Below are 144,179 nucleotides of genomic sequence, written 5' to 3' on the forward strand. Positions count from 1 at the left end.
AAGAATTACTCACACCAGGCAGCGCTGGCGTATGGGAAAATGGGGGTTGTGCATCAAAAAATGGTGCAAGTCAGGTCTGAGGCAAAAATCAGGCCTCACACCGGACTTGCGCCATTTTGTTTGACGCCCAACCTCCATTGACATTACTCCTGTCATAGCAAAGACAGGAGTCATGCCCCCTTGCCCAATGGCCATGCCCAGGGGACTTATGTCCCCTGGGCATGGTCATTGGGCATAGTGGCATGTAGGGGGGCCCAAATCAGGCCCCCCTATGCCACTTAAATTTTTTTAAAAAATACTTACCAGAACTTACCTTTCCTTCAATGGGATGGGTCCCTCCATCCTTGGGTGTCCTCCTGGGGTGGCCAAGGGTGGCAGGGGGTGTTCCTGAGGGCAGGGGAGGGCACCTCTGGGCTCTTTCCGAGCCCACAGGTCCCTTAACGCCTGCCCTGACCCAGGCATTAAAAATCGGCGCCCATCAGGCTGGGCGCCGTTTTTTACGGCCCACCCCCTCCTGTGCGTCAAAACGACACCAGAGTATAAATAAGGCGCACAGGCCTTAAAGTCATTTTTTGGAAGGGAACGCCTACCTTGCATATAATTAACGCAAGGCAGGTTCCCCCTTCCAAAAAATGACGCACATGGTGGGATTTTGACGTCCGAGGGGTCGGGCGTCAAAGTATAAATACGGGGCAGGGTTTGTGCTGAATGTGCGTCAAAAATGTTTACGCACATTCGGCGCAAGCAGAGTATAAATATGCCCCTTAGTCTATTAGTTAAGCTCTGTAACCAAGAATCTATACAGTTTTTTATCATAATGTCATGGGTACTAGTTCTGTTTTTTTACTTGTTTTATAAGTTTTTGTTAGTAGCTGTTTAAAAAAATATTGGATTGGTCAGAAGATAACAATGGTCTGTTACAGCCTGGAGATCGGGATGCGTAGTACTCTAAAAGAGCCATTAAGAAAGCCTGGGACTCAAGTCGGGTTGATGGTAACACCCCCCAAATTGCCGAGACTTGTAAATGTGCCCATTAAAAGGAACGGTAGGTCGAGATAATAGTCATACACAATGTAATGTCCTTGTCGATGGGATTAGTCATGGCATTGGAGGTCGAGGCTTATACATGTTCTTTTTCAAACCTTCTAGTACATTTTTGCTATCTGCCAAGCAAACAGTGTACACTTGTATTTTTTTTCTTTTTTGTTCATGGAGTTCGGTATTAGCTGATTTACTGAGAAGTGGATGACTTATCCCGCCCATAAAATCCACTGTTGAGTTACGGAATTGAAATTCACAGAGTTGAAAAACTACTGCTGATGTGTTTGTTCAAATCCACTGTGCATCCCAAATTTCCCCTAAATATCCACCATTTTAAAGATTCTTAGTGGCACAACACAACGTGATGGGATCCCCCTGCACAGCATGCAAAAAGGCCCCTGGGTCTGCTATAGCTTACAGATATTAATAGACTGGGACTGAGTGCGCCCCTACTTTCCCATGCAGAGGGTCCCCTCACCTCGCCACAGGGGCCGCAGGGGCCTATGTTATGGAAGCCCTTGGTCATGCATTTCCTGACTAGCCTCATCTCCTCAGTAATTTCTCTCGTCATTTCATCTTTGTGAGCCCAGAGAAGGACTGCTGAGTTAGAAAGGGGCCGGTTCCAGGTTTAATCACACTCTGACGGGTTTTAACACGCGCCGTGTGCTGTATAACTCCCCAGAGTTTCTTGTTTGCCAAAGAAAAGTCAAGGAGTGCCCCGTAGGTGACATCATTCCATATGGAGCGGACCCCTCCCCTGTACCGGACCTACGACAATCGCTGAGTTACCCCAGCTGCTTGGAATAGTTTCCTGTACCCTGGTGAGTTGTACTTTTGCAAAAAAGGAAAGAAAACAGAAAAAGAATAAAACTACATACTGGGGCCATCTGTTCACCATCTTGATGGAAGAGAAGCGCTCTGCTTCTGGGACACGGATCGGTGATTAGAATAATCTCTGTATGGAACATTGCCTGTCGATTCCTGTTGCATTAAAACCTTGAGAATGAGGGAGGTGCACCGCATAACATTTATGGTACGCTTCTATAGAGGTAGAGCACTGGTTACAAACTGGTCAGATCATTTTGTGCCTGAGACCTCCCTAATAGTGCCACTTCCCAATCCTCAGGCTGGAAAATTGGTTTACTTCTGGATTTGGTGGCCTAGTGTCTGGATCCACTTGGAGGTGATTCGTTTTTTACTCGTGTTCTGTGCTCATTCATCCAACATAAAAAACACAAAGCTCTAGATAAGTGATGTCCAAGCCAAGTGCTCGGGATATCCACATTACATTAATTTGCACACAAACTACTTGTACTCATAATATGGGCTGAGGGCCACAAATGACCTATGAGGCTTTTTCTTATGGCCAACTTATGCCTCCCTTGTAAACACTGGGGGCCCGATTTAGATTTTGGCGGACGGGTTACTCCGTCACCATGGTGACAGATATCCCATACACCGAACTATAGACTCCATAGGAAATAAAGGGATTTATATTTTGGCAGACGGAATATCCATCATCGTTGTGACAGAGTAACCCGTCCGCCAAAATCTAAATCAGACCCAAAGTCTTGGCTCATCAGGACCCCTTGTGCTGTTCTTGACCTTGTCGACTGACAGCAGCTGCCCAGCTCTCAGCAAAGGTGCACAGTAAACAACTGCGGCTAGTGTTAAAGATTTATGTGCATTTATTTTTTGTGCATGATGAACAATGTGCAGAATGTAGCTTTATGCTAATTTTAAATGCATACCCTGATATAATACTAATGCTTTTTTAAACAAATTTCACTATGACATATAGAGGTGTGTTTTCCTAACTCATGGTAACTAAGCCTCAAGTAGACCCAGCTGTCATCTATGTTAAAATGGATGACCCCCGCCCACCTGCACATTTCACTGTTAGCTATTTCTGCAGCACACAATCAAGCAGTCTTGATTGTTTATTTCCATTGATGTTGTTCTTGTTGTTCTCAATACAATCCTACAGCATGGTCCTCATACTGTATCTTTCTTCAAGGCCTTCTGCTAGCTCACTGTGCTCTAGTCATTCATAATAGTTTCCTGTTGTTCATGTAACTGGTTTGTACTAGCATCTCCGGATGACATTCGCATAGAGTGGGCACAACTAACATTCATTTAGTGGGACAGTGCTTTTAGGCAATATTTGATTAAATACAACTGTGTTCTGATTGCTGAAAGATTATACATTTGCTCACACCAAGATGAATCTGCATTTTCTATTCTGTTCTATGAGAAGATTTCCTATAAAAACTCCTGATTCTGGGGGTGAGCTAGAAGTCTTTCTGTTTCTACTAGGTGCGCTTTCCATTTCTCAATTGATTTTGTTACATATTTTGTATGCCCAATTTGTCCAGAGCCTTCATGGTATTGACTTTATGCTGTCTCTGCATAGCAATCCTTTTGAATTTTTGTAATAAAACTCTTGAGTCTCTGATTCCTCAACTCATGGGTGTTCTGTTGAGGTAAAGCTTTGGGGTAAAAAGGTTTGGGGCTCCCCGTACCCACACTAGTGAAGCATCACTAGGTATGGTTAGAGATTGGTCTCAGCCAACACAACAAAATTAGTTAGATATATCAATGAGATTCAAGCGCACATATCAGCATATGCAAATTTAATGGCGTTCTCTATGTCACGTGATACGACAAAAGGGTAATTTATTTAGACAATCTGTTTTTTCAATACTAATACTAAAACATTTTCAATACTAAATAAAAAATGATAGTGAGGTTTCAGAAAAATAGTGTCAAGACATTAACACACACTAATGCAGGCCACATAATTGTAGTCCACCATAGCTTAGGGGTATTTGTATATCATCCACCCCCTCAAAAATTGCAAAAGATTCCTATATGAAAAGTGAAGTGTTCTGATCTTTAGGCTGATGTGAACATTTTTGATGTTTCATTCTCTTGTGTCATCAGTCTGTGAGACCATCCTCAGGACTCAGTGTCCAGATATAACATTGGCTGACCCTTTGAATCAAGTCCATTAAATCAATACGATAATGCTGCAAGAACCCTACTCCAGAGATCAATATCCAATACTGCCCGCCTAAGATTATTCTCATAGTGGCTAAATATTTGGGTGATTGCCCTCTGTACTACTGACTTTTGGTTTCATTTGTCTCTATTGGCCATTGATCTCTGGAGGACTAGTGATGCAGGATCCAACAGATGACTGCACCGCTTGACATCTAGAATGTAACGTCTGTGGCAAATGAAGAGGGAGATGGATTTAAGAAAAATGTCTGTCTGAAGTGTGAGGTTTACTCCCAAAAGGGATGGAATAATAATTTCAAAACGATTAAAGTAATTCTGACATTGGTGCTGATTACAAGTTTGGCGGTCTGACTGCAAGACCATCGCAGTGGTAGCCGTCAAAAGACCGCCATGTTGGCAGTCATACAGACTGCTGTATTACGAGTTACCCAGCCAAGCCTGCAAAAAGAGAGCCGAAATCTCAGCTCCGCCAGGACCCTAGAGGGTGTGAAAGATGCTGTCCAATCACTGGGACCACCAGCCCACCAACCAACCACCGAACCTAGTACAACTCAAAAATCACCATGGCAGTCTTGCCATGGTGGTCTTCCAATGACGGTAAGAACCGCTGCAGTCATTTGGATACATTTGAAAACAACACAGCTGACACACTTACACACATTCAACACACCCATCAGCACAATATAAAACACACCTCTTCACACACCACAATCCTTTGCCTCCACAATGCATAACACCAACAGTAGTGCAAACAATAGGATAGGCACCACTCCACCTCACATAAGCCACACATCCCACATCTGCAATTCATCCCCATCACATATTTGCACACTATCACACACTTCACTGCATGCCACCCACTCATCACGGGGCACCTATTATTTTTTTTCCCATTCCTTCACTTTTTTTACACCAATAAAAATAGGTCCAGTGGAAACATGGTCTCTGTCGGCCTGTTTGTTGCTCCAGAAGACCGCAGCGGTCTGTGCTGCCTGGCGGTGGCTGTGGACCACTGGCAGTCTCCTATTGCCTATGCCACCAATCTCATAATATGGCAGTCCAGTCCGTCAGACTGTTGGCGGTCGGACCAACAACATGGCGGTCACAGAACCACCAAACTCGTAATCAGCCCCAATAAGTCTCACACTTGCGATAAGAACATTTAAGAAGAAAGTATCATAATTGCAGGGGCTTCAAATAAAAGTAGTTTTATTGTGAGCTATTCATTCTTATCACATGGGTCTGACAAATTAGAGAGCAGTAATGTTGAACATGTTTCTTCCCAACAAAGAAAACAGCTGTAGTCTTCGGTACTAGTACTTTCAAATGCAAACTCTTGACAAATAACCAGACCTTTCTGAGTACAGGTATAATTTCACCAGTGTCAAATGGGTAGCAGAAATGACATTAGCAAGTTAAACATGTATACAACCTATAACAAAGTCTTCTTTATTTCTCATGAAAGCACATTTTGAACATATTCTAGTATAAGTAAATATATTTAGAATATATCTGACCTTGATGACATTGTCATATCTACTTTGGCACGCTGAAGCACATGTTGTGTGATTGTAATTCTATTATGGCTCTTTTGGCCAAAGCCTGGAGAACCATGATCATAAGATTCTGTGTTCAATTTGTGACTTCCATGGTATGCATTCTATATATTATTGTTAATTGTTTTTATATAATACAGTGCTTTGGTGAGCTAGGGTGAGGCAGTGAAGGGTGGGTTGCTGGTTAGGAAATCACAACTTCCGAGAATTGTTGCTACAAAGGGGGCATTCAACTTTGGGATGATTCAAAAGCCTTGTGGAAAAAGATTATTTCTTTTGGACTTTCTTGAATTTTAAGTCAATTTTAAGATGTACATAAAGAGGGAGCTTTCATCAGTAAGGCACATTGGATGCATAGCATCCTTCCCTTGTGCCTTGTGAATGAAGCGTATAGTTATGAATTTGACCTGTTGTTTGGTCGCAGCCAGTGGACTTACAGTGCAGGTGAGTTCTGATCTCTGTGGTTCAGACAGAGAATAAGCTCAGCAGAACATTGTAATCTTAACGGTTTGACAATTTTTATAGTAGGGGAGTTTCTCCATATCATCTCAATTACAATAGGAGATGATAGAAAACACCCTTGGTAGGGCAAGAGCGATCAGTTAGAGCAATAGTAAATTGTAGTTCAACTCTGGAGTTAGTGAGCAGTGGGACTCCAGGGACACTTGAATAGTTTGATAGAGGGCTGGAGGAAGGCGATGGTTAGAGGTGTATCCAGAAGTCAGTAACTAGATATCAGTCTGAAACGTTCACCCAGACAATTCTGATGCCTCACGTTCATTAAGCTTTAGACATTAGTGAAGGAGTCCTCAACATGGTGATGTACGGCAGATTAGATACTTGTATAAATCTGCAGCTAATGTTAGATGAGGTTGATGTGTAAAAGGCTATTTTATCTGGGTTGCAGTTGACGATTTTGGAGTTTGGTCGCAGGTCCAGTAGAATCAAAGTACGGACATGACCACCATGCAGTGTGTAGAGTAGTTCCACCACCTTCATGATCATCAGAGCCATCTCAGTTCCTAATGAAAGGCAGTATCCAGACTCTATATCTTTGAGGGGGCTGCTGTGTTTAAGAGAAGTGGATCAGGCTTGCAACGGCCATTGGGCTGAAAGGGCTTTAGCCTCCTCACCTGCCCCCACTCCCTCTCATATATCTTAGCTCAGGCTGTGCAGATTCATCTTTAAGGATTAACACATAGTTCTTCACATGCTGTTGGCTCAGCTGGTCATCGGCTGGTGCCTAGTTAACATTGCCAGCACTGTCATAAAAGTAATATTAATAAACTGAAAGACATTTGCAACATACTGAGGTGGAACATTGCTTGTTCTGTCCATAAGTTTTTGCAAGGCTGACATTTTGCAATCAAACATTATAAGATATTGATACCTTTAGTAAGTTACCTAACAGGACACTTTTTATCTGGTGCCTACCTCTGGAAGGCCTTCAGTTGAAACACCTAAACCAAAGGGAATCATGGTTGCTCTCTTTCAGAAGGCACTAACCTTGTACTCTGGACCCACTGACCACACACAATATAATATGCTGGAGAATAGAGGAAATGAGGAAAAATAATTGAATAAGAAAAATGAGATATTGGATATCACCAGCCTGACTTGTCACTCTTCACCGGCCACTGATATTTGCAGGTTAGAAAATGTGTTGAAAGGTAACAAAACATATTTTAGTAATCTGTATTTAGTATTCTGCATCTGACCTATTAGAGTGAAGAGTCAAGTACTTTAGAGATGTCTCTGTGTAACTAACTCTCTATATTCTTAATGAAAAGCTGAGTTCCTAAAACAAAAGCATAACAGAATTTGAGTAACTACCTTTAAGCTCACCAACCGTTTGTAATAACCCAATGTAAGCAAGGAAAAAGAAAGAATTGTAGTCCTGTACATTGTAAAGGACTTTTGAGAATGCAGAGGCAATGAGAGCAATGGCACCTGCAGGCTGTGGAAAACTGAGGCTGAGGCGCAAGGGAAGGGTATTCTGGATTAGGCAAAAAACATGGACCAACCTGCCCTGGAAATGGTGCTTCCAGGGCATCTATGAAGCAGAGGCAGCAGGAACAAGATGTCTCAAAACTGGTTTGGTTGTATCAATTCTACATTATGGCAGTTTGCTCACCCTTTCGAGTCCTGCACCCTTCTTGTATTCTCCCTCTCTGGCTGCAACAACTCCTTTGTCAGCATCACAGCATCTATCCTGTACGTCTGATAGGTATGCTCCAGTTATCAGCTTCTCCTGGTGCTGGTGAGTTCGGGGAAGGTCTCTGAGTCCTTCTTGTACATTACCAGCTTTATCAGTCAGAGACTTGAGTGCCAGGTATGTGTCTGATCATTGGAAGCAGTGACAGGAATCACAATTTGGTATATGCTTCTAAGTAGGTTTGCAGTAACGTTGTGGTAGTTCAGAGGTATAATCTTTGATGGTGTGTTCCCCAGTGATCACTCAGAAGTTTGGGAAAAGCCATATGTTGAAAGTCTTATTAAGAAATGAATACATTATGAATATTCGTGATGCAGAATTCATAAGCCACTAACACTCATGCTGACCACAACTGCATGCACAACAGGTCTTGTGTTCGACTTTATAGGAATCTGGGGCATGCTCATGCAGTCAACAAGCTACTAACACAGGATCTTCTCAACCACCATTCCCCATCAGAGCATGTAACATTTAAAGGAATATATTCCAAGAACAATGAAAAGAAGACCATCAAATGCAAAAACAACAAGGTGATGGATGGAACGGTTGAATTTATCTCAGCCAATGGCAATCTCTTGGGCCGCATCCCAATCTATTGTTTTTGCACACCATGCCACCCCAGTTTGGACCCAGCCATATGCAAATCAATCTTCACCCTGCTTCCCATGGGAACAGTCCATCCAAACTGCCAGGTAAGGCCCTACGTGGACAGGAGACAGACATCCTGGGACCAGTTCTGGGGTATCACCCCTCATCAGCCAAGCTAGCTTGAATCCAGTGACACAGTGAACCCGGGACTCACATCTTAGCTTACCCGGCACACTTAGGGCAGCAGATACAAAAACAAATATGATGATGGATGGAATGCTTTAATTCATCTCAGCCACTGGCAATTTCTCAGGCTGAATCCTAATCCATCATGAGTCCAGTGCTCGCTATGCCATTGGATTAAAGCTGAGCGGAGTCAAATAACTTTATTTTGGATCTTCATTATGGATTTAGACAGGGCACTGGGACCACAGGGCAATGACGCAAACTCTCCCTTTTAATAGGTAAATATGTTTACACGAAAAATACTGCTTTGCACTTGGACTTCATGGACATGTCAAGTGCTTTTGACACTGTAAATCTATCCAAATTATGGAATAGTTTAGAAGGCATGGGGTGGAAAAAACCTCTATCACACTTTTATGCAGACTGAATTGGGATCCCTCAGTAAAGATCCATTATTCACCCACTGGAGACCCTACATCTCCTATAAACTGTCAACAGGGAATCTGTCTAGGCTGTATTTGAGCCAGATTTTTATCTTTAATCTATATAAACCGAGTTGAGGGGCTTTTTCTACAAAAGACGTAAGACACCCCTAGGGTGGGTAATCGGCATATCCCCTCACTCCATATAGCCAGGACAGCAAACGGTGTTCAGCAGTTGTTGGATTACTTTATAGGGTTTATGAATGCTTTGGACCTCAAGGTCAACAAATCTAAGTCTTTCATTTTAATCTGTTGGCCCAAAAGCACAAAAGCACAATATCAAAAAACTATTGTATAGAGGGATTTAAAGGTTGATAGTTTTAATTACTTAGTTACTCCTTTCGACCGGCAATTCAAATAGACACCTATGTTGACACTTTTCAATTTTCAAGAGCTATTGAAGATGATTTTTCATTTTGCTAGTACATTGGGACACAGGCCTGTAAAAGAAATGTTGTTTTGTTCAGATCCAAATGTATTTGAGTGGCCTCCTAAGGGGGTATTGTAACAGTAATACACTTCAGGAATTACAAACTAGCTTTCTGAAAAGATTATTAACGGTCCTTGCATTTACAGCCACTTTTTCTGCCATTCTGAGGTTGGTTTGCCCTGTCATGAAGAACAATTAGAACTCCCCCACTTTTGCATGGGGTAAAAATAATCAAATTAGCTAGGCCTCATGAAAAGTATTATCACTGGTTGCATGGCCCTTGAAAAAGTCACTGACACGCCCTGGTTCTCTTATATCAGGAACACCATTATCAGCCTGGGGCTACTCGAGTCACATAATAATCCTGAGTGGATAGTCCCATTGATGAAAGCTTAGGTAAAGTCCCTTTTTTATGACCATCATCAGAGTTCATGTCAAGCTAACTTCCTTAGGATGGTTTCTATGGACAGGAATTTTGCACAAGACCCTGGCTGTGAGCTGGAGTTTAATTTAACTTTTGTACAGACCTCTCTTTTCAGATTTCTCTTTACCAGATTACATCTGAATACATTAAATTTTTCCTTTGCTTTCCCACACCAAGTTGCGGAGTTTGATAGTCTTCCACTCTGCCCCTGTTATAACTGCTCAGCTCAATTCACTATTCGCCTTATGTTTTTTTAGTTTCTTCCATAAGTTACTTTGCACTCCTTTTCTTGTCCCAATTTTTACATACCCCCAAATTTATGTCATACAAGTCAGGTTTCCAATGCCTCAAACAATTGCACTCGATGTTCCTCATAGATGCTATTACATATTTCCTAGGCATCAAATGTTTTTTGCATTTAGTGATCACTGGAATATGTGCAAAACTTTAATGCATTTGTCATATTTTAAGTGATTTTAAGTTTATATGTTTTTATGATGTGATGAAATTGTTGTTATTATGACCCTCTGGGAAAGTCTAAATAGTGTTCTTTTATAGCATTGTTAAAGTTTATTTTGATTTGACACCTAAAATTAAAGTCTTTGAGTACATCTCATGTTATCAATAACATGAATGCCGGATGTGCTTGTCTCATCACCTAAAAGCAAGCTATAGGAGAGCAAATTACTAGAGCAGGCTCCTTCTATTCAAATGTTAAGGAAGCCAGGACGACAAAAATAACAACATTCCACTTAACAGGCATCCTCTCTCCCCTTTGTTGGAGATCTTAAAAAGCTGATTTGTTGCAGTGAGAAAGAACAGGTCCTACAGACGTTCACAAAAGAAAGCTTCCTCCTATCCCAGGTGTCGCACACTTCTAACAGTTCTTCGGATTGAAAGCTGACCATTAACACTGGCATTGAAATTAAGGACTATCCAACTTTAATATAAAATTGCAAATAGAAGTAATTCTATAACAGCCTCTGTTTCCAGTGCTGTCAGACAGAGACATAGCTTCAGGGCAGTGTTACACTCCCCTAAAAATATGTATTTTAAGGTAAATAGTTGGGTACAGGTGCTTTCAGTCAGATATGGTGAGGTGTCTGTTGGATTTCAGAAGGAATGTTTTTACATACACACAGGCAAAAACGCACACACACTCTTTCCCTCTTTGTCTTCATAAATGTTGGTTATTTTACAAAATATTTTCTCTCACTTAGTACCCCTACCAATTCTCATTCATCTTCCTTCCCACTGACCCTTTAGCCTCTCATGCACCCTGCTTGCCCTATAATGTATTTTAACAAGATGTCCCAGCGTAATTGTTAGAAAATCTGATGCTGACATCCCCTGTCCTACTGGCCAAGCTAGTCCCTGCTGACAGACTGCGAAACCTCAGACCACCCCTTCCAACTTGACACACAACATAAGCCGATGCACTGCAGGTGAGACATTTTAGCCGCCTCTTGTGTGTTTTCCTTTGTCTTTGCTCTAAATGGCAGTTGTGTACTCTGTGAGGAAAACAGGTGACTGCAAATGGCCTCCGCGTACACGGGAACACAGTGCCTATTGAGGCGACAAAGACAACGACAAGGCAGACAAAAGATCACTTCACTGCAAGACCTGCTGCAACACACTAATGGTTACCATGCGTTATCCATCAAGATTTACCTTAAGGACTTTTGACTCCGTAAGTGCTATTGAACAAGAACTATCCCCTGCTCATTTGTGACACTCTTCAGGCTGTCATGCGCGCGTTCTCCACCTGCATTGAACAATGCTGCCTTTGAGTTCGTCTTTTGTTTCCTTCCATTGAGCAGGTGCAATCAACTCCTGTGAAAAGGTGTAGGCAAATGTTACACTTGACCTGCTATTAACTTCTAACGAGCATTGAAAACAGAAAACAAGACAAGTTGGCCTTCTGATGTATTGCCAGAGGCCTGTGCTCGACGAGCATCAATCATTGAAAACAGAGATAAAATAAGATGCTGGATTCTGAATCTGGTTTTCGTCCTTCAACCCCCCTTTGTGTATCTGCCCCTAAAATGCATTAATGGACGCTGCTCTTTCCACAGCTGGCTTAATGAGAGAAAGAGCTGAGCCTCTGCAGGGTCTACCGACAGATTCCTGCCTCCCAGAGATACAGGGGATGAGCGCTGAGCTCATCCTTAGGCAAATGAGACCTTGGGATCGAAGACTGGGAAGTTGTTTGTGCATTGTCAAGTGGCTCATGCGATTCTCACTACTGACCACTATGAAGGGCCTGCAAAGACCTAAAGTTTTTTTTTTTACCCTTCGTAAAATCTTATGGAAAACTTTGCAACTTCGCCAGGTTGTGAACTGCTTTGCTTTATCAAATGAAAATTGACTGTTTGGTGACAATTATTGCCACATATATCCTTTTATAGCATTAACAAAATGGATCTGCATAAGATATGATAGGCAGAAAACTATGTTATTTTCATGGGCACTGCTATGGATCATGGAAAAGCATAGCAAAAGGTAAACTTGTGAATTAAAAGTTTGAATACACTTTTTAGGTTAGCAAGTTTTAATGAAAGCAAAAATTATCTCGTAATTAAACTTTTCTCAGTATGGGAAGAGCACTTTCTCATAGGCAAATGTAATCTTGGAAATGTTGCACCAACTCGAAAGTCTAAGAATTAAGAATTTTGCAAAAGTTTGCAGGATAAACAAGATTCTTTGCACACTCCATGATTAATACATCCAAAAAAAGGAAACAAGCTTGCTTCAGGGGCGTAGCTTAGGCAGTACGATTGGGGGAGGGGGGTGAGCATCAGATTTCCCAACAAATAAAGCTGCCATGTAGGCCATCATTATGAGCCTGGCAGTCGTAAGACTGCCAGGCTCGTGGTGGAGGTCGGACAGCCGCTGTCGTGGCAGTCCGACTGCCACATTATGACCGTGGCGGAGCCGCCATGGTCCGACCGCAGACACCACCAGGTTGCCTCCAGTCGACAGCCAGGTGGTTTTGGCGGTTGGAATACGCCAGGGTGGCGCTGCATGCAGTGCCGCCTTGGGGATTATGACTCCTCAATCCGCCAGCCTTTTCATTGTGGTTGGACTGCCATGGAAAGGCTGGTGGAATGGAGGCGTTGGGGCCTCCCTGGGGGCCCCTGCACTGCCCATGCACTTGGCATGGGTATTGCAGAGGCCCCCATGGACAGCCCCGTCGTGCTTTCCACTGCCCGAATTGACTTTGACGTCATGCTCGTAGTCACATAACATTTTACAACAACATTATATTGTAAACGTTTTAACTGATAGAAACAATGCATTGTGTCGCCTTAAGTATCTGTATGATTAGCTTCGTGTCAGGGGGAAGAAAGTTCCGCAGGGTGCTATTGGGTCATGAGCCCGTGAAGCCATCAAAATATAGCACCAAAGTTACGCACACCGCAAGCACAATTGCTTTTAACAGTAACCACTCTCTCAGCTTGAATTAGAAAGCCATGCATAAGGCTAGCCTTATTTATGCAGTAAGCAACTATTTTGAACCCAGTAAGAGGTAAGCTGCTACCGAAATCATTGTTTTTTTTCAAAATAATGCCAAGGGACTTTCAGGAACTTGTTATAGGGGGGACAAAAGGAAAGAAACATTGGTAACAGCGCTGCCCATGATCACACAGGAGTACGTGGAGAAGAGATATCCACTGTGGAAGCCCTGCACAAGGTAAGGAAGAAAGTCAAAGCTGATAAAGAACACACACTCAAGCAGAAAACCACCATTCAGAATAGCTAAAGATCCATGGCATATAAGGCATACAGTTGATTAACTTCATAGGAGACAGGAAGTGGGAGCACCACACAGTGAGAATGAAGTTCAGTAAGTTCCTTAACCCACATTGTCATTAATGTTTTAGGATGGGTAGGCGACACTGGTGTCTAATCTCTATGTTGAGTTTTGCATTGGCAAAGGAACTCCTTGTTAATACTATATGAGTTAGGTGCAGGAGCTGAGGCATACACATCTCAGGTGTGTCACAAACCAATTCTCTTCAGGAAGGTTTGAGGGAAGGAGCTATTATCGAGAAAAGGGGTTATTGGAGTTTTACCTACAGCAGGAAGCTTTCAAAAAACAATTATGCTTGAAGAATTTGATCTCCCCAACACATGGCGTAGCTACTTCCATCAGTATATTAGATGTGCAGTGTACCGTTGTGCCTAGAACAAGGTACTTTATTTTTAATTTTTAATCAACCACTGTTTGAAGATTGATTGATAGCGAATTATTGTTGGTATGCTGAGTACTGAGGTTCTAAGCTCACAGCCCCGCCCTGCAGAAGCCTTAGATTGCTTTGCTTTGCTACTATGATGACCAAGTGCTACATGGGTGTACATTATGCTCAGTTTTGGGTCCATTAGTAGGTAAGGCACCCAGGAAATCAGACACAAAAGGCCCCAGTTGACACAGTTAGTGCCTGGGTGCACAAAGGACCCCCAAGCAAGTCCTCACAGATGGTAAAGCAGCAAGGTGGGAAATCTGGAAACTTTAAGGTAGCAGGAAAGGCCAGGCAGAGAAAAAGGTAACCACTAAAAGTTGTGGACTCTTAAGAATAAGGCTGCACTTAATGAGTGCTAGTTGTAGGAACAGGGAAACGCTGCTAAACAATGTTAGCTCGAGAAACAAGAATGCACTTCAAGACAATGCTAGTGTAAGAAACAAACATACAGTGAAAAACTGAGCAAGCTCAGGAAAACTAGAAATCGTAATGGCACAAAAATCAGGAAATCTCATGAATCAACAGGACCAATACATAAAAGGCCAAAGCATCATTGTTTCTTCAACCAGGATTTGTAAGATGAAGGTATGTGGATGTAAATTCACTTTTGAAATTCACACAAAGTAAATTTGCAAAGGACAATGTCCTGCCTAATGACATCCCAAACTGATGTAAACTGACGTAATATTTCTTAAATTAAAGTCTTCCTTCATGTGTGGGGATTAGGCATTCCATGGTGGCAATGCCCTGAAAGTTTAGGAACACACACAAACTAAATAAAAAGTAGGACTTCATGAATTTCTTCATGACCTTTGCCCATCCTGGAAATGGATTTTGGGCCTGATTTAGAGTTTGGCGGATGGGATTACTCCATCACAAACATGACGATAATATATAGATAATACATCCCATCCACCATATTATGATTCCAATATATACTTTGGGAATTGTAATATGACAGCTGGGATATCCATCCTGTTTGTGACTGAGTAATCCGTCTGCCAAACTCTAAATCAGGCGAAAATTGGGAAAAAAACAAGAGCACTAGTTCCTCCACCACAGAAAAAAAAGACATCAGACCATCTGCTCTAATGTCCTTAGTCTGCCGGCCCTTACTTTGTCGGCCATTTGGAGTAAGCTTTCCAATGGCAAAGGTTTGGTGGACAGAATACTTTGCCATGTTTGTGATGGGGTACTCTGCCCACCTACTCTACATTGTGAGAAAATTGTTATAAAGACTTCTGTTTACATAATTTGAAAAATGTAATTTCCAGTGTTCTTACAATTTGCACCTCAAATGGGTCATTGTTACGCTTATTGGCTTAGATAGAAATGTTTTGTTTCTGGTTTAGAGTACAACTCGTGGATAGGGAAAACATTAATAACAGAGGGGAGAAAAGAGGAAGATAAACAGAGTGAAGCTCATTGGCACTGACTCTGAGGGAGGACAAGCTGGTGTCAATCGCATTTCCCCAACAGAAACTTCCAGCACTGCAACAGCCAACAATTACTTTCTACTCCATTACCAGTGTAAGCAGTCCTCACACTTGGGACCACAAATAAAGTCCTCAATCCTTCTGCCAAAGCCTGGGAGAGTAAATTAGATGACAGCCAGAAGGCCACCAGGAAGTGCAGGTTGCACAACCTCATAAGCAGCAGTAGGATGATGATCAGAGTGATCTTATATCTCAGCGTGGTCAACTGCTTGATCATTCAGAAACCAGAGTCGTGCCAACAAGGCAGCCAGAGATCACATAAAAGCTAACATCAATCATTCAGCAACAGACCAAGGGCCTGGTGGTCTTGTGCTTGGCTCAACCCCAATATCTGCCTCACCCAACATTTCTTTCAGGGAAATCATTGCAGTGCATCACCAAGACAAACTAAAGCAGCTTTGCCAGGAAGAGAGTAGTTAATAAAGAATTTTGTCTGAGAATGGAGCATAAAAAACATAATGGGATGACGGGGTGTAAGAAACTCTGTTGTTAGTTGACTGGGATATAAGCCCTGGTCAAGCAGCAACCACAACCCTAGTCAAGATGAGGCACAAGTCAACCCTAAATTAGCCTGTGTTCAACCGTCTGGTAGCTTGACACAGAGCAGTCAGGCTTAATTCAGAGGCAATGTGCAAAGTATTTGTGCAATAATTCAAACAGTAACCACAATGGAGCACGGGCTGGCTACAACACCCAGTTGGGCCTGATGAAAAAAGTACATTAATTCCTGGTCTGTGGAGCACTGTAAGGGTTCACGTCAAAGATGCATCATGCAGCTAAAGAGATGCATTGGTTCTGAGATGTGGCAAGGCTGCGATGCAGGAACCCGCTGCACCTTCAAAGATCACATTGACAAGGGCTTGAGATACAAAGTTTGGAAATCGAGAATGTGTCCCACAGTCAAGGTGATGCATCGGTTCTGAGGATCTGCGAGGCTGCGGAGCGGGGTCCAGCATCGTCATCGAGACTGCCACCTCCAAAGAATGCGAGGGCCTCTACCGAAGATGCATTGTGCAATGACAGTTCTGAGTTGCAAGGGTGGGTCTTTGTGATGTGGTCAATCCACGCAACAGCAGTGATGCATCAGTTGTGCTTGAATTGCATCACGTAGCAGAGGAGATGCATCTGTTCCGCTGGGTCCACAGAGGAAAGCACAGCACCTGAAGCCCACTTCCACAGGTCTAGAACTGGTGTGGCACCACTTGACAGGGACTCAGAGATGGCAGAGCTCATGTGATGGGGTAGAAGTTGTTGGAGACTTCTGGCCGTGAAGCTTAAGTCAGAAGGCCAGCCAAATAGCCTTTGGAGTCACAATGGGGGCCTGAGTTCAACAGATGCAGGTGAATCCTTCTAACCCAAGCAATACAGCAGCAGGTAGCAGGTCAGCACAGCAGGATGGCAGTCCAGCAGAGTGGCATTACTTTCAGCACCACAGCAGTCCTTCCTCCTGGCAGAGTATACACAGGTCCAGAGCCCAGACGTATACTGAAGAGTTGGGGTCTGGGGTCCAATATTTATACCTGGTGCCATACTTAGAAGTGAGGGAAGCTTCTTGAGGTCTCCACTCCACTAAGGTGTCAGGCATTCCCTTCCTCCCTGTCTTGGCCGGAGCTAGTCTGGGGTCACTTTAGCGTAGTGATAAGCCCTTTGTGTGAGTGCTCAGCAGGCCTTTATGATGTGGGAGTGTGATATCTGACAACTCCACCCTCTCCTTAAATCAGAGTAATACATCCTGCCAACACCTATATATTCTTTGTCCCACAGCCAGGGAGCAATACCAAAATACCAATTACCAGCTACATTTAGTGACGTGATCCAGGAACAAGCACCAAATGGTTAGGATAAGAAAATGGCAACTTTCTAAAAGTGCCATTTTAGAATAGTGATTAAAAATCTGGCTTTACCATTAACAAGGTCTTTTAATTACAATTCTTTAGACACCAACCTCGGCCCATCTACCTGGTCCCAGTTAAAAGTTACAACATTTTAAATGTAATATGGTAACTAAAATGTTATCCTTTTGGAGAAGTAAGTCTTGTAGTGGGGGAAAATGAGTATAGGAGTTTTTCACTGCCAGGAAAATCTTCAAACTGCATGTTCAACCTTTTAAATGCACTGCACCTTGCACTCTAGGCGGTTCAGATCCTACCCTAGGGAAGACTTCTATGTATTAAAAAGAAAGGTTTGGGTCTGGCGTGAGGTTCATTTTTCCAGGTCGAATTGGCAGTGTAAAACTGCACACACAGAATGCAATGGCAGGCCTGAGACATGTTTAAGGTGCTACTGAAGTGGGTGGCACAATCAGAGCTGCAGGCCGATTAGTAGCAATTAATTTACAGGCTTTGGGTACAGGTAGTGGCACTTTACCATGGACTAACAAGTAAATAAATATGCCAATTGGATAGAAATCAATATTACTATTTTTAAAGGATATAGGCCAATTACTTTACCAGTGGATAGTAGTGGTAAAGTGTGCAGAGTCCTCAAAGCCAATAAAAATGGGTTCAGGAAGAGGGAGGTGAAGGCAAAATATCTGGAGATGACCCTGCTGACAGGGCAAAGTCCAACAGTTGGTGATTGTACATAGACTGTGAATGATCAACAATCTTTGCTGCACATGCATCTGTTCATATATGCTTGTAGCCCTCAGAAAGTTTGTACTATGCAGATTCCACAATTTTGCTAACCTAAATGTGTCTGTATGAACATTAGTGCCATCTATTTTCTTTCATTGCACGCAGCCCCTCCTCTTTCCCACATACACAGCAAAGGTCTGAAACATGAACCAGGAGACTGATTTACATATAAAACAGTGTAGCAATTAAAACTGCTGTACTGTGTTGCTGTAAGGAAAGATAGCATTGCAAGGCCATATTTACTTAATATAGCCTGTTGGTGGTCTGTACGCGGGGCTGGCACTCTTTAAGGTTGCCTAGCAGCATGCACACACCTTGGCATCATAGTACTAAGATGTTTGCATTTTGTGTTGTCTAGCATAGATTCTCTACTGGAAAGATACAATTCCAGTTAAAAATCATATGCCTAGGATGAAAACATTTCTCCAACTTTCTCCCCCCTCAAGAAGGCATTTCTATATGCAAAACCATGGCTGACAATCTTTGTAGATCTGGTGTTGTGTGAAGGATCATGGGTGGTAGAGTTGGAACTCATATGTACCATCTATTGCTTGGCCCCTTGATAGAATGCAGCGCAAAGCAGAGCAAGACAATATTTATGGTCCCAAAAGGACAACATTCCACTGCAAAATAAGTTTAGCACTACTGGGGGTAAATATCATATTAAGACTTTGCACTACTTTGTCTTACTTTGCAAGACACTGTAGAGGTGCAAAGTCTTGAGACATTTGATATATGCAGCGGGAGTTTAATCAGAGGTGGGTTAATTGTGAGCCGAATAGTTGGGTAGGATCTATATCTTTAAAAAAGTAGCCAAACTCCTTCTGTCCTACCAACTAGATGGGATGGCATCTTTATCTACTATTGGCTATGGTTCAACTAGGTTTGTGCCTTGTTCAGGGCTATGGCCAGAACTGCCCTCTGAGCGAACCCTTCACGCTCAAGAGTATAAATGAAACAGTCATTTACTCTTTTTGTGGTGCTGGAGGTGACCCTGCATCTGGCACTAGCTCTGACGTTTGTGTTGTGAAAATATTCTTCCAATTTTGGGCCTGATTTATGAAAAGTTATCGCCGCCTTTACATCATTTTTTTTACGCAAAAGCAGTGCAAGCTTACAAAAAAAAAATATATATATATATGTGTGTGTGTATATATATATATATATATACATACATATATATATATACACATACCTATATATATATATATACATATATATATATATATATAATTGTATTTTGTAAGTTTTGCACCGCTTTTGCATAAAAAAATGATGTAAAGGTGGCGCTTACTTTTCATAAATCAGGCCTTTTGTTTTTCTACACTGTGTATCACACACTTACTCTGTACATAAGCATGTCCACAGGAAAATATTTCATTTAATTCATAATTGCAATTGTTAGTTCTACCTTTACATTAAATGCTCCAAATTAGTGATATATTTTACATTACTGTTATTGGAGCAGAAATCATAGTAGTGAGGTGAACCCACAACTGTACTCTGAATAATCCTGAAGGGCACCAGTGGACACACCAGTAACCTTCAAGCTCTACACAGCTACCACACTGCACGCACACCCACACAAACTAGCACTTTATCTCTAAAAACTGTGATTTCTACAATTATTTAACTGTCCTAACAATATTCTGTCTCCTCAGATCTTTCAATGAGCCTTAAGAGTTATACGACTCCTGCTTTCTAAAATAAAACTTCCAGGTGCTGAGACTGATAGTTTTCCTTTTAGCTACTCTCCATAAATGTGGCAGTCATTACTGAGAAAAGAGTTCAAGCATACTATGAATGAGAATGAGAAGAGGCTATAGCTTCTGAGGAAGTTGGTTGACACAGACAAGGAAGTGTGAGGAAACACTTCCCAATTATAAAAGTGAGCACTGGTACAGGATGCTGCTACCGGAAGTGGAGTAAACGCAGTACTGAATTTATGGAGTACACCGTGAGTATAGTAACATTGTTGCAGTATAGATGTTATTTTTTAAAATACAATATGGATTAAAAAAACAGGAGTCTTTAGAGCGTTTGGTTGTTTTCTGTTGAAATTTAGAGAGACACAATATTGTGTGATGCCCTGTATGAAGGGAAATTCTTGAAGCTCACAAGAAACAATGAAACGTTTGTCTAAATGAAATTGTTAAACATGTGGTCCACAAATTGAGGCAATCAAGCTCAAACAAAAAAAATGGTTGAATATTTTCATATCTTAATGGAATTTCTGTAATCATAACAGGGTTTTTATTCAACTTTTATCATTCGTAACTTGTAGATTACCTGGAATCTCTGACATATTATTGATTTGTATGTGATTTTCACACTTCCAGAAAGTGCAGGAAAGGGGAAGCACAAATATCACTTCCACATCCTGGCCAAGAATTATACACACAGCAAGGGGCTGGCAGGTAAGCTGGGCTGCACTGATAGATCTCTCTTATGTAAGAACCCTATATGTACCCAGTCCATTATATACACACTGATCCTTTGTGACTTAAATGTATTCTGCCTTTGCAAGTTTATGATGCTCAGTAACACAACTTCACACAGGAGCCCACAGGATTCAAATTTGACATCTCCTTGATCTCCCCATCTAATTGTGAATACTGTGAGGAGAAACAATGGGAGTGAACATTTATGGCAAATTCTTAGACTAATGAAGGAGAGCAAGGCAGCCATAGGACAACTATATTGTGCTAGCAAATATCTGCCTTGTCACCTATGAAATTACCTCTTGCTGGTACAAAGGGGTCGTCCATTGCCCTTTGCTGGGGTGACTGTGGTTATGAGCATGTCTGAATTTAGATATTCAAGACAGTTGATATCCTGTCTACAGTTAGGGATTGCAACATTATTTTTCTGTATGCCCTTCTCTGCAATGTTGCTTCTATCCTCAAAAATCTGAGATTTAGTCACCTCTATTGAGGACAAAAAGCAAGGCCTCAGCCCACAAGCAGTTTTCTTCTCATTTTTGGATGACCTGCTTTCTTCTTCGACAAGACATTGATGGTCAGAGAGAGTCTGTGTACACTTCAATGGGATGCTGAATGGTAAATATGTTTTGTAAAAGTAACCTGTTTGTCGATAGGAGCATGGCCTTAAGCAAAAGATATCTAACCAGGGATGGTACTGTGAAGTCCTATATTCTATGGGAACTGTATGAAGTTGAACTGTTAATACTTAGAAACTGGAAGAAGATTTATAATCATGTGTGGATGTGAGGATTCTGCAAGCCATAGACCAGAGGGAATGGAAAAATAGAGCGTATCAGGAGTTTTCTCAAGTAAATTCACATTTCTCTTTTACTTTATGTCTCTGTAACTTTTGAATGTCGGCCAGAAGTCTTGAAGTCATACCGCCTCTGTACATTGTTTGTCAAATACTATTAACCATCAGTGTCTTTTCAATTATCAATTATATTTATTTGTGGGACCTAGTGTTCTTTTATTTAAGAATATATCTACAAATACATTTATGGTTGAGATTTTGCTGTTGGTTTACAGCTACGCATAGGTATTCTCCAAGAAGTGCTTTTTACATCTTATTCTTTCACCTCAATGGAGGGTTTCTTATTAGATTCATATATTTCCAGATAAGAACAAGTAGACAAAAAAGTCCCAATGAGCAGCAACATCAGAAAGAAATTGGGAAGCATCCATACCAGAATAGAAAAGTCTTCTGGCTCACCCTCCAAATCAAGGGGTTCTTATGCACAATTGTTGCATAGAAAATTAACAATAATGCAAACTCATCATGGTGTTGGTGAAATTATAATTTCTTTGGCAAATCAGAACACAAGGATAGTAAACATGATTATTCTAACACATACGCGCCATAAAAATGTGTTTAATTACTTCAACACCCTCTATGCTTATATGATCTGGAAATGTTAAAACAAGTATTAAACATTTAAAAATAAGACTTTCTCTGAATGAATATGACCTGCAAAGGAATGTAAAATAGGGGTCCTTGTTGTAATCCTACATCCAAACCATAGAAAATTCAACATTAACCAGACAACTATTACAGTGAAAATAAACTATAATGATTTCAGCTCAGCTGTGCTTTGCAAAGCGAGTGGGGAGAAAATGTGTTCAGGGGGAAGCATGAATGAATGACAGACATAGCATTAATCTTGTTCAAGACGAACTTTTACATAGAAATGTGGCCTACTTCAAACACAATAATAAACACACTTCCATACATCATCTGAAATGTGTTTCAATTGCAATTATATTAACTCTGTCCACATATGATTAACCATTTGTAAAATTTCATATTAAACATCATTATTTATTGAACTAAACACAAACCTGAAAAATGTTTCCATAAATTCCCCTTTGTTTATTTAATAATCATGAAAACAATGAATACATCTTTTTTAATCAGGAATGTATTAAGTCTGCATCACTTTTTGCTGCTTTCTGGAATTCTCCTACACCATCTTTACTTGATTTTAGACACGATCTTTGATCTCTATCGCATATTCTTCAGTCAGAGACCTCTTTAATGGTCTCTTCTCATTTTTATACTCAGAATTTTTAATCAAACACCCAGAGAATATTAGCAAGAGTAACAAAACAATTGCAGAAATCATTAGAATTATTACAGGAGTTGGTATTACCCAAATTATTGATCCATTCACCAATCTTGCTAAACATCTTCCCTATCTCACTAACCCTGGAACCTATATTTTCCCGTAAGCCATGCTCTTTTAAAGATTGACACTCATGAGAGATATTAGCCATGTTTGTGACATGAGTTAATAATAGGGCTGTTATCAGTAATGAAAGTGCAGCATCTCTTAACTTTTAGTACCTTGCAAATACTGCCTTCCCTCACAAGAAGCATATTGATCTCTAAGCATTTCATCATCTCCATAGCTCTAATTTCAATTAGGTCCTAATTAATTTGAGTTAGTGCTCCAGCTGTGCTGAACGCAAGTCTATCCACAAACATAGATAAACATCTAATTTTCACATCATTCATTGCTACACCTATTGGGGGAATGTTAGACTTTTTCATCCTTGGTGTGGTCTCCCTTAACGTTTTGCCTCTGTTCCCCAGGTTGGTGATGTGTGCTGGACTCTGATTTTGCTTTTTTTGTTACTCTGGGCACTTTACCGCTGCTAACCAGTGCTAATGTGCAAGGGCTCCTTTACAAAATGTGTATGTAATTGGTTTATCCATGATTAGCATATTTTATTTACTAGTAAGTCCCTAGTAAAGTGTACTAGAGGTGCCAGGGCCTGTAAATCAAATGCTACTAGTGGCGCTGCAGCACTGGCTGTGCCACCCACATAAGTAGCTCTGTAGTCATGTCTCAGACCTGCCACTGTAATGTCTGTGTGTGCAGTTCTTAACTGTAAATTCGACTAGGCAAGTGTACCCACTTGCCAGGCCTAAATCATCCGTTTCTTACATGTAAGACACCCCAGCTAGGTAGCCCTAAGGGCAGGGTGCAGTGCAGTGTTAAGGTAGGACATATAGTAATGTGCTTTATATGTCCTGACAGTGAAATATTGCTAAATTCGTTTTTCACTGTTGCAAGGCCTGTTCCTCTCATAGGTTAACATGGGGCTACCTTTAAATCTGATTAAAGTGTAGATTCCCTTTGGGAGCAGATGGACATGTGGAGTTTGGGGTCTCTGAGCTCACAATTTAAAACTACATCTTTTAGTAAAGTTGATTTTAAGATTGTGTGTTTGAAAATGCCACTTTTAGAAAGTGAGCATTTTCTTGCTTATACCATTTCTGTGACTCTGCCTGTTTGTGGATTCCCTGTCAGGGTAATTTTGACAGTTGGGCTGGTTGCACCTCACACTAGACAGTGACACAAAGGGAGCTGGGGTGTAGTCTGCATTTCCTGATGAGCCATCAGTGCTAGGGGGGAGGACTGGTCACTTACACCTGAAAGGGCTGTGCTTGTCCTCACACAATGCAGTCTCCGACCCCCTAGTGAGTGTCTGGGGCCTGGCCTGGGCAAGGCAGGATTTCACATTCAAAAGAGACTTTACTTTGAAGTAGGCCTACTTCAGAGGAGAAATTGGGTATAAGAAGGGCACCCAAAACCACAGACTTTAGAACACTTCTGGAAACAAGAGGAACCTCTACCTGGAGGAGAGCTGAAGAGCCGTGGAAGAAGAGCTTCCCTGCCTGTGACTGTGCTGTGTGGAGCTATCCTGCAGTTGCAAGGGCGGAGACTGGACTTTGTGTGCCTTCCATCTTGTGAAGAAATCTCCAAGGGCTTGATTTAGAGCTTGCCTCCTGTTGTTTGAAGTCTCAGGGACAGCAAAGACTTCTCTCTGCCAGCACCTAGAGTCTCTGGAGAGACTCCTGCTCTGACAAGTGGTGCCCTGTCCAGTCCCTGGGCCCTTGAAAGGAAAGTTGGTGAAAATTTAAGGAAATCGACTTCAGACGACTCTGGGCCGACGCTGCTGCTGAATCCGGTGACGCCGTCTGCACCCGACTCTGTGATCTTCGCTGGAACACGGCGTTCACGACTCCGTGGAAGTCGCCGCACCACGCCGTGACTGACACCACTTCAAGTGCGCAGATTCAATGTTTCACACAGACGCCGTGAACCCCGACTTCGCGCATCGGCTTGTTTCCATTCTTCACCAAGGTACTGTACCTGGGGGTCTACGTGACTTTGGGCTGGTGCCGCTGGTGTTGGATTGTTGGGAACGACTCCGTCACGACGCTGTGTTAACACCGTATCGAAGCATTTTGTGTTTCTAAGCGCTATTTTGGGATTTAATCTTTAAAAATTCATAACTTGACTTGTGTATGTCAGATTTTTGTCATTTTGGTCTTGTTTTGTTTAGACGGATATTTCCTATTATTTTAAACTGGTGTTGTGTCATTTTGTAGTGTTTTCATTAAGCTACTGTGTGTGTTGGTAGAAATACTCTACACCTAGCACTCTGAAGTTAAGCCTACTGCGCTGCCAAGCTACCAAGGGGGTAAGCAAGGGTTAGCTGAGGGTGATTCTCTTTTACCCTGACTAGAGTGAGGGCCCTTGCTTGAACAGGGGGTTCTGTCAACGAAAGACCCCATTTCTAACAGGGAATAATAGCATCTCACATATCTAAAAGTATCTGTACAAATCCTTGTTTCAGTTTCCTTAGCCCAACTGCTTCGTCCATTCCACTCATGTGATAAACTCCAGGAAATACTAAAGCAAAATAACAAGACTTAACCCAATTTTTCAGCAAATTAAAATAAGCAGTTTTAGCACGCACACACATAATAAATGCCTTCATGACTGGCTCACCACCTATCAAATAATCGCCACCGCACATACCTTCTTTCACACTCTCTTCCATCTATTCACCCTTGCCACCTTTAAAAATTCTGTAATGCGCCATACTCATTTATGCTCTCCTATCTTGTTTCTTTCCCAATCTAGGATGTAAACTTGACAATCTAAATTGTTCTTTAATCTGTTCTCTTATTGCTTTCCCTTCACCAACAATCTTCACTCTCCTTTCATTGTATTCTTTAATAAATGCATGCTCCTCTTCACTCAAACCACATACATACCACCATTTAATAGATTTAGTTTCATGCTTAATTTCTGCAGTTATTTTCAGAAATTTGGCATATTTAACTCCACTATCAGACTTCATTCTCCAACATAGGCAGGTTCTCGGGTAACACATTGAAATCTATCAAATACGGAGACAAAGATTCTGCATTATCAAATATACTAACAAGCACTGTACATGAGAGGCCATAAGAGATAGGAAGCTTCATGTATGTGGACTCCCTCACCTGCAGAAGAGGGAATAAAGGTAAGGTAAAACAGTTTTTAACTTTCATTATGTCTGAATATTGTTGTATCATTTTAGAATAAATGTTATCTTGATACACCACCTAACTTTCTCTATGCATCAGTGTGTTATGTTTCACATCATTATGTACTGCAGTTATTTAAAGTCTTGTGGAGATGTATCCCACCACAGATAGTAAGCACAGTAGGCTAACTAAAGTTATTAATATCATTAACAAAACAATTATACTAGTAATTACACACCATTTACTGTGGTAAACAGGTTTCTTCTTTTCTGATTTCTTTCAGAATAATAATCAAAACAAAATTTCAAACATTAATCCTCTTTTTTTCTTTCTCAAGGTTCTTTCAATTCTAGCTCTCTGTTGCGCCGCTGTGCGCGGCACAAGCCGAACATTCGGCTCGGGCCACAGCACACAGTCACAAGACGCGCTGCACCCCTAGGCTGCTCTGCATTCTCCAAGGCCCCAAATTGGGCATGGGGTCTCGTTCTACTTTCACGCATCGCGCTCACAGGCAGGTCAGACCCCCCCACTCACCTTTTCTTTTCTTTTCTGCTTTATCTGGCTATCTGGTTGTGCCTTCCTTTATGTTTTTACTCCCTTCCCATATTACCCTTCTCTTCCCAGCATTCCTTGTTCCCTACTCTCTATGGCTCCTAGTCCATTCTGTTCTATGTGTTTTTTCCCTATCTAAGATGGTGTCCTTGTACTTCTTGTTGGTCGCTTCCTGTTTTTTTTGTATTTAAGGGCTGTGATTCTTTCTGTCCTTGCGCTGCAACACTTTCTGTTTGGATGGTGTCTTTGCTCCTATTTCCTTGCCTTCCTGTGCTGGTTCTTGTCGGTTCCAGTATATTTTCCTGTATTTTGCCTCTGTTGATACCTGTTCTTTTTTGTTCCTGTTTCAGGAACCTATCTTTTTGGAGGTTTTTTTCCCCTTTTCAGGGTTTTTTTCCCTCTGGGGCTACTTCTGAGGGACATGGTCTGCTCTTGCCATTCCCATTGCCTGCAGCCCCGTGGCTACCAGAAAGAGTTGCCCCTACCTGGGCCAAGGCCGAACATTCAAGAACAAGACCCACGCCACTCGTTCTGCGGACTCCAGGTCAAAGCAGCACGTAAGTCGTGACAGATTGCAGCGCCCAATTCTCCCGACGTCGTCTAACACCATGGATGATAGAGTGGTGGCTGCTGCAGATCCTGATCAATCTCTTCTGGCAACTATTCAGCAACAGGCTCAGGAACTGCAACAATTACGCAATGAGAATGCTGCTTTACGACAGGCTTTGGCTTTCCGCAGTGCAGATGTTCCAGCCGTCTCCACCTCTACTCCTTGTTTCTCCGGTGAACCAACTAAACTGCGAGAATTTCTCGATGCATTAACTGTGTATTTCGCCTTCCGACCTACCCAATTCTCCCACGACAAGACAAAGGTGGGATATCTTATCAGTGCGTTATCCAGTCCTGCCTTGGCCTGGGCAACCCCAATGATGTCATCCAATGACCCAGTATTATCGGACTATTCCGCCTTCATGAATCAGTTTAAACATATGTTTAGTCGTCCAGGATTGGAGGCCTCTGCGGAAGAAGCTTTATGTTACATCCAACAAGGCTCACAAGATGTCCTCCAATATATTACTCGCTTTCGACAGCTAGCGGCAGAGACCACCTGGGTGGAACGAACTCTGGTGACCTTATTCCGTAGAGGACTTAAAGAAGAAATTAAAGACGAGTTAGTACACTCCACCCGAGTTGAAGATCTTCGTGGTCTGATGGATCAAGCTCTTTCCATCGAATACCGTCTCCAAGAACGACGTTTGGAGAAGAGAAAGATTAGAGGATCTTCCCAGCCAAGCACTTCACGGGTCTTTATGCATTGTCCCGAGGAACCTCGTCCTCCCGCCAGAGACACAGAAGGTGAACCTATGCAGGTGGATACCACTCGAGGCCCACTCTCCATTAGCGAGCGGGAAGACAGACGTAAGAAACGATTGTGCCTGTATTGTGGTGCTACCGGCCACATGCTTCGTACCTGCCCCGTTCGTCCTCAAAGGCCATCGAGAAACGCCACTTCCCGTCCTCTGTAAGAAGGGAGGGGACGGGATCATCGGCTATACCTTCCATCAGTTCATTCAAGGACCATGCCACGACTTTGTTTATGTTCCCTGTGATGTTACAGTTACCGGACGGCCGTCAAGAAAGAACGATGGCTTTACTTGATTTTGGTGCTAGTGGCATATACATGGATAAGACTTGGGCCACTACTCAACAAATACCAACACGACCCAAAGAAATTACAGAACAAGTGCACACAGTGGATGGGTCCTTAATATCCTCTGGTCCAGTTGATACTACCACCCTGACACTAAGGTTACAATTTGGTAACCACCAAGAACACCTCTCATTTGATCTCATATCATCCCCCAACCATACTATCATTTTAAGAATTCCGTGGTTCATAAGTCATAACCCTTATGTAAATTGGGAAACCTGGACTATTTCCTTGTCCTCACAGTTTTGTCATGAGAACTGCTTTGCTTCAGACACATATTGGTCACCCAAGAGATTGATGCCTACTGAAATTACTACCGGATGTTCCATCAATACAGTCCAAGGAGTCCCTGATCACTATCTAGAATTTCAAGATGTGTTCCAAAAACCATCCAGACCTGTGTTACCCCCACATCGAGATTACGATTGTGCTATTCCCTTGGAACCTGGAACTATTGTTCCCTTTGGGAGGATGTATTCACTCACGGAACCTGAAAGGAAAGTTTTAAATGAGTATCTGGAAGAAAACTTACATAGCGGTCTTATTGTACCATCGTCCTCTCCGGCAGGGGCTCCCCTCTTTTTTTGTACTAAAGAAGACGAAGGATCTTCGTCCCTGCCTGGATTTTCGAGGCCTAAATAAGATAACTATAAAAGACCGTTATCCTTTGCCCCTCATCAAGGATATATTAGAGGCAGTCAGAGGGGCTCAACGATTTACCAAATTGGATCTACGGGGAGCCTACCACCTTTTGCGTATTAAAGAAGGAGACGAGTGGGAGACTGCTTTCAGGACCCCATTTGGTCATTATGATTACTGAGTTATGCCTTTTGGTCTCACTAATGCCCCCTCCATTTTCCAAAGATTTATGGACTCTGTATTCTCTGATCTCTTGAACCATACGGTCCGCATCTACTTAGACGATATCCTTATTTATTCTAGATGTCCTGAACTGCATTCCTTTCACGTGAAACAAGTCCTCCAAAGACTCCGGGAACATCATCTGTCCTGTAAACCAGAAAAGTGTGAGTTTGACAAGAGCGAAGTCAAATATTTGGGATATCACCTTAGTCCCACTGGCATAGCTATGGACCAAGAAAAGGTACAAGCCATCCTAGATTGGCCTTCTCCTTCCTCTATTAAGGAAACGCAATGTTTTCTAGGATTGGCAAATTTTTACCAGCAGTTTATCTTAGACTTTGCAGAACAAACCAGCCACATAACTCAAACATTAAAAAAGGAGAATTAAAAGAAAGGCTTTGTTTGGACTAGGGCGGCTGAAATAGCTTTTCAAGGTCTAAAAAAGGCCTTCACTCAAGCTCCAATATTGAGACACCCAGATACCAACAAACAATTTATTGTTGTTACAGATGCTTCCGAAAGAGCCATAGGAGCTGCCTTACTCCAACAACAAGAAGATGACGGTCTTGAACATCCTGTTTTCTATTTGTCCCATGTACTCTCTGCGTTGGAACAACATTACTCAGTACTAGAAAGGGAGTTATTAGCTATGAAAACAGCCTGCCTAGAGTGGAGACAGTTTCTTATGGGTTCCAAGGAGGCCTTCGAGGTGAGAACAGACCATCGTAATCTACAATGTTTACGTAATTTTTTATGCCAAAACAGTTGTCAGGCTCGTTGGGCCTTTTTCTTCAGTCAGTATGACTTTTATGTCACCTATATTCCTGGATCCTAAAACATTCTGGCTGATGCTCTGTCTCGCCGTTATCCAGATTGTACTCCTATCCCATCACAGTATCTACTTGAGCCTAGTGAAATCATCGGAGTAGCTCAGTCTTTCCTGGATGAGGTACAATTGGAATATTCCAAACTGTCTGATCAAGAATTAAAGAAACTAAACCCCCTTATATGTAAACGGCAAGGGTATTATTATTATCAGAACCTGTTGTTCCTCCCTACTAATGGAGTAAGAGAAAAGGCACTACAAATGTGCCATGATTCGCCGGTTGCTGGTCATAGAGGCATCAAGGCCACACAAGAACTACTCTCGCGATCTTTCTGGTGGCCTACCTGGAAGCCAGATGTCGAAAGATACGTTCAGGCTTGTCCCATATGTGCTCAAGTGAAGATTCCCCGTACCAGACCTGCAGGATTACTACAACCATTACCTGTTCCACCAGCTCCCTGGCACACCATTTCTACTGATTTCATGTGTTCACTCACTCCATCAGCAGGAAACCGGGTTATTATTGTCACCATAGATTCCTTTACTAAGAAGGCTCACTTCACTGCCCTGAAAAAATTACCTACGTCCCAAGAACTAATTCAGATATTTAGCCATCATATTTTCCGTCTCCATGGACTTCCACATAGGATTGTATCTGACAGAGGACCTCAGTACATCTCTCAGTTTTGGAAACATTTTTGTAGGACACTGAATATCAATATAGCACTATCATCGGGTTTCCATCCTCAAACCAATGGACAGACTGAGCGTCTCAACCAAGGATTGGAGCAGTACCTTCGCTGCTTTTGTAATTCTACCCAGAGCAACTGGAACACTTACCTTCCTATCGCTGAATTCTCTTACAATAACACTGTCCATAGTGCCTCCAAGGTCACTCCTTTTTTCTGTTCTTATGGTTATCATCCTACCTCTTTTCCTACTACTCCTCAGTCTACCTCTTCTCTGCCTGCTGTTACTTCCTTTTCCAGACAAATTTTACAGATCCATAGATTGATTCGATCTAACTTGTTGAACTCCAAGAGATACATGAAGAAAATAGCAGACAAGAAACGTAGGGATGCTCCAGAATATCACCTTCATGATAAAGTCTGGCTTTCGTCACAATTTTTGCCTTTACGCCTTTCTCAGAATAAGTTCACACCTCGTTACTACGGTCCTTTCCGTATCCTTCAGCTGCTTAATCCTGTCACTGTCCGTCTTCACTTGCCTCATAACTGGAGGATTCATCCGGTCTTTCATGTTTCCCAGCTCAAACCCTATGTACCTGATCCTTACTCTCGTCAGTTTCCTTGTCCTCATCCTGTGTTAGTGGACGATGTACCTGAATATGAGGTACAAGAGATTTGTGACTCTCGTATCTTTCACAAACGTCTTCAGTATCTGATTCATTGGAAGGGTTATCCTCTCAGTGAATGCTCTTGGGAAAATGCATCTTCTGTTCACGCACCTCTTCTGATTCGCCATTTTCACCGCTTATTTCCACACAAACCCATTACCTTCGGGGGAGGGACCTACTGTTGCGCCGCTGCACGCGGCATGAGCCGAACATTCGGCTCGGGCCGTGGCACGCTGTCACAAGACGCGACGCGCCTCTAGGCTGCTCTGCATTCTCCGAGGCCCCAAATTGGGCACAGGGCCTTGTTCTACTTTCACGCATCGCGCTCACAAGCAGGTCTGACCCCCCCACTCACCTGTTCTTTTCTTTTCTGCTTTTTCTGGCTATCTGGTTGTTTCTTTCTTTTATGTTTTTTCTCCCTTCCCATATTACCCTTCTCTTCCCAGCATTCCTTGTTCCCTACTCTCTATGGCTCCTAGTCCATTCTGTTCTATGTGTTTTTTCCCTGTCTAAGATGGTGTCCTTGTACTTCCTGTTGGTCGCTTCCTGTTGTTTTTGGTACTTAAGGGCTGTGATTCTTTCTCGCCTTGCACTACAACACTTTCTGTTTGGATGGTGTCGTCGCTCCTATTTCCTTGCCTTCCTGTGCTGGTTCTCATCGGTTCCAGTATATTTTCCTGTTTTTTGCCTCTGTTGATACCTGTTCTTTTTTGTTCCTGTTTCAGGAAACTATCTTTTTGGAGGTTTTTTCACTTTTCAGGTTTTTTTTCCCTCTGGCGCTACTTCTGAGGGACACGGTCTACTCTTGGCGTTCCCATTTCCTGCAGCACCGTGGCTACCAGAAAGAGTCGCCCCTACCTGGGCCAAGGCCAAACATTCAAGAACAAGACCCAGCCCACTCGTTCTGCGGACTCCAGGTCAAAGCAGCACGTAAGTCGTGACACTCTCAGAAAATGTTTATTTCCTCATTTGTTCCAATAGAAACTTTCCCTTTACAGTTTTTTAAACTTTTCAAGGTGGTTCTTTTTCTACTTCTGATTCACTTTCAGTTTCACTTTCAAAGTTGTTTTGGTATCGATTTATTGGGATAATCTCTGACTCTGATTCGTCTTCTTCCTCTTACACTGTAGCTAGATATACCTATTCAGGAGATGCATACATTCTATTTGGAGTCCTCTTTCTTGCTGGTCTTTTAGCATCAGGTGATTCTTTTTCACTATTTTCAGAATTTAATTCAATTACTTCTGAATTTTCATTGATTAGTTTTGGTCTCTCCTATTTCACTTAATATCTTTGCTTTGCAGTTTCTTTTCAATGGCTTATTTTCTTCAGTTTTCTCCTTTCCACCCATAGTCACTGATGTTTTTTTTATTTTCAACTTACAAAGAATCTTGAACCTAGATCAAATTAAACTGCACATTTCACTGTGAGCTGTCTTTTTCTTCTAGAGGTTCTTGTGACTAGAAGTCTTTCATTGTTTGGATCAAAGACTACTTCTTTTTGCTGTCCCTCATGCTTTTGAGTCTGAAATTGCAACAGCTCTTCACTATTCTCCCCACTCTGAAACTGGATACCAGCACCACTGGTCGAGGCACTAGGATCTTCACTAGAACTTTTACTTTCATCTGGACTTTTATGACTTCACTTTATTCATCAGTTTAAAAACTGTCAGACCCCTCTGTATCTACACAGTAAACCTGAGGTTGACCTTTAGAATCAGTGGTTGTTTTCTCCACCTCTTCATCTGCCACCTTCACTCTTTTTGCGTGAACAGCTTGGATCCACTGCAGGATCACCACATTTCACCACAGAGTTCGTCATCAACTTCACCTAGTAAGGTCACCAGTAGTGCTGCTCTAAACAATTTTTTCCTGTGTTTTTGGACTACTATCCAGTCATCAGGGTTCAATCCATGACACTGCATTTCTTTACTTGCTTCTGTTGTCAAGTTCACCTGATGTGAGACAGATTTCACCATAACAGCAAAGCCGTTGCAGTAATCTAGCACAATTTCATCAGTTAAGAAAGCAAGCAAACCTGGGGCAGCAAAGGCTAGTCTCTTTGCTCTGCCCATGATCACCTTAATGGACGACGGGACAGTCTTTTTATCTGGGGTACATCTGATGCTCAACAAAATGAGAGGAAGAGCATCTGGCCATCTTAAACCAGTAGTAGTGGCACAGATGTTGGCCAGTTTAATTCATCTTCTCAACCATTCCGGAAGATTGAAGGCGATAACTACAGTGGAACCTCTGATCAATTTGGAAAGCCATGCAAACAATTAGTGGAATTTCATTTTTAAATTGTGACACATGATCTGTCTTAATACAAGTTAGTAAACCAAAATGTGGTAATATCTCCCTCAACAAACGTTTAGCAATTTTAAGGCTGCCTAATCATCAGGTGGCATAGGCTCAACTCATTTACTAAAAAAGCAGACATGGACCAGGATATATTTCAAGCTATTGCAAATTGGCGTCTCCACAAAGTCTGCTTAGAGTATTGTAAATGGGTCTTCTTATTTGCCAATATGGTACATCACAGTCATTGCACTGTTTTCCTGATTATTTCTCTGGCACAGTAAACATCTGGAGCATACACTTTCAGCAATATTTCTAAAATGTGTGTTGCTTAATATTTCCTAAATGCTCTGAGCATGTACCCATGGAATGAGATTGCCCATGAAAGTACCTTGCAATAGGATGTATGATAAATCTGGTAGAATGCCCATGAAAGTACCTTGCAATAGGATGTATGATAAATCTGGTAGAATGCATTTGTTTTCAAAAGCAACCACAAATCCTAATGATTTTTCTTGTAACCTATTGCTGGCCACAAGGGTGGTGGGCATGACTCCTCTGGTATGGATGGTTTTGCGTCAGAAATTGACGCTAGGCTGGTTAGAGTCATGTTTTTTTAACTCTAACCTGCCTAATGTCATTTTTTGGTGCAAAACCCCCTTCTTCCATATCGCCAGCCCCACCTGGCTAACGTCATTTTTTTTAACACTAGCCTACCCTTTCCACCGGCTCGCACCATTCCATAAATATGGTGCCCGGCTGGTGCTCAGAAATGGTGCAAGCCGGTGCTAAACGTTTGGTGCAAAACTGCGTTGGTGCAGTTTTGCCTCAAAAAGTATAAATCAGGGCCTTGATCAGCATACTTATTTCCAAGACTGACCAAATCATTTCCATCCTTATGAGCGCTACACTTAACTACAGTAATTTTGTTTGGCTTCTGTATTGCTTTCAACGGATCAAGTATATAGAAACTTTTCTTTTCAGGAGCTTCAGAGGATGTCACACAGCTTCTCTGTGACCACAGGTGACCAAAATCATGAACCACACCAAAACCATACCAGCTGTCTGTACAAAGTGACACATTCTAATTTTCTGACAGGCAACAAGCTCTTCTCAGTGCATCCAGTTATGTCACTTGTGCTGATGTTACATTCAACAGATATGATGCTTCACAATTTTCAGAAACAGAATATACTGCATAGGCAAGCTTCAATGTTCCATAATAGTCTCTCAAACAAGAACCATCAACAAATAAAGTCAAATCAGACATCAACAGAGAAGGGCCTGGTTTTGGATTAATTCATAATAAATTCAATAACTGCTGTTCAGTCATGTTTGCTTTTGTCATCCTCATTTTAAACAAGGTCTATGTATTCAACACCTTTAGGTGGAATGTGAAACAGCGTTGCTGGATTAAGCTAATTACAGCTCTTAATTGAGATGTTCTCTGCTGTAATCATGGCTTGCTCATATCTGGTCAATTGACAGTCATGTGCTGCACGTATTTATAGAATCGATACTGAGTGTAAGACACATACATTTAAAGTATGGTCCTTGACTATTCCTTCTCTTTGTTCAATAGCAATGCAAAAAGCCGCAACTAATTTCAAACAACCTGGAAAACCTGCAGCTAGTAGATTTAAGACAGGTGAGAGATAGGCTTCTGGTCTCATTGACCCACCATCCTTCTGGGTAAGGATTGATATTGCATACCCAAATCCTTAATGGCAGCGCAAAAACAAAAGCCAAATTATTGTCAGACATTCAAAGGATGGGTGCATTGCTTAAATGTTCTCTACCCAATATTATATAACTGGAATGCCACTGTACACTTCGTCATATGATACCACATCCTTTATGTTATTGTGAGTCAACCTTATTAAAGATTTTGCAATCAATAAACATTTTGCAATCCACCTATGGCAGTAGCGAATTGCCAGGAACATCCGCACCTCCATCTGGCTGGTAGAAGAAATCATTTTTAAAATTGCAAAATCACTTTTTTTTTTAGATTTTCCATGCACCTTTTTAAATGTAAGGAAACCTTGTGACCATTGTCAGCTAATGATTCAGCAAAGCAAGTCCTTTTTTGTCTTTGATACAACCAGTGGGTCATCAGTATATTGCAATAAGACTGAATTAGTGGGCAACTTAAATTTTTCTAGATATTTCTTCAGAAAGCAACTAAAGATTGAAGGGCTTTCCATATACCCTTGTAGAATTTTAAAACAAATGAGAAACTCAAATGCAAATAAAAATTGACTCCCCTCTCGGAAAGGAATGGAGAAGATTAGTTGGCATACCATTTGCCATCTGATGGAATTCGGAACAAACTGCTGGATTCAGAACCAATGGACAACATGGAATGACAATTTTATTAAGTTTTCTTAGGTCCTGCACAATACATTCCCCCCCCAGCCTACTTATTCCTGTCACAGGAGAGTTACAATCATTTCCCTAAAGATTTCCTGCTCAATCATTTTCTCAATAACAGATTTAATTTTTCCTTCAGGCTCTCTTAAAAATGTATACTGTTTAATTCTGGTAAAACCGCATCAGTCTTTACTCGCATCTTAACTGGTTCAGCACGTTTTTATCAGTCCTATCACTTTACGAGAGAAATCCCACAACTCTTCATTGACAAAATGTCTTAAATCCAGGGGTAGGTCATTTTTTGCTATAGCTGGAAAAAAATGAACCCTTATGTCTTGTGATTAGACTTTAAACACTGAACACTCATCTTGTGTTTTGGTTCAAATCACTTTCCAGTGTGCAGTAAATCACACAATTAATTTTGCAAAGCAAGTCTCTGCCCAACAAATTCACAGGATTCAAATCATGCAAAATGAACTGATATTTATTTTTCATGTGTCCTATTTAAACTGAGACATCTGTTGTAATCTGATAAACAATTTGTTAATTACTGATCCTCACAATTTGGACTTCTCTTTCTGAGAGAGGTAGGTTTGGGACTTCCATCAATCAAACTACAGAACAGGTAGCCCCTGTGAAAAGACGCCACTCAAATCTTATTTTCCTTGATTTTATTCCAGTCAAGTAAAGTACTACCAACCCTGGCAGATACCAATGACCTCTGCCAGGGCAACAGCCCCTCAACATTCCCTTCCATCCAATACGTTGCCAAGCAACATTACATCCACAACATTCCAACATAAACCCAACATATCTCCCTCCCAAACTAACAAAAAGTTTCTAGCATGGACATTGCAAAATAACCAACAACAACTTAATAACTTACCTAAATATAAACTACAACATATACATTTACACCATGTAAAGATTAAGATACTATTACACACTATTCAGTAAATACCTAAATCCAGATCACACATTGTCACTTAAATTACATAATCTTTAAGACACTCTGGTCTCTTCACTACTCTTTTTTCTCTTCCCCTCAATTCCACATGGCTCTCTTCCCGACCACCATCCTCTATTTCACTTTTCCACTTCCTCAACTCTAACTCATTGCACTTTACCACACTTTCCACATTCCACCTCCTTCCATCCTCCAGTTCCACACTATATCTCCTCACTTTCACAATACGTTTAGGGATAGACCACTTAGAACCGCCTTTCTTAGTTTTGTCCCACACCTTAGTTCGCACCCAATCACCAACTGCCAACTCTCGCTCCATCACACTTCCCATAGCCTTACCTTCTTACTTTCCCTGCATATCCGTCACACGACCAATTAAGCCTCCCTCATCCACTCTTTTCCTACCTGCCTTGCCCATCCAACCTGGAACTGCTCTGGTACAAGGTTTCCTACCTTTTAACAACATGAAAGGAGTCTCCATCGTAAGGGAATGTGGGGTGGTGCGGTAGCTCCACAACATATCTTTGATCTCCTTTCTCCAATTCAACCCACTTTGCAATGCTAACTGAATATTTTCTCCTAACACTCTGTTAAATCTCTCTACCAATCCATTCTCCCTGGGATGTGCAATAGCCGTCTTAATATGTTTAACCCCACAACACTCTAAATAATTTTCAAACTCGCTAGACGTGAATTGTGGACCATTGTCAGTTACTAAAACCTCAGGATAACCTTCACGCCTCCATATTTCTTCACACAACTCAATGATCACACTTGATCTGACGTCACGGACTAAACTGACCTCAGGCCATTTCGAGTGATAATCCATCATCACAATGGCAAAAGTTTTCCCTTCACCCTCCAAATTAAATGGACCACACACATCCATTCCTACCCTTTCCCATGGTTTATGTGGAAAAGGAATGGGAACTACAGAAGTACTCTTGCCAATATGCGTTTTATCACTGCATGCACAACACAAACAGTTTCTGACAAACTTCTCCACATCCCGATCCATACCCGGCCACCAAAAATCCTCCCTCGCCTTCCTTTTCATACCTGACATACCCCCATGGCCCTCATGCAACATTCCCAAAATATTTTCTCTCAGCTTGTGCGGCACAAGCACTTTGTTGCCCCTTCTTAACACTCCTCCCTGCTCAGATAACTCTGACCACACACATTTAAAATTCGATAACATCTCCACCACATCCTCTCCCAATTCCCCCCAATGTTTATTCAAATTGGTTAATATCGTTTGCATCACTACATCCTCCAACATTTCTGTCTTCCATACCTCCTCCTTTATAGCCTTTGTCTCAATTGCGTGAATATCAGCCACAACCCAATCTCCATCCTCTTCTTATTTTACACCCTCCATTGGTAATCTCGACAAACAATCAGCGTTCACGTTTGCCACACCCGGAACATATTCAACAGCAAAATTATATTCCTGAAGTCTATACAACCATTTTGCTATCCGAGGTGATGCACGGCTTGCTCCCTTGGTTGTAAAGATATCCACCAATGGTTTGTGGTCCGTCCGCAAGTCAAATTTTCTCCCCCATACATAATTCCTGAAATGTTGCACCCCCCCACCAACAAGCAAGAGCTTCTTTCTCAATAGCCGAGTAGGTCATTTCCGCCCCCCTAAGTGTTCTTGAGGCAAAGGCAATTACATTTTCCTTGCCCTTCCTTACTTGTACCAAAACCGCCCCCAAACCGTACATGCTAGCATCAGTATAAATAACGGTATGATCACTTGTCACAAAAGGCTTAAGTTCCACAGCATTTATAATGTTCTTTTTTAGTTCAATAAATGCTTGTTGGCATGCCTCTGACCACTCAAACGCCTGTTTTTTCTTCATTAATGCGCGTAGAGGATGAGCTATGTCCGCAAAATTTCTCACAAATTTCGCATAGTACTCCGCTAAACCCAAGAATGATCTTAGTTGATCCTTATCCCGTGGATTAGGCGCTTTCTCAATCGCTTCCATCAATCCTACCCTGGGTTTTATTCCATTCCCAGACACCGTATGACCCAAATACTCCACACTCTGGCATTCAAATTTGCACTTTTCCATCTCAACACTCAAACCTGCCCTTTCCAAAATCGAACACACCCTATTCAGCACCTTATCATGTTCCACACTATTTTCTGCCCACACCAACACGTCATCCTGGAAACACGTTACATTCTTAACCTTGCCCAACAAGCACTGCATCACTCTTTGGAAAACTGCAGAAGCAGATGCCAGGCCAAATGGCATTCGCACAAATCTATACGCACCCTCAGGCGTGATAAACGAGGTGAAATGTTTAGAGTCCGGGTGTAATAAAATCTGGTGATATGCATTAGACAAATCAAGGGTGGAAAACACCTTCCCCCCATGAATACTGGCCAGCAACTAATTTATATTCGGTATGGGATGTCTGTCTATCCATATATTCTCGTTAAGTCTCTCAAGTCTATGCACATTCTAATTTTACCATTAGACTTCCGAGCCAAGACCACTGGGCTCAACCACTCCGAAGACTCTACTTCTTCTATTACGCCTAATTGCAACAACCTTGCTAATTCCACCTTTAATGCATCCCTTAATGCTAATGGTACTGCCCTCACTTTGTGCACTTTGGGTATCGCACCGTCCCTTAAAATGATCCTATGTTGAAATTTCTTAAGACAACCCAACTTTTCCCCAAACAACAACGGAAACTTGGATCTCCACTTCTCTATCATAGAATCCTCATGTACCACAGTCAGCACCTGTTCCTCTGAATTTGGATTCAACACTATACCTAATGCTCTCTGCTCACTCCAACCCAACAAGCATCTTCCTTTTTCCACAACGTACACACACCCAATAGTCTCTCTCCGTTTGAAAACAATCTTCCCTTGAAAACATCCGACCACAGGTATTTTGGTACCGCCATAACCCACTAGATCAATCTTAGATTTAAATAACTCCAATTTTCCTATCTTGTGCCACGTGTCACTGTCAATAAGTGTATGAGGAGAACACGAATCTGCCCACATATCTATTACCACACCATTCAAGCTCACACTACATTTTGGAGGCTTGTAGCACTCACTCCCTATTTGCATCACCCTGTCCGCAACTGTCGTTTCTTCCGTAAGGGCATCACTTAACATCAATATTTGTATGTGGTCTTCTTCATCATCAGAAGACGTTCTCTCCACCTTTTTACAGTCGCCCTGTAAACAATTCACACTTTTTTTTTTCATTGCTGTTACACCTTTCTTTTGGTTACACACTTTAGCAAAATGACCCATTCTGTTACAATTAAAACATTTAACATTAGTTGCTGGACAATTCCCAGAAAATGCTAGATGTTTCGTACTACCACATCTATAACACTTTTTCTTTTTCTCTTCCAACTTATTATCATTACTGGTGCTTTTAACTCTGTCAACTTCTCGCACAGTCACATTCTCTGCTGTGTTTTTACTCAATTCTTTTATATAACGTGACGTGTCTTCAATACGCCGTGCAATAAGTATTGTTTCATCCAAGGATGGGTCCTTTAAACTCAAAAGTTTTTCCTGGATTTTCAAATTCCTCGTGCGATTAATTAACTGGTCTCTGATTATTTCCTCATGCAGGTCTCTAAATTTGCAGCTACCAGCCAAAGTTCTTAATGCACTTACAAATTGGTCAATCGACTCACCATGCGCTTGTGCCCTGGAAAAAAACTTGTGGCGTTCCACCACGATACTCACTTTCCTGCTAAAATGACCTTCTAACGCTTGAATAGCTCTCACGTATACATCGTCTCCTTCCCCTTCTTCATCGGATCCTTCATCATTCACAACAACAGCATTGTATGGCAAAGTTTTCAATACTTTCATGCCTTCAATACCTAAATTATGTTTCAACAAGGCTAATTTCCTTTTTGCTGTGAAAATAGCTCCTCCTAATGCCTCCAAATATGTTTCAAAGGTTTCCTGCCAATCTTCCCATGGCACAAGGGGGTCACTAGGGAGCGGTAAAAATGCAGGTGGTGGCGCTATGGACTGCATAGTATATGATGTATTTCGCCTTAGATTCTTTTCCTTTCAGCTGACTCACCAAAACACACGTTGTTTTTTTTTTTTTATTAGACTACTGCTCTTCTTCTTCTGTAGTCTGAATGTTCCTTTTCATTTTCAAACCCTTTTTGGTCCAGGCAAAAGTCCTCCTCTTATCGAAGGACTACACGACAGCAACCTGAGCATCGACTTCACCTCCTTGTTATCGAGCGTGGAACGTGTCGCCTAGGAAACGCCAATGGCAACACACACACGCGAAGACACCAGCGCGCAACCTCACCCACCTCGGCTCGCGCTGGCACGAGCGGTAGCAGCCTTTGGAACAAGTCTCTGCGCGCGCTAGCACCGTTGCTGCGCCATCGTTGCTCCTCCGTAAGCGCGAGCAGATTCACTCCGCGCGCACCAGCACCCAACAACGGGCCTCCAAAATAACAAAATCCAGCGTGAGGTGCTCACATAGGTGAGTAACTTCGGCAGATGAATAACGAGCACAGTCTCCGAACAGCGCTCACTTCGATAGGTTGCACAAACACGATGCCAATTAGCCGTACCTCAATTATACGGCAAACCTTGACATCAACGCACACTTCCCCATACCGAATCGCCAACCATCTTCTAAAATCTCTTTAGGTCGAATATCACCTGACGTTATGCAAGTTTCTCACCAGCCACACCTGGATGCTCTGTTCTTCGTGATGTAGGGATATCGCTCCACCAGGGTTGGTCACTCGTGGCATCCCATCCTCGTCGCCACTGAAAAGACGCCACTCAAATCTTCTTTTCCTTGATTTTATTCCAGACAAGTAAAGTACTACCAACCCTGGCAGATACCAACGACCTCTGCCAGGGCAACAGCCCCTCAACATTCCCTTCCATCCCACTACGTTGCCAAGCAACATTACATCCACAACATTCCAACATAAACCCAACACCCTGCATCAATATAAAATGGAACAGGGTGGCCATTGACTTCTTCGTCAATGTATATGCCACTTTGGTCCATCTCAAGGACAGCCCCAATTAAGCAGTCCTCCTCCCCTCTCAGGCACCGTCATTGTGAATTATTCTCTGAGGAAAACAGAGAAGACTCATTACTCCGGATAAATGGATTCTGTTGATACCATCGACTATATGGCATTTTGGTGGTCATTATGACAATGGCGGTGACTGTCAAAGTGGCGGTAACACTGCCAACAGGCTAGCAGTAATTACTGCAAAATTATGACCATGGCGGTGATAACTCCCGCAGACAGCCAATGCACCACACCAACTGCCAGGGTGTTAACACAACTGACCACAGCAGCAGCCATCAACAGCCAGGCGGAAGACAAGGTACCGCCCACCATATTAATACATAGCAAACCGCCACGATTTCTGGGGTGGTACCAACACCATCAAAAGCCTGATGGAAAGAGAACACAGAAGACGAAAGACTCACCATCAGAGACACAGAGAAGATCAACTCTGCCATGGAACCGGAACTTCAAGTCTTCCCGATGCTCCTCTACACCATGCTCCACCTGGAACACCAATGCCGACGAAGACAACGACGGTGAGTACAGCCACCTAGCACACAAGGAAGGGAGGAAGGAAAAGGAGAGTGACACACCCGCACAACACAAACCATCCACACACATACCATACACACAACCAGCTGCAGAGGAAAACCAATCTCACAGAACACACGTCATAATAATGCAACATTTAGAAATAACTGGTAGTGTAATTTGATGCCAAGAGCCACCATATTGCCTATGTGATAAGACAAATTTGGGTAAATGTTCAGAAAGGGCAAATTGCCAGTCCAAAGGATAAAAGGCCCACATGGCCACAGGTCACAGTCCCAGCCCCAACTTGTGCCCTGACAAAATCCGCACTACACTGTGCAGGGGCATCATGTTGGACATGGCCAGGCACCTGAGGGGGAAGGAAGGTTGGGGGCACCTCAGCTGAAGTGGGGAACTTGACCACTGGTTCTGGAAGGGGCTCCATGCCAATTTCCCTTTGCTGGGGAGTACAAGGTCAAAGTCTCTAAGGTGGGAAACATGCCCACTGGTTCTGGAGGGGGCTCCATGCCCATTTCCCTTTGCTGGGGAGTGCACGGTCACAGTCTGAGGTGTGGAACTTGCCCACTGGTTCTGGAGGGGGCTCCATGCCCATTTCCCTTTGCTGGGGAGTGCAAGGTCACAGTCTCTAAGGTGCGGAACTTGCCCACTGGTTCTGGAGGGGGCTCCTTGTACAACAGTCCCTTGAGGGTGGCCTACATGCCCTCTGCTGGAGGTGAGGGTTGCTGTGTCCCAGCTGGAGGTGAGGGTTGCTGCGTCCCAGCTGGAGGTGAGGGCTGCTGTGTCCCAGCTGGAGGTGAGGGCTCCTTGCCCACTGCTGTTGGAGGGGAACCCTGTCAGCCTCTGCTGGAGGTGAGGGTTCCTTGCCCACTGCTGTTGAAGGGGAAACCCTACCAGCCTCTGCTGGAGGTGAGGACTCCTTGCCCACTGCTGTTGGAGGGGGCCTCTTGCCTCTCTTAGTTGGTGGAGTGGGAACCTTCCCTTTCTTGGGTGGTGGATTGGGATCCTTCCCTCTCTTGGGTGGTGGAGTGCGATTCTTCCCTCTCTTGGGTGGTGGAGTGGGATCCTTCTCTCTTTTGGGTGGTGTAGTGGGATCCTTCCCTCTCTTGGGTGGTGGAGTGGGATCCTTCCCTTCCTTGCCTCCACGACTAGGAGGTGCCTCCACTGTTCCTGTGGACTGTTTGGCTGATGTGCTGGGCTGGGTCGTTGTGACCCTGCTCTTACTGGCAGGGTGTGGGGGGGTGGGGGGGTGGAGGGGGTTGGAGGGGGAGGGAAAAGATCAAGTTGGGCAAGGAAAAGCTTTTTAGGGACGGTGGGGTGGGATGAGGGATGGGAGTCGAGTTTGAGGGAGTGGTTGTTGGAGGTGTATGTCTGTTGGACTTGGGTGCAGGTGCATGGGCAGTGTGCTGATGTGAGGTGGATGGTTGTTGGGAGTCTGAGTTCGTGCATTTGTGTCTCTTAGGAGGGTGGCAGACAGGGTGGGAGAGGACACAGGGGACACATGGATGGATGTTGTGAAGGTGTCTGTGCTGCTTGGTGTGGTGATGGTGGTGGTGGCTGTTGACGCAGTGCATGCAGGTGTGAGTTACATACAAGATGTTCCCATTGTCGTCCTGATGAAGACCCCTTTTGGATGCACTACTGACACTTTCCTTGGCAGGCCAAAACTTTGATGGAATCCTTCTGTACACCTGGATCTAAAAGGCATTATTGTGGAACAGCAAATTTTGTGAATGCAGTACACAGTCCCAATTGCATAGTCTTTAATTAACATTGTTCTTAACTATGCTATTTTGCTCAACTGTTGTTTGTGACTTTGTACAAAAATCTTCTATTTATTTATAATATACACCAGTTGGCACATTGCATAAGCACTTTTGCGTTAATCATAGAACAAAAATCACAAGTAAGAATAATACAATAAAACAACAGTGATCAAACCGCCAATTGAGTCCAATATCTACTTTGCATAACCAAACACCTCACAAATATCACAGGAGTTCATCTCCCAAACTCAAGCTTAAACACCCATCATGAACACCTCAAAAACATACACATAACTTTAAGAATCATTTCGCCCTATTTACACCTACTCTCCAAATTGTTCAGGAACAGCACTGCAAGTCAGACCTCTTGGCAAAATCTCGACACCTGGAACTCCACCCGGGAAATCCACTATCTCTCCTGGCTGGTCATAATATAAAAATTAATTATACAGATTAAACGCAATGAAGGCACTCAGATGCAAAGTTATACAGAGTATGTAAATTGGGAAATATTCTAAGTGCCAATGGGCAGCAAAATCATGCAGAAATTGAGCAGCATTCCTAGCAGAATAGGAAAGTCTTTGGCTCACCCCCAAACTCAAGTGGTTGTTATACACAATTCTTACATAGAAAATGAGTAATTCTGCAAACTTATTGTGGTGCAAGAGGAAGGATCAATTCTTTAGCAAATCAGGACACAAAAATAATAAACGTCATTCCCATAATACATAAGCACAATCCTAGTCTTTTGAATAATTATTCAACAGCCTCTATGCTAATGTCATCCAGAGATGTTCGCACAAGACTTTCCCGAAATGAAAAGGACCAGTAAAGGGACAGAAAATATGGATACTTGATGCAATGTTACATCCACCTCATAGAAAATTCAACACTAACTGGACACCTGTTACAGTGGAAATAAACTATAATGTCATCAGCTCGACTTTGCTCTGTGAAGGAAGTGAGTAGAAAACTTGTGCATGCAGAGAAGCAGGAGTTTATGACAGACGTGGCATCCATCTTGTCCAAGATGACGTTTTACAGACATGTGGCCTAATTCAAATCAATTAATAAACACACTTCTATGCATCATAAGAAATTCATTTAAATTGCAATTATGATAATTCAGTCAATGTATGTAAAATGATGTATAATATTTCATAGTAATCATCATTATTTAATGCACAAAACACAAACCCGAAAAACTTTTCCACAAGAGTAGGGCCTGTTTAGAGTGCTCCCAATGCTGTGACCTGCGAAATAATGCCTTCACTGAATAAGGAGACAAACTCTAAAGGGAATTGTTGATGAGTGGCCCATCGCCCCTCTGTAACAATACAATAATTCTCTCTTAGGCAGCAGTTCGCCAAAACTGAAAAATAATTGCTGCTCGCCAACAGAGAAAACATTGAAATGGATTGTTCTGTGCAACCTTTGAAGGGAGATATTAAAAATATTCCTTTAGAGGGATGAAGGACATTTTCCAGTCTGGTACCTATGAAGTTACTCTTTATAAATGCTACTGTGAGCTGTTACACTGTCATAATCAAGAGAGGATTGAAGTACCCAACCATAAGAGACAAAGGAGTCTTTTCAGGGGCAGACTCACAGCAAGTAAGTACTGGAAGTACTAATTTAAGACAGGTCTCTGCCACAGTTTTGAGCTCACGTGTGTCTTAAATAGTCACAAGGTGGAGTAGTTCTATTTTACCACCATAGACAGTGGTAAAATATTGTTTAGCATGGGATCTAAAAAGAGGAACTGCATTTTGTTGGAAATATAGGTGGTCATTACAACCCTGGCGGACGGTGTTAAAGCTGCGGTAATACCGCAAACATGCCGGCGGACAAAAAAATGGAATTACGACCCTGGCGGAAACCGCCAACAAAGACAGCCACTTTAACACATCGCCCGCCAGGGCGGTACAGACAAACAGCGCAGCGGTCACCGCCAACAGACAGGCGGAAAACAGTGTACCGCCCACACTATCACAACACACCAATCCGCCACCTTTTCTGGGGCAGATTCACCGTGGATAAAAACACGGCGGAAACAGCTTTTGCAATGGGAAAACGCTCACCTCAACACATCCCACGAGGAACGAGGACTCCATGGACCCGGAACTACAAATCTTACCTGCCCTTGCATTCCTGCTCATCTACGACCAACAGCGACGTAGGCGCAGAACATACCGGTGAGTACTGCACCTACGACACGGGGGAGGCAAAAGTTACGGGGACACCCACCAAACACCCCCACCCTCGCATATTACAACATACACACCAATGCAGTCACAAAAATCACAGTAACAACCCACAACCCCCCCAGAAGAATGCAATGACAAAGCGAATAGCACCCAAACTTTGTATTTAGCCAATATACAACTCATTAAAAAATATACGGATATATATCACGAAATCTGTCAAAAATAAATATACCAAACAAGAAGTAGTGCAGATATGTACACAACAATGTCCGTGCACCAACAGTCCAAAAATGCATGGGTGACGCCCACAATAGATACCTGACCAAAATCCGAGAGAACACTGCCGGAGCATCAGATAGAAACACTACAGGCACCTCAGGAGGAAGGGAAGGGGGGGCACCTCAGCCACATGAATGCGAAGCCAGATCCACGACGGGGCTCCATGCCCATTGATGTATCCTGGGAGTGCAAAGCCACAGTCTCTCAAGTCTCTACAGTGGGTGGGTTGCCCACTCTGCCATCCTGTGGAGTGCAAAGCCACAGTCTCTCAAGTCTCTACAGTGGGTGGTTTGCCCCCTGTGCTATCCTGGGGAGTGCAAAGCCACAGTCTCTCAAGTCTCTACAGTGGGTGGGTTGCCCACTCTGCCATCCTGGGGAGTGCAAAGCCACAGTCTCTCAAGTCTCTACAGTGGGTGGTTTGCCCCCTGTGCTATCCTGGGGAGTGCAAAGCCACAGTCTCTCAAGTCTCTACAGTGGGTGGGTTGCCCACTGTGCCATCCTGGGGAGTGCAAAGCCACAGTCTCTCAAGTCTCTACAGTGGGTGGATTGCCCACTGCCATATCCTGGGGAGTGCAAAGCCACAGTCTCTCAGGTAGATGCAGGTCTCCACTGGTTCTGGAGGGGGACTGGTGCCCAGACTGGATGAGTCTCCCTGTGAAAGTACCTGTCCTGTCGTTGTCCCAGCTGCACATGGGAGAACAATGCCTGATGTGCCGGACTATTCATACCCACACGGTCTTTGCCCTGTTCAGCGGTCTTCAACATGGCGGTCTTGGCCTTGTTCAGCGGTGCTTTGCCATGGCTGCCTATGGACTGTTCAGCAGTGCTTTGCCATGGCTGCCTATGGACTGTTCAGTGGTGCTTTGCCATGGCGGTCTTTGCCCTGTTCAGCGGTCTTCACCATGGCGGTCTTGGCCTTGTTTAGCAGTGCTTTGCCATGGCTGCCTATGGACTGTTCAGCTGTGCTTTGCCATGGCTACCTATGGACTGTTCAGCTGTGCTTTGTCATGGCGGTCTTTGCCCTGTTCAGCGGTCTTCACCATGGCGGTCTTGGCCTTGTTCAGCGGTGCTTTGCCATGGCTGCCTATGGACTGTTCAGCGGTGCTTTGCCATGGCTGCCTATGGACTGTTCAGCGGTGCTTTGCCATGGCGGTCTTTGCCCTGTTCAGCGGTCTTCACCATGGCGGTCTTGGCCTTGTTCAGCGATGCTTTGCCATGGCTGCCTATGGACTGTTCAGCGGTGCTTTGCCATGGCGGTCTTTGCCCTGTTCAGCGGTCTTCACCATGGCGGTCTTGGCCTTGTTCAGCGGTGCTTTGCCATGGCTGCCTATGGACTGTTCAGCGGTGCTTTGCCATGGCTGCCTATGGACTGTTCAGCAGTGCTTTGCCATGGCGGTCTTTGCCCTGTTCAGCGGTCTTCACCATGGCGGTCTTGGACTGTTCAGCGGTGCTTTGCCATGGCTGCCTATGGACTGTTCAGCGGTGCTTTGCCATGGCAGTCTTTGCCCTGTTCAGCGGTCTTCACCATGGCGGTCTTGGCCTTGTTCAGCGGTGCTTTACCATGGCTGCCTATGGACTGTTCAGCGGTGCTTTGCCATGGCGGTCTTTGCCCTGTTCAGCGGTCTTCACCATGGGGGTCTTGGCCTTGTTCAGCGGTGCTTTGCCATGGCTGCCTATGGAATGTTCAGCGGTAGCCTAAGATGGCGGTTCAGATACTGACATTGGTGTGTGGCATGACGAACTCCACAGTGGACATTGGTGTGTGGAATGACGATCTCCACACTGGACATTGGTGTGTGGCATGATGTTCCATCATTGCCCAGCGGGGCTGTGAGATTCTGGACCCTCCTGGGCTGTGACTCCGGCGGTTGCGGTGGTCTCCTGACCAGTAATGATACTTGAGCCCTCCTGGGCTATGACTCTGGCGGTGGTCTCCTGACCAGTAACGATACTTGAGCCCTCCTGGGCTATGACTCTGGCGGTGGTCTCCTGACCAGTAACGATACTTGAGCCCTCCTGGGCTCTGACTCTGGCAGTGGTCTCCTGACCAGTAATGAGGGTGCTGGCGGTTGTGTCTGGACCGCCGGAAATGATGGCGTACTTCTCCGCTGTGACACTCACAACAGGTTGGGGAGACTTCCTCAGGACCTTCCCCACCTTCTTTTGAGTTACAGATGACTCACCAATCGCCTTGGATCCCATTTCACTGTTTGTACCACCAGGAGTCTAGACACAGTCCCGTCGTCCAATCTCCAATTTCGGAGCCTTCACAGGGGGTGGGCTGACAGTGCCTTGGCTCTGGGTCCTACTGCCTGCCCTGGTGGACGGGGCACTCCAAAAACCTGGAACACGCACCACTGGTACTGGAGGCATTTTGGCTGAGGCGCTAGGACGGGACTGATGAATTGGAGGGGGGGGCAAAAAGGTCAATTTGACATAGGGACAGTTTCTGACGTACACTGGGATGGGTAGTTGGAGGGGCTCTGGGAGTGGAGGAAGAGGAGGTGGTTGTAGGAGGTGTCACTTTAGGTGTTTTGGGTGCAGGTGCAGGTACTGGAGGCTGTCGTGAGGTGGATGGATGTTGGGTGAGTGATTGTCGGCGTTTGTGTACTTTGGGAGGGGGCATCACAGACACACTGGGAGAGGACACAGGGGACGTGTATATGGCAGTGGAGGTGGTGACTGCAGGTGAGCGGCTTGTGGTGCTGGGTGTCCTGGTGCGAGACCTAGTGCCTGTAGATGTGGTGCATGCAGGTGTGTGTGTAGACGAGACTGGGAGGGAGGAGGGAGAAGAGGAGGAGGGGGACACAGTGGAGACAGTGGATGTTGCTGTGTCTGTATGGGTCTGATGCTTGTGTGAGTGCTTGTGGTGAGTGTGGTGCCTATGTTTGCTTGAGATACTTTTGGGTGTTGACTTGTGTGCATGCTGGTCTGTAGGTGTGCTTGGGATGGGCTGGGGTACAGGGGATTGGGTCTGGGTGGAGGAAGTTGGAGGGGGGAGGCTGGACACAGGGACAATGGCTGCCATCAGTGCTGAGGCCAGAGATTGCAGGGTTCGCTGAAGGACAGCCTGACCAGAATGAATGCCTTCCAGGAATGCATTATCGTGTTTCAACTCTCGTTCTACACCCTGGATGGCATTCACAATGGTAGACTGCCCAACAGTGAGTGACCTGAGGAGGTCAATGGCCTCCTCACTAAGGGCAGCAGGGGTGACAGGGGCAGGGCCTGAGGTGCCTGGGGAGAAGGTGATGCCCACCCTCCTGGGTGAGCGGGCACGGGGCGAACGCTGAGGGGCTGCTGGGAGGGCGGTGCTGGTAGGGGAGGTGGCGGCTGTACCTGTAGAAGTGGGGCGCACAGATGGTGCCGCCACCACAGGGGAGCTCCCATCGGGGGACAAGTCCGTATCGCTGTTTGGTGATCCTGTGGCCGACGTGAAGCTCCCCTCGCCCTCCATCCCACTGGTGAAATCAGAGTCTGTGGTGTGGCCCTCCATGGCCATGTGGGATGCAGCTCCCTCGTGCTCCGGTACCACTGGGAGAGCAGAAAAAGGGGTGAGACAGAAGAAAGAGAGTTTTAGTGCATGGCATACCGCTACCGTTGGCGGACAAGACAAACGCAGCAGCCCCCTGCATTACGCCGTGCTCCTGCCCTCTGCACATGCAATTCCTGGGAAATGGCCTACATGGCAATGGTAGACATCTGCCCACATGGATGGCAAAGGGGCAACTATACATCAATTTGCCTTTTTTTTGAGCTGGGGTAGAGTGCCACATGGCCTACATAACGGAGGGGCCTTGCCTACCTAACTCGCCCTGGCCTAGGAACACCCACAGCCCACCACCCCCACCCAGACAGCTCCACAGCACGCAAAGTCAATTGCATGAGGTTGAACTCACCCCCTTGTGTCTGCTGTGATGTCCTTAAGCGCCCATCCAACTCCGGGTAGGCCACCGCCAGGATCCGGTACATCAGGGGGGTCATGGTGCGACGGACACCCCTCGCACGTTGAGAGGCCATCCCCAGCTGAGCCTCCGCCGTCTTCTTGCTGCAGCGGCGAATGTCCTCCCATCTCTTACGGCAGTGGGTGCCCCGTCTCTGGTGGGCCCCCAGGGTCCGGACCTCCTTGGCGATGGCATGCCAAATGTCCCTTCTGGTGGGCGCTGACCTACATGACATGCACAAGGAAAGAGGAACAGTCATTACCTACTGCACCGTCGTTGTAATTGGCCCCCTCCCAACTCTATCCCTGTGGCCCATTCATCCCCATGCATGACTGTTCTATGTACTCTGCCCCCTTCCCTCATCCACCCAGCCCTCTCCACCCAGGCCTAGCCCATACAACGTGCTCCCTGTGTAATAACCTGTTGGTCTGGTGAACCGTAGAGTAGCGTGTACTGGGGGAGGACCCCATCCACAAGTTTCTCCAACTCCTGTGCAGTGAAGGCAGGGGCCCTTTCCCCAGACGCAGCAGCCATCGTCGCTTCCAGACCGAGGTCACAGCAGCACTAGCAGTGTAGGTCCTCTCCTGTCGAAGGTCAGGTATCTAGTGATTGAACAGATAGAAAATGGTGGTGACGTCCGCGGCGGTGCGCATCATCACCGCCAGCGCACCTGTTCATTGGCTCCTGGGACCCATAGGGTCCAATGTTAACCAATGCAGCATTGCGCCGCGCTCTACGACCGCCTACCGCGACGGTGTGCAACGCCAGCGCAGTTACCCCACAATTCCATTGTCCCATTTTAGAGGTCAGGCAGCCGCCATTTCAGGGTCCCACATGGCTTAATTTACTACTGCGTCACACATACCGAGGCCTACACTCAAAACCTTTCCCGGATGGGTTAATTGTCTGGTGTAGTCTTGTGTATGACTGTGGGTACATACCTGGAGGAATGCTGACAGTTTTTTTCGCTGTTGTCCTTCTCAGGCACCGTCAGTTGGGACATATTGGAAGATGGCGGAATCCGCCGGTGTACCGACCGCTGGTGGACCTGTTGACAATGGAAGAGCGACATGTCATCGTGATCTACCGGTTTGACCGTGCCACAATCCGGGAACTATGTACCCAGTTGGAGTCTGACCTGATGTCACCAATCCGCCATCCGACTGGAATACCCCCTGACGTGCAGGTGCTGTCAGTGCTCCATTTCTTAGCAAGTGGGTCTTTTCAGACAACAGTGGCCATGGCATCAGGGATGTCCCAGCCTATGTTTTCCAACGTGTTGTCCAGAGTGTTGGCTGCCCTGCTGAAACACGTAAGGAGATACATCATTTTCCCTGAGGTGGCGGATTTGCCTACAGTGAAAGGTGACTTCTATGCCCTTGGACATATCCCCAACGTCATAGGTGCCATTGATGGGACCCATGTAGCTCTGGTCCCCCCGCAGGAATGAACAGGTGTACAGGAACCGGAAGAGTTATCATTCGATGAATGTCCAGATGGTCTGTTTGGCAGACCAGTACATCTCGCAGGTAAATGCAATGTTCCCTGGCTCAGTGCATGACGCCTACATCCTGCGGAATAGCAGCATCCCTGATATGATGGGTGAACTCCAGAGGCACCGTGTATGGCTATTGGGGGACTCTGGTTACCCCAACCTGTCCTGGCTACTGACCCCAGTGAGGAATCCCAGGACCAGGGCAGAGGAACGCTACAATGAGGCCCATGGGCGGACTAGGAGGGTAATCGAGCGGACCTTCGGCCTCCTGAAGGCCAGGTTCAGGTGCCTCCATATGACAGGTGGCTCCCTATTCTACTCACCGAAGAAGGTGTGCGACATCATCATCGCCTGCTCCATGCTCCATAACTTGGCATTGCGACGCCAGGTGCCTTTTCTGCAGGAGGATGATCCAGATGACGGTGTTGTTGCAGCGGGGTAGCCAGGGGAGCCTGTGGACAGTGATGAGGATGAAGCTGATGAAGATGAAAACGACAACAGGGAGTCAGTCATACAGCAATATTTTCAATGAGACACAGGTGAGTACAATTTCATGTTTCACATTATATTACATCTCACACGTCTACCTCTATCCTGTACCTACATTTCACTCCCTATTTGTTAACTGAGTTGTCCCCTTCCAATTCAGTTTCACTAATGTGTTGACCTACGTGTCAACAGCTTGCACCCTTGAAAGGCTTGTGATGTGTGACATAGGTATGTTGACCTTCCAATGGCTAACCTTTTTTAACACTGTAATTGACAATACAAAGTTCACAATCATTGACTGACTCCAATATTATTGAGGTTTCAAGGGTGTTTATTGAAGTGCATAAAAATGTAGGGGGGTTGTGAAATGGGGAGAGGTCATGGTGGAATAATGTCCATGGCAGAGTCCAGTTTATTAGTCTCACAGGTACATTGCACATCTGGCCATTGGAAGTGGAGCTGGGGCAGTTCCAATCTGGACAGGGTAACAAAGTGGGACAGTGGGGGTACAATCAAGGTAGTCTTATTTCCTGGCGGGGGTCTTGCCATCTTGCTGTGTCCTGTTCCTGGATCTCAGGGCCCGCTTGCCTGGTGGTTGTCCGTCTGCAGGGGGTGGGGTGCTGGTGTGGTGGTCCTGTGGCCGGGCCTCCTGTCCACTAGCGCCGGCGGAGGTGGTGGGCATTTCGTCATCCTGGCTAGTGTCAGGGGCCCCTTGGAGTGCCACGGTGTCCCTCAAAGTCTTTTGAATGTCCGTCAGCACCCCTACGATGGTGCCCAGGGCGGAGCCGATGGTCCTGAGCTCCTCCCTGAACCCCAAATACTGCTCCTCCTGCAGGCGCAGGGTCTCTTGCAACTTGTCCAGGACCGTTGCCATCGTCTCCTGTGAGTGGTGGTATGCTCCCATGATGGAGGATAGGGCCTCGTGGAGAGTGGGTTCCCTTGGCCTGTCCTCCCACTGTCGCACATCAGCCCTCCCAGTTCCCCTGTGTTCCTGTGCCTCCGTCCCCTGGACCGTGTGCCCACTACCACTGCCCCCAGGTCCCTGTTGTTGTTGGGGTGGTGGGTTAGCCTGGGTGCCCTGTAGTGGTGGACACACCGCTGATTGACCTGTCCTGGGTAGGGAGGTATGGGTCTGCTGGGTGGGTGCTGTGCTGGTGTTCCCAGAGGGTGGCAGTTCGGTGTTGGGCTGTGGGTGGGCAAGGGGAACCGACTGTCCTGGGGCCCACGATGGTCCGGGCTGGTCATCAAGATCCAGTAGGGCAGAGCTGCTGTCGTCACTGTGGGCCTCTTCTGGGGGTGGAGTGGTGTTGTCTGGACCCTCTGGTGTGGTGACGGTCCTTCGGGTTCCTGCAGGGGTATGAGAACATGATTATTGCGTGTGTGTGTTTCATGGTGTGCTATGGATGGGTGTGCGTGAACCCCAGTGCAGGCATTCCTGTGTGGGGGCTTGTGTGGTGATAGTTGGGGGGTGTTGTGGGTCTGTGCAGTGGGCATGCTTTAGTGATGGGTGTCCATGCTTAGTTGTGTCATGCAGGTCTTGGGATTGGGATGGGTGGTTGGTGTTATGGGTAGATTAGTGAGGAGTTAGGGTGATAGGGGAGGGTGTGAGGGTTGGGGTGTGTGATAGCATGCAGGTAGGGTGGGGGATATGATAGTGAAGATTAGACTTACCAGTGTCCGTTCCTCCGACGACTCCTCTGAGGCCCTCAGGATGCAAGATGGACAAGACTTGCTCCTCCCATGTTGTTAGTTGTGGGGGAGGAGGTGGGGGTCCGCCGCCAGTCCGCTGTACCGCGATGTGGTGCCTGGATACCGTTGAACGCACCTTCCCCCGTAGGTCGTTCCACCTCTTCCTGATGTCCTCCCTATTTCTTGGGTGCTGTCCCACAGCGTTGACCCTGTCGACTATTCTTTGCCATAGCTCCATCTTCCTGGCTATGGATGTGTACTGTACCTGTGCGCCAAATAGCTGTGGCTCTACCCTGATGATTTCCTCCACCATGACCCTGAGCTCCTCCTCAGAGAAGCGGGGGTGTCTTTGGCGTGATATGGGGTGGTGTGTGTGATGTGTGGGGTGGTGTATGTGTTGATGAGTGTGGTGGGTGTAGTGGTATGTGGTGTTTTGTGCGTGGATGTTGTGTGGGTGATGGTGTAGTGTGCCTCTGTGTGATGGTGTTATCTATTCTGTGCTGTCTCTCTCTGGCCTTCGTCTCTAATTTGTAGTCGTAGGGGTTTGTGGGTGATGTGAGTGTGTGTTTTATATTGTATTGGATGTGTGGGAGTGGTGTTTGTATGTGTATCAGGTGTGTGTATTTTGAATTGTCCTATGTGGCGGTGTTTTGGAGAGGTGTGTGTATTTTGAGCGCGGCGGTGTGTACCGCCAATGGAATACCGCGGTTGAAAGACCGCCGCGTGGATTCATGGGTCGTAATAGCATGGGCGTGTTTCTGTTGGCGTGGAGGTGGAAGATTTGTTTCCGCATATTTATCGCTGACCTTTGGTGTGGCGGACTTGTGTGGGTGTCTGAATTTCGGCGGATTCCGTGATGTGTGTCATAATAGCTGTGGCGGTCTCCCGCCGCCGCCGCGGTGTATTGGCGGTCTTCGGCACAGCGGTAAGCGCCTTTTACCGCCAATGTTGTAAGTGCTTGTTGACCTCTCTAAGGTGCTCAACAGAACAGAACACAATAACATACACAAAGCAGTATAATTACATAATTAAACCAAAATAATGCACTCCACAACATAATAGTCAAAACATGAACGCAACAACTAGCAGCCCGAGTTGAGGGAGGTAAATTGAGAGAATTTCCCAGCTCTTACTGCATGCGTGTAACTTCAATGTTTTCTGCACTACAAAGGTTGTGTGGAGGATTGAATGTCACGAACCCTACACTAAAAAGGTTAATGACAGATAGCACACTACTCTGTTGGAGCCCAGTCCTAGTGATTTAGTCATGCATACGGGTTACCGATTGTCATGTTGTTGTCATGCTGTGGCATACCTAATGCTATATGCATTACATGCATATTTTATTGTGTAATTCCTTCTTATCAATTTAAAGGTGTTGGGTGTTTTGAGTTTCTGATAAGCCTGGCACCAATAGGAACACGAACATTTAATTGTATTGTATTGACATTTATATCGCGCTTTCTACCCTTGATGAGGTGCTGAAGCGCTTTGCACACGGGTAACTCATTACTCAATGGGATCCTTGCATTAGAAACATTTGTCATTAAATTGAGTTCAGTTTGTCATGTTCTATACTACATTGTTGTCTTGTGGTTTGTAAATAGTTTGCCTTACAATTTACCATGCGATCTGTTGTATAAATTTGATATAAAGGTTCTTGCAATCTGTCATTCAATATATTGGGAAGAGATTATGCGACATATCATGAAAGTGGTCATTCAGGGAATTGTTCATGCAATGATCATGCAAGTGTTCATATGTTCAAGTTTATAGTTGTCAACTGGAATTGGTAGTACCAATACAATACATGCTGTCATCCCAGATGCAACATAATCCAAGACTCTGGTGGTAGTAGTAAACCACCAGGAAGTGCAATATAGAGTGAAACCAGGAACAACAGAATCCTAGCCCACGGCAGCACTACTAATTCACAAGTCGATACCATGAGGTTTAGTGGCGTGAGGAAGGGACATAATGGTATGTGACCTCTGGTTTATTATCAGAAGCATTTATTTACTTATTAGGTAGGTACAGTAGTCTGCTAAGGTGATATCTAGCAGTGCCTGTAAGTAAAAATGCAATGAGGGAGTTACAGATGAAAGGGCAATAATTAGGGGAAAGAGCAATTAAGACAAAGATGTAAAGACGATGGATTTTGTTTCGTTCTTGTTGGTGGTGTGACATGCCATTGCATAAGTAGGGGGTCTGTCCAAAGGCCTCTTCAGGCCTTAAGATAGCCAAACTAGGGAGTTGCTTCAGGGCATTGCTCGTTTTTATAGACACCCTTACTCGCTGGACCTCCAGGCGATAGGAAATCCTGGGAAATGTGAAATAAATGGATGCAATATTGCACATGACATTCTGAGATGGATCAGGCTAGCTGACTATTACCCAACTCAGAGCACATTTCAGGAAACTGGAATGCTCAGACAAAAAAACATTTTTTCACAAAGCCATTCTGCTAAAAGCAGAGGTCATGTTTAAAAAAGCAAGTTGAAAACATGCCACATGCAAGGAAATGCTTTTCTGAAACATCAAAATATATTTAAAACAGCAGGTATGACAACATTCACACCCCAAAGACAATTTTCAACTTTACACAACACAATTTGCAATGTAAGTAACAAAAATAAATATATGAGCAGTAGAGCTTTTCTAAACCAAAATCCAACAACAATAGCAGAGATTGGATTAAGCACCTAAAGTAAATGTATGACTGTTTATAGTGAAACCAGCAAAAACATGCTTTTTGCCCAGTCACAAAGAGGTGGCGAGGAAGGTAGGGAGCTGGGAAATCTCAGCAGATATTTCAAAGCAAGTTAACTAGTCCCATCGCGCTAAAACGAGATGGCAAGTGACACAAAAAACTTGTTTTCTTGAAATATGAAAATTAAATCGATTGTGCTGTCTTCGGTGTTTGTTCTGCCTTGATAACTTGGTAGCTGATCCCTAGCGAATACTATGGTATGTGAATTGCAGGATGTTACACACTGTGAGAATATTGGAGTATCAATTAATGATGCTCAAGAGGAGCCATGTCGCCTCGATGCAGAATTCTAAGACTGGAATTCCATACTCTCCTTTTGAAATGTTTAATGTTTTCTGCCTCCTTTATCCACACATTATGAATAATTGCTCAAAACAAGGAAAAATAACATTTATTAAGCCAGGTAAAGGTGTGCAGTCCTGCAGTGAGTGAACGAGCACTTCGCTCTTGATGGGCAATTTGTGACAAGCCATGTTTGAATAAAATGACTAGAGACATGCCAGCATGCGTGTAGGCCAAATTCACCAGAGGCCGCAAATAGCGGAACCACCTTCAAAATAAACTTTAGCTAGGCAAGTTTTACAGCGAAATGCCACCAGAATGTGCAGAAATTCAATCGCAGTGTTCAGCTATATGAGGAGCATTTTATCCAAATACTCCTGCCCTTTCAAAGGCGGAATGCAAACAAATGGGTCGTTGCATGGGAGGAGCGTTCCACTCGTTGTGAAAGGTCCGGGGGTTAATCAGAGCTCTCCATTCAAGGGCGGCTGACTGACTTCTCCAGCTCGAAAAGACGGTTCGTAGCCTCTGCGTGCTCCCAGTCATGAACCATCTAGGGATTCTAGCTCCGTTCAAGTCTCTTTTTTAATGAGAACAATCTTGTTCGCCATCTGGAATCCATTAGACATGATTATGATTGCTGGCTTCCATAGCCTTATTCCAATTTGGATTGGCTAGCCCCTTTTTCTAAACCGTGCTTTGCGAGCTCCATTGCAAACGTGATTATTTGATTTCCTGTGAACCGGAATGGTTTCCTCTTTCTCCATCTCTTCTATGCTCGTGCCCCTGTGAACTTTGTCACCTGTTTCCTCCATCATCAGACCGTGCCTCGAATCTGTGTCCTAGGGGACCAGGAGTGCACTGCAGGTGTTCGTAGAAGGGAAGGATTTGGGAATCACTGCAGGCTCCTCATTAGGCAGCTGATGTCCAGCTGTTTGCTTCCTGCTGTTGTTGTGGGCGGGGCTTCTCGATTTTTTGGCCAGTTACACTTCCCTTTGTGAGATGAGTGAATATTTAAAGACACGCAAAAATATCACATAATTCTGCATAGACAAAGAGCAAGCCTGAACTTTCTGTAAATGCGAGCTATGGAAAGAGGCAGCAGGCCTTTTGTAAAACTACAGATAGAGGTTTGAAAGATTGACTGCTGTTCGGGGATGATAGGTATCAACACTGATAGTAGAAGCTGACATAACACCAGCATTACAGCAATTTCCCTATCCCACAAAACCTTATTCACCATCACACAAGCAATACAAACTCTGTAACGCCTGTCAAATCCCATGGTTCTCTGACAACAATTTGACCATAACGATAAAAGAATGGACTGTATGGAAACTTTAAAGCACACAAACCTGGCAGTTACATTTACCTTATGCTGATCACCAAATCTGCCACTGATGCACAATCCTCTGCAAAACAGATTGCTTACTTTTCTGTCAATATGCTCCACCTCTCCACAAATATTTGCTCAACCTGCACTTGATAGTGAAAATATGAACAACCATGTCCAGTGAACCACACTCAAGAACATTTACAGACTAATCCCCCAGTAATCAAACTGCACAATGCACCAACAACACTAACAATACATCTCTACAACACTAAAAGCAAAATCCAACAAAACAAAAACCATCCCAGCTCCCACAAAATATATATGTTGTCCAAAACACTATTCACAAACTGCATATTGTACCACAAAAGTTCTACTCATGTACTACAAAATTCTACTCATAAAGCTCCATTAGGAGGTCTCCATCTTCACCTCTCCTATCTTTATCTTTCATGTGCAGAGATCTCTGTCCCAACCGCAGACAACTTTGCACACTTATGTATAAGATTGTGCTGTAAATGTGGGAGGGGAAAGGGTGGTGGCTGGAAAGTGGGGAATAGTTATGCTGAAGCAGGTGGAGTTTAAGGAGGAGTATGGAGGGACGTTGACATACCCACCAAACAGTGAGCCCATTCCTATTCACAGACTACATTTCTAAGCTACTATAGACATTAAGGTCCAGACACAGTAGTAAACATACTCCAGCCCAGATCTGGAGTAAACTCAGGACCATACTTGGCCAACCACTGGTGCTACAACACCCTCACAGAAAAAACAATGGAGGCAGGGACTTAGAGTAACACCCTATTGTACTGAAGGAGAAAAGAGATTAATTTATTTCGACATTTTAAATTTGAATTCATGTTTAAAAAAGTATGTACAAATTTAAAATAAATATTATTTTATAATAAAGGGTTTTCATAACCTTTTTGATCTGAAAATAAATGTAAATTTACTTTTTGTAAACAATTAATTTAAGTTAATTCTACACATAACTTTGAGTAATTTTGCTACTTAATAAATAGAAACATTTTATTTTACATATGTTTAACACGTCTTCAAAAATAATTTTCATTTCATTTAATGTAAATAAATTAATTAATGGTGTTATTCAAAATTAAGTTAATAGTGCTGTAACGTTTATTTGTATTTCTCTCTGCTTTTAAAATAAACATATAAACACATTTACAATAATATTTCAAGTAACTTTAACTAATTTTTTTGAAAGCTTAGGAAAGTTTGATCAACTTCGTAAAATGTCTCTATACTTTATCATAGGGAAGCTTCTGCCATAGAAGCTGAGACCTCTGCTTATGTGTGAACATTTACTAAAAGTAAGTTTACCCCTATAGATTTTACTCCATACCCTGGTATCAGAGGATGGGTCATGAAAGTCTACACTTTATGGTAAATTTACATACACTCGGAAGTGGCAAATAATCATTTCAATCCACACTGATCTAACAGTAGTATCCAGAACAAACGTGATAGGCTGATCACCCACGACATAGGCAAGTACTGAAAACTGTGAGCTAATTATCCCACTTCTTTGCAATACAGTCTACTAGACACTACACAAAAATGACTGTCAAACCTAGTTCCTAAATCAATTAACCTTAAAACTATCTTGTCCTGGAATATTCTTGGCCTGAAAGAAAACATTGAGCGGTATGGCAAACTGACTTTTAAAAGTCAGTTTGCCATGTTTGTTGTCCATGACAACAAATATTTTAGAAAAGTGTCATCTGCTGAATCATTTTGAACTTGCAAATCACCTGAAGAGTGATGATCTCCTCCAAATTTGCTCTTTGTTGCCTGCTGATAAGGGCTCAGATAATACAGACTCTTAGTGGTTTCCATGACTATGTCAGCACAATCTAAGATGTTCCTTCACAACCTTTGCACTGTGATCGAAGTGGACAGTGCTTTAAATTTGATAGATGTGACACGAAGGAAAACTGAAGATTTTAGATACCTATGATGCGCTTTCCAATCACTTAGGCCCATATTTATACTTTTTGACGCTAAACTGCGCTAACGCAGTTTAGCGTCAAAAAGTTTTGCGCCGGCTAACGCCATTCTGAAGCGCCATGCGGGCGCCGTATTTATTGAATGGCGTTAGCCGGCGCAAGCAGACCGGCGCTGCCTGGTGTGCGCGAGAAAAACCACGTACACCAGGCAGCGCCGGCGTAGGGGGAAAATGGCGCATGGGCGTCTTAAAATGGGGCAAGTCAGGTTACGTCGAAAAAATCATCGTAACCCGACTTGCGCCATTTATTTTCGACGCCCATCCCCCATCAACATGACTCCTATCATTGTAAAGATAGGAGTCATGCCCCCTTGCCCAATGGCCATGCCCAGGGGACTTCTGTCCCCTGGGCATGGTCATTGGGCATAGTGGCATGTAGGGGGGCACAAATCAGGCCCCCCTATGCCACAAAAAAAAAAAAAAAAATACTTACCTGAACTTACCTTAATGTCCATGGGATGGGTCCCTCCGTCCTTGGGTGTCCTCCTGGGGTGGGCAAGGGTGGCAGGGGGGGTCCCTGGGGGCAGGGGAGGGCACTCTGGGCTCATTTTGAGCCCACTTGTCCCTTAACGCCATCCCTGACCCAGGCGTTAAAAAGCGGCGCAAAAGCGCCGTTTTTGGCCACGCCCACTCCCGGGCGTCATTTTTGCCCGGGAGTATAAATACCACGTAAAGGCCTGGGAGTCATTTTTTAAGACGGGAACGCCTCCCTTGCATATCATTAACGCAAGGAAGGGGTTCACGCTAAAAAATGACGCACACTCCGGGCACTTTGGCGCCCGAAGCGTCTAACGCCAGAGTATAAATATGGCGTTAGTTGGCGTTAGTTCTGCGTCGAATTTGCGTAGAAAAAAACGACGCAAATTCGGCGCAAACGGAGTATAAATACGGGCCTTAGTAACTTGCACAAATATTCATAAAATGGTAGTGTACTGTAAAACTGATATAGGCATCTGACCTGATTTTGATTTCCTATGATAGCTGTGTATAATACCCCATATTCTACAGAATATCAGAATTAATCATAAGGGTAAAATGGAAGAGGGAAGGTGGTTGCACGAGGATTTAAAAAACGTGTCAAGTTTAAATAAAAATCAATTTTAGAAGTACAACTGGCCACCTAAGTTAAGATTCTTGTCATTTCTGGAAGGTGTCGAAATCATGAACTTCAAGTGGATAATCTGGTACACAATATAAAGACATAGATTAGAATGATTGGGAAGACTATTTTCACAATCCATATGAAGGGGAGGAGCTTTTGTTTTCAAGGTATTTGGAAAATACCACTAAGACCAAAAACTAGGGCTGTGCCAAACTTACAGATAGCATCACATTTTACCTCAATTTAAATCTATTAACCTGATGGGTGGCCTGGGATTCCATTTCAATTTGTCTCAGATTGGGAGGCACAAATTCTATCTAAAACAATCTGTGCTGCGTGGAGGTTAATCATCACGTCCACTGCATGGAACAGGATGATTATTGTTCCCATTTTCAAAAAGGGGGAAAGGAGACGGCTTCCCCTTCAAACTATCTGCTATTGGCCATGTTTTGCCCCTCTAGAAAGGTCATTTCTAGGCTTCTGCTATCTGATCTTCAGTAATGGGTGGATAATAGTGCTGTTCACCTGATACAGCCAAGCCTTTCCAAGTCAAGTAACTGTAGCAAGTACTTAGCTTGACTGAGGAATTAGCAGTCCAGCACCTTATCAGCTTTTGGATGACAAATTAGGGACAAAGGCCACCAATCTGCTTTCACTTTACAGAAAAAACCATGCAACATTCCTGTGTTAAAGTACCAACAGTGAGAGCTCAGCCTCTCAGACGTTTGAAGTTCTTGGGAAACTTCTCTAAATCCAAAGCCTCCTTTAAAATGTTATAAAAGGCGTCCTTCTGTTCTCCAATGAAGAAACTCTGATCCATTTGCATTCCAACAGAATGGATGGGGCCTCAAAGGGACTCCACTGACCAAGAAGCCATCTCCTGAGTCATGTGAGCATACCAAAATTCCCTGGACAGGATGGGCCAAATAATCATCATGTTGAGGGAAAATCAAAGGATACAGAGGGAATACTAGCCGGAAGTCATGCAGCAGTCGAAGGCACATAATGCCACCATGGCTACCATTGCAAGGGTGCTGAGGGACATCAGTACCTCCCTGATTGGTTCCTCAAAACACCATCAGGCCCCTTCCACTAGCAACATAACTTCTGCCCCATCTACATCTGCTGCAGCTACTGGAATGGAGGCCTTGCTAGGGGAACCACATTCCTCAGACACCCCTCCCTCTGTAGCTGAAGAACCCCCCGCAAACGTGGACATCCACCCAGACATCCAAACCCACTGCCTGGAAGTAAACCTCTCCTGATTTTTCACCGTTGTATGCCACTGAGACACCCTGTAGACTGTTCTGAGACATAACTCCGGGCCAGATGTAGCAAAGGTTTTTACCCATTCTGTGTCTATGGGAAAACGTGTTCGTACATATGGCCCCATGTTCCTATGGTACAAGGACACTGAACCTGTGTAACTAACTGGTGTAGCAGCTACCCTGATGAATCCATCTACTATGACCTCAATCATCACATTAATTTTCATTTATGCACTTTTAAGTTGAACTTTAGTATTCTGATATGCACAATAAATCACAATTGAACACAGCTACTGCATATGTGTGTTTTATAATACATCAACAATTGCCTTGCTTGCCAAATGTAGTCTTGTCATGCCTCCCTGCATTGAACAGGCAGTGTAATGGTCATCAGATGCAGGCTCCCTCAACAGGAGACACATGACAACAGAAATGTCACAGGGCGGATGTAAGAGAGGTTGAAATCCAGGGCAACACCATAAAATAGTCAGTATTTGAATCTGCAAATAGAGCATGACATCAGGCTAGAAGGCATTGTGGCATACAATGCACATATATAGGTAATCGAAGTCATGGCCTTGGTGAACTACCTACAAAGCAGGGGCACCCAGATTGGACCTATATATCACTAGGTGCAGGCTCTTCACATACCATACCATAGCTACATGATCACATATCCCATGGAACACACAAAGAACATCACTGAGAAACCCAGTACTTTAACCCTGAACTAACATATGCCCCATACCTATATGGCTGTCACTCCCTTTTGTCAGTATACAGTTACCTTCACGCCGGACAGCTACATCGGAATACAAACACAGCTAGGTCCCATGGTCATCACAAAGTACCCCACCAATTGTGAAGTCAAAGGCCATGATCCAGTCATCACACATGGGCCACAAACTCTAACTGACATGCGATACACCATTTCACATCCCCCAATCCCAATGGTAACAGGAAAGGACACAGTAGTCCTATTCCCACTTGTATGAAGGAAGTACTAGCAGGGTAGCATCCCACTGTAACTATAACCATTTTACCAGCTATACGTCATGTACACCTCTCATGTCTGTCAGAAATTACCATTGGCTACTGACAATGAATACCTCAAGCCAAAGGTTGCAGAGTCAAACACGAAATATAAATTTCATTGAGTGGAAGGAAAAGGGGATAGTAGAATGCAAGATACATACCTCAATATTGAGTAGTCCATTTCAGAAGTGTATGTTAGGATCAGATGTAACAATACACGATGTAGCAGACCATATTATACAGTACACTTTCAAATCTATCAGACTGCATCCACAAGTCACACATAGGCATTGGAGCTCATGACACCCCCACTGATGAATCAAGTCAGGAGATATAATAGCAGCCATCTACTTCAAGATGTGCACATTCATCACATCAAAGGGTACATATCACATAGCTGTGTGCCAGTGGAAGTACTGATTGATGAGATCAGTCCTAGAGTCACCTGCTCCTTCTTCCTCTGTCTCTTCATCACTGCCATATCAGCATTTCCTGCCACTGGTCCAGCTGCCTTCCCCTCATCTGCTATCAATGGTATCTGAAGTCTCAGGGCTAGATTATGGAGCATGCAGCAGGCAACAATTATTTGGCATACCTTGTGGGGCGAGTAGAGGAGGGCTCCACCAGATCTGTCTAGGCACATGAATCTTGCCTTCAGGAGCACAAATGTTCTTTCAATTACACGCCTTGTCCTCCCGTGGGCCTCATTGTAACGGAGTTCCTCTGGTATGGCTGGGTACCTCACTAGTGTCAAAAGCCAAGGACGGTTTGGATAGTCTGAGTCACCTGCAAACGCAATGGTAGAATAACTTATAAATAGCTCCTGCAACTGGCTATATTGTGATGACAGGAGACATAACACACAAACACACACTACGATGCAAACTTACCAAGCAGCCAGGCCCTCTCTGTTTGTAGTTGTGCCATCAGATGTGGGACATTGCTGTTCAGCATGATGTAGGAATCATGCACAGATCTTGGAAATTTGACTTTGACTTGAGAGATGTACTGGTCTGCCAGACACACCACCTGTACGTTGACGGCGTGGTAGTTCTTCCTGTTCCTATACACCTGTTCATTGGCACTGGGAGAGATCAGGGCTACGTGGGTGCTATCAATGGCTCCTACCACATGAGGAATGTGTCCCATCTCATAAAAGTCTGCCTTCACATAGGTCAAATCCATTTGTTGGGGAAACCTGATGTAGCTGTCCAGATGTTTCAACAATGCACACAGTACATCCTTCTTCACCAGACTGAACATAGGCTGAGACATCCCTGCTGTTAAGGCAACAGTATTCTGAAAAAACCCTGTGGCCAGGAAGTGTAGCACTGACAAGACTTGAACGATGTGAGGTATGCCATTGGGATTGCGAATGGCAGGCATCAGATCTGGCTCCATCTGTGTACAACGTTTCATGATGGTATGACGATTCAGATGATATGCCTGGATGACATACTTTTCCTCCATGGTTTCCAGGTCTACTTGTGGACGGCACACTGGTGTTTGTCTCACTCTCCTCATGGCAGGATAACTATGGTGAGAGAAGAGAATATACTGTGTGTTATGCAGTATGCATACACATTTACACATTGTATATTACCTGACATCTAACATCTGTAGAGGATGAGTAGCACTTCTGACAGATACAATACTGCCCATAGTTATGCACCTAAATCATCCTCCTTGCTTCACATTGGCTAACATGTAAATGGGATTGTACATATAAAACTCATGTTAGTGTACATGCGTCCTGCATTAATCACACATATGTTTTGGATTCTACCAATATCTACATGTCCCCTATGTACCTTTGTACTTCAGAGTAGCTTTACATAGTTCTCACCATACATACTCCCTCAACACATCATTTTGTTAAATTTGGCACAATATGTTGCACAACCATGATGGCACTACATACTGATACACAGCATTTTAGGAGAGTACATGATTCACACATATAAGTAAGCACATCCATCAATGACATGTGCCCAAAATGGAAGGCGCCTGACCTACTGCAGTGGAAAGTTAAAAGTGACTTAAGTCCACCGGCAGAAGTCGTCATGGCATTAGGTGGTCACAACCACCGTGCAACTTGGCATTGGTTAACATTGCTGCCTTTGGCAGACTTGGGCCAATGGGCATGACCACCAGCAGTGACGGTCCTTTACGTGGCGGCTGGTACCACCATTTTCTGCAGTATTGCTCACTTGAGCTGCTGTGTACTGCTTCTGGGAGCAATCATGCGATATCCTGCAGGTGATAGGGCCCCTGTCTTCACCCAGTAAGAGCTTGAGAAGCTAGTGGAGGAGGTCCGACACCTGTATGAACAGCTATATGATGCACCAGAGGAGAAGGTGAGTCCAATGCCCTAGCCATGTGTGATAGGTGTTGTGTGTGACGTTACATTGGGCAGGTGAACTTGTGAGGGTGTAGATGTATGCAGATGGCATAATGTGAAAGCGAGTGAGCGGAGAGGATGGGTATGTGTGCCTGCTTGCGTGACTGAAGTTTACTGACCATTCCTATTGGTAAGATGCGTGTGTACATTACTTTCTCCTTTTGTCGTTGCCATCGCCAAGCAAGTGTGGGTCCACAGCCGGCAGATCATCCATTGTAGAAAGTGGTGGAAGGACCTGAGACCCCATGCCCAGAAGACTGCTGAGGCCCAGCTGGGTATGACCTCTCAACGAGGGAGGGGGGGCCCGTCGGACCCTGAACCCACTAAAGGCCCGCATTTTGGCAATGGCCTACCCTGAGATGCATGGGAGTTCGAAGGCAGCACAGCAGCCACAAGGGGGCAAGTACTGACTATATCCATGTACTTGGCTCTGGTGTTGTGTTGTTTGCTGTAACCCTTTAGCAGCTGTGACAATGTAGGTGCTACATGTATGTAGATTAGTGGGAATACATAGTACTGACTAATAGATAGAGATCTGGCATTAGTGTTGGTCAGGTGTACATTTAGATCACCAGTGTCAAGGTATATTTATGACTGCATGTGGAGATGCACAATTGACACTGCCACATGTGTGACTCCACCCGGCCATATATATGAATGTTACCTGCTGTGTCATCCTGCCCATCTAGTATTTCCAGGTCCATACATCTGAATATGTAGCTCTAAGGTGTCAGACCACTCCCATCTGTATAGATCACCTGTATTTGCTACTGGGTGCCTGACATATCTGGTACAGGGCCTAGTTACCTTTTGTCCTGGTACAGGTATTGACTTGATGTGAGGGCGGTATCTCAATCAGTCAACAGATATGGCAAGTATAGGACTGTACGTATGGGTTTGTGGAGGTGTCCCCATTGTCCCTTCATATTAATACTAAGGGGTATGTGAAGGCTGTAACAGAAGGACATCAAACTATGGGTGTCTGTTTTTTTTTTATTTGTCCTTACCATGCATTTCCATGCCATTGACATGTGGGCAATTCACTTTTATCCAAATGCCTTTGTTGTAGAAGAGATAAGTGGCTAGGCTGTCCTACCCTTTGACAATGTGCAATGTCCATGCTATATGTGCCAATGCTCTACCAATAAGAGTGCAACATATGGTATTAGCTGCCTACATCATGTCTCAGTGGTTACTTGGGGGCAGATCTAATAGTGTGGGACAATCATTGCTACCCTTAGCCTGACTGATGTGGGCAGTTTGGAAAGAAATTGGTACTGGCTTACCTCATAATTCAAGATGTCATGGTTTAGGTGTACTGCTATTTCTCATACAGGTGTTGCTGTTGTGGGATATGTTGCCAGTGCAATGGCAGCCATGTAGATCCATGTGTACATCGTGTGGACATGTCTTTTCAGTGGGATATGTGTGCTGTCTGGACTTAGGTACAGGTAATCACATGTCAGAAATGGTGTGAGTGATGCTGGTTTACTCATGTTGTCATGTTGTGGAACTGTATCTGCATGTCAGGTAGAATGTTATGTGCCCTATTATGATTTAGTTGGCTAGCATTTGTTTAGTTGTTCATACACTGCTCTCTGTGATTGTCAGAAGATGTCTCATGTGTAGGCCACTGTAGCTGTACATGCATGTATGATGTGTTGTGGTGCATCTGTGTATAGTGACTGCAGATATTCCTCTGGGATTTGGTACATGTAGTGACATGGCTATTCTCCAGACATGGATTCTAATCATCATATGGCACCTGTATGGGACTGCCACATGTTGTGTCTTCATCAGAAATTGTATCCATTATGGCATATCTGTACAGAGCGTTCAGCTAGGCATGTGATTGGAATGTCAGGAGCTGTGTCATCTGTGAATAAAGTTGTCTTCACTTGCATGAGACGTGACTTATGGACATGGACTGGTCAGGTGTTGAATCGGAGCATGCATGATATTGTGTCATGCTGTTCCTAAAGGTGACAGGACTATGGAGAGTTATGACCAGGATTAGGACAGAACCTGCAGCTGTAGCCAGGGCATGATGAGCATGCTGACATAGTTTTACAAGTGATTTGATGGAATGCTCCAGTTGTGCCACCTTACATGGATTGTGATGTCGGTGAGAGAGAGGACATGAAGGAGTGGATAGAACTAACATTTTGTGACATGATGTAGGATATGTGGTTTTCTTTATGGGATTGCGTAGCCAGGAGATGTATGCCTACAGGTGTGCATGTTATAATGTGTGTATGTGAAGAATGCGATGACCCTCTCTCTCCCTCTCTATCTCTCTCTCCCTCCATCTATCTCTATTTGTGTACATCAGCATCGGCAGGTGAAGGAGACGGGGCACAGATGAGTGGGATGCTACTGGACACGGGACCTGGAGTGCTGATACCACCAACAGCGAGAGACCCAGTAGCCTGGAGGGCGAGGGGACTGCCACAGGGGAGACAGGATCATCATCATCATTCTTGGAAACATCCTCCAGTGGACACTCCTTGGCGGTGGCAGACCCATCTGGGACACTCCATTACCATCTGTGTTCGCCACACCCCTTACTACCACCGCCCTCACTGCAGCTCCCCACCCAGTTGTCCTTCCTCGCTCACCCAGGAGGGCGGGCACCTCCTTCACCGCAGGCACATCTGCCCCTGCCCCTGTCAGCCCTGCTGCCTTCAGTAGGAGGCTATTGACCTCCTGAAGTCGATCTCTGTGGATCAGTTGACCATTGTGAATGCCATCCAGGGACTGGCAACTCAAGTCCAGCAGAGCAATGCGTTCCTAGAGGGTATTCATTGTGCACTGGCTGGCCTACAGAGATCCTTTCAGGCTCTGGCTGACAAACTGACAGCAGCGAGTCACTCTTTGTCTTCTGTCCCCCCTCCACCTTCGTCTTCCCAATCCCAAAACCCTCTTCCCTGACCCAGCCAAAGCACACCTACAGTCAAGCATGCATCCACCTCAACATCCAAGGGTATCATTGACAAACACATCCACCACAAGACCCACCACAGGCATGCACACAAACAACACCCACCTGCAGACACACCAACAGTCACTACCTGCACTTACTCCCCCACCACCATCACAGACAAAACATTGGATAAACCTGCAGACACCACACCAACATTCACCGATCCAGCCACAACACCTATCCTACCCATAGTCAGCACAACAGCAGACCCTCAGACATCCACCCATCACCACATCCGCAATCACCACAACCACAGAGACGCCTACATGCAGCACTTCCACCATGCCTGCAGTCACCACCCCAACAGACAGTCACCCATCCACCATGGCACCTCCCAGAATCTCCACCCCCTCCACCCAAGACGAAGATAAACGCCCACACTCACCCGCCAACAGACACCCAGCACCTACAAGCATACCTCGCACACACATGCACCCAAGACAGCTACCAAAACACCTCTTACAACCACTCCCTCTCTCTCCACTCCCAACCTATTTTGCCATGTCCGTCCCTATGTGTCTAGGTATTTGTTCCTCTCAGAGTTGTGCCTTTTCCCTACTCCTCTCCCACCCAATGTGACCCCAAAACACTCTGTGTCCATCCCCAAGTCCAGCCTTTCCACCTACAAGACCTCCCCTGCCCCTCTACCCCCTGCATTTACCCATGCCCCTCCCCCATAAGAAGTCAACCCCTCTCAAGAGTTCCCAGCCCTCTCCTAAGCCTTGACCTAAGCCCCCCTCCCAAGCCCAAGCCCAAAGGTCCACCTCCCAAACCTAAGCTCAAACCCCCACTCTAGCCCCCCAGAGCCTGCCTGCCCTCTTGATGCCCCTACCTGTGGAGGTTACATGGCAGTCAGGAGTCAAGTTGGGGTACTTTGAAGTGCCATATGTGCATGTTGCACATATGTGTTTGGATTGGCATAGGGTCTTCAACTTTGTACATTTTCTGTGTATATTTATTTACATATATCTGGGCAAACCCGTTGTTGGTTCGAAGGTTACATCTGTGTCCTGCATTTCTTTTCTTAGGGATGTTTTGGTCTTGGCTGCTTTTGTTTGTGAGTGAATAAGTAATGTGTGTGTGGTGATTGTGCTACCAGTTGTGTCTGGGCAGCATGTGTGGGTGTGTGCATTGCATTTGTCCCACAGTGATGGGTGTGTATTGTGTGATGGGTGTGTATTGTGTGATGGGCATGTATAAGTTGGGGACATGCATTTGTGATGGTATTGTGTGTTGTGATTGTGTTGACTTGTGTTATTTGCAGTGTTGTGTGCCTTTGTGTGGTTAGACTCTGTGTGTGAATGTGTGTACTGATTGGTATGTCAGATCCGTTGCGATGTGTGTTTAAAGAGTATGACGTATGCCTCGTTGTCTGGATGTGTGATTGTGTGTGTTCGTTCTTGTTAGATTGTGTTGTATGTATGATTTGTCAAGTGGAGGTGTGTATTGTGGATGCTTCATGGTGCTTTTGAGGGGTTGCGGTTGTGGTGTAATTGTGTCCTGTGGTGGTATCCTGTGTTGTGTGTGGCTGTGTTGGCGCTGTATATCTGGGGGTTGGTGTGTGATTTAGGCGTGTGTGTGTGTGATGTCCGTAGTGTGTGTACTATGTATGTGCGGGTGTATATGTGGCTGTCTGTGAGTGTGTGTGTCAGTGTGAGGTTACATGTGTGTGTCGCTCTAGCAACCTGTTCTGGATGTGTGTGTTATGTGCCAGTGACAGGTAAGTGTGCGTACTCACAATTGCTGTTGTCACTGCTGTCGCTGGTTCTGGAGTTGTTGGGCGAGCAGCGGGAAGATGTGAAGTTCAGGTTCCATGGTGGCTCCAGACAGGTATGTGCTCCTGAAGGTGTGTCTCTTTTTATAGAGTTGGTTTCCGCCAGGGTTTCTGTGGTGCTGTGACCACGGCGGAAACCATGGCGGTTTGCAGACTCGTAATCTGTCCAGAAGAAACATGCCGGCGCTAGATTGGCTGTATTTTGTTGGGAATACCGCCATGGTAGTTATTTGGCAGTCTTCTCTGCCAGCCTGTTGGCGGTATGACTGCCACTGCCAACATGGGGGTCATGAGACCGCCGAACTCATAATGGCCCCCTTCATGTCTATCAGCTGCAGCGACCTATCCATTTGTTAGGGTACGACCATTGTATACATCTGATGATAAATTAAATGATTTTCCGGTTTGATCCTCTACCCCGCTTCTCTTGCTTACCCACGACACTGCAAGGCTTTGGGGCTCTTGGTATTGATCTGAAGCACTGTTATTCACAGAGAGCAACCGATGCATTGAACTCATTTCCCTTAAATGAACTCCAGTTGACTTCTCTGATACTTAACATTAATGTCCTTTTGTACAAGTTAGGGTTTTTCAAGAGTGCGGGATAGAAAGAAGCATCATTTTCCGATCCAGAATGTGAGGAGAAACTCTGCTTCTGCGATATTAAAGTGTCACTGTAACCTGAAGGCTTAGAACAAATCTCATCACACGGCGAAATCAGAAGTTATCCATGAAGTTTTCATGAGCGGAACTGTGAATTTTCTTGAACACCTTAGCAATTGCCATTGCCTGCAGGATAAATGCAGTTAGTCTCCTTCCTTGTGGGCATGCCCTGAGCAGCAAGCCCCCATTGAAGTTCCTGTGCTGCTGCTTTGCTGAAACTGCTCAATTCTTTTACTCAAGTCGTCCTAGTGCACACGTACAAGGTGAAAACCTCAAAGAAGGCATCCCAACTTTTCTCCATCTTCTGTAATTTTAGAGATAGAATTAAAGAGTTCCACTTTACTACTAGGCATGGTTGCCAATTACCCTGGCCTAATTAGGTTAACAAAGGGCGACTGCCTCATAACAATGACATGCTGTTATCGCTGAATTCAAATTCGAAGGCAGAGAAACGCCTGCATTTGAGGAACAATCAGTAGCAGCATTGTCAAGTTTTAGTACATATTGTACAACTGTACAACTTGAAAGTCACACGTTTAATTAAAATGAGTTAACAGGGAAAACTGCATTATCTGCTATTATCTGCCCAACACAACTTTAAAAATACCAGCCTTAAGTATGTGTTTAATTATGTAAGTAATTAATTAATTTGTTTCGGAGCATTTTCGTGTCCCTCCTTTATTGTTTGCTAAAATTGCCAGTGAATAACGTTTAAGTAGTCAACACTGGGCACTGACCATTCAAAGTGCAGCATGTGTTTCTAGTTATATTATGTAAAACCTATTTGATACATATTACTAAAAAGCACCCTTTGTTTCTACTGAGGAAGGGAGCTTTTCCGTAGCACTGGTAAGAAAACTGCTAAGTCAACCATCTCAGGATCTGTGTTCTGAAATCTCTGCATGTAATTGTGCTTGTGTGCATATATAGCCGTATGTGTGTGTGTGCGTGTGTGTGTATTTGTATGTTCACACACGCAGGACAAGCAGAGATAACACCCATATTCATTTCCACAATATCAAACTCAGTCAGTAGAATGTTCCTCAAAACCAAAGAACCAAACATGTCACATTCCCACATTTGTTGTAGGAACCTACTGCTCACCCACAATTCCAATATTAGTATTCTTTCTCACATCTGCTTTGAGCTTTTTCACATATGCGAAGTACATTCACAACAGTCATGCTACTCTGTATACCATGAACTGAAAAACTCCTGGCTACCCTTCTGACTAATCTGGGCTCTATCTAGCTGCCTCCTTCGAAGAGAAAGAACACAACAGAAACACCAAACCCCGCCCAGTGGGGACCCAAGCCCTGTATTTGTGTAAGGGGTTGGAGATGGGGTTCCAATGTGCAGAGGGCAGGATTTTTCACTCTGCATGTGACTGCCTTGTCATGTTGCATGTCATTCACCTGCCATTTCACATGAATTTATGGATGTGGCCTCTTCTGCTGACCCGCAAACATTTCAGGCAGAGGGTAGTTTTCTCCTCTCCTCCTGGGACCTGCGTTCTTATTCCTATCTGTGACTGAATAAATACAAAAACTTTTCAGCACTCTAACATCTTTCCGTGTCCGTGTGCGTGTGTGCACATACACACAATGGGGAAGAAAAACAGGCCTGTCATATTATATCTAAAATCACAAATGGTCTCCAAAGTATTTATGTCAGTTCTGTGTGCATGAGTTAGTGGAGGCCAAAGTTTCTTTCACAAGGCACCAAACTTCTCACTTGCAATTAAGTGAAATGAGTAAGTTATAGTGTTGATTGTATTATGAAAATGACATGTTTCAGTCTTGAGTGTGATATTTAAAGGCTTCTTCCTGTGTATGTGCATTTTTCTCCTCACTTTATTCTTTATTAGTCAGTTCATACATATAAAGTTACTCTGCTGTCTTACCACACTTTATTATTTTTAATTTCACCGTTTCAGAACCAAACAATCATTTTGCAAATAACCTTCCACATCCTATTTATTTATTTATTTATTTATGCATGTATGTATGTATGTATATATGTATTTGCAATTCTCCGCTTAGGTAGCTCAAGACTGAAGTGGGCCCCATAAGGCTCTAAGAATTTGAATTGCTTTACTAATTCATGTTTATTTTTCAGCAGCAATAAGAGCATTGATTTATGGTGTAGAGATCATTGAATCCCCACAGTATAATCATAGTGACCATGTGCAGAAACTGACCACTTAAGCTGGACATCATCATCATCAATCTCATAAAATTGTTCATTACACATACAATGCATAAAACAGCTACACAAACCTATATAAAGCAACATTACAAATTGCCTTTGAAGCACACAACTAACCTAAAATTATACATATTTGCACTTAAGATTATTATTTAATCTATAAAATACCTAAATTAATTAAATAATTCAGAATTCAAGCAAATTGGTACAACAAATTGTAAAGTGTACCAGTATACCGGTAGTTTCCCAAAATTCCACACTGGTCACAAAATACTGGTTACAATTTGTGACCAGTATTTTGCAACTAGTGTTTCTTACATCTGCACCCCCCCAGACTTTTCAAATATATAGATCAAGTTAGAATGAATGGGGATAGAACAAACTCTCTGGTAGATGCACTGCTGTTACTTCATAGGATTACTGACTTGGCACCCCTGCCTACATGAGCAACTGTGCTAGGGACAGGGTTAAATGAATGTCAACAGGTAGGCTCCCAGGGCAGCACCATGTTTTCCTTTTTCTACAATTCCAGAGGGGCTCACCTACCAATGTATAGCAACTCCTGTACTCAGATGGGAGCCCTAACTCTGCAGCGTTTAGTTTACTGGAAGAGATCTTTTCTTCTTTTTCTTTGCTACAAAGAGGCAGTGTGCCACAAAATAAATAGAGAAATAAATAAATATTTATGAAGGAGACCTGCTCTTTGACTAGGGTTACTACCTAGTCACCTTGAACCCTACTGATAGCAAGACATCATATAATCCTTATGCCACACATCATTGGTATCTCAGGTCATTGATAGCCCATGCAATACATTTCCAAAGCCCCGCAATCCACCTCCTTTGTGTTATTATCTAATGTTCACGAGTAGGCATACAACATTATTTATTGTGTTGTTGGTAGAATATAGATTTTAAGTTCATGTACAGTATGTGCACTTTTTAATGTGTCAACATGCTAAAATAAAGATATTTCAACAGCGGTGTGGTGGAATTGACAATCCGGGGTCACTAGGTAAGAAAATATAGAAGACCACACTGTAAATGAAATTGCTTGTAAAAAATTTTTGAAGGACTTTTTGAAGGTCAAATGATGGCAAATTGACATTTTCAGTTGTATGCGTGTGAGAGAGCGTAACTTACATAACCTATATTAAAATGAAATGTTTATATCAATGTGTGATGATGCTGCATAGAAAACTATAATAATAGCGATCTGCTTAAACGCGCACCTGAATTATGACCACGAAGAATGGCCACCAAAGTATTCGCAAACTAATAGTGACGAATAAAGTGTTTATTTTATGTTCAATTAAGCTTATATTAACATCCATACTGTTGAATCTGTATTGAAAATCTCTATAGGCCTTAAGTTAGCGTGAGCTGCAGTTTAGCTGCCTGGCTCTCATATTAAATGCATTTTTCTGTTTTTCCAGTGTGCTGACTCGCAAGGGGCCATGACCCTGCAAATGTTCTTTTTCTTCAAAACTTGGAAGATGAATGTAACCATGTTAAATCTGTTCCCAAGCGCATATTCAGTGCCTTGGTTTAAAAAGTTATGAGTGAATTGAAACAAATGTAGATTAATGAAATGTACAAGGTCACTTAGACCGATGGACAATGAATCTGCTGACCCAAAAGACGTGCCAAGGAATGAAGTAACGCCGGATGTGCCACCTCTGAAGACGTCAATTATGAAGACCAATCAAAGACCCGTGATTTAATGTGGGGTGACAATTGGGATTACCAAATGTTAAATTTGATAGGTTAAAGATAGTGGGGTATAGTAAATGTCCAATAGAATTTTGGGGGAATGTACTACGAAAAGGGATAAAAACTCATGTCACAGAAAGGTCGAGGGAATTAGGTAGGGAATGCTATTGATTGTATCCAGAAACTCTGTCACTCTGTTTGGTGACTTGAGACCCATTAGAAACCATCCTCACCCATAGGCTACCCTTTTACACTTATCCTCCTTATGAGGGAAGTGTCCCTTTTGCCCTTTAGTTAAAGTCCTGACTGATGGCGATTTGACCGATGTCCTGAAGACGAAGACTCAACCTGTGCGCTGACCTAATCTTTGGAGGGTAATTATGACAATGCAATTGTAATTTGTCTGTTTGCTTTTCCTTTCTAGGTACCAACTGCTTGCTTTTGACAGAGACCATAGCTAGATGTTTTCCAAATTGGTGTTCTAAATTGTTTTGCATGAAGCCCAACATGCCAATGCTAATTAGTGGTTAGGACAGGTGATTATAAAATTGACGCAAATAGACAAACGACTGAGACAATGCTTTGTTGAACTGACGTGATATCAATACTCTGCTATATTCTGATCCATGTTCACGCCATGTTATATTCTAATGTTTATGATTTTTGCCTTATTGAAATCTTATCAAAGTTGCCATATCGTAACTATGCTGTTGTGTTTCTTGGCTTTGAGATTGACGTATTTAATCTTAGATTGTAACTAATAGGGAATAAAACCCATAAAATTCTATTAACTGGTGTGATTATTCATGGCTGAAAGGTCATGGTTGCATCGCCAATTTGATTAATGACTTTGACTAAAGTGAAATGTATTGTTGTGATAAATATTGATGACATTATTGATATATTGATTGAGATATTGATTAGCTATCTTGTCCTACGGTGTCTCTCAACTGGGTCAAAAGATTCATTGGCCTAAAATGAGTCCTAATGTGTAACAAATTAACATAAAAGGACGCGTTATCAGTTCTGGTAGCAGAGCAACTGCTTTGGGACCTTAGGACGGAGAATTATTTTTTAATTTGTTTTCCTGTGATAATGCAAATTGGAGGTATGATGTGTTTCTAAATTCACCATGACTTTCCCGGGATCTCGGAGCCTGCTTAAGTGAGTTGGGGATGTTCTCGGCGTTATAATGTGCGTGGTACAGGGTTTTGCGCTTGCTCAGCTTATGCCTTTTTCAGGTGATTGGTGAAGTTTGTGTGTATTTAGGCCAGGTAAATGTTGTTTTAGTACGAGTGGGCGTACTCCGCAGTATGAGAGTAGGGAAGTCGGCGTACTTCGTATGAGTGTGGCACTTTGTGCTCAAAATTATCCACGTGGTTGGTTGTTTTGTACGGACCCGTCGTGGTCTAAGACTCCGGAGTATATTGACAAGTGTAGGAGACACTTGGGTTTATGTTGTAATCTGTACGGTTTAATAGGTCAATCGGGCGTGGTTGACGAGTCAAGTTTGAGTCAAAACGTATGTGTGAAACCTTCGATGGAGATTTGGCAAGTTCTAAAGTGCACTAGGACGAACCATTGACAAGTCGAGAGTAGAATTTGCGGGTCGAATTCTGCTTGCGTATGCGGGAGCTGAGAAGGAGAGAGTAGCGGCTGAGGCTTCAAGTGAAATCTCTGTAAAGTTCTGAAGCGAATGTGTTACCCTTCCTGTAGTAAACCGGCATATTTGTGTTGTCATTAAAGGTGCTCGCAATAATTGTGCATTAGTTTGTGTGGATTCAGTGAGGGGCGGACGAGCCGCAAGACTTTGTCAGCTGCAGTGTGTGAGTGTGATGTCAGTGGTGCCGCGCTCAGATAGGTCAGTTGTCGAGAGGGGTCGCGCACGGATTGGCTGCCGTCCGTGAGAGACAATAGGTTGAGAAAGGTGGGTGAAGAGTGTCCTGGGAACTAAGTCACTTTCTGATTAAATACAAATAAGAGGAAATCGCAAAATGAATTTTGTCAAGGCATTTAAGAGCGCTCTGAAAGGAGACGCATATATTATGGCAACTGATGGGGAGCCTACACCGCCTGAGGGTACTCCAGCTTACATGGTTATGGAGGAGAAGGGTGTCACTCCTTGTTTATGGATGAAACAGTGGCGCAAATTAACAGAGAAAGAGGGATGTTTGGCGTTCCCAGAACATGGGACGTTCAATGCGAAGATATTAGAGAATTTAAGATGGATGTTAAGTACACAAAAACCACCTCCGAGGCCAGCTCAATATGAGGCTTTAGCGATTTGGGATTTGATGGCTTTTAAACATAGACAAGAAAGGTTCTAGAGAAGGCTAAAAAGGGCAGAAAAATCTTATGCAGAAGTGAGGTGGGATAACGAGAACAAAATGTGGAGACGGGGAATTGTTGACGGATTAAAGTTGTTCCCAGCAATAGCTCAGGGAGAAGAGTCACAGGGAAAGAAAGCCTCCTGTAAAACATATAAGGACTCTAGTAAGCCTAAAGAGAATGAGAGACCTTGGGAAGAGGAAGACGATTCAGACGATGAAGAATTCATGGACCGGTTATTACATGATCGCCCGCCACCTTATGCGGTGAGCGACAGTGCTCCAATCACTAGCGTGGGTCCTGGGAACCAGACGCAGGAGAAGGGAGTCACTGATATGGTACAGACTAGTGATACGACTTCGATACAGAATGGTGTCAGTGTACCCACTGCGCCAGGCATGCAGATACAGTTGCAACCTCCACCGCAGATACAGAGAATCTATCCAGACGTCCCAGTACTTGAAACTACAACAAATCTGATAGTGCCGCCAGACCCGATATATACAAAATCAAGGATAGTGCAGATTGAGTCAACTCCGAAATTGCTGTCCCAGCCGCAACCACAATTGATACCAGGGTATAACCCAGTGGCTGGTCCTCCATTAGTACCAGTCCCGGGTACTTTGGAACAGACTTATGGAGTTACTGCTCCACGGAGTTTGGGACCAGGTCAGACACCTGCTGCAATATCATTACCAATCACTGTTGGTCCACCAGTGCCATTATATATACAAGGCAAATCTGGCGTATGTGATCAGGGAGTAATGAAGTAATAAAGATGCGATAAGAGGAGGGTCTATAGGAACTCCCCAGATAATGGCCCCAGGAGAACAAGCAGTCGAAAAGCCGAGGTCCTTAATAGACCTTAGCCCAGTAGACGCACCCTTGGAAGCAATGCGTCAGGCAGGGTTAGGGGTTTTAACTCCACAGACGATAAGTACAAACACTTCACAGTCGCCAATGATACATGCAGGGAACATTTCACTGCAGGGTTTTACTGTGCAACAGCTGAATGAATGACTAGAAAAGACTTATACTTCACAAAAGACTACAGTGACTGCAGTGGAACCGGAAAAGGTAGGGCAGGGTGACTACCTAAATTTTGTAAGACTGGGAGTGGAAGCTGCTGAACTAGTGGACGGGACCATGGGGGTAAACAGATTGGAGTCATACACTGAAGCAGAACTGAGATTCCTGTGACCTAAGATTACCAAAGAAGTGGGCAAGGTGCATCAGAGATTAGCAAACCTGGCAGACAAATACAATATTGACATTGAGAGCACTAAACATTTGAAAAGAAGCTACAGATTAGACTTTGTTTCGAAAGATTTTGAGCGCATGAGGTCTGCCGGAATGAAGGCGCATTTAAAAGAACTATTGCAAAGTGCGCAAATTTGGGGTGCATTAGAAAAAAGGGAAGGCAGATGGGCAAAGAAAAGAGATAAGGAAAAAAGTGACAGTCCAGGGTCAAGTCAGATCAAAGCCTCACCCGATATAGAATCAGTAAAAATACTACCCATGAGAGAAACAGCTGGTGGTGTTTTAGTTTATGTACCGTGGTCCAGAGGAGACATCCTATCCTTTACTAACGATTATCCCAGGTTAAGGGAGAAACCGATCGAGTGGTATCAGCCAACACACAGGTTCGTGAAACTTGCAAAGTGTCTTTGGGAAGACTTGAATACCTTGTTTGAGATAATTGTTCCGCCTGATTTGTGGCTTGAGTGTAAGAGAGGGGTAGATTGGCTGACGAAGGAGCCGGCAAGGGATAAGGTGACCGAAGCTCCCTCTGAGGAGGTGATGAAGTACTATCATAAAGTGATTGAGTTTTTGAAACAAAAGGTGTCGCCGAAGGTGACTAATTGGCAGAAAATCGACCGGACCTCACAAGAGGTTAAGGAATCTATACATGCTTATTATGAGAGGTTGTTAAAGGCATTCAAACATTATAGTGGTACTGAAACCATCGAGCTGAAGGACATGAACCATCTCGTGTTCAGATTTGTTGAAGGGCTGTGACCAGAGGTCAGTCAGATGATTAAGAATCATTTGATTTGTTGGCAAGCGAAGCCGATTGATGAGGTGTTGCAGTATGCGAAATATTGTAGTGACGAAATTGAGTTAAAGCAGAAAAAGCTGAAGGAGAAAGTGATGGTGATGCAGATAAGGGCTGCACAGGCAGGAATACAGGGAAATGGAATTCAACAGATGATACAGCAGCAACCGCAAATGAATGGTGTGTTTCAGGCACAACCGAGAAGTCGTGGCTGAGGGTTTGTGAATCGCGGTCCAGACTTAAATACTGTTGTGGTTCAAAATGACGCACAAGGGATGAAAAAGATGTCACCATGTCACGCGTGCGGGGGCGTGGGGCACTGGAAACGGGAGTGCCCAAATGTGGTGCAGGATGGTGTCGTTCAACAAAGCACTAATGTTGGTACATTGCAAAATGTAAGAGATCCAAAACTGAGACATCAAAATCCGAATTTTCAAAATAATCTGATACAGATGCAAGGGGTACAGCCCATGCAGCAGATGCAAATGCTGCGTGTTTAGCCAGTACAAATGCAGCAAATACAACAGCAGGTTCCCATGGTACCTAGACAGCAAATGCAATTACCAATGGCTCAGATAGGACAGCAACAGGTTATGCTTCCTCAACAGGTCACAGGTCAGGTAATGAGTCAAAATAATACAGTACAACAATTCCCGTTACGAGGTGGAAATGGCATGAATGAAGAGTGGTCGGATGACAGCTCAGATAGTGAAGAGTGCAGGCTTGCAGCATCCCTAGAGGTAGACCAGAGGGGTCCCTATGTGGAGGGGAAGGTAATGGGTCACAGAGTCTCATTCTTAGTCGATACCGGAGCTACACCCTCTACAGTCAGAAGTGCAGAAGTTCCGAAACTACCACTTTCTGGGCATACCATAAGGGTAGTCAGAGTAGCAAACCAGTACCTGACAAATCCGATTACAGATCCAGTGCAAGTTGAGATCGGCAACTTCCAGGGACTGCATAGGTTTGTAGTCTGTGATTCAAGTCTGGTATCCCTATTGGGAAGGGACTTACTGTGCAAGACAAAATGTTCGATTACCTGTTCCAATGATGGAATTGAAGTACAGACAAATAGTGATGATGAAGGAGATGAAGGTCAGTTCTCAGAGGAAGAGACAGGGACGGCAAATGAGGATTATCCTTTGATTACCTTGTTTCCGATGCTTACAATGATTGACCTACCTGTAGAGCTACAGGGAACTGTGACAGAGAAAGTGTGGGATTTGACAGGAAAGGAAGTGGGACTACTAAAAGGTGTGGAACCAGTTAAAGTACAATTGAAACCAAATGCAGTGTTTCCCCAGGTGCCACAATATCATATGGCACAAGATGTTCTTATTGAAGTGTCACAAATAATTGCAGATTTTCTGAAACAGGGAGTTCTGAAAGAAGTTTTGAGCAGTCCATGTAATTATCCGAGAATGGGTCTGAAAAAGCCCTGTGGGAAAGTCCGAATTGTGCAAGATTTGAGGAAAATAAACGAGATTGTGGTAAAATGTTGCCCCATAGTGCCCAATCCAGCAGTGATCATGTTTCAGGTTCCGTGTGATGCTGAATGGTTCACCGTTATAGACTTGTCACAAGCCTTCTTTTCGATACCTCTTCACAAGGACAGCCAATTTTTGTTCAGTTTTAAATTCCTAGACAAGGTGTACAGTTGGTGCAGAATTCCTCAAGGGTTTTCTGAATCACCATCCATCTTTAATCAAATATTGAAAATGGATTTGGAATCCTTAGTACTGCCTTTTAATTAGACTCTAGTGCAGTACATCGAGGACTTGCTGATTGCATCCAAAACAAGGGATAACTGTAAATATGATACAATTGCCTTACTGAATCATTTGGGAAAAAACTGACATAAAGTGTCACCCAAGAAACTGCAATACTGTCAGAAAGAGGTGAAATACTTAGGGCATTTGATTGAGAGAGGGTCCAGGAGAATATCAAAAGAAAGAATAACAGCCATTTTGCAAATGAACCCTCCAACGACAAAGAGAGATGTCAGAATGTTTTTTGGGAATGGTGGGCTACTGTCGCCAGTGGATACCCAACTTTTCGATTATCTCAAAACCTTTGATAAAACTGACAGGTAAAGAGATCAAGGATGAGCCGTATACCATAGCGTTGTCCAAAGAAGAGCTTGAGTCATTCATGGAACTGAGAGAGTGCATGTGCAGGGCATCAGCGTTGGGTATGCCTGATTATACGAAGCCTTTTCTACTGTTTTGTCATGAACGTGATGCTTGTTCTTTGTCTGTCTTGACACAGGTCTATGGAGGTGCAAATCGCCCTGTAGCATATTTTTCAGCTACCTTGGACCCCGTCGCAGCAGCCTTACCAGGTTGTTTGCGCGCAGTTGCAGAAGTTGGTCAGAGCCTTACGCATTGTGAAGGCATAGTGATGGGATTCCCCCTAACAGTAATGGTTCCGCATTCTTGTTGACTCGAACCAAAACTCAGCACATGACAAATGCTCGACTTACCAAATATGAGACAATTATACTGGGGTCACCAAATGTTTCTCTGAAACGATGTACTGTGTTAAACCCGGCAACTCTATTTCCTGCCGAAAGTACTGAAGTCAATAATGAAGAAGAATTTGAACATGATTGTCTTGAGGTAACGGAATTATGTACCAAACTACGACCAGATATTCAAGACACACAGCTGAAAGAAAATTATTTCATCATGTTTGTCGATGGGTCCTGTTTGAGAGATTCCATCAGAACACTGAGAGCTGGTTACGCTGTATGTACCATAGCTGGTATCATTGAAGCTTCCTGGCTCGAGAAGGTGTTTTCCGCACAAGTGGCAGAATTAATTGCCCTTACTAAGGCATGCCACGCAGCTGTGAATCTGAGAGTCACTATCTATACTGACAGTAGATATGGATTCGGAATTGTACATGATTTCGGCCAACTGTGGTCGCAGAGAGGTTTCATGACCTCTTCTGGTTCTCCTGTGAAAAATGGTGAACAAATAAAGGATTTGTTACATGCGATTCAGTTACCTCTTGAAATTGCCGTGGTGAAATGTAATGCTCACGTTAAGTCACAAGACTTTGGGGGTCATTCTGACCCCGGCGGTCCGCCGGGGTCGGCGGTAGTACCGCCAACAGGCTGGCGGTGCTCCGCCGGGCATTCTGAAGCGGCCAGAAACGGAAAGTCGCCAGTGTACCGCCGACTTTCCGCTGCCCATGGGAATCCGCCATGGCGGCGCAGCTTGCTGCGCCGCCATGGGGATTCCGACCCCCTCACCGCCATCCTGTTCCTGGCGGTTCCGCCCGCCAGGAACAGGATGGCGGTGAGGGGTGTCGTGGGGCCCCTGGGGGCCCCTGCAGTGCCCATGCCAATGGCATGGGCACTGCAGGGGCCCCCGTAAGAGGGCCCCACTTTGAATTTCAGTGTCTGCTCAGCAGACACTAAAATTTGCGACGGGTGCTACTGCACACGTCGCACATCCTCCACTCCGCCGGCTCCATTCGGAGCCGGCATCCTCATGGAGGGGTGTTTCCCACTGGCTGGCGGGCGGCCTTTTGGCGGTCGCCCGCCAGCCCAGTGGGAAACCCAGAATAACCGCGGCGGTCTTTTGACCGCGCGGCGGTATTCTGGCGGTTCCCTCCAGGCGGGCGGCTCCCGCCGCCCGCCGGGGTCAGAATTACCCCCATTGTGTCCATGGGAAACGGTTACGCAGATCAAGTTGCAAGGATTTGCGCATTGAAGTGTATATCGTTAAAGGAACAGTGGGAATTGTTACCGCAAACTGAAAATGACACATGTTTGAACCTTGCATTAAGGGTGGTTGATACCCTAGATGAGCTAAAGACATTACAGGGTCGTGCTAGCAAAGAGGAAAAACGTTCCTGGCAAAGAATGCAATGTGTACAGAGGGCTGAAGATTTGTGGGTCTCAGAGGAGGGGAAATTAGTCTTGCCAAACAGTCTTCTGTCACAATTCGCAAGGATATATCACGGACAGGCTCACCTTGGGAGAGATGCAATGATCAGGTCATTCAAAATCGATTGGTTTAACCCAAAGTTCAGACATGCCGCAGAGGTTACCTGTCACAGGTGCATCATCTGTCAACAGATGAATGCCGGGAAAGGGACTGTGGTAACTTTGAGCCACATTGGGAGAGCTGGTGGTCCATTCAGCAAAATGCAAATGGACTTCTTTGAAATGCCTGTTTGTGGAGGATTGAAGTACGTGTTGGTGATTGTGTGTGTTTTCAGTCACTGGATTGAAGCCTACCCCACACGTAGAAATGACAGTCTCACAGTTGCAAAGCTGCTACTTAGGGAACTAATACCAAGGTTCGGGTTTCCGGTCTCTATAGAATCAGATAGGGGCAGACACTTCGACAATGAGGTGATTAAACTTCTGTGTGCCGCACTAGACATCGAACAAAAGCTACATTGTAGCTACCGCCCTGAAGCATCAGGACTAGTAGAGCAAATGAATGGTACTCTGAAATCAAGAATGGCAAAGATGTGCGCAGCTACCAAAATGAAATGGCCAGATGCATTGCCCTTAGTGCTGATGTCAATGAGGAACACCCCTGAGAAGAAGACAGGACTGTCCCCCAATGAGATCCTCATGGGCAGAGCTATGAGGTTGCCAGCAGTACCTGCGAATGCTCTAGTGAATATCACAGATGATATGGTGTTGGACTACTGCAAAGGTTTGGCTGATGTGATTCGCTCTTTCTCTCACCAGATAGAGGCTAACACATTGCCACCGATTGGAGATCCAGGTCACACCCTACAGGCCGGTGACTGGGTGGTTGTCAAGAAGCATGTGAGAAAGTCGTGTTTGGAGCCGCGTTGGAAAGGGCTGTATCAAGTAATCTTGACAACAACCACTGCTGTGAAATGTGCAGGCGTTCCAAATCGGATACATGCCAGTCACACAAAGAAGGTAACGTGCCCAACTGACGAGGAACTTGAGGTTTCCGGCACAACAGTTCCAGGAAGAGAAGTCTCAGGGCCAGAAAGCAGCCAAGAAGGAACTGAGACTGCAGGAGAGCCCACTGAGAACAGCCTCGTCCCTCAAACAGTGAATACGTTCGAGAGAGGTGACAGAGCGCCTATCTCAGTAGAGGCGGCAGGAGAACTAAGTCAAGGAGAGGTTCTCCCAGAAGTAAACGGATACGGGCTAGAACTCGAACCCGTTACAGATCAAGAAGAAGAAGAAGAGGAAGGGGAAATAATAGAAAGAGATCAGAGTGTACCAGCATCTCCTGAGCCAGTTGCAGGTCCATCAATCGAAAACACCATATTACAAGAGGAGGGTGCTGTCCAGCGTCCTGAAAAGACATATCGGAAGAAGACGCATAAGGGTGATAACTGGCCAGAGAAACCAGTTTTAAGGATAAAAAGCATACCAGATGAAACAATAACAGAAGAAACTGATACATCCCGAGTGGAAGATCTAAGTGAAGGAGAACTGCAAGGTGAATGCAGATTAAAAAGAAAGAGAGTCTCAAACAGAAGATATACAGGTCCTGAATGGGCGTATGCTACAACATCCGAATGGCAACAAGAACTCCTAGCATTCTGTTTTGATCGAGAAGTACCAGGTCAATACTACGGTACCTGAATTAACTTGAAGAAAAGACTTTGTTAAAAATCAAAACTGGAAACTAAGAGAAAGAGACTTATAAATTACCGGATGTGACATTAGAACCTGATTTGACTTGAGAAACTTGATTGTGACAAGCTGCTAACCTGATTTGACAAACGGGTCCTGGAGTGAGTGAAGACGCTGTAAATACACGCAGAAAGCAAGAGAGAGAAAAAGAGTTCTATATCGTCCTCAAGTTGACTGTTATTCTGCTATCTGATTCTATACAGACATGGCTTATAATAGAGGTAGTAATAAGAAAAGTAAGGCGTGTGGTTGGTTAAGCCTCATAATAGGTATTGTATGTGCAATAATAATTGTGGGAGTGATTGTGGGAATGCCGTGGTTAGATAAGAAGACTACTAACGCTACTTCAAAACCTGAAACTACAACACTAACACCGTGGGAGAGGTTTGAGCAGGATGCAAGACACTTGCATGAGGGAACTAATTCAAAGGGGGAACTTTCTACTAATGTCTTCTATTGCTTGGTGAATGAGTATGTCGAGACCATGGATGCGAAAGACTGTTATGTGTGTACCAAGATTCCTTCATCTGTGCAAGAAGGTGTTACCTATCATAGCCTTCCTCTAACATACGGGATTGGCTGTAGTCTACTACTAACCAGATTCTATAATCAAGAGCATGTGCAATACTTTTATTCAAATTTTGATGTGTTTTCTTTTGTGCCTGTGATTGAGTTTTTGAACAAGCTAGCTAAGGAGCATGATATAAAAATAGTTAGAGGTTTCTTTGAACCTACGCTTACATTTGGAACTGCTTATGCACATCGCAACAATCTGACCTGCTTATTGTCACCTGTAGAGAAAAGCTTTTTAGATCACAATGATGATAGACGCAAAGCATTAAAAGAAAGATGAGAAAAAGGATTATAAAAACGCATATATGCAAATGATTATGCTTACACCGCAATCAAAACGCAAGGCAAACTAGCTAAAGATGCACTACATGTAGGTAGGCTTTGTATATATAGGCCGAAATCCGAGCAGGACAATTTGTTTGAGGGAACGAGTGAATGTAGACATGTGTTTTTGTTTCAGAGTAAATGGACATTTATGTTGAATGGACAGGATCAAGCCATCCCTGGGATCTATTACAACTGTGGACTTCATGCATATTACCGTCTCCCTAAGGGATGGTATGGGACATATTATTTGGGAATAGTTTTCCCAAAGATTTACCAGATTGATGACTTAAAGCAAATACCTAAAATGTCTGAATTACAACATGCTAGACAAAAACGAGAATCAGTGGCTGCTGTCATTGGTGATATATTTGGAGCTATAATCCCTTCAGTAGGGGTTATCTGGAATTCCATGAAAATTCAAAAGTTGTATACTATTGTGGATAACATGCTGACAAATTTTACAGGGGCTATACTCCTGATGGATACTGAACTTGCTGCTGAAAGAGCCATGCCTCATCAAAATCGGCTTGCTTTAGACATTCTTTTAGCAAAGAGTGGAGGGGTCTGCAAGATGCTCAACGAGCGTCATTGTTGCTCATTCATTCCAGATAATAGTAAAAAGATTAGAGGTATGCTTACTAACCTAACTAGAGATAGTGCAGATTTGAAGGATTTGAAGGAACTTGGAGTGTGAGAGAAATTTGGAAAAGGAGTTGCTAGAGTGGGAAGCTGGTTTACCAATATTTGGAACGGGGTTCTTGCAAAAATATTAGGGGGTCTATTAATTGTTCTGGCCTGTCTATTAGGATTATGGGGGGCATGCAAAATTAATGATAAAATTAAAAGAAATTGGACCAAAAGAACCAGGAGAAATGAAGAAAGTGAAAGAGAGAAAATGTTCAATGAAATTTGGGAAAGCTCACATAAGGGACAAGATGTTGAAATGCGCATTATGCGTAAAGTGAAAAATTCAAAATGAAAGGTTAAAAGAAAGGTTTGTGTCATGACGAGCGTCATCAGAGGAGGGACTGAGAGAGCGTAACTTACATAACCTATATTAAAATTAAATGTTTATATCAATGTGTGATGATGCTGCATAGAAAAATATTATAATAGCGATCTGCTTAAACGCGCACCTGAATTATGACCACGAAGAATGGCCACCAATGTATACGCAAACTAATGGTGACGAATAAAGTGTTTATGTTAGGTTCTATTAAGCTTATATTAACATCCATACTGTTGAATATGTATTGAAAATCTCTATAGGCCTTAAGTTAGCGTGAGCTGCAGTTTAGCTGCCTGGCTCTCATCTTAAATGCATTTTTCTGTTTTTCCAGTGTGCTGACTCGCAAGGGGCCATGACCCTGCAAATGTTCTTTTTCTTCAAAACTTGGAAGATGAATGTAACCATGTTAAATCTGTTCCCAAGCGCATATTCGGTGCCTTGGTTTAAAAAGTTATGAGTGAATTGAAACAAATGTAGATTAATGAAATGTACAAGGTCACTTAGACCGATGGACAATTAATCTGCTGACCCAAAAGACGTGCCAAGGAGTGAAGTAACGCCGGATGTGCCACCTCTGAAGACGTCAATTATGAAGACCAATCAAAGACCCGTGAATTAATGTGGGATTACAATTGGGATTACCAAATGTTAAATTTGATAGGTTAAAGATAGTGGGGTATAGTAAATGTCCAATAGAATTTTGGGAGAATGTACTACGAAAAGGGATAAAAACTCATGTCACAGAAAGGTCGAGGGAATTAGGTAGGGAATGCTATTGATTGTATCCAGAAACTCTGTCACTCTGTTTGGTGACTTGAGACCCATTAGAAACCATCCTCACCCATAGACTACCCTCTTACACTTATCCTCCTTATGAGGGAAGTGTCCCTTTTGTCCTTTAGTTAAAGTCCTGACTGATGACGATTTGACCGATGTCCTGAATACGAAGACTGAACCTGTGCGCTGACCTAATCTTTGGAGGGTAATTATGACAATGCAATTGTAATTTGTCTGTTTGCTTTTCCTTTCTAGGTACCAACTGCTTGCTTTTGACAGAGACCATAGTTAGATGTTTTCGAAATTGGTGTTCTAAATTGTTTTGCATGAAGCCCAACATGCCAATGCTAATTAGTGGTTAGGACAGGTGATTATAAAATTGACGCAAATAGACAAACGACTGAGACAATGCTTTGTTGAACTGATGTGATATCAATACTCTGCTATATTCTGATCGAAGTTCACGCCGTGTTATATTCTAATGTTTATGATTTTTGCCTTATTGAAATCTTATCAAAGTTGCCATATCGTAACTATGCTGTTGTGTTTCTTGGCTTTGAGATTGACGTATTTAATCTTAGATTGTAACTAATAGGGAATAAAACCCATAAAATTCTATTAACTGGTGTGGTTATTCATGGCTGAAAGGTCATGGTTGCATCGCCAATTTGATTAATGACTTTGACTAAAGTGAAATGTATTGTTTTGATAAATATTGATGACATTATTGATGTATTGATTGACATATTGATTACCTATCTCGTCCTACGGTGTCTCTCAACTGGGTCAAAAGATTCATTGGCCTAAAACTAGTCCTAATGTGTAACAAATTAACATAAAAGGACGCGTTATCACGTGCTTCTCATGCTGAGTCGACCGCCTAGAAGACTCTTTTCCCCAAGGCAGCTCACTCAGAGAGAGGTCACAGAGACATGGATCCGCCTGTTCAGCACTGGGTCTCACAGAAGTGAAGTTCTTGAGTTTTTGCTGTGTATCCTTAGGTGAGAAGCGATTAATGTACATGGAACTTGGCCAGTCCCAAGCTGTTAGTTTGGCTATTAGTTGTCTAAAGGTATTTCCAGCATACAATTTCAGCTAGCACGAGTGCCAAAGATTGACTTAAGGTATTTCCCCCTCCTCCTTCTGCTTTTTCAATGGGCATGTTTCCAATGTAGGAGCTGGCTATTGGCTAATTCAGGCTGCCTACTTTCCACCTAGACATTCCGTGAACGTTTAATCTAAGCCATTTAAGGTAAAGGTAGATAACAGCTGCAATAGCTCCTATTTCTTGCCGCGTCCTCTAAGTTAAATAGTGCAGATAGGTGTGCATTGTAAAACTGTACAAGTGTTTTCAAATAATTATTTGTAGTATAGTTGCAGCTATAATTACAATCACTATTACTCGTTACAATTTATCACCTGTGGTAGAGTTCAGTTGTCAAACAGTACAACTAATATATTTCGCCCTAATTGTTGGGCGTGCATATGTTCTGGCTCGTGTCTAGTTACTTGTATTGTATTTTCTTTCAACCGGTTCACATTAATTGAAAACAGAGAGTGATGTAGCAGGAAATATGTTTTTTTCTTAAATATCGGAGGAAGTGCAAACTCCCAAGCAAAAGGCAGAACACGTTTTTTTGCTATATTTTCCACTGAAATGAAAATATTGTATTAATGCTACCGATTTTGGCATGACTTTTGAAAAACAAGTGCTGCCACAGAACAATTGTTCACATTTTATGGGAAATGGTGAAGGATGGTTATATATAATTTTTTACACTAAACCACTTATTAAATTAATGAATAGTAATGCATACATTTATGTGATGGTTGAAATAGGTGTATATTGTATGTGGAAGAAGCGATGAAGAGATGAAGTGTAAACTATTCAGATAATTTAAAATTAATACATTCAAAAACTAGTTTGATCATAAATTCCCCAACGTGGATTCTGTGCTTCTTTATAGTCTTCAATTGTGTCTCCAAGTAACTAAAACATTCTATTGAGATTATGAGCGCCAGGACAAGTGTTATGGTCAAAACAAAGAGATCGGGTTTCATTTTCTCTGAAAAAAAGGTTGCTAAACATCTTTTGACATATTTTAGGGAAACTGCCAGAATTTGAAATAGTTATAGTAAAAGAATGAACTTACGCTTTCCACATTTACTATCAAACATCTATCTGTTCATGATTTGAGTTGCTGGTGGTTTGTGGCTTGTTTAGAGCACACATTGCAGAAACACAAATAAGCTTTATCGATGTTTCGCTGCCTTATCTGTATCTTTGGTTTCTTTATCATTTAGGTTCAGACTGTTAGAAAGTTGTTTCACCATTAGGAATTATTATCTGTTTTTATCAGATACTCCCTCCCCCCCCCCAAGTGCAATGTGACGTGTGCCGCTTCTAACTTTTGAAACCCATTACCATAAAAGCCAGAATAAACACCAATGGCCGATTGATGTATGAGTAAGTGTGACTCTACGTTGTAGTGCTGCTGGCTCACTCCTAGGCCCATATTTATACTTTTTTACCGCCACATTTGCGTCGTTTTTTGACGCAAAATCGTCGCAAACTTACAAAATACAATGGTATTTTGTAACTTTGCGCCGATTTTGCATCACAAAACGACGCAAATGCGGCGCTAAAAAAGTATAAATATGGGCCTTAGAATTTAGGAGAACTACAAGAGTAAAGGCTTGATTTAGAGTTTGGCGGTGGGGTTACTCCATCGTTAATGTGACAGATATCCCACCCGCAATACATGTTCCATAAGCTACAATGGAATTGTAATGCGGCAGACAGGATATCCGTCACATTTGTGACAGAGTAACCCCTTCCGCCAAACTCTAACTCAGGACCTAGGTCACAGCAAATTCTTTGAGGAGCCATAACATTGCACCCGTTTTATAAACTGCATTTTGTGGCTGCATACTGCTCTAGCAGCGGCAGTCACAAACTACAAAATGCAATTCACAAAACGCAGTGAGAGACCTCTGCCTCTCTTACTTTCACATAAAATATATCTCCTTTGAGGGTTGTCCATAACCAGTGTGAGACAGCCAATAAATATACACATCACCCAATGAACTGGAAAGTAATAACTGAAGAGATCTGTCACACACTGCTGGACACATCGGAGGACTTTGATATAGTCCACCACTGCAGGTCCCAAATGTCAATACACTCCGAGTGCTTCTTTACATCCCACAATAGCACTCAGATATGGGATGACAAAAACAATGCCCATCCCAACAGATCTCTCCATTTCTCTCTCCCTCCAGTCATGCCAGCTCAGGAACCACAACAATACACAAATTCTTAGATTGGACAACTCAGTGCAGTAACTAGCTAACCTGACTATAATCATAGGACCTGCAGAGCTGTACAACGCTGTCAGCATACTAAAAACCATAAAACTGCATGTCGGTCTCTCACAATCCTTCACACACCATGCTGCTATGCGCTGCATCCCGTAACGTGATACCGGAACCTCAGTCGCAGGGCCGGCTTTAGGGGGTGTGGCTGGTGCAGCCCACCTGGAGCTGACATCGGGGAGGGGTGCTTTTTAGGAAAATAATAGAAATAACGTATGGGTTTTAAAGCACCTGATGCAGAGATCCTTGTGTGTCCATCAGTTTTCAGGTAACAATAAAACTGTTAAGGCAACTATAGTGATTAATGTTCCTTCTGAGGAGAAATTGGAATTTGTCTAGTGGCAGTATTGACTCTTCATAATGTACAGCAGCGGGTTAATGTGCCTGCTGCAAAGAACGTGTTACCATGCAGATCACAGAACTGTATTTTATGTGGCTAGCTCAGGGGATTACTGCTTTTGTAACAGAGATCCTTTTGCTACTTGCAGTTCATAAGTTACAATCCTAATGTAGCACAGTGACCTATTAACTGTCACCAGAGAGCTATATGGAAACTGAATAGTCTAGGTTAGGACGTTATGTATTTTCCTGAGCCTTTCATTATCCAAATGCTGTTAAGAAGGTTTATATGGGTAGAACTACATTCTTAGTAGTACAGTCAACCCAACCACTGTGACACATTTTAAATCCTGAGTTTGAGCTTTTCCAGACCAAGAACCCTTATAAAAACCGCCTACCTGTTTGGATGACGTGATTCCTACACTTTGTAATACTCATTACTTTATGCAACATTTCTTATAGACTGATTTACCCATGTGTGATTCATTGACTCTGTACAGTATGAAAAGTGCTCTGACACCCTACACTGGTATGAGTAGAGCTATAAAACAAATGAAATGCACACAGGAGAGGTGCTATACAGAGATAAGGTCACTGTTGGAGGATAGTAGTGAAACTGTGGAGATGGAAGTCATTGGGAGGTACCAAAAAAAGATTTTTGCACCAAGCGCCACCAGAGCTAAAGACGATCCTGCTTGTGTGTGTTCATCAAGCATGACATGGAAACACTTTCCACATAGGATCCAAACAAAGACAACATCCTTCCAGGCACACACCCTACACCTTTAGCATGCTACCTATGAAGGCCAGTGCTACAGCTCCCCATATAGAGGTAGTAATCAGTATGTTAATGCTGCAATACAATGCTATCTTTTCTGTGCTAAAATCTCCGCCACAGTGGTGAACTGGGATCATGTAGGTGCACAAATTATTAGTAAACATGGGGGGTCCAGGGAGAGTGATAGGAAAATGACTTACTCCAAAGCTGGGCTGGAGCACATTTAATTGTATTTTGATATCTTTAGGGGTGGAGTAACTTAAGAAGAATACTTTGAGAATTGCAAGTGCCTTACTCTTTTATGGGTGTGTCTTTTGTCCCACTCAAACCCATCCTTAAATTTCCCTAAACCTCTCCCAGTTTATAGCCCATTTTCCCATTTTCCTATCACTCTCCCTGGACCCTCCCATGTTTAATAATAATTTGTGCACCTACATGATCCCAGATCACCACTGTGGTGGAGATCTTAGCACTGTGTTGGTGGTGTGTCGAACAGTAGAGCTGAGTGTTTGACAGTGGAGTGTTGTCATCTGTAGTGTCATGAAATGGAGTGTGGTGTAGTGGAGTGTCATCAAACAGAGTGTCATAGAGTTTATTAGAGTGTTGTAGGTCGTAGCAGCAAACAGTGGAGTTCAGTGGAGTAGATTGTTGTAAAATCCAGTGTTGTTGAGTGAAGTGTTGTGCAGTACAGTGGTGCAGACTCTCGTACAGTGTAAAGTTGTACAGTGGAGTATCATTATTTGTGAGAAGGCAGTTCATGGTAGAGTGGTGAGTTATAGTTAGTGCTGTTTGGTTAGCAAGCTGAAAAGAGGTGTAACAAGGTCCACTACATATAATAATTTTAAGGTGTTGGATACATTTAAATTAAAGTTAGAATTTATAACTTTAGAATCTTTAAAGTTTGTATACTTTAAACTTGGTTTACCTAGGGCAAATATGTTTTCCTAAATAGAAATATAACTAAGCCTTAACCTTTGCTTTTTTAATTGAATTTCAATGTTTTTAAAAAATTCATAATAAAATTGTGTTTTAAATCGTAGAGTCCAGTGTTGCAAGTGGAGAGTTGTTATTTAGAGTGTTGTACAGTGTCACGCACTCACCTGGTTCTGACCGCAGAGATGATGACCTCTGATCCCACCTGGAGCAGCGAATAAAACAAGTAATAGCAACCTTAATTCACCTACTGCCTAAGAGGGGAAGGGGGTTGTGATGAAACATCAAAAAAGATGGCCTTGCATTTCAGGATCAGTTCTGCTGCCTTGCAACAGTACACAGAAGGATCTGTATTGCCAGGACCTTGGTGTGTGGATGGGGGTGGTGTGCACTAGAAACAACAAGAAGAGTAGTTCTCTAACAGTCCTTAGCATATGGGGCCAGATGTATGAAGCAGTTTTACTGATCGCAAATGGCCCTATTTTGCAAGTCGATAACCCCAAGTTGGTGGTAACCCATTCACAAATGGGAAGGGGTCCCCAAGAAACCTCTTCCCCTTTGTGAATGTGGGTCCAAACATTCTTGAAGAGCAGGCAGTAGTCTCAAATTGCTTTATTTAGAAAGCACTCACAGATATGTTGGTCTGCTGACTACAGCAGGCCACCATCCCTGTGATGATAGCCATTCACAATGGGTCACAATTTGCGACCTGGCTCATGAATATTGATGAGGCGGGTCCAATTGCAACCCAATGTGAATTCCCAACAGTGTTAAACACACTGTAATGCATCACAGTTTGCGATTCCCTAATAGTGAGTCTCAAAACTTCACTGTTAGGAAATTGCAAAGTGCTTTTCTGATACATCTGGCCCATGGTGCTTAACCAGTTATTGACAACATGAACACTTACATACAGGCTTCATCATAAATCAGGCTTGAGAGCAGATAAAAATTCAAAAGGAAAAAAACAGTTTTCTGGCACGCCACAGAATGTCCAACATAACAAGAGTCAATTCAAAACGTTTGAGAATCACAATTATGCACTCAGAAGTCTTTTTGAGTTTTAACTAGATGGATCTTGTCGAGATTATAAACATGAAGACCTTCAAATCAGAGTCAAAAAAGTATTTTTGAGTTTTAAAAGATGGATCTCCAGAGCGCTGGAGGTTCCAGGGAGACTGAGAAGGTGAGTGCAGGGAAGATGCTTGTGCAGGACTGGAACAAGGCCATCTTCCGACTCTGCGTATAGATGGGGTGTATATATTCTTGATGAGTAAACTGTTCCAGAAGGGGCACATGGCTCATATGGAAGAGCTGGAAAGTTCCAACTGAAACTTGGTAGAAAACATGTGTTAAACCTACGGATATGACCTTTTGCAGGCGCAGGTGCAATTGACGGTTGGAAACCAATTAACCAACTGTCGGTACAAAGAGTAAATAGCTCATGCCAGTTGGAGCCAATAGCCAAGGCAAGGGGAAAAATGCCTAATGGTTGCATGCATAAGGTAAAGGCAGATGGAGCTAATAATTAGGAAACGTGTGATACTTTTACAGGCCTTTCACCAGGGAAAGCAATAGTACAGGAGGTTCAAGAGGGGGACGAACTCTGGGAGGGAAACAAGGGTTTGCAGGAAGCCATGAGGTGCAACAGGGGAAAAACAAAATGAGCCCTATGCACAAAGTCCACAGAACAGAGGGCACAGGAGGAGTTTGTGGCATACAGTAAAGAAGAGGAAAGGGCTGTAGAGTCTACTGTCGTAGACTGGGGTATTTTAGATTTGAATCAAGTGTAGTAAAGTGTAGTAGTGTATCGTACAATGTAGTAAAGTGTTATATAGTGTAGGGGCATGATGTCTCATATGGTGGAGTTAAGTATCTTAGACTGGAGCAGCGAGTTCTACAGTGGAATGGCATGTCGAACAGTAGAATAGGTTGTTGTATGCTGTCATAAAATGAAGTAGTGTCTTAGAGTGGAGTAGGGTGAAGTAGAGTGTCTTAGAGTGGCGTAGCATCAAGTGGAGTGTCATAAAGTACAGTGGAGGAGAGTGTCATAAAGTCAAGTGTAATGATATATAGTGACGTGGCGTATTGTAGAGAGAAGTTTGGTGGCATGTCGTTGAGTGCCATACAGTGTAGCACAGTCACGTAGAGTGCATTGGTATAGAGTGGAGTAGAGTGTAATTGAGTGCCAAACAGTGTGGGAGAGTGGAGCTGCATACAATAGAGTAGAGTGGCATAGAGCACAGTATAGTACACTGGCCTAGAGTGGGATAAAGTGGAGTGGAGTATAGTGGAGTGAAGAACACTGGAGTGGGGTAGTGTAAGGTGGAGTAACATGTCATAGAGCAGAATGGTCTGTTGTAGACCATAGTGGCATGGTGTGCTGTAAAGTGGAGTGGCATGACATACAGTCAAGTAAAGTGTCATAAATTGGAGTACCGTGTTGTAAAGCAGAGTGTAGTGGGGTGTCGTGCAGTATTGGAAAGTGATGTAGACTACAGTAGGGTAGAATGCCATACAGTCTAGTTGATGTTTGTAGAGTGACGTTGTGTACAGTACAGTACAGAGTTGGAGCGTGTGGTACAATGGCATTGACTGGCGTAGAATGGAGTGATGTACAGCGGAGAAGTGGAGTAAAGTGCAGTACTGTGTTAAAGTAGAGCGGAGTAAAGTTGGGTGCAGTGGCATACAAAGAGTTGTGTACAGTTTTGTATAGAGGACTAGAGTGTCACAGAGTAGAGTGTTGTACAGTGGCATAAAGTATAGTACAGTGATGTGCAGTGGAGTGAAGGGGTATAGACAGGAGTAAAGTGTATGAGTGTTGCATATAGGGTAGTAGAGTGTTGTAGAGTGGAGTCGCATAGAGTACAGAAGTGTGTGAAACAGTAGAGTGGATTTTTGTATAGTAGCGTTGAGTGAGGTAAAGTCTCACAAGGTGGAGTGGAGTGGTGTAACATACTGTAAAGTAAAGTATAATAGAGTTTATTAGTGTGTCATGGAGTGGATTGTACTGATGTAGCATAGGTCATAAACTGTTATAAATTGGAGTGGGGTCTCGTAGATTAGAGTGGAGTGCTGTGTCACATAAAAAAGTTTTGTGTAGTGAAATAGAGTGTTGTACATTGGAGAGTATGGGCATAGAGTGGAGTATAGAGTTGGACAGTGGAGCGTATGGGATATAGTGGAGTAGAATGGGACTGAGTACCATGAAGTGTGTTAGATTTTTATAGAGTGGTGTTATATAGAGGTAGGAGAGTGTCATACAATGGAGTGGTGTACAGTGGAATGGCGTACACTGTATTGACGTAGAGTTGATTACCATAAAGTGGAGCAGCATACAGTGGAATAGTGTAGAGTGGAATACTATACAATGGAGTGTAGGAGAGTGGAGTGGCATAGAGTAAAATAGTGTATAGTGGAGCGGTGCACAATGGAGTAGCATAGACTGGAGCTTGGTATAGCGAATTAGCATAGAGTGGGGTGGCATACATCGAAGTGGCATAGAGTGGAGTTAAGGAATCTTCATTGTATACTGTCAGAAGATTACCCATTAAATCAAATTCCACAGGAGCAGATGCCTTTTACTCAACTCCCTCCACCAGATGCGTGCTCAGACTTTGACTGACTATCTGAACCCTGTATCTGCTAGGGGGGAAGGGGAATGGGAATAGAAAAAGAGAGGCCGCCTCCAGATCCAGTTCCAGCCTGTGTTTCCCAATTGAAGATAGGATATTTAATGTGTGCTTCTGTAACCTGCACCTTTCTTCTTACTGGGATTTGTTTAAAGGAAGGACCTGCAGTCGAGTGATAAGAGCATAGATAAGTACATTCCTACTGTGCATTCAACTGTTCAGCCATTCACATTCACCCAAATTCTATAATTCTCCTAACTTGGATGTTTTGAGAGATTAGCCTCTCTCTAAGAGAAAATGTTAACTTAATATCTTCTTTTCTCCAGGAGTCAGAGGTTTCCAAGGTTCTCTGGAGAACAGTTCAAAAGTGCACAAATATACAAACTGCTAATGTCTTTTACAGGAAACAAAAACTCCTTCTCAAGGTTCAGTTTTCTCAATCACAGTCTCTAAGAATAAGTCTGAGCACTGAGGTTTGTCTCTAAGACTGGCAAGTCTGCAAGGGGAAGAGTTTTTGAATATATGTGTACAGATATATATAGATATTGGCAAGTCTGAAAATCATACAATAGGATTCCTTACTGCAGTTGCTTGAAGTTCGGTAAGCCAAAACGAATTTCTTTCAGAAAGCCGATAGCCAGTTGTTGGAAGAAGGAAAAAATTCAGCTTCTTCAAAAGGGAAAAAGTAGCTGGTGTGCACACCGTAATAAGAAAAATGATTAATTACTCAAAACTGGAAATATTCTCTATAAAACTAAGCGCCTCAGGAACACTGCCCATTCTCCTCAGGATGACAGTTGAAGTGCAGGGCTCCCAGGGAGAAACAGCTGGACGGAAGCTTCAGCACAAGACTAAGGTAGAAACACTAGAGCGCTGACCTCACAAGGATTTGCGGCCACCATCTTGAGTGGCAGTTAAACCTGAAGAAGCTAGTTCTAAGAACAGCCTCTGCAAGAGCCCCCGGGAGTGAGGAAGCTGCTGCAACCAATGTGGGTACAAGGAAAAGGGGAATCGTTTTTGCTGAGGGAAGAACTTAACAACACTGGCAATAGTTTTCCTAACATATACAGTAGAGTGGAGTACTGTACTGTACAATGTTGGAAACTATTGTAGAGCGGAGTGGAGTGTGGTACAATAGAGTGCATGGGTGTAGAGATGAATGCAAATTTGGACAAATGAGTGTGCAAGGATAGAGAGGAGTAGAGTCTAGTAAAGCAGCACAGAGTGTACTAGAGTGGAGTTATGTAGATGGAGGAGAGTGCACTAGAGCGTGATAAAGTGGAGTATTGCACACTGGAGTGGCATAAAGTATAATAGCATAGAGTGGAGGAGCGTAGACTGGAGTGGCGTACAGTGGAGTGGTGTGGAGTGTAATAGCATATAGTGTATTAGCATACAGTAGAGTAGTGTAATAGTGTATAGTGTAGTAGCATACACTGGAGACATGTACAGTGAAGTGGGTTAGACTGGGGTGGTGTATTCTGAGGTGTGGTAGAGTGTAATAGCATACAGTGGAGTAGTGTACAGGGGAGTAGGGTAGAGTGGATTACCATACAGTAGTGAGGCAAAAATTAAAGTTGCTTACAGTGTAGTAGCATAGAATGAAGTGGTGTACAGTGGAATAGCGTGGAGTACAGAGGAGTGGCGTAGAGTAGAATAGCATAGAGTGAAATTGCTTACTATAGAATAGCATAGAGTGGTGTACAGTGGAGTGGTGTACACTGGTGTAGTATACAGTGAAGTGGGGTAGACTGAAGTAGCATATAGTGAAGTCGTGTAGAGTGGAGTAGCATCCAATGGACTAGCATAGAATGGAGTGGTGTAGAGTGGAGTGGTGTACACTGGAGTGGTGTAGAGTGGAGTAGCATATAGTGAAGTGGCATACAGTGGCATAGCGTAGAGCAGAGTAGTGTGCAGTAGAGTGGCATAGAATTGAATAGCTTATAGAGGAGTAGCGTACAGTGCAGTAACACACAGTGAAGTGGTTTAGACTGGAGTGGCATACACTGGAATGTGGCAGAGTGCCATAGCATACAGTGAAGTGGCTTACAGTGCAGTGGCGTCCAATGGAATAGTGTAGAATGCAGTGTCATACAGTGGAGTGGTGTAGAGTTGAGTAGCATACAGTGGGGTTGGCTTGCAGTGGAACAGCATGCAGTGGAGTGGCATACAGTGGAATTGGGAAGAGTAGTATAGCATATACTGGAGAAGCGTATATCGGAGTGGCATACAGTGGAGTGGCATCCACTGAAGAGGCCTACAGTGGAATTGCATACAGTGTACTATCATAGAGTAGACTGGCTTAGAGTGAAGTTGTGTACAGGTTAATAGGATAGAGTGGAGTCTCGTACAGTGGAGAGGCATAGAGTGGAGTGGCATAGAACAGTGTATAGTGTAGTGGCTACAGCAGCGTGGTATATGGAGATATGTGAAATTTAGGAACAATGTAGACTATAGTGAAGCAAAACAGCGGATTGGGCTGCCTTGCGTTCCTCCAGATTTACCAATCAATGCAGAGTCATGCATGGCAGCCCTGCAGTCCTTTGCAAATGTGACTTAAGTATTGCATTGCTCATGTGTAGGAGGCTGGACTGGCTTGTAGTGAGTACCAAGGGGTACTTGCACCTTGCACCAGGCCCAGTTATCCCTTATTAGTGTATAGGGTGTCTAGCAGCTTAGGCTGATAGATAATGGTAGCTTAGCAGAGCAGCTTAGGCTGAACTAGGAGACGTGTGAAGCTACTACAGTACCACTTAGTGTCATATGCACAATATCATAAGAAAACACAATACACAGTTATACTAAAAATAAAGGTACTTTATTTTTATGACAATATGCCAAAGTATCTTAGAGTGTACCCTCAGTGAGAGGATAGGAAATATACACAAGATATATATACACAATAGCAAAAATATGCAGTATAGTCTTAGAAAACAGTGCAAACAATGTATAGTTACAATAGGATGCAATGGGGAAACATAGGGATAGGGGCAACACAAACCATATACTCCAGAAGTGGAATGCGAACCACGAATGGACCCCAAACCTATGTGACCTTGTAGAGGGTCGCTGGGACTATTAGAAAATAGTGAGAGTTAGCAAAATAACCCTCCCCAAGACCCTGTAAAGTGAGTGCAAAGTGCACTAAAGTTCCCCTAAGGACAAAAGAGTCGTGTTAGAGGAATAATGCAGGAAAGACACAAACCAGCAATGCAACAACTGTGGATTTCCAATCTAGGGTACCTGTGGAACAAGGGGACCAAGTCCAAAAGTCACAAGCAAGTCGGAGATGGGCAGATGCCCAGGAAATGCCAGCTGCGGGTGCAAAGAAGCTTCGACTGGACAGAAGAACCTAAGGTTTCTGCAGGAACGAAAAGGGCTAGAGACTTCCCCTTTGGTGGACGGATCCCTCTCGCTTTGGAGAGTTGTGCAGAAGTGTTTTCCCGCCGGAAGAACGCCAATAAGCCTTGCTACACGCAAATCGTGTGTTTTGCATTTTTGGACGCTGCTGGGGCCCAGGAGGGACCAGGAGGTCGCAAATTGGACCTGCAGAGAGAGGGGACGTCGAGCAAGACAAGGAGCCCTCACTGAAGCAGGTAGCACCCGGGGAAGTGCCAGAAACAGGCACTACAAGGATGCGTGAAATGGTGCTCGCCGAAGTTGCACAAAGGAGTCCCACGTCGCCGGAGACCAACTTAGAAAGTCGTGCAATGCAGGTTAGAGTGCCATGGACCCAGGCTTGGCTGTGCACGAAGGATTTCCGCCGGAAGTGCACAGGGGCCGGAGTAGCTGCAAAGTCGCGGTTCCCAGCAATGCAGCCCAGCGAGGTGAGGCAAGGACTTACCTCCACCAAACTTGGGCTGAAGAGTCACTGGACTGTGGGGGTCACTTGGACAGTGTCGCTGGATTCGAGGGACCTCGCTCGTCGTGCTGAGAGGAGACCCAAGGGACCGGTAATGCAGCTTTTTGGTGCCTGCGGTTGCAGGGGGAAGATTCCGTCGACCCACGGGAGATTTCTTCGGAGCTTCTGGTGCAGAGAGGAGGCAGACTACCCCCACAGCATGCACAAGCAGGAAAACAGTCGAGAAGGCGGCAGGATCAGCGTTACAGAGTTGCAGTAGTCGTCTTTGCTACTATGTTGCAGGTTTGCAGGCTTCCAGCGCGGTCAGCGGTCGATTCCTTATCAGAAGGTGAAGAGGGAGATGCAGAGGAACTCGGCTGAGCTCATGCATTCGTTATCTGAAGTTTCCCCAGAGACAGAGACCCTAAATAGCCAGAAAAGAGGGTTTGGCTACCTAGGAGAGAGGATAGGCTACTAACACCTGAAGGAGCCTATCAGCAGGAGTCTCTGACGTCACCTGGTGGCACTGGCCACTCAGAGCAGTCCAGTGTGCCAGCAGCACCTCTGTTTCCAAGATGGCAGAGGTCTGGAGCACACTGGAGGAGCTCTGGACACCTCCCAGGGGAGGTGCAGGTCAGGGGAGTGGTCACTCCCCTTTCCTTTGTCCAGTTTCGCGCCAGAGCAGGGGCTAAGGGGTCCCTGAACCGGTGTAGACTGGCTTATGCAGAATTGGGCACCTCTGTGCCCAACAAAGCATTTCCAGAGGCTGGGGGAGGCTACTCCTCCCCTGCCTTCACACCATTTTCCAAAGGGAGAGGGTGTCACACCCTCTCTCAGAGGAAGTTCTTTGTTCTGCCATCCTGGGCCAGGCCTGGCTGGACCCCAGGAGGGCAGATGCCTGTCTGAGGGGTTGGCAGCAGCAGCTGCAGTGAAACCCCAGGAAGGGCAGTTTGGCAGTACCAGGGTCTGTGCTACAGACCACTGGGATCATGGGATTGTGCCTACTATGCCAGGATGGCATAGAGGGGGCAATTCCATGATCATAGACATGTTACATGGCCATATTCGGAGTTACCATTGTGAAGCTACATATAGGTAGTGACCTATATGTAGTGCACGCGTGTAATGGTGTCCCCGCACTCACAAAGTTCAGGGAATTGGCTCTGAACAATGTGGGGGCACCTTGGCTAGTGCCAGGGTGCCCTCACACTAAGTAACTTTGCACCTAACCTTTACCAGGTAAAGGTTAGACATATAGGTGACTTATAAGTTACTTAAGTGCAGTGTTAAATGGCTGTGAAAATAACGTGGACGTTATTTCACTCAGGCTGCAGTGGCAGGCCTGTGTAAGAATTGTCAGAGCTCCCTATGGGTGGCAAAAGAAATGCTGCAGCCCATAGGGATCTCATGGAACCCCAATACCCTGGGTACCTCAGTACCATATACTAGGGAATTATAAGGGTGTTCCAGTAAGCCAATGTAAATTGGTAAAAATGGTCACTAGCCTGTTAGTGACAATTTGAAAGTAATGAGAGAGCATAACCACTGAGGTTCTGGTTAGCAGAGCCTCAGTGAGACAGTTAGGCACCACACAGGAAACATATACATGCACACCTATGAGCACTGGGGCCCTGTGTGACAGGGTCCCAGTGACACATACATATAGGCCACAAACCTATGAGCACTGGGGTCCTGCCAAGCAGGATCCCAGTGACACATAACAAACATACTGAAAACATAGTGTTTTCACTATGAGCACTGAGGCCTGGCTATCAGGATCCCAGTGAGACAGTGAAAACAGTGACAAACACCCTGACATACACTCACAAACAGGCCAAAAGTGGGGGTAACAAGGCTAGAAAGAGGCTACCTTCTCACACAACCCCCCCCCAAACGAAGGACAATAAGGCTAACCTTGGCCAGTTGAGACTTTATTGTCTAAGTGGTGATAAGTAGAGAGTAGCTCTGCAATAGACTGGTTACTCCCTTTATCATCCACTATATGGTTACTTCCCTGTGGGGATGTAAACCACCCTGTTTGAAGTTTTTTAGCTAAGCAACAATGTGAAGATGTATTTTCAGAGTTTCTATCAGTAAGTTTTAGTTTAGAGCAGTGGGAATTGTCCACTGAACCTATTTGTAGTGATGGAAATGCCAGACAGGGATGCTGTCTCAGAAAAGCCATAGCTGGGCAAAAACTTTGTCCATCTGGCTGGAAGAGAGAACAGGGATGCTGTTTCTCTTGAGTTGGAGCAGGGCAGGGATGCTGTCCTATGAGCTCCACACTAGGGCAGGGATGCTGTCCTAAGTGTTGTGAGGTAGTGCAGGGTTTCTGCACTAAAGTTTCTCTGGGAGGGTTGGAGGGATGCTCCATGTTAACTAAACTGGTGCTGTTTTTCTCACCAATGTTAGTTATCCCACAGAGAGGTACTTCCACCTCAGGGAGTCCAGCTTTGCCAGCTGATGATTCCCTTGGAACAGGTGCCACCCCAGGAGAGGTTTCTCCCACCACAGGAATAGTATCCTGAATGGTAGGGTGGTTAGGGGATACTGTGATACCCTTTTTACCTGTTGATGGAGAGGGATCCTGAGTTTTCAGGCCTTCTCTCCTTTGCTTTTTCATTTCACTTGAAATGAGAGGGAACAAATCCTCAGGGATGCCCAGCATGGCTGCATGGGCATAAAACTCTACATCAGCCCAACCTGAGGCCTCTAGGTCATTACCTAAGAGACAGTCTACAGGTAAGCTAGGTGATACCACCACCTGCTGAGGGCCAGTAACTCCACCCCAACTAAACTGAATTATAGCTAAGGGAAGAAACTTAGTGGAGTTATGGACATCAATAATCTTATACTGTTGTCCAATGATGTGTTGTTCAGGAGGCACTAGGTTTTCAGTCACCAAAGTGAAACTGGCACCTGTGTCCCTGTAGGCCAAGGCCTCAACACCATTTATTGAAACTGTCTGCCTGTACTTATCCATTGTAAGGGGACAAGCAGCCAGTGTGGCAAGGCCAGTGCCACTAGGTGTGACAGAAACTGTCTTGGGACTGATTACATCAGTTTCCACTATGGACCCATAAGTGAACCCAACTACACCCTTTGCTTGACTGTTGCCAGCAGTCCCACCACTAGTACCACTACTGCTAGGGGCACTAGAGCTTGATGTATTAGTGGTGGTAGGCTCAGGGGGTTTACCTGGACAGGACTTATCCCCTGGCCTATGGCCTCTGTTTTTACACACAAAGCACCAAGGCTTTTTAATGTGTGCAGGTTGGGAAGAAGAGGAAGAATTTGTTTTATCCCCACCCTCTGAAGAGTGTTTAAGATTTGAAGTGGGATCTTTGGTTTTACCCTTATCCCCATGCTTATCTTGAGATTTTTCACCATCTTTCTTCTTATTGCCATCTTTGTCACCCCCTGTATGAACTTTTCCGTTCACCCTTGTTCTGACCCATTTGTCTGCCTTCTTTCCCAATTCTTGGGGAGAGGTCAGATCAGAGTCTACCAGGTACTGGTGCAACAAATCAGACACACAATTATTAAGTATATGCTCTCTCAGGATTGTGTTATACAGGCTTTCATAATCAGTAACTTTACTGCCATGTAACCACCCCTCCAAGGCCTTCACTGAATGGTCAATAAAATCAACCCAGTCTTGTGAAGACTCCTTTTTGGTCTCTCTGAACTTTATCCTGTACTGTTCAGTGGTTAAGCCATAACCATCCAGGAGTGCATTCTTAAGAACTGTAAAATTATTGGCATCATTTTCTTTCACAGTAAGGAGCCTATCCCTAACTTTTCCACTAAATGATAGCCATAGGATAGCAGCCCACTGCCTTTGAGGGACATCCTGTACAACACAGGCCCTCTCAAGTGCAGCAAACCACTTGTTAATGTCATCCCCCTCCTTATAAGGGGGAACTATCTTGTGCAGATTCCTGGAATCATGCTCTTTTGCAGGATGACTATGGGGAATACTGCTGCTGCCACCATGGGTATCTAAACCCAACTTCTGTCTTTCCTTCTCTAATTCCAAAGACTGTCTATCCAAATCCAGCTGTTGCTTTTTAAGCTTCAGTCTGGTTTGTTCCACCCTCAACTTATTGAGTTCCCTCTCTAACATTCTGTCATCAGGGTTGGTGGGAGGGACATTTCTAGAAACAGAGCTATGATGGGAATGAACAGAAGGAGACCTGTCCCTTACAGAAGCCAACTTAACAGCTTGGTTTACAGAAACATTACTACCAGTATGGTGAGAATAAATGCTTTTGCTATGATGTGAGACAACACTATTTCTTTGGTGTGGCTCATCATCATTACCATCTATGCTAGATTGTCTAGTAATGGGCAGGCTAGAAAGTTTCTTTCCTGAATCTTTTCCTGGGGGAGTCCCTGAATCAGATTGGGAACTATTAGGTACTTTTTCAACAGATGGGCCACCTCTGGCCTTATCCTGTTCTCTAAGCATGTTAATTAACAGTTCCAAGGCAGGATTCTTCCCTACACTCAAACCTCTCTCTATACAGAGACTCCTTGCTCTTTTCCAGCTAAGGTTGTCATATGCAAGTTTGGACAGATCAACACTTTGGCCTGTGCCAGCCATTTTTTAGAGAGAGTTAAAGTGATAGAGAAAGAGACAAAAGTTTTCAGAACTTTTTGGAAAGACAGAAAAAAACTTTTTAAACTTTTAAGAACTTTTTGAAAGTTTAGGAGTACTTTTCAGCACTTAGAAAAGAGTGAAAAGAGGAAATGCAAAACTTTTTGGCTATGTGTATATACACTGACCTTGTTTTGTATATTTTTCTCTTATGAAAAGTACAATGACAAGAGTGGTAAGTAGTCTCAAGCACTTATCCCACCACTGCACAACCAATGTAGGAGGCTGGACTGGCTTGTAGTGAGTACCAAGGGGTACTTGCACCTTGCACCAGGCCCAGTTATCCCTTATTAGTGTATAGGGTGTCTAGCAGCTTAGGCTGATAGATAATGGTAGCTTAGCAGAGCAGCTTAGGCTGAACTAGGAGACGTGTGAAGCTACTACAGTACCACTTAGTGTCATATGCACAATATCATAAGAAAACACAATACACAGTTATACTAAAAATAAAGGTACTTTATTTTTATGACAATATGCCAAAGTATCTTAGAGTGTACCCTCAGTGAGAGGATAGGAAATATACACAAGATATATATACACAATAGCAAAAATATGCAGTATAGTCTTAGAAAACAGTGCAAACAATGAATAGTTACAATAGGATGCAATGGGGAAACATAGGGATAGGGGCAACACAAACCATATACTCCAGAAGTGGAATGCGAACCACGAATGGACCCCAAACCTATGTGACCTTGTAGAGGGTCGCTGGGACTATTAGAAAATAGTGAGAGTTAGCAAAATAACCCTCCCCAAGACCCTGAAAAGTGAGTGCAAAGTGCACTAAAGTTCCCCTAAGGACAAAAGAGTCGTGTTAGAGGAATAATGCAGGAAAGACACAAACCAGCAATGCAACAACTGTGGATTTCCAATCTAGGGTACCTGTGGATCAAGGGGACCAAGTCCAAAAGTCACAAGCAAGTCGGAGATGGGCAGATGCCCAGGAAATGCCAGCTGCGGGTGCAAAGAAGCTTCGACTGGACAGAAGAAGCTAAGGTTTCTGCAGGAACGAAAAGGGCTAGAGACTTCCCCTTTGGTGGACGGATCCCTCTTGCTTTGGAGAGTCGTGCAGAAGTGTTTTCCCGCCAGAAGGACGCCAAAAAGCCTTGCTACACGCAAATCGTGCGTTTGGCGTTTTTGGACGCTGCTGGGGCCCAGGAGGGACCAGGAGGTCGCAAATTGGACCTGCAGAGAGAAGGGACGTCGAGCAAGACAAGGAGCCCTCACTGAAGCAGGTAGCACCCGGGGAAGTGCCAGAAACAGGCACTACGAGGATGCGTGAAACGGTGCTCTCCGAAGTTGCACAAAGGAGTCCCACGTCGCCGGAGACCAACTTAGAAAGTCGTGCAATGCAGGTTAGAGTGCCGTGGACCCAGGCTTGGCTGTGCACGAAGGATTTCCGCCGGAAGTGCACAGGGGCCGGAGTAGCTGCAAAGTCGCGGTTCCCAGCAATGCAGCCCAGCGAGGTGAGGCAAGGACTTACCTCCACCAAACTTGGGCTGAAGAGTCACTGGACTGTGGGGGTCACTTGGACAGCGTCGCTGGATTCGAGGGACCTCGCTCGTCGTGCTGAGAGGAGACCCAAGGGACCGGTAATGCAGCTTTTTGGTGCCTGCGGTTGCAGGGGGAAGATTCCGTCGACCCACAGGAGATTTCTTCGGAGCTTCTGGTGCAGAGAGGAGGCAGACTACCCCCACAGCATGCACAAGCAGGAAAACAGTCGAGAAGGCGGCAGGATCAGCGTTACAGAGTTGCAGTAGTCGTCTTTGCTACTATGTTGCAGGTTTGCAGGCTTCCAGCGCGGTCAGCGGTCGATTCCTTATCAGAAGGTGAAGAGGGAGATGCAGAGGAACTCGGCTGAGCTCATGCATTCGTTATCTGAAGTTTCCCCAGAGACAGAGACCCTAAATAGCCAGAAAAGAGGGTTTGGCTACCTAGGAGAGAGGATAGGCTACTAACACCTGAAGGAGCCTATCAGCAGGAGTCTCTGACGTCACCTGGTGGCACTGGCCACTCAGAGCAGTCCAGTGTGCCAGCAGCACCTCTGTTTCCAAGATGGCAGAGGTCTGGAGCACACTGGAGGAGCTCTGGACACCTCCCAGGGGAGGTGCAGGTCAGGGGAGTGGTCACTCCCCTTTCCTTTGTCCAGTTTCGCGCCAGAGCAGGGGCTAAGGGGTCCCTGAACCGGTGTAGACTGGCTTATGCAGAATTGGGCACCTCTGTGCCCAACAAAGCATTTCCAGAGGCTGGGGGAGGCTACTCCTCCCCTGCCTTCACACCATTTTCCAAAGGGAGAGGGTGTCACAACCTCTCTCAGAGGAAGTTCTTTGTTCTGCCATCCTGGGCCAGGCCTGGCTGGACCCCAGGAGGGCAGATGCCTGTCTGAGGGGTTGGCAGCAGCAGCTGCAGTGAAACCCCAGGAAGGGCAGTTTGGCAGTACCAGGGTCTGTGCTACAGACCACTGGGATCATGGGATTGTGCCAACTATGCCAGGATGGCATAGAGGGGGCAATTCCATGATCATAGACATGTTACATGGCCATATTCGGAGTTACCATTGTGAAGCTACATATAGGTAGTGACCTATATGTAGTGCACGCGTGTAATGGTGTCCCCGCACTCACAAAGTTCAGGGAATTGGCTCTGAACAATGTGGGGGCACCTTGGCTAGTGCCAGGGTGCCCTCACACTAAGTAACTTTGCACCTAACCTTTACCAGGTAAAGGTTAGACATATAGGTGACTTATAAGTTACTTAAGTGCAGTGTTAAATGGCTGTGAAAATAACGTGGACGTTATTTCACTCAGGCTGCAGTGGCAGGCCTGTGTAAGAATTGTCAGAGCTCCCTATGGGTGGCAAAAGAAATGCTGCAGCCCATAGGGATCTCCTGGAACCCCAATACCCTGGGTACCTCAGTACCATATACTAGGGAATTATAAGGGTGTTCCAGTAAGCCAATGTAAATTGGTAAAAATGGTCACTAGCCTGTTAGTGACAATTTGAAAGTAATGAGAGAGCATAACCACTGAGGTTCTGGTTAGCAGAGCCTCAGTGAGACAGTTAGGCACCACACAGGGAACATATACATGCACGCCTATGAGCACTGGGGCCCTGTGTGACAGGGTCCCAGTGACACATACATATAGGCCACAAACCTATGAGCACTGGGGTCCTGCCAAGCAGGATCCCAGTGACACATAACAAACATACTGAAAACATAGTGTTTTCACTATGAGCACTGAGGCCTGGCTATCAGGATCCCAGTGAGACAGTGAAAACAGTGACAAACACCCTGACATACACTCACAAACAGGCCAAAAGTGGGGGTAACAAGGCTAGAAAGAGGCTACCTTCTCACATCATGCAACACCATGAGTAACAGAAGGGTACCGCAATCCAAAAATACAGCTAGGCTTTATTTATATTTTGGGACAAGGCATACCGTGATAACTTTGCCGTATACCAGGGTACATGGTGATGACAAGCCAGTACATAACTGAGCAATGGCTGTTTTTAGAGAATGAAAAGAAAGCCATATTATTTTTACTACACTTTGGCTGTCTTCAATGTAAGGGCCTCACATTTAGGTAAGTAGTAGGTCCCTAACTATTACCATGTTATTTAAGTGGAAATAGGGAGGGAAATGTATGAATATTTCTATATTTCTAAATGGGTTGACAGCCATGTACTGTGGTAGATTCACATCATTTTGTGAAATTCTGCAAAAGTACTGCGGTGACAGATATTAGTAAGTTTAAATGCCTTATAACAAAAAATACTTGCCCCACTTAACTGCAGTACCCAAAAACATTATCTCTGGGCCATAATGTATAATCCTGCCAAATGTAAATCCATTCAGCTATGTTCACACTAAGTCAAATACAATATTCACTGGAAAACACATTTCATTTATCTTTGCACTCCCTTAAGAATTCATCACAAAAATTTACATAATCTCAAAATGTAGAAAATGTTATAGGTCTGGAAAGTTTTGTGGTGATTTGTAAAATGGATGGAAATTTATTAGGTTATTATTATTAGGTTATTATTAGGTAGCTAATATCTGAGGTATTTCTATCTTTGGGAATACTAACTATAACTACAGAGTGGCAATCCGATTTAATGTGATTTCTTTATTTTTATCTATTGTATTTGTTGTGTATTTGTTTAATGGTTTATATAACCATATGACCATAAATGTGTATTTTATTCTTTTAGCAGTTCATGTAGCAATTCTGAACTTTACATATGCAGTCTAGTTTATTTGTTGGACTTTCTTGCTACTTTTAGTAGAATTGTGCTATATATGAAGCCCAAAATGAATAAACGCCAATCATTTTTGTTATGAAAATTAAGATAATAGCCAATTATCATGTCCTTCATATAGTGGTTTGTGTAGCTCACTGCTAGGTCACCTTTCCTTTTTGTTGCACAGGAGCATATAAAGAAGATTGTTTTTGTTTGGCTTGTTGGGCACAGTATGAGCCAGAGAGCATGCAAAGAAAACTTACATAAAGTATGTTATGTATTTGTTTATAGATTTCCATTGGCATTTGACCATAAATGGGTCTTTCAGTTGTTCATGTAGTATATCTGCAGTAAAATGTATTCTTTGGGCTCCCTTGCTATTTTTAGCAGGATTGTGCTACATAAAAAAGTCAAAGTGAATGAAAGGCAATCATTGCTATTATTAACAAAAAGTTAGATTATTATGTTTTTCCTAGGGGCTAATTATCATGTCCTCCAAATAGTAGTTTGTGTGGCTGACTGCAAGGGAAGTTTTGTAATTTTGTTGCACATGGGGTGCATAAGAAAGATGTTTATTTTTGCTTGTTGGCCAGTTTTATTTTATGAGCCAGAGACCATGGAAAGAAAACATATGTAGTTTAAGATGTATTTTATTTTATAAGCATTTGTTTATAGGTTTCCATTAGCATGTGTTTATAAATGTTCTTTCAGTTGTTCATGTGATAATTCTGAAACTTTACATCTGCAGTCTAGTTTATTTTTTGGGATTCCTTGCACCTTTTGATAGTATTGTGCTACAAGATATCACTAAGTTGAAAAACCTTATACCTTAAAAAGTACTTACTGCACTTACCTGTTGCCCCCAAAAGAATCATCTGTGCACCCTAATATCTAATGCTGTCAAATTTCAGCAAAATCAGACGAGCTGTTTTCACACTATGCAAAATACAAAAGTCCATGTAAAATGCAATGGATTTCAAGCTCGTTTTGGGACCCCCGCTTTTTTCTTTGCACCCCCTTGACCAAACAAAACCTTCAGTACACCGACAATGAAACAGTGATAGCAGGTCTGCAAAGTTATGTATATGTATATATATATATATATACATATTTGTATATACATATATATATAAAAATATATATGTATATATATATATATATATATTACCTAGTGGTGGATGCTACTAGGTAGTTATAGTTAGGACTAAGATAACTCTAACAGCTGAATTTCTATGGTTTTATACATTTAAAGTGTGAGCCTAACTATAACATCTCTGTAGCCTGCGATTCATTAAGTGAATTTCTATGTTTTCTATTTCCTAACTATAACCTCCGTTACCCTGTAATTTCTAAAAAAAAATTAACATAAAGTAATTTTAATTACTATACATGAATTCAACCTCTGCCGTGCATGGCTTTCGGCCTGCAGACAGGCCCAGCGGCAAACTCCCTATAATCACCAAAACTCGCAGCACGCACAGCTTTGTGCGATGGGGTTGGCCGCAGGGCCAGGCCTGCAGCCAGACCCTGCAGCCGACCCTCCCCCCCATAACCACCCAAACCCGCACCACGCACGGCTTTGCATGGTGGGAGTTTGCCGCAGGGCCTGGCCAATCCTCTATAACCAACCAACCACGCTCTATGCACGACCTTTGGCGACATGCGCATGGGGGGTTCACCGCAGGGCCATCAGTGAGAGATTGAGAGAGACAGACCTATTTAGAGAAAGAGATTGACAGAGAAGAATTGAGAAAGAAAGAAAGACAGAGAGAGAGAGAGAGAGCAAAAAACAGAGTAAACTTTTTTGGGGCTTTGATGAGTGGCATACTTAGATGGAGATATTTTAGGAGAAATTGAAAAGAAAAATTTATTTGACAATTAGAAAGAATGATATCATCTTTCAATATGTACCTTAATCATTTGAAGTTGAAAAGAAATTAAAGTATTAAAATGATAACTGGAACTCTCAAACTAGAATCCTTACTTTTCAGTATGAGGGTTTGAGACATTAACCACTAGGACACAGGTGATTTCCTACAGCACATTGTACAGATATGACTATGAAATTCAACCCACAGATTTGGAAGAGAAAAAGACTCAAATGTTCCATCACTAGGAATGTTTAACAGTCAAAACAGTAGCAAATAGGCAGACACACTACCATGAGATGTCAAATTTAGAACCGTCATTCTACTGAGGGACAGTTCAAGAGCTTTTCTATTAAGCCAGAAGTGCCCTTGTTCTGCTCTGCATCAAAGCGCAACTATACCATTAGAACCAAACCTTTTGCTAATGTGATGCTTTAAAGTCATTGTATGGAAATACCATTGCAATAGCAATCTCAATATGGGATGGAAGAGAGAGAGAAAGAAAGTAAGAGCCTGAAATAGAAAGAAAGAGACTGACAGAGATGAATTTGGAGAGAGGGGGAGAAAGAAAACATTTTTTGGGCTTTGATGAATGTTATACTTAGATTGGGATATTTAGGGAGTATGGAGAAATCCTTGCAATAACAATCTCTCTCATTCCTTCTTTTGTCCCATAAAGGGATGGAAGAGGGAGAAAGAGGAAAATGAAAGGACAGTGGGTGGAGCGTTAAGGCCCCCATGGTTCTAGCTAGCTCCCAACCCCTGCAAGAGCCGACATTGCTCCAGCAAGCAGGGAGCTGCTTTGGGGGGCCGTGGCTTGGCCGTCCCGCGAGATTGCCACCACACCGTGAGGCTCTGCTGGCAGGGGACCAAGAACGCGGTATTTATCCTTGTGTGCAGCCTCCCACCCTCCCATACCGCCTGAGACGGCGTCAGAAATCGGGGAGGCTGCTGGCCAGTGTTTCCTCCTGGACGAGCGATGGGGGAGCGCGCCTGCCGCCGGCCTTGTGCTGAGGCCTAGTTGGTGCGCGTGGGGCGTGCGGGCCTCTGCTCTCTGGCCGGCTCTTGATCGGGAGCAGCCAGAGTTGGAGCCGTAAGGGTTGGCTCTCCCTTGTGGCATTGGCCTCGCACTCATGTTCGGGGTGCTGAGGCAAGAAGTGGTTCATGTGAGCCCCGGTGGCCGGCGTTGTGTTGCTTGGCACCCGCTGGGCCTTCCGGTGGCTGGCTCGGGCCACAGGCTCCCACAGGGCCGTGGATTTATGCCAGTGCAGGGGGGCGCCCCCCTCCCGCTGTAGGCAGTCTCCCACCTTTTTAGCTGCACTACTTTCGTGCCATGGGGCCTGGGACTTGTAGTGGCCCCCTGGCCTTCTGGATGGAGGTGCAGCGCTGTTGCCCCTGCGGGGCCCAGTCGGTGGCTGGGTCAGGTGCGGGCTCCCGTGGCGGCGTTGGATCGCCGCGGCTTGGGGGCCTCCTTTCACTTTCCTTCGGCGCATCAGCACCCAGAGGTGCCTACTGACACCCCCTGGGGGGGCCCCTGTAGGACATACGGGAGGGAGTGCTTTCCTTTCTATTCGCCCCCCCCCTTTCTGGCCGATACTTCTACGGCCCCCCTGGGAGCTCATCGCTGCTGCCCTGTGGGGCCATCAGCGGCATTGTGTGGGTCGGGGGGGCCGCGCTCCTAAGGATTGCTGCTTCTTGAGGAGGGGCTGTGCTGGCTTCTGGACTGTGCCTGGCTGCGCGGTGCCGGCTGCTGGCCTGGTTTTGGGGCCCGCCGCTCCTTCTCCTTCCCTTCACCTTGTTCTGAGGTGGTGTGGCCTGTGGGAGGGATCTTCTGGCTGAGCCCTCTGTTTTCTGGTGGCCCTTCACTGGATGGTTGGCTGCTGGTGAGGTGCGGTGGTGTCCCGCTGGTTGCCTGTTTGTTCGGCTGTGGAGAAGATGGGGAAGGCTGAACAAAAGCAGGCTAAGCTCTCTTTCGAGAGTGGGAAAAAGAAAGGGGGCACTGCTGGCTGGCTGATGGACGACACAATGCCTGAGGAGGAGACCTCTGCGTCCTCCGTGAAGGCTATGTTTCTGGACCTTAAGCACAGCCTGGCCGGTATCAACGATTACTGGATGGATTACTTAAAGGAACGGGTGGCCGATCATGACTCATGTTTTGAACAGGTGGAGTCCCGCACATCGGACTTGGAAGATGGTCGGCGTGGTGATGGTGAGCAGCTGCTGCGCATAGAGCGCGTGCTGGAGGTGATTCGGGAAAAAAACGAGGATCTTGATGCCCGGTCTCGTTTTGGGCCTCCCGGAGTCAACAGCTGTGGGGCGCATGGAGGACTATGTCGAGACCATGCTCTCTGCGCTCTCCCTGGGTGAGCTCTCTCGGATGCTGGTGGTGGAGAGGGCCCACAGACCTCTGGGGCCGCGGCCTCCTCCGGGGGCCCCTGCGCGCCCTAATGTTGTGCGATTGCTGAATTACAGAGACAGGGACACTATCCTTCATCTGGTCAAGTAGCGCAGGCCCCTGATGTACAATGGAGTGGAACTGAACATTTTCCCTGACTAGACTCCTGGAGTGCAGGCAGCTTGCAAGGCCTTTCTGCCGGTTAAGCGTACACTTAGCCAAACTGATGCAAAATACGCCCTCATCTACTCGGCTTAGCTGCGGGTCCAACATAGGGGAAAGTTAAATTTCTTTAATGACCCGAAACTGGCCGTGAAATTTGCGAAATCTAGCCCTAAGAAGTCGCTGTTGGGGAGTCCGTGGGCCGCTGGTGGTGAGGACGGCTCGCTGAGTGACAATGACTAAATTTATTCTTGTTATACCCGGGCCCCTGTGACCATATCCAGGGCTGTGTGATCTGTTCATTTATTGATGGTTTACTGCTGGAGTGGGATGACCTGCTGCATGTTCCTTTTATTTGTTGGTCCCCCTGCCCTTCCATCCCACCTGGGATGTGTTCCGGATGGCCTTACTGATGCCCCATTGGATGAGTCCATTTACACTGTTTGCTATCTTGTTGGAGGAAATGCATTGGGGGATGGGAGGGATTGTAGATCTGACCCGTTTGGGGGGTCAGCGTGGGTGGGGGCTGGTACTGTTTTATGCTTGGTTTACTTCCTCTGCTTCTTCTCTTTTGTTCTTATTCCTTCCCCTGCTAGCCGCGGTAGCCTTATCTGTGATGCTTTGGGGTGATGTATGTTCGGATAAGACTTCGTTGTGGCGCAAGAAAATGTGACGCCTGTGCGTTGTCTCACCTGGAATGTTCATGGGTTGAATGACGGGTGCAAGATGCGTTTGGTCTCTGCTTACATGCAGTGTCATGCGGTGGACAGCTGCATGCTGCAGGAGACTCACCTGGTAAAGGTCACTAAGCACCGGTTGACGGCTGGCTGGATTGGTGAACGCCATGCTGCGTTGTACTCGCGCTATGCGAAAGGTGTGGTGATTCTGATTAGAAAGGGTCTTCCGTGGCGTACTGAGAGAGCACTGGTAGATCCTAATGGCCACTATTTTATGCTGAGTGGTACGCTGCTTGATAGGCTGTGCAGGTTGGTGGCGCTGTATGGCCCAAATACAGATGACCTGGAATTATTTGAGGAGGTGGGGCGACTCGTCGACTCGCTGGGCCCTGGGTCCCTGCTATGGGGAGGTGACTTTAATGTGGTGTTGGACTTTGAGTTAGATCGTGAGAGCCGGGCTAAACCCCAGCATGTGGCGGCTGCTAGAGCTCTGACGCAGGTGATGGAGGAGGGTGCCTTGGTGGATTTATGGAGGAAAAAACATGGGACTGACAGGGAAGGCACCTGCGTCAATTATGTACATGGTAGCTGTTCCCGCATAGACAGATGGCTCAGCACCAGGGATGTTGAGCTCTGGATGATGCCCATTGAGCATAAGGCCTGCACTTTGTCGGTTCATTCGACGGTCATGCTGGAGTTGGCTGTTCCGGGTGGACCTCGCAGAGCCTTTATGTGGTGTCTCCCTCATTGTGCTCCGGGACCAGGTCTTCAGGATTGAGGTCTGTGACGCCATACTTCATTACTTTGCTAAGAATCGGGGGTCGTGACCGCCGCAGGCACTGTATGGGAGGCCTTTAAGGTGGTGATCCAGAGGATTTGTCTTTCTAAACAGCACAGTGTGCTGAAGATGTTAAGGCGAGAGCTGACAGAACTGGAGGCCCAGATTGCTGATCTTGAAAAACGCTTGGCTTTGAACTGGTCGGAGGACCTCTTGGCAGCCCTGAGGGGAAAGATGACACAGTTTGGGGAGGCCGCCCTGCATGAGGTATGCTTCTTAGGGAAGAACGCTACATCGAGACGATACGGTGAGAGTGACAGAGCTGGCCATACTCTGACCGCAATGCTCCGCAAACCGTGGGTAAGTAATTACATTGTGGAGCTGAATGACGCGTCTGGAACGCGTTGCACTGGATTAGGCGAGATCAAGCATATCCTTACTGACTTTTATTCAGCTCTATATGCTGAACAACCGGAGTTGAACTCGGAGGCTGCCACTGACTATTTCGAGGACATTAGCCTTCTGTGGTTTGAGAATGCATATAGGCAGTATTTAGACGTTCCTTTCTCGGTGGACGATGTTATCCAGGAAACAGGCAGCTTACCCGGGGATAAGGCACCGGGCTGGATGGTCTCACACCGGCCTCCTATAAGGAATATGCTGATATATTAGCTCTTCACCTCTTATGCGGAAGCTCTAGAGACCGGGCTCCTTCCGCCCTCGCTGTGTGAGGCTCTCCTTGTGACAATTTTGAAGCCCGGGAATGATCCGTGCTGCTGCGATTCCTATAGGCCTCTCTCATTGATCAATATTGATAATAAGATCCTGGCGAAGCTTATTGCAGCTCGTTTGCAGCCTCTGCTCCCTCACTTGGTGCTGCTGGATCAATCAGGATTTGTGCCAGTTTGCTCTACCCTATATAACCTCCCAACTTATTTTGCAATATCAAGTGTGATTGGACCTGAAGACAGCACAGCAGCGGTGTTTCTAGATGCCACTAAGGCGTTCGACTCTCTGGCATGGCACTATGGCCCTCATTACAACCCTGGCGGTAAATCCCGCTTTCCGCCGAGCTGAAGACTGCCAACATACCATTGTGGCGGTGGAATCCTGCTACAGGTATTACGACTCACAGCTCGGAATCCGCCACAATACAGACACCCACACAAGTCCGCCACACCAAAGGTCAGTGATAAACTGGTGATACCAAAACCCACACCGTCACGCCAACAAGAATACGCCCACACTATCACGACCCACGAATCAACGCGGCGGTCATTCAACTGCGGTAATCCATTGGCAGACCACACTGCCGTGCTCAAAATACACACACATTTACAGAACACAACCACATTGGACAATTCGAAATACACACACCTGATACACACACACACACACCCACACACCCAATCCAATATAAAGCACACAGCCACATCACCCACAAACCCTTACAACCAAAAATGTGAAAGAAGGCCAGAGAGAGAGATTAGCTAACACAACACCAGCATCCACAGACACACAACACCATCCCTTATACAACATCCATGTACCTCAAACAACACACACCACTCACCCTCACATCCATCACCCCAACACCCCACAGATACACCACAACCCACACATCCCAAAACCAAGCCCTGCATGTAATACCAATGCATGGACACCCATCACCAATGCATGTCCAGTAGAGAGACTCACTCATGCCCCAAAATCACCAATCACACAGGACCATGGCAATAATGCAAGCAAAGGAGTAGAGGTTAACTCACCCATTGCGCAAGATGGCACACACAGATACTAAGATTATCCCTTCACACTCCAACAGGACCCATACACAACGTCACGGGACAGGAGGTGCCAGACATATCCAGTCCCCCCACAGAAGAGGCCCACAGTGATGACAGCAGCTCTGCACGCCTGGATCTAGATGACCAGCCCGGCCCATCAGGGATCTCGGGACTGTTGGTTCCCCTGCCACAGTCACAAGCCACCACAGAACCTCCCCCTCAGGAAACACCACCACAGCACCCACCCAGCGGGCCCAGCCCTCTGTCCCCAGGCCACGTCAATCAGCAGTGCGCCCACCACTACAGGGAACCCAGGCAAACCCACCAACCCAAGAAAATCAGGGACCTGGCGTCAGTGGCAGTGGGCACACGGTTCAGGGGACAGAGGCACAGGATAACAGGGAAGCTGGGAGGACTGCTGTGCGACAGGGGGAGAACAGACCCAGGGAACCCACTCTCCACGAGGCACTCTTCAACATCATGGGAGCTTACCACCATTCCCAGGAGACCATGGGCACGTACTGGCCAAGTTTCAGGACACCCAGCGGCTGCAGGAGGAACACTACCTGGGGATCTGGGAGGACTTGAAGTCCATTAACACCACCCAGGTCACCATTGCAGGGGTGCTGGCAGACCTTGTCAACACCAGGAGGGACACAGTGGTATACCAACGGGCACCTGACACTAGCCTGGACGATGAACACCCCTCCGCCGACGCTAGTGGACAGGAGGCACTGCCCCAGAAACACCAGGCCACCAGAACCCCACCCCTGCAGAAGGAGAACCAGCCCGCAAACGGTCCCTGAGATCCAGGTGCAAGACAGAGAACATTGACAAGACCACCGCCAGGAAATAAGACCCCTCTGAATGTCACCCTTCTGTCCCACTTTGTCACCCAGTCCACCTTAAACTGCCATTGCTCCACTTCCTATAACGCATTGGACAATGCACCTGTGATACAAATAGACCGGACTCTGACATGGACATTCCTCCACCATCACCTCAGCCCATTTCACAACCCTCTCCACTTATATGCACAGAATAAAACACAAATGTGTAATTGCAAAACCTCTGGAATATAGCAATGGCAATGTACTTGTTCACATACCAATGTAACACAGCTGTAGGCCAGCAATAAACATAGCAGAGGGCACAAAGTGGGACCCAGATCTGTGAAATGGAAAGGCAAAGTAACAAGTCAGGGTCCATACACAGAGTGAAAATGGCAGAGTTATGCTAGCTCCAACAATAGTATGAGATGTGGGAAGCAGTTCCATCTTCTTACCTGTGTCTCACTGGAAGAATTGCATCATGATGTTGTTTCGGTTGTCTACATCTTCTTCTTCTGCCTCCTCTTCTTCACTGTCCACAGGCTCCACAGCTGCCACAACACCACCATCAGGCCCATCCTCCTGCAGAAAAGGCACCTGGCGTTGCAAAACCAGGTTGTGCAACATACAGCAGGCCACGATTATCTGGCACACCTTCTTCGGTGAGTAGTATAGGGAGCCACCTGTAAGATGGAGGCTCCGGAATCTGGCCTTCAGGAGGCCGAAGGTGCGTTCTATAATTCTCCTATTTCGCCCATGTGCCTCATTGAAGGGTTCCTCTGCCCTTGTCCTGGGATTCCTCACTGGGGTCAGTAGCCATGACAGGTTGGGGTAACCAGAGTCACCTGCAAATGTCGAGGGACAACTGTTAGACAGACACTAACCCTTAGGGACAACCCCATACCCAGACACCTATGTCAACTGTATTGGGACCTTGGGCTCACCTATTAGCCACACACGGTGCCTATGGAGTTGGCCCATCACCTAAGGGATGCTGCTATTCCTCAAAATGTAAGCGTCATGCACTGAGCCAGGATGCTTGGCATTCACATGGGAGGTGTACTGGTCTGCCAAACACACCATCTGCACATTTATTGAATGGTAGCTTTTCCGGTTTCTGTACACCTGTTAATTCCTGCGGTGGGGGACAAATGCCACATGTGTACCATCAGTGGCACCAATGATGTTGGGGATATGTCCCAGGGCATAGAAGTCACCTTTCACTGTTGGTAAATCCTCCAGGGAAAACCATGTAGCTGCGCATGTGTTTCAGCAGGGCAGACAACACTCTGGACAAAACTTTAGAGAACATTGGCTGGCACATCCCTGATGCCATAGCCACTGTTGTTTGAAAAGACCCACTGGCCAGGAAATGGAGTACAGACAGAACCTGCACTAGAGGGGGGATTCCTGTGGGTTGGCGGATAGCTAGCATCAGGTCTGGCTCCAACAGAGCACACAGTTCCAGGATTGTTGCACGATCAAGTCTGTAAGTGATAATGATGTGTCTCTCTTCCATTGTCGACAGGTCCACCAGGGGTCTGTACACCCGAGGCTGCTGCCACCTCATCACCTGCCCCAGCAGACGTGCCCAATGGAGAACAGTGAGCAGAGGGTCATCCAACACTTAGGTATCACAATGTGTTATTTGCTAAAACGTTAGAAATTTGCAATGTGCCTTTATCTGTCCGTATTCCAGGCCTAAATAGGTGTGATGCAGTTTTTTCCCTGCCATGTGGCCCTCTGAAATGGCGGCTTCCTGACCTGTAAGGTGGGACAAGGGGAAATGAGGTAACTGCGCTGGCGTAGTACACCGTCGTGGTAGGCGGTCGAAGACCGCGGCGCAATTCAGCATTGGTTAACATTGGGCCCTATGGGTCCCAGGAGCCAATGACGATGTACGCCGGTGGTGACGGTACGCACCGCTGCGGACGTGGCCACCATTTTCTAACTGTTCCCCCACTTGATACCTGACCTTCAACAGGAGAGGACCTACACTGCAAGTGCTGCTGTGACCTGGGTCTGGAAGCGACGATGGCTACAGTCTCTGGGGAAAAGGCCCCTGCCTTCACTTCAGAGGAGTTGGAGAAACTGGTGGATGGGGTCCTCCCCCAGTACACGCAACTGTACGGTCCTCCAGACAAACAGGTGAGTACACTGTGAGCATTGTGGATGGCACAAGATTGTATGGAGTGTCGTAGATGGAAGAGAGTGGGGAGGGGGACAGGCCAGCATGTAAGGATAGTGTGTGTGTATGTATGTCTGGGCCAGGGTGGGAGGTGTTTGGCAATGCGTGAGATGAAATGTATGGGATAGTAACATCCATTCTATCTTCACTTTTCCTCTAGGTCAGCGCCCACCAGAAGAAGGGTATTTGGCATGCCGTCACCAAGGATGTCCGGACCCTGGGGGTCTACCATAGATGGAGCACCCACTGCCGGAAAAGGTAGGAGGACCTGCGCCGCTGGAGCAAGAAGACGGTGGAGGACCAGCTATGGATGGCCTCCCAACATGGAAGGGGTGCCCATCGCACCATGAACCCCCTGATGTACCGGATCCTGGCGGTGGCCTAGCCGGAGTTGGACGGGCGCTTGAGGGCATCACAGCAGCCACAAGGGGTTGAGTACACTCTCATTCACCTGACTCGCCGCGCTTCACGAGGTGTCTGGCTGGGGGAAATGGGCTGTGGGTTCCCCTAGGCCAGGGCGAACTTGGTAGGCTAGGTCCCTTGTTAGGCAGGCTCTGTGGCACCGCAACCCCACTACTGGTAATAGCCATCTACACCTAGTCAGGCTCCTGTGGCTTCCAGGTGTGCAGCAATTGGGCTTAGGCATCGTCCCCCAGGGACATGTGAATTTCCTAAGAACTGTTAGTGCATTGGTTAGTGCATAGGGCTGCTCTCTGTGTGTTGTGGCCGCCAACGGTAGTGGTGTTGCATGCACTGAACATGTGTTTCTTCTGTCTCCCCCCCTTTTTGTTTTTTCACCCTGTTCTTGCATGCATTAGCATCATCTAACGGAGGAGCAGTGGCACCGGAGCAGGAGGGAGCTGCATCCCACATGGCCCTGGAGGGTGATTTTACGGAGTCTGAAGCCAGCAGTGGGATGGAGGGCGAGGGGAGCTCCACGACGGGGACAGGAGCATACACTAGCGACAGCGACTCCTCTTCTGATGGGAGCGCCCTTGCGGTGGTGGGCACCTCTGTGCCCACCACATCAACAGGTACATCTGCCACCCCCCTACCAGCACCGCCCTCCCAGCAGCCCCTCAGTGTGTGTCCCGTGCCCGCTCTCCCAGGAGGGTGGGCATCTCCTTCGCCCCAGGCATCTCAGCCCCTGCCCCAGTCAGCCCTGCTGCCCTCAGTGAGGAGGCTATTGACCTCCTGAGATCCCTCACTGTTGGGCAATCTACCATTTTGAATGCCATCCAGGGTGTTGAGAGGCATTTGCAACAAACAAATGCATACCTGGAGGGCATTCATTATGGGCAGGCGGCCCAACAGAGAGCATTTCAGGCTCTGGCCTCAGCACTGATGGCAGCCATTGTCCCTGTGTCCAGTCTCCCCCCTCCAACTTCCTCCACCCAAACCCAATCCCCTGTACCTCAGCCTATCCCAAGCACACCATCAGACCAGCATGCACACTCATCAACACACAAGAGTGGACATGGCAAACATAAGCACCACACATCCCACAGGCACTCACACAAGCACCATCCCCATGCGGACACAGCAACATCCACTGCCTCCACTGTGTCCCCCTCCTCCACGTCCTCCTCCTCCCTCCCTGTCTCGTCTCCACTCACACCTGCCTGCACCACATCCTCAGCCACTACCTCCATCACCAGCACACCCATCACCACACACCGCTCACGTGCAATCACCACCCCCATTACCATTCACACTTCCCCAGTGTCCTCTCCCAGTGTGTCTGTGAGCCCTCCTCCCAAAGTACACAAATGCAGGCACACACCCACCCAACAACCATCCACCTCACAACAGCCTCCGGCCCAAGCACCTTCACCCAAATTCAGCAAACGTACACCTCCTACAACCACTACCTCTTCCTCCACTCCCAAACCCACTCCATCTTCCCGTCCCAGTGTGTCTAAAACACTTTTCCTGGCTAACTTTGACTTCCTCCCTTCACCTCCCCCCCCGCTTTCTCCTAGGGCCAGGCTTTCCAGGTCCCAGCCCAGCACCTCAGCCACCAAATCCCCAGGCACTGTCAAGTCTTTCCAGTGGGTGGTTTGCCCACTGCTTTATCCTGGGGAGTGCAAAGCCACAGTCTCTCAAGTCTTTCCAGTGGGTGGTTTGCCCACTGCTTTATCCTGGGGAGTGCAAAGCCACAGTCTCTCAAGTGGATAACAGTCTCCACTGGTTTGAGAGACTGTGGCTTTGCACTCCCCAGGATACAGCAATGGGCATGGAGCCCCCTCGTGCAGCAGTGGCGTTGTGCGTTCATCCGGCTGATGTGCCCCCCTCCCTCCACCCTGAGGTGCCTGTTAAAATTCGATCTGATGCCCCTGCAGTGTTCTCTCCGCTTCGAGTCAGGTATCTTGTGTGGGCTTCGCCCATGCATTTTGGGACCAGTGGTCCACGTACAATGATTGGAACGCTATCCGGACTTGTGTAGTTGCTGTACATATTTGTATATACTGATTTTAGAAATTGCAGTATCTGATTTTTATTGATTACACTTGTTACAATCATTTCCTTTTGTCCTTGTGTTCTTCCAGGGGGTGAGAGGGTGTATATGTAATGTTGCTGCATGTATTTGTGTGTAGGGTGCTGTGGGTGAGGGTGGGGGTGAGGGTATTGTGTGTTGCGTGTGTGTGTCACTCTCTTTTCCCTCCCCCTCCCCTGTGTTGTAGGTGCAGTACTCACGGTTGTCGTCGACTGCATCTGTCCTGCTCCTGATACAGAAGGAGGAAGAGCAGCATGGGCAGGGCGTGTAGTTCGGGTTCCATGGCGTCCTGGTTCCTCGTTGGGTTTCGAGAGATGAGTGGTTTCCCTTCTGTGTACTGTTTCCGCCGTGCTTTTGATAGCGTTGGTTCCACCCCGGAAAAGGTGGCGGATAGGCGTGTTGTAATACAGTGGGCGGAACCTTGTGTTCCGCCTGTCTGTTGGCGGTTACTGCCGCGGTGTTTGTTTCTACCGCCGTGGCGGTCAGAGTTTTAAAGTGGCTGTCTATGTTGGAGGTTTCCGCCATGGTCGTGATTCCATTTTTTTTCCCGCTGGCCTGTTGGTGGTATTACCGCTGCTTTAACACCGACTGACAGGGTTGTAATGAGGGCCTATATGTTTACGTTGTTAGCTCGGGTGGGGTTGAGCTTTAGATTTATTCAGCTGATTCGTCTGCTGTACTCGCAGCCGTCTGCCCTGTTGAGGGTCAACGGTGTCATCTCCGACCCAATTCTGATTGCTAGAGGTACTCGTCAGGGATGCCCCCTCTCTTCGTTACTTTTTGCCATTGCAATGGAGCCGCTTGCGGTTCGCTTGCGGCTCGCTTGCGTCAGCATCATAATCATAGGGACTTGGCATTCCGGCAGCGCCCAATATTGATCTCCATGTATGCGGACGATGTCGCCCTCTATGTTCGTGACCCGCAGCTGCACCTTGATGTTTTATTGGATGAGATAATGGGCTTCTCTGAGGTCACAGTGCAGTTCCCCTCTAGGTATCCCTTTTGCTGGGCTGGTGGACCGGTGTGATATCTAGGTATATGGCTAAGAATGGATGTGGAAACGCTGTGGTCAACTAATTATGGTAAAGCCATTATGTGCCTGGAAGAAAAGGTAGGGGGTGGCGTTCGCTGCCACTTTTGCTGACGGGGTGCCTTGCAATAGCGAAGATGGTTATTCTGCCAAAGTTTTTATACTATTTTATTAATTTACCTCTTGTTCTTACCTCTAGTTTTTTTAAACGGCTTAGATCTGCCCTTGTGACTCTGGCCTGGGCGGGCCGGCGACCTAGACTCTCATGGAAACAACTGACACTTCCGTTTGAACGTGGTGGACTGGCGGCCCCTGATCTTACATCATACTATCAGTGCACTCAGGCACATTTTGCGCATTTTTGGCTACACCCTATTTGTGACCAACCCCACTTGGCACCTGAGAGCGATGCCGTGTGGCCAGACAGATTGCCAAGGTTGTCATTTGGGCGGCCCAGGCCCAAAACGCATGGGGCCGACACAGTGTCATGCACTGCGAGAGCCTGGACAGCGCTGCTGAGGTGCGCGGCCAGGGGGAGATTTATGCCCCTTCGATGCCGATCTTGGACATAGGCGATATGCAGCTGGCAGAGGATGCACGGGTGCGTGAGTTCATCCGTGAGTCCAGTTTGCCTACCCTAGGGTCTTGGTTCTCTGATGAGCAATTTATTACACCGGAAGCTGTGCTTGGTGACGCATGCGATACTGCGCTGCATCGACTATTCTTTCTTAAAATCCGTGCTATGCTGCGTGCGCATTACTCTTGCTTTCATGGAATGCCAGCGGCGTGTAGAGGGCTAGAGGTTATGTACCAGGCGCAGTCCCCGCGCAGGCATATAACTAAGTTGTATGTATGTATGCAGCTCGAAGCGGATGGGACGGAGGCTATGGCCAGAGCCCACTGGGAGGTGGGCTTGGGTGAGCCCATTTCAGATGAAGAGTGGCGATGCTATTGCGCGCATATGCATGTGTTGTTCCCCAATTACAGACTGCTCCTCATTCACTTCAATTTTCTGCATTGTTTATATTATACCCCCCTAAGCCTGAAGAAAATGGGCCTCTGGACTGAAGCGCATTGTGAAAGATGTATGACCCCTGATGCGGACTTCATGGATCTGGCATGGAGCTGCCCGACACTGGGTGTGTACTGGTCAGAGGTGCTGCAGGCGATTTAAGAGATGACTGAGACTCAGCTACCACAAACCCCTAGGCTTGCCCTCTTGGGGTGTGTTGAGGGGCTCCCCGCTGTGCACAGGAAATTGATCGGTCTGTTGCTGCTGCTGGCAAAACTTAGGGTTGTGATGTGTTGGGGGAGGCGTCGGACTCCCCGTTGTTCTGAATGGTTGCATGATGCTTCGTTTTGTCAGGACAAATTAATGATCTACTGGGACCTAATGCCGGAGGGATCTCAACCACGAGATATATGGGCCCCTCTGCGCTCCTTTTTAGAGGCCTTTTTGCCCACCATTCCACCGCCTTAGTGCCCTCAGGAACTGCGCAATAGATATATCCCCTGTTGCACTACTTCATCGCTGGTTTCAGATGTATGACTGATCTGACGGCTACGCGTGACTTATCTCCTCTCACCTCTTCTACTCTATATTGTTCCTATCCTCTCCTTCTGTCCCTTTTCCTCCCTACCCTGCACTTCCCGTTGTGGAGGTCTTCTGTATGTTGTTTCTTTTACACATTCAGGGGTCGCATTGATGCGTTTTGGATAATAATGGTGATTTATGACGTTGATTGCCTCCTTAGCGTGGCATGCGGCTGTTGGATATAAGACTTCAATGCTCCCTATTTTGAATCAGGGACAGCGATTGCTCTCCCTCTCTTCTGGACTCTGGGGTAGATAGCGGAGCGCACACACAGATTGGGCAGACACTAGTTGTGGGAGGTGTTTATCAAGGGTGGGATGAGGGTGTTAAATGTGGTTCCTAGTTGGAGGTGAGGTTCTGTTTTCTGCACTGAGTGTACTGTAGGCACTGAGATGAACAAAATGCACAGAGTTACACTGTTAAGAGAGCGCCAGACCATAGTGCAGAGCTGGGGAGGCTGCAGACTAGGGAGTGGGCAATGCATATGTGGGCTGTGGGCTGTGGGTAAGTGGTCGTGAGTTGCCAAAAGATGGAGTGCCTCCCCTTTAATTTACCATGTCCTTGCGATACATCCCTCCCCTCTCCCACCTAGGTTAAAGTACCTGCTTAACCACAGGCTGGATGCCTGCTGGCACCTCTAAGAGCTTTCTCATCTGAATACGGTAGTTTGGTTGATTGGACAGTGACCATTGCTCTCTCTTCAGGATTATATTCGATAAATAAGTATTACTATATTAATGTTCAATGGTTAAAATTTTAATGTACTATGCACTGCAACCGTTATAGATAATCTTGCTCATCTCTACAATATCCGAGTACTACAGGACGTGTGATAGCCTATTATATTGCCACCACAGTGTTGTTTGGGGATGCACGCTGTATAGTAGCATTACGTAAAAAGATGAAAACTAGGGTATTGATATAGTTTGGATACTCTGCCTGGAAGACTGGACTGAGATGTAGCGCTAAAGTAATGCAGCTAATGTACGGTGCAAATATGTATGCATTGTTTATATTGTATAAATAAAATAAATAAGAACAATAAATAGCAGCTCCTGCTTCCAGGAGTAATGTTTTGAACTGCTGGCCCTCATTACGACCCTGGCGGTCGGCGGTAATTTGGGGAAAGGTACTACCAACAGGCTGGCAGTACCTTTTACCAAATTATGGCTTGAGCCAAACTGCCAATGTACCACTCCGTCCGCCAGGGTGGTAACGGCCGCTGGGCTGAAGACTTCGGTCTCCAGCCAGGCAGCCGTCACAATCCCACCCTCGGGATTATGACCCTGCCTACCGCCATGGTGCTCGTAGCAAGTGTACTGCCACGAAAACCATGGCGGTAGGCATTATCAGTGCCAGGGAATTCCTTCCCTGGCACTAATAGAAGTCCCCCCCAACCCCCTGCCCAGAGTCCTCCCCCACCCTCCCCCTCCCACCCCCGCACATTTACACAGCCACACGCGCACACATACACAATCATACCCACACGCATACCACCATCCACCCACGTATGAACACATACATACCCACACACCGCAACACACACCAACACACATTGTCGCACACATGCATTCCCAACACACAACATACACATACACTCACATTCAGTCATTCACGCACGCATGCAACGCGACTCACCCGCATGCACGCATCCAAAAACAGACACACACAACCCCAACACGCACACAACATCCCCACACATGCACATAACACCTCCAAACCCCCTCTCCTGTCGGAGAACCCGACTTACCTGCTTGCAGGGGGTCCTCCGGCAGGAGACGGGATGCAGCGCTGCTGCCAGCAGCTGCGTCTGCCAGCAAAACACTGCCAGACCGTATCATGGCTCATGATATGGTCAGCGGTGTTTTGCTGGCATGGCACTGCTGCTGGCAGCAGCACCACCTTACCGCCGTCGGCCACCATGACCGTCGACAGTATTCCGCCAGCCTTCTGTCGGAATTCCATCTACGGTCATAATGCGGGTGGGTGGCTGGTAGCCACGGCAAGGGTATGTTGGCGGCCATCGCTGTAGTGATAGGCAGCAGTTACCGCCATAGTTATAATGAGGGCCTTTGTTTGCTTTTGCTTATTTGGAGCTGTCAGCTACCACCAAGCACAAGCAAACAGCTACCTCCAGGGGATGGCACCTTGTGAGGTAGCTGGAGCCCTCCACCGAGGGTAGCAATCAAGAGTGCCATCTATGGCTCCATGAGAGGGGGCCGTGCGCTTCCCCTCCATTGTTTAATTTAACCCTGGGGAGGTGGTGGTCCCCGGGGCCAGGGGTCTGCAAAGGACCCTCTATATTAATTTATTTCAGCCCTAGGGAGGTGGTTGTCCTCGGGGAAGTGTGCCCTCCCCCATAAGTTGTATGAATTGCTATGGGGAGGCGGCCCCCATATTTTATGATGATTGCCCCAGGAAGGTGGTGGTCCCCGGGGCTGCAGGGAGGCCACGCAGGCCCGCCAGCTTTCTTGCAAGAAGAATGTAAGAAGATTTGCCCCAGAGAGGTGGGGATCCCCAGGGTGTGGGCGGGCCCAGCAGGACCGCCCGCATACATGATTTTTAGTGCCCTCGGGTGGTGGTCCCTGTGGCTGCTGGGGGGGACATGAAGGAGACTTAAAATGGCTACCAACACTTCCTGGTTAAAGTGTTGGCAGACAATCAGATCTCAACACGTGATCTGGGGTATTTGTGAAGCCTTTGTGCCTCCAGATGTACAAATGTGGTTTTTCTTTTAATATTTTAAAAACTACTTAATGGCTTTACACCAAATAATGAAAAGGCATCTTTCTGAACCAAAAGCTACCTTTTTGCCAAATTTGGTGCAATTCCGTCAAGCAGTTCAGACTGTAGTTGTGTTCAAAATTCCTATGAGAATTAACATGGGAAACACACTTTTTTTTTAACATCCCCTTTTCTCGGCCCCTCTTGATAGATCATCCCAAAACTTTCCATGCACAGTGGGACCCTTGGGCACACTTTTTTGGAAAATTTTGTGAAGATTCATCTAACAGCGCCGAAGATCTATGCAAGTCAAAAAAACTTTTTCAATGGAAACTAGGTCCTAACTATAACTACCTACTGGCAACTGCCAGTAGGTGATATATATATATATATATACATACATATATATATATATATATATATATATATATATATATATATATATTTCTATATATATATATATATACAGAAACACATATATATGTATATGTATATGTATATATATATATATGTATATATATATATATACATATATATAGTATCCTTCATCCTTTGCTCTAATACAGTGTCAATCACATCTTTAATCAGCCCAGTGTACTAATTATATCCCATTGTCAAGCTATAGGTTATTGGATTAATGTTTCACCTCCTAGGGAGTATTTACAATGTATGAGTTTTTTAATGATTTCATGCACAGACAGCAGTTGTCAGATACCGTTTGCTACATACAGTAGCCGTCTTGGAAGACGAACTCCTTCATTAAAACAACACATTCAAATGGATAAACAACCACTTCAAGTTCGATGTAAATAAGTATGTAAATGCACAGTAATATTTGTCAGGTGTCTTTAAAGAAATACATTTCTTAAGTGCAAAAAGTGCTAAATCAAAATAAGAAAACAGAAAACAAGTAACTTTATTAAAAGACATGTATGAGAAGTGTTACATACTTAGCGAGATTCTTCCTGAGATAAGTGTTTCTAGTATATGTGTAATATGTCTTGCTTATTTATGTTCCAGCCCCCATGATCATTTACTTGTTCTCTTTACATGTTCCTAAGGGCAGACTTTAGTCCCTGGGCTTGTATTCATGGAGGGTTAACCCTATTTCATGTGTCTTTCCGCATGGTGTGGGCTTGCCTTGAGTTTTTTTCTAGCAGGTATTGGTATTTTCATTTTGCACCTAAATGTGAACTCATAATCCTGCTTACTTTTCAGTAGGATGATTTTACACCTAAAATGTTTGTGCACCTACATTTGATGGTGCACCTACATGTGACTTTGCACCAATATGTGTTTGTGAACAAATTTATTTTTGTAACTTAAAGAATTTTCACACATTTGTTGATGTTGCATCAAGGGTGATTTTGCTCCTAAAATGCATTTGTGTATCTAAATATGCTTCTTGTTCCAAGTGTTTACAAATTCATTTTTGAAGTTGCCACAATAGAAATATTGCACATAATTATGATTTTGAAACTCAGTGTGATTGTGCTCCTAAATGTGATACCACGATCTTCCTTTCGTTGCAGCAAGTGTGGTTGTGCACCTAAAAATGATTTTGAATCAAAATGTGGCTTAAACATTATCCACAATCATGCTGATGTTTCAAGAGTTTTGTTTGAAATTGGGTTACTGTCTGTGCGTGTTGATACCCTACCCAAGCAGCAACCACAACCTTGTCAGGGTGAAGTGACAAGCAGTCCTAAATAACCTTGTGCCTAGCCCTCTGGTAGGTTGTCTCAAAAGCAGTCAGGCTTAACTTAGAGGCAATGTGTAAAGTACTTATGCAGCACTTCAAACGCATACAAGACAAGAAAAAACCCACACCAATTTAGAAAAACAGAGTAAAATTAAATAAATTATTTGAGACCAAAACAACAAAAATCCAATCTTTGGAACAGGCGATATGCAATTTTAAAGATTTAGGTTAAGTAAAGCACCTAAAAGCACAAAGCGCCACTCGCAGCTATTTGGTTGTGCAAGAAAAGGTGAAAGTCACAAGTTTGCGGCGAGCATGATGGAGCGTGGCTGGATACATGGAGAGCATTATGGATGGTAATCCCTGTAGTGCGAAGAGCAGGCAGGGTGTTGCTGACAGTTGTCACTGTAGTGCAAATATCCTGATGGGCATTGAGGACGGTCACTGCTGGAGATTTGGTTAGTTGGCCGTCAGTATGAGCTGTCAGTGCTGCAGTGCAAAGTGCAGAGCTCACATTGCAGGCATCACTGGTGGTCCCTGTGGCATGAAGAGTCCTGTCCACCAGAGGTTCAGGTTGGAGGGCGGCACGGGTGACAAGATATTGGTGCGAACAGGCCGTTCACAGTTGCAAACAGCCAAAACTTTGAGTGTTCTCCTTTCTTTGAAGGGGAAGCTCACTGAGCCCACACCAAGGGCCCAGGGCCAGAAGGGAACCTCTAGGGGGGTCAGGAAACTACTGCAGCAGAGGCCAATTGGGCTCAGGCAGGTCCAGTTGCAGGTCCACGCAGCAGGTCAGCTGGGCAGTTCCAGGGAGGACTCTGAAGCTTGTTACATCTCTGTAGCTCAGAACAAGAGATCAGTTAATGGATCATTGGAGTCCCCTGCAGCCTGATATGAAGGGTGCATGTCCAGTCTTCCTTCTAACCAACCAAACAGGGCAGCAAGAGGCAGGCAGCAGAGTAACAGGGAAGCAGTGTAGCATTCCTTCTGGCAGCAGAGGAGCACAGCAGTGCTTCTTCTATAGTATCCACAGGTCCAGGAGTGTACTGAAGAGTTGGGTCTGAGGGTCCAATATTTATATCTGGTGCCCACTTTAAAGTAGAAGAAGTTTGTAGAGAATTCCCTTTGAATGTTCTTGCTTCTCCTGTCCTGACTCCTAGCTGGCTCCAAGAACAATGCACTGGTGACAAGCCTTTTGTGTTAAAACAGAGCACATCCTATTCAGTTGCAAGTAGGGCTTTGCTCAGCTCCGCCCCTCCCCATCCTGCCAGTTTATGGCCCATCCAGGCACACCTTTCCCTCTATCTGGGAGGAATAAACAAAGTCCAACTGCCAACTACACCCAGTCGTCTGACCTAGGAACAGGGTGCAGACACCAAATAGTTAGAGCAGGCAAATGAAAACTTTCTAAAAGGGCTATTTTCAAAATTATAATGTAAAATCCAAATTTACCATTGAAAATTATTTTGAATTTCATTTTCTCAGACACCAAACATGAAATGCTCCCTTGTTCCTAATCAAAAGTTATCACTTATTAAATGTCACAATTTAACCCAATGTTATCATATAGGAGTGTTAGGCCTCACAGTAGTGTGAAACAAATTTAGTGGTTTTTCACTACTAGGACATGTAAAATATAAAGGTACATGTCCAGCTTTTTAAATACACTGCACCCTGCCTACTGGACTGTTTAGGACCTACCCTATGAAACTGCACACACGGGCTACAGTGGCAGGCCTGAGACATGTTCAAAGGGTTATTTAAATCAGTGGCGCAATAAATGTTGCTGGCCCACTAGTAGCATTTCATTTACAGGCCCTGGGTACATTAGTACCACTTTACTACGGAATAAAAGTAAATCAAATATGCCAATTTGGTGTAAGCCAATTCATCATGTTTAAAGGAGAGAGCTTTAGCGATGGGTAGCAGAGGTAAAATGCACAGAGTCCTAAGGCCAGCAAAAATGAAGTCAGCAAAAACAGGAGGATTAAAGGCAAAAAGTAAGGGGAAAACCACACCAAGGTTGCCTGGTCTAACATGTCCCCCCCGCTTAGGGGAAGAACCTGGAGCAGCCATCAGCATTGACCTGGTCCTTTCCACGGTGATGTTCCCCGTAAAGTCCATTCCCGGCAGGGAGGTGGACCACCTCAACAGTTTGGTATTCTCAATCCTCATCAGCATTAACCGACTGAGGGGTCAGTGGTCTGTGTAAATTCAGAAGTGAGCCCCAAACACATTTATGGTCTCAACTTTTTCAATGCCCAGACCACTGCAAATGCTTCCCTCTTTATTGCATTTCACCTGTCTTCCCTGGGAAAACAGGTGAAGTGCACTTTATCCTCTGCTGATGAAGGCTACTGGTTGATGTAGGTCCTCTTTGTTTAGCTTTGAGAGCACAATCCCTATGCTATGCTCTGAGGCATCTGTTTGCACAATGAACTCCTGGGAGAACTCAGGAGCCCTGAGCATGGGTGCCATGCATATGGTCTTCTTCAGGATGTCAAAGCAGTCTGGCAGGCCTACATTTAGATCACCTGTCTGGGCTGTTTTTTAGAAGTCAGCTCTGTCAAGGGAGCAACAATGGTGCCATAGCCCTTGACAAATCTCCTGTAGTACCCAGTGAGACCCAGGAAGGCCCTCAACTCTGTCTGGTCCTAAGGAGGGAGGGTTCCCAAGTCAGAATGGTATGAACTTTGGGCTGAAGGGTGACCTGAGTAGACCACTGATCCCTGCCCTATCTGGTACCTACTAGCCTTGATAGTCAGGCCTGCTCTCTGTAGAGCCTACATCACTTCTCTGAGTCAGCATAGGTTGTCCTCCCAGCTAGAACTGAAAACTGCAATATCTTCTAGGTTGGCAGAACTGAAGCTCTCCTACCCAGCCAGGAACTCATCTGCCAACCTCTGGAAGGCAACAGGGGCGTTCTTCAACCTGTAGGGCATCACCCAAGACTCAACGTGGTCTTTTGGGGTAGAGAATGCAGACCTTTCTTTAGCCCCCTCAGTTAAAGTGATCTGCCAGTATCCAGACGTCAGATCAAATGAGTTGAGAAACTTGGCAGCCCTAACCAATCAATGAGCTCATCTACTCGGGGATGGGGTGAGCATCATTTTAGTGAATGCAATGGGCCCTCAGTAATCCATACTGAACCAGAGTTCAAGGATGGTACCTGGAGAGGTAGCCTTGGGGACAAGCACCACTGGGCTGGAGCAAGGGCTGCTGGAGACCTCAATTACCCCTATCTCAAGTATTTTGGAGACTTCCTCCTTTATGTTGGCTCTCACCCTATCAGTTGGCCCGTAGACTTTATTCTTCACAGGCGTACTGTCCCCAGTGTCAATATCATAGGTAGACCATGTAGTGAGCCCAGGGTTAGGAAGAAGAGAGAGTTGAAGTGCCCCAAGAGTTGGCAACAAGCCCTCTATAGCTCCAGGGGCAGGGTAGGGTGTGGTTGACACCTTCTACCTGACATAGCCTGCTCTTTGGAAGAAAGGAGGTCAGGGTAAGGTTCACTCTTCTCTTTCACTCCATCATCTGTGACCAGGAGTATGGTAACTTTGGACCTCTCAAAGTGAGGCTTCAGGCAATTGACATGCAGGACCCATATAGATTTCCTGGAGGTTGAGGGTTCCACTAAGTACCATCAAGTATGTGACATCCATCTTGTGCTCCTTCACTTACCATTGGTCTTGTAGGGCCCTGGGTTCCATGGGCTCCATCACGTACACTTTTTGGTCAGGTTAAAATTCGACTAGAGTGACCTTCTTCTCATACCACTGCTCCATAACCTTCTGTCTGGCTTCCAGATTCTCCTTTGCCTTTTTCCCGAAGCGCATCATTTGGGTGTGGAGGGTCAGCATGTAGCTGACCACATTCCAAGGGGCTTTCTTGGGAGCTTTCTCCCAACCCTCTGTCACCATGCTAAGAGGCCCTCTCACAGGATGCCCATACAGAGGTTCAAAGGAGCTGAATCAAACCCCATTCTGTGGTACCTCCCTGTACTCAAACAACAGGCATGGCAGGAAGACATCCCACTTCTGCCTCAAGGGCTCAGACAAGTCTATGATCATGCCTTTAAGGGTCTTGTTGAACCCCTAAAAATTCATTGGTTTGGGGATGGTAGGGTGTGACAAATTGTATGCTACCCCAAACTAGCCCTACATGGACTTTTTGTACACTGACATGAGGTTAGCGCTCATTGGAGTACCCTACATGAATAGAAATCCCCATCAGTCCCCTAGCCACCGCAGGCGCAGTCACTGTAGTCGCTGGGTACCAGGTGGCATGGTATACCAAGAGCATGATGAACCTGTTGTCCAGAGCTGTCTTTGGGTCCAGAGGTCCAACAGCGTTGATGTCCACAAAGGAACTGACAGTGACTAGAAGGGGAATCAGGGGAGCCTTGCACTTCCCTCCTGACTGGCCTGGCAGGTGGGACATGACCTGCAGAACACATCGGAGTCCATCTTCATCCATGGCCAACCAAACTGGGTGGCAAGCCTGCCAAAGGTCTTGTCCTGCCCTAGGAGACTTGCCACGGGAATGTCATCAGCCAGTTCTAGTAGGAAGGCTCTGCAGAACTAGGGAACTACCAACATGCGGGTTGCACCAAGCCCAGGAGCCTTAGGCTTGCTGCATAAGAGAACATTCTCCCTGTAAATCATGTGATCAATAGAGGAGTCACCTGCTGCCTGGACCTTGGCATGTCACCATAGGCCATCCAGAGTAGGGCACTCCTTCAGCGCTCTGCAGGACTCCTCCCTGGTGGGACCTCTTTCCTTCTGCCAATTGGTCAGCTCAGGTTGGCTCCCCAGGGTGCCAAAGTCCTCCTTTGTGGGTTCTGGGGCCTTGCTCTCAGGTTCAGCTTCCCCCCCCCATCAGAAGTGTTACAGGAGTCGATTCCCAGAGCCCCTTGTCCTTTCTTTTTTTGGCAGGTATCTGGGCCATTCTTCCGGGCTCTGGGTCCTCCTGACTGCCCTCTCAGTTAACTATGGATCGTGTGGTAAGACACACCAACTCTGATAATCCCAACATCTCCAGGTAGGACCTGAGCTCCTCCTCTTTTCAGATGGCATGCTCAAGGTCATTCCAGAGCAGATAATCCACCACCATGAATGGACTAATAGCTACCCTGAGGGAACCTCAGACCTCTCAATCAATTCAAAGGGAACCATTGCCGCTGGATAATGACTCATGGTTGTCAGCTACTACAAACTGGTAGACTATATTAGGGACTAGCTGCTCTGAGGACACCAGATGATGCCTGATGGCTGTCATGCGCTCCCTCCTTTGTCCCTCAGAGCCTCCAACCTCTGCCCATTGATGGTGACCCATTGCCAGTACCTCTTGGTATTGCTAGGCATATGGGCTCTGGGCACCATCTCCTCATCACCTAGGGACACTAAGGTAACCTCTGCACTACCCCATACTAACTGGGGCAACCTCCTGCTCAAGCTCTACACTAGTCAGCCCCGGTGCGTACCCACCAGCGGGAGGTGGGCTGTGCCCACTTGGGACATGTGATATCACCCTTGAAGTTCCCAAATTGATGACACTCATAGCACTTTGGAGTGAACTTCCCTGAGGGCATAATGTCAGGGAACTTTTCTCATGTTCAGGTGAGGGTTGGGAATCCTGCCCCATGGAACTGTTTTTGGACCATTCGAGAACTGCTTCTTTTTATTTTTATCTTCACCTCGTTCTTCTGGTGAGGAACCTGCCCACCCTTGTATTGATCACCCCAGATACCTTTCTGTAGAACCTGGTGCTCAGCCAGCATTCTGCCTCCTTGGCAAGTTCTTTAGGTTCAGTGAGTTTGCTATCAATAAGCGCAGCTCTGCAAAACAAAGGCTGAGCATGTGCTCTCTTTCCACCAAATTGTACAGCCCTGGTAATCTTTTACTTCACTGTCCTTTACCCAACTATCCAGTACCTTGCAAGAGGAATTCTCACATCCCACTCAGGACTGATGGGGAAACTTCTGGCTGTCCTTAAACTTCTGCCCATACACTTCTGGATTGAAGCACTACTTTCTAACAAAAATGTCCTTCATGGGGGATACCTCATCCTGTCCCCCTTTTCTAGGGTCAGCAGCGCGTCCGTCCCTTCACTAGTGATATGCCTCTAGTGACTGACCCCCCAATCCTCCTCCAGGATCCAATTTGTCTCCAGAGCAACATCATAAGCTTCAAACCACTTCTCGATCATCTCCACAACAAAGTTGGGCATCAGATCCTTTATGATGTGGACCGTCTTGTCTACAGAGGGCACTGCAGGTATGCTGACACCATTATTGCTAGACTCCACTTGTTTGGTTCTGATGTCCATCTCTCTGAGACTCCGCTCATGTGCAATTCTCCTCTCCTCTGTGGCTAGTCTCTTTCCCGCCAAGGCTCTTTCAGTTTCATCATTTCTCTTGACACGGCTCTCTCAGCCTTTGCCTTCCTCTTCTCTGCTTCCACCTTGAACTACCCATTTGCATTTAAACCCCCTTTAAGCCTTTCTGTTTGACAGCTTCTCTGGGGACAGGCCTTATGAGGATGAATTGCTCTCCACTTTGACATGGAGTCCTTTTCAGGAGTCAAGTCATCCCCTCCCCTGAATGCTGCATCTCAGCACCGGTATCCAGGTACTTCTCCGCCACATCATCCTCCCCATCCTGGTCATCTGTTGCTGTCAGCCACTTGTGAGCCTCTGCCCAGGCAGGCCCTCACAGCTTTCTGAACCTCCAACTTCTTAGAACCGTTCCTGATTGAGAGTCCCCTTTCCTTAGAGAACTGCTTGAGATCAACCACAGTGTACCTCTCTAGGTTGATGTGCTAAACTTCCAATCTTGCAGGTGTAGCCAGACAGTCAGGTAGAATTGGAGTGAGTTTGGAAAAAGCGAAAGGGCCAATCAAGGAGATTAAAAAACAAACTCAAATAGCTATCAAATTATTTATCTGGGATTTTTAGTGTAACACAAAATCACTGTATGGCACTGCATAAACACTGGTCCTAATCTCACTGCTGAACATCATTGTTGGAAATTGGGTTACTGGCTGAGAAGGTGGAACCCTACTCAACCAACAACTACAATTATTTAAGGGTAAAACACTAGAAAATCGAAAATTAATCTGTCCTTAACCCTCTGGTAGCTTGACACAAAAGCTGTCAGGCTTAACTTAGAGGCAATGTATAAAGTATTTATGCAGCACTTCAAACAGTAATAAAGTGGGAAAACAGCACAAGAAAAATGCCACACCAATTTGGAAACCTAGAGTAAAATTTAATACATTATTTGAGACCACAATGTCAAACATCCAATCAGAAGAACTGCAGATATGCAATTTTAAAATTTTCTGGTAAGTAAAGCACCTAAAAGCACGTAGCACCACTCACAGCTATCTCACAGCTATCTAATGGTGAAAGAAAGTCACAAGTTCTGGCCAACCACAATGAAGCATGGACCAAATAAGGGGACCAGGTTAGTCCAGCTGAAAAAGTTACCTGCTGGAGTTTGGAGCGCAAAGTCTAGTTTGTGGTGGAAGAGGCTGTGAGGAGCAACGAGTGCACCGTGGATGGTCGTCATTGTATCGCAAAGAGCAGGCTGAGCAGTCATCGCTGTAGCTTGAAGATCCTTTCGGGTGTCACAGACAGTCGTTTCTGAAGATTCACATTAGCAGTCACTGAGGGCTGTAGCGCAATGTGCAAATCTCACATTGCTGATTATCCTTCATGTCTGCTGTGGCCCGAAGAGTCAGGTCCACCAGAGCTTTGCATTGGAGCATGGTGCGGCCAGCAAGATCTTGGCACAATCAGGCCTGCTTGCAGTCGCGAAGAGCCTAAAACTTCGGGATTTCTCCTTTCTTTCAAGGGGGAGCTCACTGACACAACACCAAGGATCCAGGAGTTCAGGGCCTGAGGAGCACCCCATGGGGGTCAGAAACTCACTCCAGTAGAGGTGATCAGGGCTCAGGAAGGTCCAGTTCCAGGTGCAGGTCCATGCGGTCTCTGGAGCTTGATATGTCTCTGTAGCTCAAAACAGGTGGTCAGTCAACTGACCCTTGGAGTCACTTCAGCAAGCAAGCAGTAGTGCACCACAGTAATGGGGCAGCAGGTTGGCAGTCTTTTTGGCAGCAGAGCAGAACAGCCATCTCTCTTCTGTACTATCCATAGGTCCAGGAGTGTACTGAAGTGTTGGATCTGTGGGTCTAATATTTATATATGTTGCTCACTTTGAAGTAGGGGAAGTTTCTTGAGAATTCCCTTTGAAGTTGTTGAAGTTTCTTCCCTCCCCTTCCCTGGCTTCAAGTTGGCCACAGAACAATGCAGAGGTGACAAGTGTAGGAGGCTGGCCTGGTTTGTAGTGGGTACCCTAGGTACTTACACCTTATACCAGGTCCAGTTATCCCTTATTAGTGAAATGTAGTCAGTGTTCCAGCAGCTTAGGCTGTTAGAGGTAGCTGTAGCAGAGCAGCTTAGGCTGAACTAGGAGACATGCAAAGCTCCTGCAATACCGCTATAGTTACACAGTACTTATACACAATAAAAGACAATACTCAGTGTTACCAAAAATAAAGGTACTTTATTTTAGTGACACGAGGTCAAAAGTATCTTAGAGGCAATACTCCTTCTGGAGGTAAGTATAATGCAGAATATATACACTAGAGACCAAAATCAGGTAAGTAAATAGTCACAGAATATTGCAAACAGTAGAAAATACAATAGAACGAAATAGAATGCAATAGGCCTAGGGGCAACACAAACCATATACTAAGAAAGTGGAATGCGAATCACAAATTCACCCCTAGGCAAGTGTAGTGAGTAGAGGGGTGCTGGGAGTGTAAGAAAACGCCAAAGGTAAGTAAAATACCCCACCCCAGAGCCCAGGAAGGTAGGGGTAAAGTACTGCAAGTTTCCTCAGGACACACTACAAGTCGTGATAAGAGTTATTGCAAGAACCAAGAAAGACTTCAAGCAACAAATGGTGAATTCCTGAACTTGAAGACCTGTGAAGAGAGGAGACCAAGTTCAGAAGTCGCAGAAGAATCCAGGAAGGACAGGAGCCCCTGCCAACCTAGAAAATGGTGCACAAGAGGATTCTCCGGTTAGAAGAAGTCTGCAGAAGAGCACCAAAGAAGATGGCTGCTGTTTCCTGCAGGATGCAAGGGATGTCCCACGTCGAGATGTTGGACGCAGGCAAGTTGCAGCCCTGGATTCACCCAACTAGCCTTGGTTCAAGCAATGTCGCGGTTTGCATCAAAATGGCACTGCCTGGACCCAGGAAGGACCTGGGGGCCTCAACTCGGACTGAGGAGGCAGGGTGGCTCCAAACACTGGAGGGAACCCATAGATGAGCTGGCAGCACCCACGGGAGTCCCAGGATACGGGGACAAAGAAGGTGCAAATTGTGGTTGCTGCAGCACTACAAAAGAAGGTCCCATGCCACCGAAGAACAAGTCAGCGACTTGTGCATCGCAGGATGGAGTGCTGGGGACATGGGCCACGCTGTGCATGAAGGATTCTTGCAAATAGTGCACAGAGGCCTCAGGAGCTAGAGATGACACGGTCCAAAGGGGTACTGTCGCAAACCGGAAAGGCAAACTCTTACCTCCACCAAATTTGGACAGCTGGACCTAAGGCCAGTCTGGGTCAAAGGGGTGCACCACCTGTGTTCCAGGGAGCATGCTCATCACCAGGAGAGGAGTCCCAGAGAACCAGTCATCATCTTAGAAGGTGCCTGCTGGAGCTGGGAAGTGACTCTGTCACTCCAAGGGAGATTCCTTCGGTTCTTCTGGTGCAGGGTGAAGGCAGGGAGGCCTCAAAGCATGCACACCTTGGAAACTGTTGCAGTTGCTGGCTAGTGCTGACGTTGCAGGGTCACAGTAGCCTTTCTGGATACTTTGTTGCAGTTACATCGGTTCCTGGAGCAGTCTGCGGTTGATCCGACGGTCAGAAGCTGAAGCAGAAGTTGCAGAGGATTCCTGGTGGAAACTTGCAAGCTGAATCTCAAGAGGAACCCACAGGAGAGACGCTAAATAGCCCTGAGAGGGGGATTGGCTACCTAACCAGGTATGCACCTATCAGGATGTCACTTGCTGGCACCGGCCACTCAGAGATCTCCAGTGTGTCCCCACACCTTGGAAAACAATATGGCTAATGCCAGGGACACACTGAAGGATCTCTGGGCACCACCCCTGGGGTGGTGATGGAGAGGGGAGTGGTCACTCCGCTTTCCTTTGTCCAGTTTTGCGCCAGGGCAGGAACTGGGGGTTCCTGAACCGGTGTAGACTGGCTTATGCATGAAGGGCACCATCTATGCCCTTCAAAGCATTTCCAGAGGCTCTGGGAGGCTGTCTGTGAGGTGGCAGCAGCTGTAGCTGCAGTGCAAGCCTCAGAAAGCTGGTTTGGCAGTATAGGGGGTCCATAGTGGAGCCTCCAGAATGCATGAGATTGGCCCTCCAATACCAGATTTGGAATGGGGGGACAATTTCATGATCTTAGACACCTTACATGGACATATTCGGAGTAACCATTGTGAAGCTACATATAGGTATTGACCTATACGTACTGCACACGTGTCATGGTATCCCTGCACTCACGAAGTCCGGGGAATTGGCCCTGGACAGCGTGGGGGCACCTTTGCTAGTGCAAGTGTGCCCTCACACTTAGTAACTTTGCACCTAGCCTTCAGTAAATGAAGGTTAGACATATAGGTGACTTATAAGTTCCTTAAGTGCAGTGAAAATGGCTGTGAAATAGTGTGTGTACTATTTCATGCAGGTTGCAGTGGCAGTCCTGTGAAAGGGTTTGTCTGATCTCCTTATGGGTGGCAAAAGAAATGCTGCAGCCCATAAGGATCTCCTGGAACCCCAATGCCCTGGGTACCTAGATACCATATACTAGGGACCTTTAAGGGGGTCCAGTGTGCCAATTGGAATTGGTATATGAAGTCACTAAACTATAGTGACTAATTTGGAAGCAGAGAGAGCATAAGCACTGAAGTTCTGGTTAGCAGAACTTCAGTGACACAGTTAAGCACTACTGACAACACACACATTAGGCCACAAACTATGAGCACTGGGGTCCTGGCTAGCAGGATCCCAGTGAGACAGTAAAAACACACTGACACACACTCACAAACAGGCCAAAAGTGGGGGTAACATGCTAGAAAGAGGCTACTTTCTCACTACAAGTTCTTTTGGGGAGGCAGGGCACAGCCTATTCAGTTGCAAATGGAGCTGTGCTCAACTCCGCCACTCTTCCTGCCAGTTGATGGCCTATCCAGGCACACCTTAATCCTCTAATGTGTGGCTGCCCAGGAGGAATAAACTAAGTCCAACTGCCAACTCCATCCAGTTATCTGACCCAGGGACAGGCTGCAGGCACCAAATAGTTAGGCCAGGAAACTTAAAAGAGATTTTTAATTAAAAAATTTCAGACACCAACCTTGAAATGTTTAAATCTCCTCTTTAGCTCTTTTGGTGGGAAAGATTAGATACCATTAAACTGATGATGGTTTCACAAATTATTTTTGCAGTTTTGATGTTGCCAGTTAAGGTTCTGAATTTTGTTTTTGGGTGAGGATAAAAAACCTTAACATTAACTTTTGTGGGGTTCCACATACAATCTGATATTTATAACATACATCTGATGTACAACGCATTCCAGGGAAGAACTTCTGAGATATATAAATTCAATTTATAACCAGAATTTTGTGAGAATAATTGGTCTTTATTTATGAAAGGTAGCTAAGGTTAAACAGTTGTCAGCATAGGCTGAATTTTAAATTTCAAAATCATTACATTTAAAACAAGAAAGTGCATCTAAGAAACAACAATTAGCACATGAGCTATGAAGAAGTGGATTATATAAATGCAATAGTTTAGGATCAAAAAAAGATGAGAAATGAGAAATAAGTTCTATTAAAATATCATCAGACTGGGTGCTTTAGACATTTTTTTAAAAATGTAATTGTTTGCAGAACTTTCTGTAGAGAAATATCTGTGTCAATGTCTTCACAGTCGGAGTCTCCTGAGACCAGTTAAGAAATATCATTGATAAATCTTATAAAAGTCTTGAACTGAAATATAAACATCATTTGTGTATAGATTTTTATAACATTTTTTAAACAAAATACCAAAGGTAGGATTTATATGTTGGACATAAGGATACTCAATTGCAACACTTTTTGATAGGTAATAGTTCAGCCATAATCACTTTCACAACTTAGAATAGTCACAAGTGAGCGGTATTCAGACTCAAGTTCACGTTTGCAGCGACGAACTAGAGAGGGGTGAAAATGTTGGAACTGAAGAAGAAAGACATGAAGAGACATAAAATCATAAAACTTCAGGCCAATAAAAGCTCTGACGAAGTACCTGAAGAAGAAGTGGCAAATGGTGTTCAATTTTGCCGAGTTATCTTTGATGAAATATAAAGCATAGATTGACAGGTAAATTAGGTTATTCAATGTTCCAAGTATCGCCTCATGCTCCTAAGAATTTCTAGAACTTACTATTGAAAGAAAGTAGAGCATGAATTGCCAGGGATGAGATAGGATCAAAATTTGACTAGGTGAATGGTTTAGTTGCAGGACCTTAAAACTAATTTAAGTGAACTGCAGGTGCTGCAGAACTTTGAAGCAAGATGGTTTTCAGCATGGTTATCATTAGTGGCACAAATTCAACTTAAAACTCTCACACCAACTCATATGTTCTTAGTAGACAATGCACCAGAAGGAATATTTGAAGTAATGCTTTTCTCTTTTTCACCCAATGAGAACCAATGAGGTCAGCTAAGACATTTCTACTGGTTCCACCTCAGAATGTAAGGTAAGAGCTCCCAAGAAAATTGTTCCTGGGCAATGCCATGCATTATTCTCTGCAATAACATGTCTGCTGACCTGATTTCCCAAAGTAGCATTAGTTGGGTCAAATGAAGCTTGACGCTCCACAAAATGGTTTGCATGTTTTTACACATTTGTACCTCCACATCTACCACCAGAGTTTTCAGGTGGTAGCAGTATAGTTTGTCCATAATACATTGAACTAGCCCGGGGCATCAAAAATACAGTGAATGTTGGATTTAAAACTTTTTACATTTTAAATGGGAAAAGGTTGAAATGATAAATCAGAGTCACTTTAAACATGTTTTCACTACATATAGTAAACTTATTGAGTCATGGGTTGTACTGATGTTACTTTCACCTATGTTCTCATTCACTTTAGGACTAGGAGTGGGTGTAATTTACATAATTCTGTGTAGTGTAATCACGCAGATTTCCCCCAAAACTCTGCAACATTACATGCAATTGTGGAAGAAGA

Source organism: Pleurodeles waltl, chromosome 6, assembly GCF_031143425.1.
Source record: "Pleurodeles waltl isolate 20211129_DDA chromosome 6, aPleWal1.hap1.20221129, whole genome shotgun sequence".
NCBI classification, from domain to species: Eukaryota; Metazoa; Chordata; class Amphibia; order Caudata; family Salamandridae; genus Pleurodeles; species Pleurodeles waltl.